The following is a 144,179-nucleotide window of genomic DNA, read 5'->3' as shown; positions in this document are numbered from 1 at the left end:
CCGATTTGGTCTGGTATATTAACATAGCTACCTATTAGGTGTCGTCTGATATTCCGTAATCTCTAGCATTGTTTGGTTATCATACAAGAACTTCTAAGCAATCTCAGGTGAGTACATAGTTCCCCTCTTTTACTGTTTTCAACTGTTTTGGGGTGAAGCATGTGTACCTATCTGTTATTTTCATGATTTCAAAGTATAATTGATTATACATGTTAGTATTTATCTTTTGACAAACTAAATGACTATCTATGGTTTAAACACTAATTTCTCAAAGATTACAAAAGTAATTGTTGGAATAGTACTTATTTTGTTCACCAGACCGATTGGTAGTATGATATAGCGCTATAGGACTAGACACCCCATTCCTGTTTTCATGGAATGTCTGAAACCAATTTGTTTCTCCATCCAAATAGGGATTTCCTTTGTGGTATCCTTATAGTCTCAAAGGTGTAGTTTGATGCACTAGGTCTGAATGAATTCTTAAATCGCACCTTTAAAGTATATTTTGATATACTCCCAAAAAGTATAGTTTGATATACTCTCATGTGTGGTATTGTACAGAACCAACCGATGCATTTTATCAACAAACCCAAAACATATTTTTAATATGTTATTTACAAATCCAAAGTATAATGTTAATATGCTACTATAAGGTTATTCGTTTAACCTTACATTATTTTACAAAGCATAACTTTTGATTTATTCAAACACCTTGTTTTGTACAATTTTTACTTGTGGTTTAAGAAATCTCATTTCACTTACCATACATAACTTTTGTTTATACATTACATGGTTTACATTTAACTTGAGTTATACAATAACCTTGGACTATTGGTTTAAACATTAACATTCTATATTGGTGGTTTGGTTGGCGTAAGTGACTTAAGTAACGAGGCGGGTGTAATATGATACAAGCATGGTGGATACGCCGCTGGTACTTCCTATATATAAGTGTTTGTATGGTATCACATATCGTAGCGTTATTTGAATCATTTCAATTTAGGTCATATAACATTTTATACAAATAACACACTTTTCACAAGACAATGATTTACAAACGACTTATCTTATACAAACTCATTTTACATGGTTATCCATTTAACCACATAGTGTTCTCTTATTTTTACATATCATCTGATTCTACCGTTTTTCAAATGATTTACAAGACAAAGCAAATTACAAGGTTCATGACTAACTGTTATTAAACGTTTTCTTTAAACTCAAGTCATGAATCCCATTTTCACAAAACCTATGTATCTCACAGGCATTTTTATGCTGACGTACCTATTTTTACACATGTTTCAGGTGCCGTCTTGAGATGATTGTTGATATATGCTACATTTAGGATGGACTCGTGCCTTAGAAACTTTAAAACTTGGAAGATCATAGTTGTACTTATTTGATTGTATTTGAACAATGAGTCCATTTAATCAATAAAACAATATTTCAATTTCCATGTGTTATGAAACAATGATTCTGTTACAACACTCCCTGACGTTTCCGCCACGTTTTGTTGTTCCACGTGGTCGGGGTGTGACAGAAAAGTTGGTATCAGAGCCAATGGTTATAGGAAATTAGGTTATTAGTAATGCTTTGACCTAGTCTATAACCTTCCTAGGACCCTAACGCGAGTTCACTTGCGTTTAGTTATAAAACAATACCGTCACCTATCCTTAGGCGACGACCATAACAAGAACATAAATTTCAAAACCGCTTTGAAAACTAATCATCTGTTCTAGGATGATTGATTACTAAGTTTTGAACCCTCTGTTATAAGGTTTTGAACCCCTTTGAATTTTCAAAATCCCGTCAAAGTTGGTCTAAATAATGTGAACACATGCAAACTGGAAGGGTGGGTGCCTGTACCCTGAGTTTTCTGTCTAAGGCTAGAGTGTTCGTACAAATCCTCATGATCGGACCAGTCACTCTTACCTGGGAACTCTTGGGGTGAGTGTCCACTTATAGGCGAGCATGTCTTCGTGATACATTATTTTTGACGTATTTGCTTTGATTAATCACCCAGGTCGTTTGTTGCTTTGTAGTAACAAACAAATGACCACTATCCTTGCTTTCATCAGATTTGTTTCATCTCATTCTTTTCGTCTAACTCTCTCACTCGTTTCCTCTCATGTTTCCTCTTTTAGAATGCCTCCTCGACGCGACAATCAGATGGCGAATGCCGAACTGGCGGAAATTATCGCGCAGCAAATGGCTGCTGCCTTCCCAAATCTTTATGCTCAAATAACTCAAGCCATCAACAACAACAATGCTCCATGCAATTTCAAGATTTTTAACTCGGCTAAACCACTCAAGTTTAGTGGTTCTGAGGGAGCAACTGGGCTTCTTCAATGGTTCGAGAGCATTGAGAATACTTTCCGTCAAGTTCAGTGTCCTGAAAATCGCAAGGTCGAGTTTTCTTCGAGTGTGTTTCAGAAGAGGGCTCTTACGTGGTGGAATGGGGTTATGAGAGACCGCGGTGCTGAGGTTGCATTAGCACAGACTTGGGCCGAGCTTAGGGCTCTTATAATGAAGGAATTCTGTCCTCGTCATGAGATTAGGGCTCTAGAAAGGGAATTTACTGATTTAAAGCAAGACAGTGGGGAACATCGAGCCTATAGTGACCGTTATGAGGAATTGAGCTTGTTATGCCCTACTATGGTTACGCCTCTGGATAAGGCGATTGAGAAATACATTGATGGGCTTCCTGACGTAGTTCAGGATATCGTTACTGGCAGCAACCCTACTACTGTCAGACAAGCCATTGAATTGGTTGCCACTCTGACTGAATCCCATATCAGGAAGCGCAAGCAGTTGCGGAAGGGCGACTTAAGACCATCTGACAAGACTGCTCATGTGGAACCAAAGGAAGAAAATGCTGAAGGGTCCAAGAAGAAGAAGCGCAAAGCCTCTCAAAGCTACGCTGTAACTGCTCAAGATAAACAAGTTGCACCGAACCAGCCAGCACAACCTCGTTAAAGACAAAACTATGTTGGTACCGCACCTTTGTGCAACAAATGCAACCGTCATCATCTAGAGCAAGAGCAGTGTCACAAATGTACCCACTGTGGGCAGTTGGGACATTTGATCAATGTTTGTCGTTATGCAAATCAAGCTGCTGCAAACCCTGCTGCTGTTCAAGCACGGTTCCCTCAGGGTCATGTTATAACTGTGGTGACCTTACCTACTACAGGAACAATTGCCCAAGGCTTGTTAACATACCTCCAGCGCGTGGACGAGTGTTCAACATCAACGAGGCAAATATAAACAATGTTGCAGCACTGAACAATTAGTGTTTTGTGTTTCCTTGGTTGTTATCTTTTGACCCTTCAAGACAATTCCGTTGTTACATAAATAAAGATTTGTTGTTTTTATTTCTGCAAAATTTATGCGTTTGTATGAATGCTTGATGAAACCTTATGATGTCAACCCAAAAGACAAACTACTCGCATGGTTCTATCATATTATGATCACTTGTGATCTCCCCAAGAACCTTAAACTTTCGTTTCTTTTAAGAAACAAAGTCAAACTCTTATGGAGAATGCCTCTATCTTTTTAGACAGATTCTTAAAAATCATTAAAGTAACAAATGAAATCCATGGATTGGATTCCTAGTGTGCTTTGAATATCCATACCTAAAGGTAACAAAATAAAGAAATCAAGTTAACTAAATTTGTGCTTATGTGCTTTCTTACATGTTTTGTGGTTGTATATGATCCATCCAAATCCTCATAGAATCTTTCATATCTCATACGAGAGGTTCATAATAGGATATCCAGAGACACTATCTTAAACCCTTAATGGATTTCAACATTGTAGTTAAGTCCCTCTGGTTATAAAGTATTATTCTATAATTGGACCTCTTGAAAGGTCTGCTTAAACAGATTGATCTTGAAAATCGGATTAGAAATATCATGTGATGATGTAACTAAAAATGATCCCTTAAGTGGTCTATTTAAAGAGATCGTACGACGACCTAGTTAAGAAGATCATGTGTTGATCTAGTTAAAAAGATCGTTCGTTGATCTAATTAAAAGGATCCTTTGGTGGTCTAGTCGAATCGCTTCATGTTTATTCAAGTAATTTTTCCTACGCATTATGAAATGGACTGTGCGGACTGTGCAAGGAATTACGTAATTATGGAGGCCTACATAATTATGGAATTCAGTGCACAGGAGCCACAGGAAGCTTCATCATGTGTTAAGACCTAGTGACAAGAATAATGACACGGGAGAAGTCTCGGACCTCGACCAATGTCATTTATTCTCACGCTCCCCCAATTCTGATCTCAATCACACACCAAGTTTCCTATGATAAGTCTTCATAAGAAACGTTCTTCTGTCCGTAGTTCAAAATTCCATGTTTTATTATTACAAGGAATTCACTTTGAGGGTTAACAAATTCGCTAAGAGTCCTAACATGGCCCCGAGTTTTACTTAAGGGTTCAAGGGATCTATTAGAAGGCGAAGCCGTCACAGCTGTCTTCACAAGTTTCCTCTAGAATTAAAATTCGGGACGAAATTTCCTAAAGTAGGGGAGACTGTGACACCTGTGTCACTTCAACCATCAAACAAACGCCAAACCAATGAAATATTGTATTTCATACTTTGGACTTGTATAAATATGTGTATCGTTTGCACATATCAACTCTTGTTCGATTTCAAGCTCTACATCGCTTTCTTGGGAATTATATGCAAACTGGTGCATAAACGTACTCAGTTTAATGCGACAAATACTCCGGAACAGCAACATATACTCAACATACCTCAAATAACCTTTACATAACTTAGAAATAAGTTTTGAAGGCTTTGGTATGGCAAAAACAAGTTAATTCGCTTACAGGGACTAAGCTTGACAAACTGCGAAAGTATGCCAATTTGAACTGTAACGAACATTCCGGAACATGTCCATAAGTTAGACATACCATAAATATCCTTTACATAGCTTAGGAATAGGCTTTGAGGGGTTTGGTATGCTAAAACAAACTTTCGGATCATTCAAGGGCTAAAAGTGTCAAAAAGTGCACAGTTTGCACTTCCGCGCATAACTTACGTTCTGAATACATCCGGACATCCAAAAACTTATGTAAGCATCCTTATATTATTCCTTAGTGTATGGCATGAGAAAAATCCATTCGTCGCGTAATTTGGATCGTCTTTCGCGCTTATGCGCATTTCGTCGTAATTAACCGAACATCGCGACCGTACGGCCAAACGAACCGACATCCGAGATATTTTTGAGCACATTTTAAGTTCCTATACTTTAACATCATTTTAGAGCTTTGAAATGGGGTTAACGGGGCTTAAACGTGTCAAAAATGCATCAAATACCAAGTTTTGGAGCTGCAGGGACCAAAACTGTAAATCTGCCAAAGTGAGGGCTTACGGACCGTAAGCCATAAGCCACACAGTCCGTAAGGAGTCCCCAGTACAGCAGATTTATTGAATCCACTTGCAGTTGGCCTTTCGTTCGTTCAAGGGGCAATGCCCTTTCACCCAATCAAGAGCCAAGGGCCATTTTCAGTAACCACAACATTTTGACAGTCGTTGATTTGGTATTGACTTTGCAGCATCGAAATCCGAATCGGAATACCCTTCGAGCGTAAAGTCGCCTGTTCTAGGATACCACAACCCCAATGTAGGAGTTCCTTTCATGTAGCGTAATATGCTCTTCATAATAATCATGTGGGAAGCTCTCGGGTTAGATTGATATCTTGCTGCGAGGCACGTTGGATACATGATATCAGGACGTGAAGTAGTTAGATATATCAAAGAACCTATCATGGAACGGTAGAACGTTTCATCAGCCCTGTCTCCAGTGAGATCTGGGTGAATCCCATGATTTGTAGCAAGTGGGGTAGCAGCTGGAGTAGAACTTGACATTCCAAATTTCTCTAGAATATCATGCACGTACTTCGTCTGATGAATGAAAATTCCCTCAGGTAGTTGTTCAACTTGTAGACCCAGAAAGAATTTCATCTCCCCCATTGATGACATTTTGAATTTTTGCTTCATCACCTGTTCGAAATCTTTGCATAGATTCTCATTTGTCGACCCAAAGATTATATCGTCCACATAAATCTGAACTATCAGAAGATGTTCATCGACCTCTTTAGTGAAGAGAGTGGCATCCACTTTTCCACGTATGAAACTGTTGGCTAGTAGGTGTTGAGACAAAGTCTCGTACCAAGCTCTCGGGGCCTGGTGTAAACCATACAGCGCTTTGTCCAATAAGTAGACCTTGTTTTTGTGGATTGGGTCAGTAAAGCCCGGCGGCTGATCGACATAAACCTCCTCTTTGACCTTCCCATAAAGAAACGCCGATTTTACATCTAACTGATAAACTTTGAAGTTCTTCCAAGACGCAAATGCAAGGAAAATTCTGATTGCCTCTAGTCGTGCCATAGGAGCACAAACTTCTGTAAAATCAATCCCTTCCTGTTGACTAAAGCCCTGAACAACGAGTCGAGCTTTGTTCCTTACAACAACTCCTCTGTCGTATCTCTTACACTTAAATACCCATTTTGTATTGATTTTCCTTTGACCATCCGGCAAATCTACTAACTTCCACACTCCTAACTTTTCAAACTGACTTAACTCTTCTTGCATTGCAATGACCCAAGAGTCTTCAGTAAGCGCCTATTTATACGTTCTCGGTTGAATCTGCGAGATAAAACAACTTAATGAAAATTCAGTTTGTAAAGGTGCTACTGCAGAATAAAAACATGTTAAGCCCTGGTCTATTTGACGTCTCGTGCGAACGCCTGCTTGCAATTCTCCTATGATCAACTCCTCTGGATGATATGAAAGAGTTCGCGGCATTGCTTCGCTTGGAACATCCACATCACCTTCCAGATTAGTAACATTTTGATTTGCACTTTGTTCACCAATTTGGTTTGTTTGACTTAAATCCTGAATCTGCTCCCCCTCAGAATCTGAATCTCCATGATCAAAGATCGGCATGTTTTCAACTTCTTGATTATCATTCTCAACCAACTGATTATCTTGAGCAACTTCATTCTGTTGGACATCATGGTGTTCACCAGCATGACTCGGACCTGCTTCATCGTCATTTGAAGTTTCCCGTGGTCGCCTTGAATACTTAGCTGGGAACCTTTGTTGTGACTCGTACTCACGCAAAATATCCAATTCATCAAAGAAATCTTCTTCTTCATCTTCTTCTTCTGTCATGTCAAATGATTCCCACAACTTGTCATAATGATATCGCCAGGAATCTCCTGGACTTTGTGGCGGCATAGTATAACCTTGACATTCAACATTTGCAGCTTCAATAATCCGCTTCTCACTTGGAACGAAGACACGTCGCATCGGATTTGCATAACCAACAAATATTCCCTCAATGCTCTTCGGACCAAACTTTCCATGAGGCTCTATAACTGTACAGGGTGACCCGAACGGTTCTAGATACTTCAAATTCGGTTTGCGATTATTGATCAGCTCAAAGCATGTTTTGTTGAATTTCTTGACAGTGAAAATCCTGTTGAGCGTATAGCATGCGGCAAAAACAGCTTCAGCCCAAAAATTGATCGGTAACTTTGAATCTGCGAGCATCGTTCTAGCCGTCTCGATTAGCGTCCGGTTTTTTCGTTCTGCGACTCCATTCTGCTGCGGAGTGTACGGAGCACTAAACTCATGCAAAATACCTCTTTCATCACAAAATTCTTCCATCTTGCAGTTCTTGAATTAAGTACCATTATCACTTCGAATTCTTTTGATACGCCTTTGGTACAAATTCTCAATCTTTTTGAACAACACCATTAAACTGTCAAATGTTTCGTCTTTTGTCTTCAAGAAAGAAACCCACGAAAATCTGGAATAATCATCAGTAACCACAAGACAATATTTATCTCCTGTAATACTCTTGACATTCACCGGACCAAACAAATCCATGTGAAGTCTCTCCAGGGGTCTTGAGACTGAATTGACTTGCTTTGTAGGGTGTGACTTTTTCTTCTATTTGCCTTTTACACAGCTAATGCACTCCCCTTCCAGATGAAAAACTTTGACATGAACTCCTGTAACCAAATCGTTGTGCACCAAGTGATTCATTTTTCTAAGATGTATATGCCCCATCTTCCGGTTCCACAATCTTGATTCTTTTTCAGTTTCTCTGGACACGAAACAATGATCTTGACCCGTGGTTGTAGTAGCTACGCTCATATCCAACACGTACAGATCATTAACTCTTGGTGCCCTCATGATAATCCATTCCTCAGGGATAACAAATCCTGGTTTCAAGATCAAACATTCTTTATCAGCGAAGTGAGTGGTATACATCCTGTCACATATCTGTGAGATACTCAGCAGATTGTTCTCCAGCTCAGCAATGTAGTTAACTCTTTCAAACGTCACAATCCCGTTGGATAATGTTCCTTCACCAATAATCCTTCCTCCTTGATTAACCGCAAAACCAGCATATCCTCCATTGATATTCTTCACATCATACAGCAATGCAGTCTTCCCTGTCATATGTCGAGATGCTCTACTGTCCATAACCCAACGTGAAACTAGTCTCGGAAGATCCTGCACATATAACAACATGATTTAAACACTTCAGTAAAGATGCCAATTCATGCTTCGCGATCAAGGAAGCTCCGGCAATTCAAACTGCTTAGTCAAACATGGTGTCCACCCAGGCCTCATCAGCCTTGGGTGTAACCTTGACAGTTTTAACTCTCGCAACTTGAATTTTAAAGTTTTCAGCCTTCAAAGGTGGAAAATTTGCATCATAATCAATTGGAATTGAATCCTCAGAAGGTGAAATCTTTTTCTCTGTTTTCGGTTTCCAAACTTGTTCAGATAATGCAACTCGTTTGTAAAATTTGTCATTTTTAGTTACCGACTTCTTTACGGGTTCATTTTTCACTTTGGTGTTGTCATTTTTCACACTCTTTTTCTCAACAACGATTGGTGCTTTACCCTTCACCTCAACTTTCTTCTGTTGAGTCTTCACAGTTTCAGTCTTAGGCTTCACGTTAGTACACTTTCGTGTATTGTGACCAACTTGATTACATCTGAAGCATGTTCGAGTATCAACTACCCGACTTGTGCCTTCATACTGAGCCTGTGAAGCTCTCTTCTCAAAGAACTCTTCATTTGATTTTGAAAAAATCTCTTTTTCCTCATTAGCAAGTGAACTCGAACTGTTCACAAACTTTTTCTTCTCAACAAACCTTTTGTTTTGAACATTTCCTCTCTGATATTTCTTACCACCCTGATAACCACCCTACCAATTGTTTCGTCTGTTATTATAAAAACGCGGTGGAACAACAGATTTCTTGTAGTATGATTTATCTTTTTCAAAACTCATTAGACTTTCTCTCTCTAGACTTGAATCTTCTTAAATCACCAAATGAGCAAAAGTCTTACACTTTACAACTAAAGCTCCTATTTATAGGCACAAAGTTATAATGAGAAGTCTCATTATTTACACAATTGCCACCTTGCCTTTACTAACTAGTAACATCATCAAGTCTTGCATTCTTCGGTTTCTACTACGATTTTGATTGACGGAGGCGATAGACATTAATGCACTAACAATCTCCCCCTTGGATATTGCCGCCGTCAATCTCGTAGCGTCTTGTCTTTCTCTTTTTCGAACAGAATCCCCGTGGATCTGTTTTCAGCTTCAGTTGCTCCCCTCCTTGGTAGTCTCTTTCTTCAGGCTCCCCCTTTCGTCAAGCTTCCGTGCTTTTGGGATCGACGCCTGGCTTTCCGTAGCAATAGAATCAGAAACCATCTCAACCTCTCGTAAGACAAAATAGTTTTGACTCTAAAAGAATTCACTCAAAATTCTTAAACATATAACACACAATATTGTGATTCAAATTAATGAATCATCTAAACATTTGAGGATTATCTTCCAACTTCTCATCATCTTAACCAAACCAATTGTTCATCTTGTTTAGCCTTTGAGATTTTGAATATCAGCTTTTCAATATTAGTTGTCGAAAATCTTTTTAGATTTTTTTTCAATAATGTGAAACATAAGTGCAAAAACAAAATTTTAACGCAGAAATAAAATATGTACAAACACTATTTTTGTGAGTTTGTGAAAGAGGATCATATCAATTTTTGAGACAAATCACAAGCACCGTTAAGCTTTTAGACAATTCAAGCAAAACGAATTCACCAGATACAAATCTGAGGACAGAATGGAGTGTTAAGAAAGAAAAAGTTCCTGGCGATGAATCTGTTTCTTTGGAAACAAAGGAGCCACATGTCGGCGATGAATCTGGCTCATCAAAGTCAGACAAGCCACGTCTAGGCAATGATTCTGGTTCATCAAAGCCAGAGGAGCCAGTTGATGAGGTAAAAGTAGAGAATTCTGGTTTAACAATGGATGATGCAAATTTTCCACCATTGTTGAACGAGAATTCAAAAGCACCCAAGGACCGTCAGGCTTGGGTGAAACTATTTAAATGAAAAACCTGACTTGCCGGAGGTCCCAGGTTGGTAATTGTGGAGTAGGAATCGGCATCTTTCTTGAGAAATTCACATGTTGGTAATTGTGATATTTCGACTTACAAGTGGTTAATCAAGGACATTAAGTTGTACTTGATTTAACTATCTTACAAGTGGTATGATTATTGAAAAGTGTTTTTGTGATAAACTTACAAGTGGTTGAAAACAATGTGATGATAAAACCCCATGTTTGTGAAATAGCAGACAAAACTAATTTTCCGGAAAAACCATTTTGATTAAAACAAACTTAAGTGTTTTGAAATCATAATGGGAAAATATGATTGTTTACGCCAAGTGAATGGCGAATTGAAGCGATTTGATATCAGTTTGTCACGTTTCTTGTACAGTTTGTTTTCAAATTTTCCTAGAAAATCAAAATTGAAACATATTTTGATTTTAGGGGGAGAAAAATTATAAAAAAATTAGAAAATTTGAAAATTCAAAAAACATCGAAAAATTTAAAATGAGTTTTGCTGAAACAAGAGGAAATGATAGAAAATCAGTGGACTATCACAGCATGCTAAAGAAATGAAATGTAAAATGTGATAAACGGTCTCACTAAAGATGTGATGATAGGCTCAGCTAGACTAGTAGATGTGCGATAACGATACAAACTTAAATGAAAAAGCCTAGTTCTAGTAGGAAACATGATTGAAAGCATAATACTTAGTTTTGTCCTTCTTGATTGTGTGCCTACTCAGTAATCGCTGAATGCAATGAGCATGAAAACTGGTTAAATTTGTGAACTTTCACAATTTTGCTGAAAAATCACTGTGATTGTGCATTTCATTTTTCAAAGATTTAAACTTGTTTTATTTCTTTATTTTATTTAAGAATTGGACATCCTCTGCGTATACGTGAGTATCGACCTGGATGTTATTGCCTAAACGTTATGCTTTATTTTCTTTGGTGTTTCGTTTAAGCTTTGGACCTCCTCTGCGTATACGGAAGTATCGACCTGGTGGTTAAAGCCTAAACAACTTCAACTTGTTTTATTTTCTTATTTTGTTTAAACATTGGGCTTTCTCTGCGTATACGGAAGTATCGACCTGATTGTTAATGTTTAAACATTCTGCTTTATTTTCGCACAAATCACAGTTGATGAAAGTTTAAAGGCATTACTTGAGTTAGTGTATTGCATGATGAGGGGATATGCTGAGATCGTGGGGTCCATAAGAATTTAGTGCAAAACTAACATACCTTAACGTATCGGTAAGTATTTCGAAAGTTTTTAGATTGAGTTTAGGAGGACAACTATATCGTCAATCTATGTGAATCATTTAGAACTTAAAAGGAAATGAAGCTTAACGGTGTTGGTGATTTGTCTCATAAACTGATATGATCCTCTTACACAAACTCACAAAAATATTGTCTGTATATATTTTTTACTGCATTTCTTTCAAAAATCCAAAAAGATTTTAGTGTGTTTTAGCATGAAATTTTCAAAAATCCAAAAAGATTTTCGACAACTGATGTTGGAGAGCTGATATTCAAAATTCTAAGTGCTAAACAGGAAGAACAGAAGGTTTAGGAAAGTTTGTTGGAAATGAAAATTGTCTTTGAAATGACTAATTGGCTCATTAATTTGAAATCAATTTAATGATTTTAAATACAAGTGATAAGCATAAAGTCAAATATTATTGTTGATTAAAGTATGTGTAGGTATGAGGCTAATGAAAGCCAGACTACGATCCCGACAGCTGAGTCTAAGGGGGAGTCTGAAGACAAGCTCAACGCAATGGGAAGAGTGCATTCAAGGAACCAGGTAATTATCTTGAAGGAGCTTGTATCCGGAAAACCAGGTGTCGATCCCAAAAGCACGGAAGCTTGACGAAAGGGGGAGCCTGAAGGAAAAAGAGTCTACAAAGAAGGGGAGCAACGGAAGCTCGAATATAGATCCACGGGGATTCTGTTCGAAAAAGAGAAAGACAAGACGCTACGAGATTGACTGCGGCAATATCCAAGGGGGAGATTGTTAGTGCATTAATCCTTTCCAGATACTCGGTGTGTGATCAAATACAACTTCTTTTTTTGAAGTAATATCAATCTGCACACTCTCATCTGAACTCTGTGAACTTTCATCAGCACTTTCTGAGCTTTCATCAGATGCAACAGACTGTTCCTCCACACTTTTCACCGTCTCTCCAATACACTTCATCCAGGTGGCAAACATGTCTGGTTGTCTGACAATCTTAGCGATGAAATCATTGAAATCACCCTTTTCATCAACAAACATATCCCAGCTGAAGCCTTCAGGTAGTTGTTCATCATCTTGATCTACTAAACAGGCTTTGCTATCAGGAGATATGTAGTTGCTCCAATTGAAATCTACTAAACATGCTCTCTTCGAATCCTCAATCTTCCTACCATGAGCCGTCTGTGAATCTTGTGATTGACCAACCTGCTGATAAATGGCTTTCCGGTAGTAATCATCTTTTTCGAACGGATTCTGAGCACCACTAGCATCCTTATTCTTGCACTCTCGGTTAAAATGGCCTTTCTCCCTGTATTGAAAACAAGTATCTTTAGATTTATCAAAACCTAAAGTAGATACATGAGCTTCAAGAAAGTCATTTCTCCCGGTAATTGTCTTAAACTTTTCAGCACGCCTAAGAACGCTAGCTAGACACCATTTGATATCCATTAATTCCATCTCTTCGGCGTCTATCTGATCGTAATCCTCTTTGGTGAGCATAGGATTTCCGATCCGACCTGCCACTAGACCCTCATAAGATAACAACACTGAACCAAGTAAAGCCATGTGGTCTTTAGCAGTTTCTTCCGAAAAACTTTGACCTTCTGGAAGATTTAATGCAATATTGCACTGAATCACATAACCATTTCCCGTCTTTGAGCTTTGAGATTGAAAGCTTGTATTTGACTCTTTAGGATTGACACTTGGAAATGATGAGAATCTACTTCTGCTTTTGTTGGATCCCTGATCAGCTTTTTCTGATGAATCTCCAGCACTGAATGCAGTTTGGATTTTCGGACTTCTCTCAGATTCAGGAATTGGAATACTACCTTTGTAATACATCTTTACATCCTGTTGACAACTCGGACTGTTCATCCTCGCAATCTTTAGTTGTTCCAAATCCTGACTCTCGATCTTTTCAATAAACTGAGATATAGTCAACCCATCATAAACACCTGTGTTTTTCAGAATCATCAAATACGTACCCCACTCTTTCTAAGGTAAAGTATCAGCAAGTTTATCTACCCACTCTTCACGATCTTTCGTAATACTCAACATCGACATTGATCGCACAAGGTGACAGTAGCGTTCAATCAGTTTCTTCGTGTCTTCACCCGGTAAACTACTGAACAGATCAAACTCTTTCTTTAGCAACGCCTTCTTGCTTTTAATCATATTCTCGCTACCCTCAAATTTAACTTTAAGTGCATCCCAGATTGATTTTGCAGTTTTGTCGTGCTGAAGCAATATGAATATGTCTTCTTTTATGGCTTGCTGAAGCAGACTGATCATCATTTTCTCAGCTTTCTACATAACTCGTTCTTGATCCGTGAACTCAGATAACTCTTTAAGAACCTGCAAGTCTGTTCGAGGCAACACATATTTCTTCAAGATACATTCCCACGACCTAAGATTGTTTGCCTGAACCCAGTTCTCGAATCTATCTTTCCACCTGTAGTATTCTTCGATACTCATCAATTTCGGGGGCTTTTGGGTGGTTCCTGTCTCATTTTCTATACTCATAGCTTGAGCAATAGCAGCTGGACCAGACGGTGTTGCAAATGCATTATAGAATTCAGTATCCATGATGACTTAGCAAATTTTTCAAATTCAGTGACAAATAAGCGAAATCAGGTGTCAGAATGTCCTTACGAGCGAAATTGGGTGATCACAAAAGCGAAATCACTTGTATTGTTCACAAGAGCGAAATCCCTATATGCACTTGGAGCGAAATTACTGCTTAATGTGACATTGGAGCGAAACCTGATGTACTCTAAAGAGAAATCTCTCAATTTTGTTAACACAGGAGCGAAATCAGGGTTTTGATTGTTCACAAAAGCGAAATTAAGTGTTCAAATGAGCGAAATTATATGTTCCAAAAAGCGAAATCATCAAATGTCCAGATGAGCGAAACCTAATCGAAAGGTAATTTGGTCCATTGTTACTTTGAATTTAGGTCTCAAATTCTCAGGGATTTGTCTGTGTTCAATTACGCACAATCTGTGAAATTTTGATCCAATTTTGACCGTTAAAACTTTCTGAAATGATGAAAGAAGGTGTAGAAGTAAGAACTGATGATGAAATCCAGCTAATCTCTGCAGAACTCCTCCTCCTGTGCTCTGATACCACTTGGAGCGAAATTACTGCTTAATGTGACACTGGAGCGAAACCTGATGTACTCAAAAGTGAAATCTCTCAATTTTGTTGACACAGGAGCGAAATCAGGGTTTTGATTGTTCACAAAAGCGAAATTAAGTGTTCAAACGAGCGAAATTATTTGTTCCAAAAAGCGAAATCATCAAATGTCCAGATGAGTGAAACCTAATCGGAAGGTAATTTGGTCCATTGTTACTTTGAATTTAGGTCTCAAATTCTCAGGGATTTGTCTATGTTCAATTACGCACAATCTGTGAAATTTTGATCCAATTTTGACCAAAAACTTTCTGAAATGATGAAAGAAGGTGTATAAGTAAGAAATGATGATGAAATCGTAGTAGAAACCGAAGAATGCAAGACTTGATGATATTACTAGTTAGTAAAGGCAAGGTGGCAATTGTGTAAATAATGAGACTTCTCATTATAACCTTATGCCTATAAATAGGAGCTTTAGTTGTAAAGTGTAAGACTTTTGCTCATTTGGTGATTTAAGAAGATTCAAGTTTATAGAGAGAATGTCTAGAGAGAGAAAGTACTCTCTACGTGATTCTCCTTGCTTGTACACGTCATATCTTTCAATAGATTCACGGTTCTAGTACGTTATTATGTGTTCGGTCACGCACGTTCACGGATTCCGCACGTCGAACGTTCGTTACGCAATCGAACGGTGTTAAAACCGGTCCTACAAGTGGTATCAGAGCTAGGAGCTCGATTGCACTGATCAAACACATTGATTCATACCAGATTTCAGCGATTTCAGATCCGAATTTCATCTATTTCTTCATTTTTTTCACTTTTATCACGTTTTTTACTGTTTTTCGTCAAATTGAACGGGATTTTACGGTCCGAATCGGCTGATTTTTTGATATGTTGTGCGAAAACACCTGATCTATAACCCTACCAAGTTTCAGATCCAAACTCCTAGCCGTTTAGGAGAAATCGAAGGTTTTAGGTCGCGTCAAATATCTGATTTCACTCATACGGTATAAGCGAAATCAGGGGTTTCGCTTTTGTGATTTAGGTTTCGCTCCTAGTGTACCACTGTGATTTCGCTCTTAAGGAACATCCTGATTTCGCTCATTTGGTCATTTCATGATTTCGTTCTTGTGAACAATTCTGATATCGCCTGAACTGTCATCGTATTGTGCGAACATTTAAAATTGTTGAACAGTCTTGGACCAATTATTTGATCAATTCTATACTGTAGGCCCAATCAGTTTCAAACATAAGTTAAAATTGTCAGTATATGTGTTAAATAGTTGCGGTCAAATCAAAGAGTTTAATACTTGTAAATTGGTGGAATTTGAGGTCAAATAGAATTGGAACAGATTGCTTTATCATCAGTGTTGTCGGCCAGATTCAGTATAATATCAACCCATGTGATAAATTGTCGGCCATTAGCTTAATTGAAAAGGTTTCATGTGAAGTTTACACTGATCGATATTCATATTAACTGTCCAATTAAATCAATAGTCCAATAGAAGAGATGTTTGCATGTGAAACATCAAAAAGATGTCAGGACAAGATAGCTCATATTAATTGACCCATGTGATTCATATATCGGACTAATTAATTGTCAACAGCTCATTAATTTGAACGTCCCAATCAGCTGAATTTGTTTTGAATTTGTGGTCCAATCAAAATGTTTTGAAGTTTAATTGATTTGTTGTCGGCTCAGTGGATACGTGAAGATTAAATCGGTATTCGGCCCAATTTAATAACAATTCACTAATATCTAGTTTGAAATGTTAAAACCGGACACATGAAATACTGAATTTACATTGGAAGGACCAATAGCATTAAAGAGTAGATTAAAAATCATCGGCCCAAAATTGTATTTGATCTGGTTAATTGTCACTCGGCCCATTGACAGATTTCTAGGCCAAATTGGATAACTCATCAGTTTTGAAGATTCGTTAGGCCCAAGTCATTCTAAGCCCATTCAAAGGACGTGTCACATCTGTCCATTTTCCGGATCATTCATATACAAAGTTTTCATTCGAACAACATTGGAACGAATCCGCAAATCTTAGACAACGAGTCTTAGATTGATTTCATCATCACACACACTTTTACGTATTCAGTTCGTTTAAACTGATTGTGTGTTTGTTTGTTTGCAGGTGATTTAAAGTGAATTGTCAAGCATCGGATACTCACACGAGAGAATCCCCACTCGATCCGTTGTCACCTAATCTTTGATATTCAATCGCATAGTCATTTGATTGTGTGAAAATTTTTTATTGTTTGAAAATCTGTTGTTGTGAATTTTTTCATTACCAAAGCATGGGTTCTGAGATTTATATTGCAGTGAACAAATTTGATAATTTTACAGGTATCAAGGGAGAGTCTACAAACGAATTGATCGAGAGGTATTGCAAGCTGCATATATAGATGAGAAATTTGAACATTAACAAAATGGATGAGACGTGGGTTAATAAGTTGGCAAATGCTTTACCAAATGATGTGTGGGGTACATATTTGTCGGCTTGGAAAAATAGCTTGGGATATTTTGGATTCAATTTGAGCACGTTCGTCAAGAAGATTCAAGCTCAAGAACTTGAGTTACAAAAGATTAGAAAATTGAAGTCTGATTCAGGAGAAAAGAATCAGAAATCAGCAACTTTTGAAGTAAAAGTCAAATCTGAAGAAAATGTTCAAGTGGTAGAGAAGCAAGTTGACGAAATTTCAGCTATTAAGGTTGAAGAGAAGGCTGAAGTTGTAAAGATGACCAAGAAGTGCTTAAATTGTGAAAATCTGAAATCTGAAAATGCCAAACTCTTGAGGGATTTAGAGAGTTTGACATTAGAAAACAAAAATTTTTAAAATTCAGAAAATGATTTGAAAATTCAAATAAAAAATTTAGAAAATGAAAAAGTAAAAATTGAAAAAGATTTTCAAAGTCAAATAAAGATTTTAGAAGAGGAGAAAGATATTTTTGGTAAAAATAATCTTGAAAAACAAATTGCAATAAATTCTCATCTTGCTAAAATCATTCAGCTTGAAAAAGAAGCTGAAAGTGATTGGAATAAAATTGCTGAGTTAGAAAATAAGTTGAAAGGTTTTGTGACTTCTGCACCATATGTGTGTCAAGAACCGATCAATTCTGTTCCAATAAGTGACCATGTCACAAATTTTGACAAAGTCAAAATTGAAGATTGTGATGATAAAACCGATGATGAAAATGAGAAAAATGAGAAAAGAAAAATATTTTTGGATTTAAAAGAAAAATTTAAAAATACTGTTTTGCAATCTACTGAAATAGGTGAATGCTGAAAGCAAAAACCTGTCAAGAAGGTTGTAGAACATAAACAAAAAGTTAAAAATTCGAAAAATTTTCAAAACAACAATAAAAGGTCATCAGTTAAGTCATTTAATCATTATAAAAAACCACAAAAATTTGAAAATCAAAACTCATAAAAAGTTGGTAATAAGTGGTGCAGGTTTGACCACAGTGCTCAAAAGTCAAATCAAGCTTACAAGAGGAGTGAGGATTACCACAAAGCCAAACAATGCTATGATTTGAGTGTTTGGATTGATGGTGGAGATTGGTACGATAACAGGGTGTGTTACAACTGTGGTTTTCAAGGACACATTGCTGTTAACTGCCAGAGACAGAGATTTGAGACAAGAAGATGTTATAATTGCCAAATCAAAGGTCACATTGCCAGAGATTGCCCAATGAGATCAATGGAAAGATCGAGGGCTGAATCTCAGAAAAAGATGAAGAAATCAGTCAAGGTCGAAGAAAAGCCCAAAGAACAGAAGGTGAAAGAACAGAAAGTGAAGCTTTCACAAGGGCAGAAGGACCGACTGAGAAAGAAAAGAAAGAAAGCGAGAGAGTATCTGGAAAGGATTTTGTCCTCGGGTTCATCTGTTGGTAAAAATAAGAGTTCTGATGAATCACTTTCCTCGACTGCAAAGTCAAGCAAGATGAATTCATCAGATACAAATTTGAGGATAGAAGAGAGAAAGAAGAAGAAGAAAGTTACTGGCGAAGAATCTGTTTCTTTGGAAACAAAGGAGCCACATGTCGGCGATGAATCTGGCTCATCAAAGTCAGACAAGCCACGTTTAGGCAATGATTCTGGTTCATCAAAGCCAGAGGAGCCAGTTGATGAGGTAAAAGTAGAGAATTCTGGTTTAACAATGGATGATGCAAATTTTCCACCATTGTTGAACGAGAATTCAAAAGCACCCAAGGACCGTCAGGCTTGGGTGAAACTGTTTAAATGAATAACCTGACTTGCCGGAGTTCCCAGGTTGGTAAGTGTGGAACAGGTATCGGCATTTTTCTTGAGAAATTCACAGGTTGGTAACTGTGATATTTCGAATTACAAAAGACTAATCAAGGACATTAAGTTGTACTTGATTTATCTTTTCGACAAGTGATTAAAGGAAAACAAAGTGATGAAGTAAACCCCTAACCCACAAATGGTTTGTGAAAATCAACAAAACTAATTTTCTGGAAAAACCATTTTGGTTAAAACAAACTTAAGTGTTTTGAAATCATAATGGGAAAATAGTTTGTTGTCAGGGGGAGTTCTGATTGTTTACGCCAAGTGGATGGAGAATTGAAGCAATTCTTGTCAAGTTGTCACTTTACTTTGTACAGGTTATTGTTTTCAAATTTTCCCAGAAAATCAAAATTGAAACATATTTTGATTTTAGGGGGAGAAAAATTTTAAAATTAGAAAATTTGAAAAATTCATAAACATTGGAAAATCCAAAATGAGTTTTGTTGAGACAAGAGGAAATGATAGTAAATCAGTGGAATATCACAGCATGCTAAAGAAATAAAATGTAAAATGTGATAAACTGTCTTACTAAAGATGTGACAATAGACTCAACTAGACTAGTAGATTTTCGATAACGATACAAACTTAAATGAAAAAGCCTAGTTCTAGTGGGAAACATGATTGAAAGCATAGTACTTAGTTTTGTCCTTCTTGATTGTGTGCCTACTCAGTAATCGCTGATTGTTGAAAGACATAAAACTGGTTAAGTTTGTGAACTTTCACTACTTTGCTGAAAAATCACTGTGATTGTGCATTTTTTTTTTTTTGCAAAGATTTAAACTTGTTTTATTTCTTTATTTTGTTTAAGCATTGGACATCCTCTGCATATAGGTGAGTATCGACCTGGATGTTATTGCCTAAACGTTCTGCTTTATTTTCTTTGGTGTTTCGTTTAAGCTTTGGACCTCCTCTGCGTATACCAAAGTATCGACCTGGTGGTTAAAGCCTAAACAATTTCAACTTGTTTTTATTTTCTTATTTTGTTTAAACATTGTACTTTCTCTGCGTATACGGAAGTATCGGCCTTATTGTTAATGTTTAAACATTCTGCTTTGTTTTTGCACAAATCACAGTTGATGAAAGTTTAAAGGCATTGCTTGAGTTAGTGTATTACATGATGAGGGGATATGCTGAGATTGTGGGGTCCATAAGAATTTAGTGCAAAATTAATATACCTTAACGTATCGGTAAGCATTTTCGAAAGTTTTTAGATTGAGTTTAAGTGGACAACAATATCGTCAATCTACGTGAATCGTTTAGACTTAAAATGATTAAAGCTTAACGGTGCTTGTGATTTGTCTCAAAAACTGATATGATCCTCTTTCACAAACTCACAAAAATAGTGTTTGTATATATTTTATTTCTGCGTTTAAACTTTGTTTTTGCACTTATGTTTCATATTATTGAAAAAATATAAAAAGATTTTCGACAACTAATGTTGAAAAGTTGATATTCAAAATCTCAAAGGCTAAACAAGATGAACAATTGGTTTGGTTAAGATGATGAGAAGTTGGAAGAAAATCCTAAAATGTTTAGATGATTCATTACTTTGAATCACAATATTGTGTGTTATATGTTTGAGAATTTTGAGTGAATTCTTTTAGAGTCAAAATTATTTTGTCGTACGAGAGGTTGAGATGTGTAGGTTTCTGATTCTGTTGCTATGGAAAGCCAGGCGTCGATCCTAAAAGCACGGAAGCTTGACGAAAGGGGGAGCCTGAAGAAAGAAACTACCAAGTAGGGGAGCAACTGAAGCTGAAAACAGATCCATGGGGATTCTGTTCGAAAAAGAGAAAGACAAGACGCTACGAGATTGACTGCGGCAATATCCAAGGGGGAGTCTGTTGGTGCAGTAATGTCTATCGCCTTCGTCAATTCGAGCCGTAGCGAGAAACCGAAGAAATCAAGCTTTTATTGTAATATTTACATAGAATTAGCAAGGTGGCACTTTGGTAAGTAATGAGAAATCTCATTAATTCCAAGGCCTATAAATAGGAGCCTTTGGTTTAAAGTTAAAGACTTTTGCTCATTTTGGTGATTTAGAAGATTCAAGTCTAGAGAGAGAAAGTCTAGAGAGAGAAAGTACTCTCTACGTGATTCTTGTATTGTACACGTCATATCTTCCAAGGCCGAATTGCATTATTTCTTCATCTTTTTCACTTTTATCACCTTTTTCACTGTTTTTCGTCAAATTGAACGGGATTTTACGGTCCGAATCGGCTGATTTTTTGATATGTTGTGCGAAAATACCTGATCTATAATCCTACCAAGTTTCAGATCCAAACTCCTAGCCGTTTAGGAGAAATTTCAGTTTTTTGTTCCGATTTCTCGTTATCAGAGGGGTTTCGCTTTTGTGGACTAGGTTTCGCTCATTGTGTTCCAGTGATTTCGCTCTTGTGGTTTCAAAAGTTGATTTCGCTCGTATGACACCCTGGTTTCGCTCATATTGACATTTTGATTTCGCTCATAAGTCATTATCTGATTTCGCTCTTCTGAGCAAAAGTTGGTTTCGCTCCAACGGTCCAATAGGGTTTCATTAGAATAGTGATTGTCGGCAAACATTTAAAGATAACAATCATAGTTGTCGGACTTTACATGTGAAAGCAGTTTTCGGCCCAATCAAGTTGATCATATACATTATTGGCCCAATCAGCAATCGTTTGGTCTTACAGTTTATCAGTTCAGAAGTGTTACTTGAAATATCGGCCTAAGTGGTTTATTTGGTCGAATTGAATCATAACAAGTGGTTGTCCGTCCTTGCATGATTAAAAGAATAGCCTACTTTAGTTCGGTCAAATAGAATTTAATGTGGTTGTCGGCTGTTACATGTTAAACGAAGATATTTAGGTTTGTGACCATTTCAATTAAGATTGCATGTGATTCAAAGTTGCGGCCCAATCACAATCTAAGTAATAACATTCAAGAGAATCGGTCCAATCGGATTTTGAAGAGTATCTTTTGTATGTATGTGATAGATATTTTGTTAGCAATATTCGGCTTGCATGTGATAAATTCAAGTGTTCAGACATTTAATTAGATCCATATCACAAGGCCAAATTAAAAGATTGACAGCTCACTAATCATCGGCCCAAAATTATATTTGATCTGATTAATTGTCAATCGGCCCATTGACAGATTTCTAGGAATTGATAGCTCGTCAGTTTTGAAGATCTGTTAGGCCCAAGTCATTCTAAGCCCATTCAAAGGACGTGTCACATTTGTCCATTTTCCGGATCATTCATATACAACAATTTCACCCGGACAACTTTGGATCGAATCAGCGAATCTTCGACATGAGTCTTAGATTGATTTCATCAAACGTATACTTTTACGTATTCGTTTCGTTTTGAAGTGATCGTTTGTGTGTTTGTTTGTTTGCAGGTGATTCAAGGTGTTTTGTTAAGCATATGATACTCGCCCGAGCGAATCCTCAAACGATCCTAACTGATTTTAGATTGTGCGAAATTTTGTATTGTTTGAAAATCTGTTGTGGTGAATTTTTCATTACCGAAGCATGGATTCTATGTTTTATATTGCACAGAATAAGTTTGCTAGTTTTACGGGTATCAAAGGATAATCAACTGAAGAGTTGATCGAAAGGTATGTCAAGTTATATTTAGAGATGAGGCGTTTGAACATTAACCAAATGGATGAGACATGGGTTGATAAGTTGGCGAATGCTTTATCAATTGATGTGTGGGGAACGTATTTGTTGGATTGGAAGAAGAGCGGTGAATATTATAGTTTCAATTTGAGCTCGTTCGTCGAGAAGATTCAAGCACAAGAACTTGAGTTACAAAAGATTAGAAAATTGAAGTCTGATTCAGGAGAAAAGAATCAGAAATCAGCAACTTTTGAAGTAAAAGTCAAATCTGAAGAAAATGTTCAAGTGGTAGAGAAGCAAGTTGACGAAATTTCAGCTATTAAGGTTGAAAAGAAGGCTGAAGCTGTAAAGATGATCAAGAATGCTTAAATTGTGAACATCTAAAAACTGAAAATGCCAAACTCTTGAGGGATTTAGAGAGTTTGACATTAGAAAACAAAAATTTTAAAAATTCAGAAAATGATTTGAAAATTCAAATAAAAAATTTATGAAATGAAAAAGTAAAAATTGAAAAAAATTTTCAAAGTCAAATAAAGATTTTAGAAGATGAGAAAGATATTTTTGGTAAAAATAATCTTGAAAAACAAATTGCAATAAATTTTCATCTTGCTAAAATCATTCAGCTTGAAAAAGAAGCTGAAAGTGATCGGAATAAAATTGCTGAGTTAGAAAATAAGTTGAAAGGTTTTGTGACTTCTGCACCATATGTGTGTCCAGAACCGATCAATTCAGTTCCAATAAGTGACGATGTCACAAATTTTGACAAAGTCAAAATTGAAGATTGTGATGATAAATCTGATGATGAGAAAGAAAAAGAAGAAAAAAGAAAAATATTTTTGGAATTAAAAGAAAAATTTAAAAATACAGTTTTGCAATCTACTGAAATAGGTGAATGCTCAAAGCAAAAACCTGTTAAGAAGAGTGTAGAACAGAAACAAAAAGTTAAAAATTTGAAAAATTCAGCAATCAACTGGAAAAAGGATTATCACCAAGCCAAATAGTGCTTTGATTTGAGCATTTGGATTGATGGAGGAGATTGGTACGATAACAGGGTGTGTTACAACTGTGGTTTTTAAGGACACATTGATGTTAACTGCCAGAGACAGAGATTTGAGACAAGAAGATGTTATGAATGCCAAATCAAAGGTCACATTGCCAGAGATTGCCCAATGAGATCAAATGAAAGATCGAGGGCTGAATCTCATAAAATGGCAAAGAAATCAGTCAAAGTCGAAGTAAAGCCCAAAGAACAGAAAGTTCAAAAACAGAAAGTGAAGCTTTCACAAGGGCAGAAAGACAGACTGAGGAAGAAGAGGAAGAAAGCATGAGAGTATCTGGAAAGGATTTTGTCCTCGGATACAACCAGAAAATCAGATAACAGTTCTGATAAATCAATGTTGGACCGTTCTATGACCCTGAAATGTCAGTCAAGGTAGTTCATCTCCAAATACAAAGGCGGAATCAATGCAAATGAAGTTACACAGCTTTTCCTCTTTGTTTGACTCAGATTGTTCACTTCTGACAACTCAACTTCGACCAACTTGAAAACATTTGTCAATTTGTTCATGTTTACATTCTCAATTGGAAACTCAGAATCCGAAAACAACTTATCCGAACCCAACATCTTGTACATGACAAGATTTTATTCTTCATTTTTGTTGTTCTTGGACTTTTCTTTCGGAATGTATTTGTCCAAGAAATATCCATCTTCCTCAGTAGTGTCATTATCCGTTTTTAGCACATTTTCAACAACACCTTTTACAATATCACTTTGGACACTATCATCATTGGAAGATGTGAATGTGACATCAATTGAATCCGGAAGTTTCATTTCATTCCCTTCCTCAATTTCAACCAACCCAGATTGCTTTTTCGTGTAATTATCCAAAATCGGCGGTGGAACTCTATGAAAACCCACCCCGGTTCCATCAGAGTAAACATCTTCACCAGCTTTGTTTTTCCCTATGGGTTTGGGAACAATATGTTGCAAGACAAAGCTTGCAGAGCTGTAACTGTTAAGCTTCAACTGGATTCGCTCGTTTTTGATTTCAGCCTCTTGAAATTTAAGTTTCAGTTTAGCGATTTCATCCAGTTGTTGTTTGATTGATTCTTCTTTTACTCTAAGCACTGCTTTTAGTTGAACATTTTCTTTATAAGTTTTACCATTTCGATCATCATTATCTTTCATTGTGCTTTTGAGTTTTTCAAACTTCTTAGAAATCTGACGGTTTTCAAGAATTAACTTTTCATTTTCTTTTTTAACTCTTTCATGATCAATTTTATCATTTTCAATTTGGTTAGTTAATTCTTTTATCCATTCAGTCGAAGCTTTAACTCTGTTGTCACGATCAAGAATTTGATTCTCAACGCTTATGACTTTTGCTGTCAGATCTTCAACTTTCTTACCGTTGAGATACGTGACTGTATTACAAAATCTGCATTCTTTGATGCAATTTTTGCAATCAACATTTCCATCAATTTTCTTACCTGACACATTTGTTGGCAAGTTTGAACTGACCTGGCTTTTTGACTCAGACACGGAGTTAGAGTCTACCTCAAGTGCCTTAGCAGCCAGCACCTTGTCAGCCATTTTTCCGAGGTTTTCAGCAGTTAACTCCTGCGTTGTGTCAATAACCCCAGTGTCAACTTTCTTTGCCTTCTCTATCTCTTCTTTCTCCTTCTTCTCTTTCTCTTCTTTCTTTTTCTCGTCTCCAGTTCCCCACCATTTATTCTGCCAATAATCATCCTCATCTTTGAACTCCTTGATTATTTCTTCCAGATCAAGAGTTTTGTCATCATCTGCAATATTTCCATTTTGATCAAGATAACACTCCCTGTCCGGATCCCATCTTCTCGCTCTCTTCGCTTCCAGATAGATACCGGATATTCGAATTATTCTGTTTTCAGCCAACATTTTTATGTGTTTATACTTCTGCTCTTCCATTCGGTTATCTTTCCAAGGAATAGGTTCGTTTTTTGCCATGAACGCGTAACCAACCGCATCTTCCTCCGGTAAAACCTCTTCACTCCAATCATAACCCTCATCACCATATATCACCGCAAGAGCTTTAGATTTCTCTTTATTATCTTCAACCTGCTTCAATCTAGGCGGCTCCGATTTATTTTGATGATATATCGCCTTCTTGTAATAGTCTTCTCTGAAAGGATTCTCCGACTCATCAGCATATGCGTTTCTGCATTCTCGCTTGAAGTGACCTTTCTGCTTACACTTGAAGCATGTCACCTTGGACTTATCAAAACCCAGCTTGGTAGATGGACCACCAATTGTCTTCCTGCCGGTTATTTCCATGAAACGCTGTGCTCGACTAACAGAACTGGCCATGCACCAACGAACGTCGATTAATTCCATTTCTTCAGGATCTATTTGATCATAGTCCTCTTTCGTTAGGTTGGTGTTGCCTATCTTCCCTGCTACTAACCCTTCATATGACTCCAACACAGATACTAAGAAAATCATCTGTTGTTTAGCAGACTCCTCGTCAAAATTCTGAGCATTCTTTAAGTCTATTGCAATGTTACATTGAAAATGATTCTTTGCATCAGAATGACTTGATGATGATGAAGATCAACTGTGATAACCACTGTGATTTCCACTGCTTTGACCACTTTGACTTTCTTTGCTTGCTGTGGACACATTCTCAGCAGAAAAAGCGGTTTTGGGAGAAGTTGCTTTTGGCATCATGCTTTTTGGATAATACAAAGCCAAATTCTGCTGGTAAGATGAGTGATTTACTTTGTATGTCTTCTTTTGTTCCAGCTCGTGACTTTCAAGTCTCTCAATCAACAAATCCACAGTCAACTTTTTAGGCTCGATAGTGTTCTTCAGCATCAGCGCATAATATCTCCAATCCATCTCGTCTGGTAATGAATCGAACAACTTGTTAACTAGCTCATCGTTAGAATACGTAATTTCATGTCTAGCTAGCTCTAGTTTCAAATGTCCAAACCTCTCAATCATCTTTGACACTGATTCATTCTTTAGACATCCAAATAGATCAAATTCTTTCCTAAGAAGTTTCTTTTTACTTTTCACAATTTCAGCACTTCCTAGACATTTTGTTTCTAGCTTTTTCCATAGATCTTTTGCATTTGAATAATCGATCAATGAGATTATGTCCTCTCGGACGGACTGAAATAACAATGCCACACATTTTTGCTCAGCTACAAATGATTCAATCTCCTCAGCTGATGTTAAAGTTTCACCATTTTTGTTTCCATCTTGATAACCATTTTTCAGACTCCTCCAGCTGGGAAATGCAAATGCCATCAACCAATTTCAAACTTTCTTGACCACCGACTGTATTCCTCGATAGCCATTAGCTTTGGAGGTATATTGAAGGTTCCAAATGCACTTTGTTGGACCGTTCCGATGACCTTAAATGTCAGTAGAAGTAGTTCATCTCAATTTACTAAGGCGGAATCAAAGTAAACCGAGTCAAAACAGCTTGTTCCTTCCAATTTCTCTTTCTATTACTGATTACGAGTCTTTACAATGATTCTGAGATAAATTCGACAGCACCTCGACTCACATACACACAAACATCACTGCTGACCGTTTGAACTGAACGACTATTTATAGACAACCACCCTTCTGTTTGAATGGTGTTCAAAAGACCAGGATTGTTCAAACGGTCAGGGTTCAAACGACCAGAACAAGTTCAAAGGGCCAGGTATCCTAAAACCTATACAAACCCTAATTTAATCTGTTTATGCACCCATTTAACCTATCTAGACACAAGACTCAATAAGACGTAGTCAACAGACACTTCATGCACCAACAGACTCCCCCTTGGATGTTGACGTAGTCTTCAGCGCCTGAGTCTTTAGTCTTGGTCTTTTCACAACTTTGTCTCTTCATTATAACAACTCAATCTTCACACGTTCAAAATCTTTTCCGAACTCCATCTTCAGTCTTCGCTTTGGATGTTGATCCAGACTCCCCCTTTCACAGACTCCCCCTCTCAGTATGCTGGGATCTGAGGTCTTGTTCTGGTTCAAGCTTTGTCAATTAGCTTCCGTGAGAATGATGAAGTCTCCAAGCCTGTTACTCAACCAATAACATTAGACTTTATCTTTTCAAACAATAAACACAAATTCAATCAGCTCTAGAAATCCACTCAAGTATTCAAGTTCAAGTTAATGACCCTGATTACTTGATTTATCTACCAAGTTCAATTTAATGACCCTGGTTGATTTTTTTTTGACGAATCCAACTGATTTTAGTAAAATCATTTTCAACTTTTTTCTAAAAATAACAAGTATCAAGTTAATGAACTTGTTTTTGTCTTTGAAACAATTCAACTTCCAACAATGTAAGCTCTCCTCATTCTTCAGGTCAGAATTTCCTGCATCTGCTTCATCTTTCTAGAATCCGACAATCAACTTACCACTCTGGTTTGTCTAAGATAAAGCAGAAATAAAATCGTTTTGGTTTTTTTAATGAGATCTAAACTATGAAATGAAATAACAGAAAACTTAAATTGCAGAAAGTAAACTATTTACAAGTTTATTTTTGGTGAGCGTGTCAGGGAATCATATCAGCTTTTCAGACAAATTACTAGTACCGTTAAGCTACATTACATACTCAGACTTAAACAATTCACCTCGATTGTCGATATACTGATCCATCTTAAATTCTCACACAAACTTCAATCTATTCACGATACAGTTTACGTGTCCTAAGAACTTAGTTCAATTCATGTGTCCCACCTCTTGAATATACTCCCGTATCCAGAATCCCAATATTCAGTCTTACAGGCAAGAATACTACAATGATATCTGTACATAAATTAGGGGTTAAATGCGAGAACTGAGGAATCTCAGGTCAGAACTTCCGTTCAACAGAGAGATATCAGTTTCGACTTTGCAATATGTCCCCTTTAGAGGATCTTTTCAGCTACAACAGATGATTATCAATTTTATTGTCTAATCAGCTGAGGGCTTTATGCTATATTTCAAGCATTTTGGATAAAGTATTAGCCAAGGACTAGGTTAGAACTACCGTTCAGCAGAAGTCCCGGAATAATACCCCAGACATCATAGAGTATAAACACCTAGTATATCAGAATACGAGACCTTTCAAACGAGATTTCAGGGGTTACCTATATATCCAAGTAGTGTTCCCCATGAATTTCACAAGTTTAAAATTTTAGATTTATATCCCGAATAAATTTACTAATTGTACGAAAACCTATCGACACATCGTTAGTGAGACTGTTTAACTCATTTTGACTTTCCAAATCTTTAGCATACTGTAATTGTCTAGCTGATGTACTATCATTTTCCCTATATACACAAGCTCTTTTTCAATTTTATCATGTTTTTGTATTTTTACATTTTTTTACTGTTTTTGTATTTTCTGAAAGTATAACTATGTACAACTATCTATCTATCTCCCCCTAAATACCAAAACACGTAAAAAATCGACAAACCATCACAGATTGTCTCTCGTCTTCATCTGTAACAGTACTCTCATCAACGCTCACAACCCCATCTGACACCGAAAGCAATTTCATACCATTAAGTTTTAACAAATATTGAAACCGATTTTTATCAAAAGCTTTGGTATGCAAATCAGCTTTTTGTTCGTCAGTGTGGATTTTCTCAATTCGTATCAACTTTTTCTCGAAGCAATCGCGAATAAAGTGATGACGAATTTCGATATGTTTAGTTTTAGCGTGATGTACTGGATTTTTAGTAATGTTAATTGCGGCCTCATTATCAACAAACAGAGGTGTGTTAAGAAACTGCAAACCGTAGTCGCGCATCTGTTGCTGTATCCACAGGATCTGAGAGCAGCAACTGCTAGCAGAAACATACTCCGCTTCACATGTAGATAGCGCCACAGATGTTTGTTTCTTACACTGCCAGGTAACCAATCTCGGACCAAAGAACTTGCATCCTGCAATTGTTGATTTCGCGTTGACTTTGCAGCATCCGAAATCCGAATCGGAATACCCTTCGAGCGTAAAATCGCCTTTCCTGGGATACCATAACCCCAATGACGGAGTACCTTTCAGGTAACGTAATATCCTCTTGACAATAATCATGTGCGATGCTCTCGGGTTAGACTGAAATCTTGCTGCGAGGCACGTTGGGTACATAATATCAGGACGTGAAGCAGTCAGATACATCAAAGAACCGATCATAGAACGGTAGAACGTTTCATCAGCCCTGTCTCCGGTGAGATCTGGGTGAATCCCATGATTAGTCGCAAGTGGGGTAGCAGCTGGTGTAGAACTTGACATTCCAAATTTCTCTAGAATATCATGCACGTACTTCGTTTGATGAATGAAAATTCCCTCAGGAAGTTGTTCAACTTGTAGACCCAGAAAGAATTTCATCTCCTCCATTGATGACATTTCGAATTTCTGCTTCACTACCTGTTCGAAATCTTTGCACAATTTCTCATTTGTTGACCCAAAAATTATATCGTCCACATAAATTTGTACTATCAGAAGATGACCATCAACGACTTTAGTGAAGAGAGTGGCATCCACTTTTCCACGTATAAACTGGTTAGCGAGTAGGTGTTGAGACAAAGTCTCATACCAGGCTCTCGGCGCCTGATGTAGACCATACAACGCTTTGTCCAGGAGATAAACTTTGTTCTTGTGGATTGGGTCAGTAAAGCCCGGCGGCTGACCAACATAAACCTCCTCTTTGACCTTCCCATAAAGAAACGCTGACTTTACATCCAACTGATATACTTTGAAATTCTTCCAAGACGCAAATGCTAGGAAAATTCTGATAGCCTCTAGTCGAGCTACAGGAGCATAGACTTCGGTAAAATCAATCCCCTCCTGTTGACTAAAGCCCTGAACAACGAGTCGAGCTTTGTTCCTTACAACCACTCCTCTGTCGTCCCTCTTACATTTGAAAACCCATTTTGTATTGATTTTCCTTTGACCATCCGGTAAATCCACTAACTTCCACACCCCCAACTTTTCAAACTGACTTAACTCTTCTTGCATTGCTATGACCCAAGAGTCTTCAGTAAGCGCCTCTTTGTAAGTTCTCGGTTCGACCTGCGAGATAAAACAACTTAATGAAAATTCAGTTTGTAAAGGTGCTACTGTAGAATAAAAACATGTTAAGCCCTGGTCAATTTGACGTCACGTGCGAACGCCCGATTGCAATTCTCCTATGATTAACTCCTCTGGATGATAAGAAAGAGTTCTCGGCATCACTTCGCTTGGAACATCTACATTTCCCTCCAGATTAGTAACATTCTGCTCTGCATCTTGTTCACCAACTTGGTTTGTTTGACTTGATAACTGGATCTGCTCCCCCTCAAGATCTGAATCACCATGGTCAAATACTGGCATGTTATCAGCTTCTTGATCATCATTCACCTCCGACTGATTAGCAGGAGCAACTTCATCATCATGTTCACCAGCATTACTAGGACCTGCTTCATCGTCATTTGAAGTTTCCCGAGGTCTTCTAGAATACTCTGCTGGGAACCTGAGCTGCAACTCATACTCTCGCAAAATATCCAGCTCATCAAGGAAATCTTCTTCTCCCTCAGATTCTTCCCTCATGTCAAACGAATCCCAAAGTTTGTCATAATGATATCGCCATGAATCACCAGGATTCTGTGGCGGCATAGTGTACCCCTGACATTCAACATTCACTGTATCAATAATCCGCTTCTCACTTGGAACGAAGACACGTCGCATAGGACTTGAATATCCAACAAAGATTCCCTCAATGCTCTTTGAACCAAACTTGCCATTAGGCTCTATCACCGTACAGGGTGACCCAAACGGTTCTAGATACTTCAAATTCGGCTTGCGTTTATTGAGTAGCTCAAAACACGTCTTGTTGAACTTCTTCACAGTAAGAACTCTGTTGAGAGTATAGCATGCAGCAGAAACAGCTTCAGCCCAGAAATTAATTGGTAACTTAGAATCTGCAAGCATCGTTCTGGCTGTCTCGATTAGCGTCCGGTTTTTGCGTTCTGCAACTCCATTCTTCTGCGGAGTGTACGGAGCACTAAACTCATGCAGTATACCTCGTTCGTCACAAAATTCTTCCATCTTACTGTTTTTGAACACAGTACCATTATCACTGCGAATTCTACAAATTGGCCTCTGATACAGATTCTCAATTCTTTTAAACAACGCCATCAGGCTGTCAAACGTTTCGTCTTTTGATTTCAAGAATGAAACCCACAAAAATCTGGAATAATCATCAGTCACGACCAAATAGTAGTAATCTCCTGTTATACTCTTGACATTCACTGGACCAAACAAATCCATGTGAAGTCGTTCCAATGGTCTTGAAACTGAATTAACTTGCTTTGTAGGGTGTCTTTTTCTTCTGTTTGCCTTTGACACAACTTATGCATTCCCCTTCCAGATGAAAACCTTTGACATGCACTCCTGTGCCCAAATCGTTATGCACCAAGTGATTCATTTTCCTTAAGTGAATATGCCCCATCTTTCAGTGCCATAACCTTGATTCTTTCTCCGTTGCTCTGGACACAAAACAATGAGCCTGACCCGTGGTTGTAGTAGCAACGCTCATGTCCAACACGTACAGATCATTGACTCTTGGTGCCCTCATAATGATCCACTATTCAGGTATCACAAATCCCGGTTTCAAGATCAAACATTCTTTGTCGGTGAAATGAGTAGTATACATCCTGTCACAGACCTGGGAGATACTTAGCAGGTTGTTCTCCAACTCAGCGATGTAGTTAACTCTCTTAAACGTTATAACACCATTTGACAACGTTCCTTCACCTATGATCCTTCCTCCTTGATTACCCGCAAAACCCACATAACCCCCGTTAATGTTATTCACATCATACAGCAACGCGGTCTTCCCTGTCATATGCGTTGACGCTCCACTATCCATTATCCACCTGGATACAAGTTTTGGAAGATCCTGCACATAACAAATCATCATTTAAACAACTTCAAGAAAGATGCCGATTCATGCTTCGCGATCCAGGAAGCTCCAGCAATTCAAATTGTTTAGTCAAACATGGTGTCCACCCAGGCTTCATCAGCCTTAGGTGTAACCTTGACTCTCGCAATTTGAATTTTGAAATTTTCAGCCTTTAGAGGTGGAAAATTTGCAATCATAATCAACCGTAATTGACTCTTCAGCCTTTTTCACCTCAGAAGTTGAAACTTTCTTCTCAACTTTTGATTCAATTTTAGGTTTCCACACCTGTTGAGTTAATGCAACCCGTTTGTAAACTGTGTCATTTTTAGTTACCAACTTCTTTACGGGTTCATTTTTCACTTTTAAGTTGTTAATTTTAAAATTTTTCTTCTCAACAACCTTCTTCTCAACAAACATCGGTGTTTTACCCTTCACATCATCCTGCTTCTGTTGAACTTTCACAGCTTCAGTCTTAGGCTTCACATAAGTACACTTTCGTGCAATGTGACCAACCTGATCACACCTAAAACAAGTACGAGTATCAGCTACCCGACTCGTGCCTTCAGACTGAGCCTGTGAAGCTCTCTTCTCAAAAAATTCTTTGTTAGATTTTGAAAAAATTTCTTTTTCTTCATCAGCAAGTGAACTTGAACTGTTCACAAACTTTTTCTTTTCGACAAACCTCTTGTTTGGAACATTCTTTTTCTGATACGGTTTACCCCCTGATAACCACCCGACCAGTTGTTTCTGTTGTTATTGTAAAAACATGGTGGATTAACAGATTTCTTGTTATAAACCCTATCTTTCTTTCGACTCAAATTATTCACTGCTGACAACTCGACTTCAACAAGTTTGAAAACATTTGTCAATTTGTTCAAGTTTACATTTTCTATCGGAAACTCTGAATCCGAAAACAACTTATCCGAACCCATCATCTTGCACATGACAAGATTTGATTCTTCATCTAAGTTGTTCTTGGACTTTTGTTTCGGAATGTATTTATCCAAAAAAACACCCATCCTCCTCAGAAGTGTCACAATCCGGTTTAAGCACTTTGTCTACCACACTTTTCACCACATCATTTTGGACACCCTCGTCATTGGAAGACGTGAACGTGACATCAATGTTCTCAGGAAGTTTAACATCACTTTCTTCCTCAATTTCCACCAAACTAGACTGCTTTTTCGTGTAGTTGTCTAAAATTGGCGGTGGAACTTTGTGAAACCCTACACCCGTTCCATCGGAAAACACATCCTCGCCAGCTTTGTTTTTCCCTATAGGTTTAGGAACAATATGCTGCAAAACAAAGCTTGCTGAGCTATAGCTGTTTAACTTCAACTGAATTCTTTCATTTTTAATTTCCGCTTCTTGAACTTTAAGTTTCAGTTTAGCAATTTCATCTAGTTGATTGTTAATTGATTCTTCTTTTATTCTCACCACAGCTCTTAGATGTTCATTTTCTTTAAACGTTTTGCCATTACGATCATCACTATCTTTCACAATAGTTTTAAGTTTTTCAAACTTTTCTGAAATCTGACGGTGTTCAAGAATTAACTTTTCATTTTCACACTTTATTTTCTCCCGTTCAGTTTTATCAAGTTCAATTTGAGCCGTTAATTCTTTGATCCATTCGGTTGAAGCTTTTACAGTTTTGTCACGACCGAGAATCTGATCCTCAACACTTTTAACTTTTGTTGTTAGATTCTTGATTTTCTCATTGTTAAGATACGTGACAGTGCTACAAAAATTGCATTGTTTGGTGCAATTTTTGCAGTCAGCATTTCCATCAATCTTGTTACCTGACGCATTTGTTGACATAATTTGACTGACCAGCCCCTTTGACTCAGTAACAGAATTAGGGTCTACCTCAAGTGCTTTCGCAGCCAGCACCTTGTCAGCCATCTTTCCCAGATTATCTGCCGTCAACTCCTGCGTAGTATCAATCAAGCCAGTATCAATCTGCTTTGCTTTCTCAAACTCTTCTTTTTCTTTCTTTTCTTTCTCTTCTTTCTCCTTTCTCTCTTTCTCCTTTTCTTCTTCAATCATCTTCTCAGTTGGCGTTCCCCACCACTTGTGCTGCCAGTATTCGTCTTCTTCTTTGTACTCCTTGATGATGGCTTCGATATCTTGTGTTTTATCATCAATTGCGATGTTGCCATACCTATCAAGGTAGCATTCTCTGTCTGGATCCCATCTATTTGCTCTTCTAGCTTCTAGAAAGATACCAGAAAGTCTGATAATCTTGTTTTCAGCAATCATCTTCCGATATTTATACTTCTGCTCTTCAGTACGATCATCTTTCCACGGAATCGGTTCATCGTTACTTGCCATGAATGCGTAACCCACCACATCTTCTTCCGGTAGAACTTCCTTACTCCAATCGTACCCCTCATCATCGTAAATCACAGCCAAAGCCCTTGATTTATCTCTGTTATCTTCAGACTGCTTCAATCTAGGCGGCTCGGATTTATTCTGATGGTAGATTTCCTTTTTGTAATAATCGTGTATAAACAGATTCTCTGACTCATTAGCGTACACGTTTCTGCATTCACGCTTGAAATGACCCTTCTGCTTACACTTAAAACAAGTCACCTTCGATTTATCGAACCCCAGCTTAGTAGACGGACCACCGATCGTCTTCCTCCCGGTAATTTCCATGAAACGCTGAGCACGTCGAACAGCACTCGCCATTGCCCAACGAATGTCAATAAGCTCCATTTCTTCGGGGTCTATCTGATCGTAATCTTCTTTCGTCAGATTTGTGTTCCCGATCTTACCAGCCACCAACCCTTCATAAGATTCTAACACAGATGCCAAAAAGACCATCTGTTGCTTAGCCGACTCCTCATCAAAATTTTGTGCGTTCTTCAAATCTATCGCGATATTGCAAGAAAACTTCGCATCAGAACGATTTGTAGAAGACGTAGATCCACTGTGAAAACCACTGTGACTTCCGCTGCTTGGACTGCTTTGACTTTCTTTGCTTACTGAAGATACATTCTCAGCTGAAAATGCAGTCTTTGGAGAAGTTGCTTTTGGCATCATGCTTTTTGGATAATAGAGATCCAAATTCTACTGAGAAGAAGAGTGATTGACTTTGTAAGTTTTCTTCAGTTCCAGTTCGTGACTTTCAAGTCACTCAATCACCAAATCTGGAGTCAAATCTTTAGGAGCAATAGTGTTCTTCAACATAAGCGCATAATATCTCCAATCAACCTCATCTGGTAATGAATCAAACAGTTTGTCAACTAGTTCTTCATCAGAAAACTTGATTTCATGTCTTGCTAATTCTAGTTTCAGATGACCGAACCTCTCTATCATTTTACACACCGATTCATTCTTTAGACAACCAAAAAGATCAAATTCTTTTCTAAGAAGCTTTCGTTTGTTCTTTACAATCTCTTTGCTTCCAAGACACTTCTTTCCGAGTTTATCCCATAAATCTTTAGCATTGGAGTAATCTATCAGCGAAATGATGTCTTCCCGCACCGACTGAAACAATAATGCCACACACTTTTGCTCGGCCACAAAACTCTCAATCTCTTCAGCCGATCTCAATGCTTCACCATTCTTCTTTCCCTCGGTATAACCATTCTTCATACTGTTCCAGCTGGGAAAAGCGAATGCCATCACCCAGTCTTCGAACTTTGTTGCCCACCTGCTGTAATCTTCTATAGCCATCAGCTTAGGAGGTTTGTTAAATGTTCCAAATGCGCTTTCGGACTCCCAAGATTCCTTCTTTGTTTCTTTCAGTGGACTCTTGTTTGCATTGCTTGAAGAAGTGTCATTGTTTCCAGAACTCCCTGTGAAAGCATACATGTCGCTGAAGGGATTCATGAAAATATCATCCATTTTGATTGTACCTGAAAAATTAGACAACACTTAGAAAAATTTTGGTTTTGAAAAATATCAGATTCAAACGGAACCTGTTCAAACGGAATGGTTCAAACAGTGATTCAAACGAGCAGGTTATTTTCAAACGGAATGGACTTGTCCGTTTGAAATAATAATAGTTTCAAACGACAGATATTCAAACGGAATGGACTCAAACGGTCATTCTTCAAACGATCAGTTCAAACGATCAGTATGTTTTCAAACGATAGGACTTGTTTTCAGACGACCTGTGTGTTTTCAAACGGTTCGTTCAAACGATAGGATCACTTTCAAGCGGACTATGTCATTTTCAAACGGTATGACGTCATTTTTTTTCGAACAATTTCATACGGACACCACGATTTTGATCAGTTTTAGGTCGAATTTTGGTTCCAAATTGTCAAGGATTAGTTAAAAGTGAATTTCGTTTGATATGTGAACGTTTCAAGCCATTTTAACCGTGACAACTATTCAAAATCAGAAAAGAAAGGTAGAAGTGAGATAATCTGGCGATTTCAAGCTGTATTTGGTATGAACTCCTCGTCCTGAGCTCTGATACCACTTGTTGGACCGTTCCGATGACCTTAAACGTCAGTAGAAGTAGTTCATCTCAATTTACTAAGGCGGAATCAAAGTAAACCGAGTCAAAACAGCTTGCTCCTTCCAATTTCTCTTTCTATTACTGATTGCGAGTCTTTAGAATGATTCTGAGATAAATTCGACAGCACCTCGACTCACATACACACAGACATCACTGCTGACCGTTTGAACTGAATGACTATTTATAGACAACAACCCTTCCGTTTGAATGGTGTTCAAACGACCAGGATTGTTCAAACGGTCAGGGTTCAAACGACCAGAACAAGTTCAAACGGCCAGGACCATTTCAAACGGCCAGGTATCCTAAAACCTATACAAACCCTAATTTAATCTGTTTATGCACCCGTTTAACCTATCTAGATACAAGACTCAGTAAGACGTAGTCAACAGACACTTCATGCACCAACACACTTTCAGATTCCCAAGCTTCCTTTTTCTTCGCATTTGGCGGGTTCTCATTTGTTTTGCTTGACGAAGTATCATCATTTCCAGAATTTCCAGAGAATGCCTACATGTCACTAAACGGGTTCAAGAAAATGTCATCCATCTTGAATGTACCTGAAAAATCAGCAAACACTTAGAAAAATTTTTGAACAACAGTGACAAATAAGCGAAATCAGTATGTTAACACAATAAGCGAAATAGCACAGTGTCAAATGAGCGAAATATCAATGTTGACCGAAAAGCGAAATCAGATTTGTCCGTATAAGCGAAATCAGGCTATGTCTGTATAAGCGAAATCAGGCTATGTCTGTATAAGCGAAATCAGGGATGTGTGTCCCTATGAGCGAAACCTGATTGTCCAAATGAGTGAAATTAGATCTTTACAAGGCCTTATGAGCGAAATCAAGCAAAATCTTTCGATGTCCGAATAAGCGAAACATAGTTTTTAATCAGTTTTTACCATTTTTAAGCCGTATTTTAATCTGATTTTTTCTAGGGTTTGTTATTACTATGTTTCACACAATATATTCGAAATTCAGGCCATTTCAACCCTAGGAACCAATTCAAATCGAAAAAGTATGAGAAGAAGTGAGTAGAAATGAGAGAATCTGGTAGAATCAAGCTGTAGTAGTATTTACTCCTCGTCCTGAGCTATGATACCACTTGTTGGACCGTTCTATGACCCTGAAATGTCAGTCAAGGTAGTTCATCTCCAAATACAAAGGCGGAATCAATGCAAATGAAGTTACACAACTTTTCCTCTTTAATTCCTTCTCTATTAATGCTTCCTGATTACAATTTGACAGAGTTTCGTTACCACAAGCATGACCAGGTTTCGCTCCAATGTACTAACTGAATGAACTGATTTCGCTCATGGTGACTATTTATACTATGACAGATTTCGCTCCAATGACATACCACATGAGCGAAATCTCCAAGATCCCTATAAGCGAAACCTCCTTAATGACATATGAGCGAAACCTCTACTACACATGTACATATAAGCGAAACCTATACATTAAACCTAAATTTGACTTTCAAGCTCCTATTTTGACCTATTTTGACCTATCTTGACCTAAGACTTAATGCAAACGTAGTCAACAGACATTCCGTGCACCAACAATCCTGATTCATTAAAGATCAACATCCGAGGATAGATTATTTGTTCAAAGGGAGTTTGTTGATTTTGATAAAAAGAGAAGAGAGAGAGATTTGCTGACGTTTTACACTGTCAAGATACTTCAAAGAGAGCAGTCAGACTGATAAATACTGAAGACGTTGAAGACTCGACACTTAAGACTCGTCAACATCCGAGGGGGAGTCTGTTGGTGCATACGTCTATCGACTTCGTCTTGTATCGAGTCTTGCATTGCTCAGGGCACGGAGTTCAAGATAACAAGTCTAAATGTAATTCCGCTTGAAAGAACTAATTCCGCTTGAAATGAACATCAAGTAATTCCGCACGGAATTAACATAATTCCGTTTGTGTGTGTAATTTCGCTTGTAATATAATTCCGTTTGAGCATGTTCAAGCGGAATTAGCAGCCTATATATATGTGTCAGTCCGTTTCATTTGAAACGGAATTAGGAAGGTGTTTTCCGACGGCGAAGCTCTGTCGAAGTGTCTCCGTGGTGTAAATTGTTACCTGATCAATAAACAAGACAGTTATAAGTGAATATCTTGCTGAATCACACACAATATGTCTGTTTCCGCCTTTCATATTGTGTAGAACACCTCTGATTGACTCGTTTCGGGTCCGTACACGCTCCTACATATCTACACTTTATTCTCTACGTGATTCACCTTTGAAATCACACTTTTCACCGTGAAATCTCTCGGATCTGAGTTCTTAAGGATGATCTCATCATGGTAGTTTGTACAAACTGCTATGTGATGTCATTCCTGGCAAGATCTAGCCCAGATCTACGGAATTTCAGGTGTTTTGCACCAAATCTAAGCTAGATCTAGGATTTTTATAATAAAACTTATGTTTTCTTCATCTTTTCTTCAATCTTCCACTTTAAACGGTAGAATCCGGGCATAAACGGACTGTAGACTTAATGGGTAGTCTAGAGTAGGTTTGGAGACGGATTGTTGCCGGAAAAGGTGACCATGGAACGGATTCCGACATAAATTGTTGTAAACAGATGACTGACCGGACAGGGGTGATTCCCATCCGATCAGAACGGCTGTAAGATGATGAGTTTACTGTTGTCCTGATACGTACCGTGCCGTTACCGGTAGTTCAGAAACTTAGAAACTTTACGAAATTACAAACAGGACAAGAGTCGCTCGATCGAATGACAATCCGATCGGATGACCATCCGATCGGACAACCACTCGATCGGGTAACATTTATCTAGCAAACTTAAATACTTGAGTAGTTGAATCTTGGAACTTTGAAACTTTTCAACACTTAGAAACTTTTTTAGAAACTTGGAACTTGGGAATCTCGATCGAGTGGCAACCCGATCGGATAGCCATCCGATCGGGCAGCCATCTGATCAAGGTAACCAAAACACTTAAACTTGACACTTGGATCGAGTGACCACCCGATCAGATAGCCATCCGATCCGATAGTCATCCGTTCCTTCTCACTTAGCCATCCGATCCAGTGACTGTTCTGACACTTTGCGCAATCTCGTTATTATGCCCGACTCTTATCTGTTGTAATCTAATCAGGCTAATTCAAAAAGAGCTCCCTTTGATCCAATAACAGTTTATACTGTTAAGCAAACACTGTGAGTATACTCGATCCCTTTTTGCTTTAAACTTTGGGATGTAACATGTATTCTATAAACTATGATTCTTGAAACTTTTGAATCTAAACTCTATCCTACGTGTATGTGAAACTTGTGATTCTTGATTCTTGATTTTTTGTGCTAAGTGGCGTTTAATCCAGAGTGTGTAGTTCCGCCTTAACAATAGTAGCGCTATAGGAGGTGCACCTCTCCCATTATTCTCGGGGGGTATTGTTAGGAGGATTCTAGTTTACCTTGAGTCTTGGGTAAACACTAAAGCATCGGGATACTTGGGCTATCACCGCGTGGACTGCGACACTAGCACGGCTGAAACTATTTTTATACTTACATTGTGGATATGAGTTGTTTTAATCAATTATGCTACTATTCAAACTTGTATACTCGCCGGTACATTTTTGTACTGACTCTGTTTTAATACATGTTGCAGGCTGACAAGATGCTAGGGATTCTTGAATCAAGCTAGGATGCTGCTTAGAAACACATCTTAGTAAATTAGAATCTTTGAACAATTTGAACAATCTTTATTATACTATGCAATTGTTATTTTGGTGATGATGTTTTTTTATACAATTTGCATGAAATCTATTAATCTATATTGAAACAATAATGTTATGGAATCTCATGAGCAATCTGAACGCTTAGTGCTCGCACCCCGATGTTTCCGCCATCGGTTGGGGTGTGACAGATTGGTATTAGAGCCATAACTATATGGAATTAGGATGAGTAGGAATACTTGCCCTAGTCTATAGTTCTAGAAATTTTGACTCTTGTTTGTTGTTTAAGACTTATGCATTCTACCGTATCTGCTTCCTAGCATCACATATTCCTATTAAACTTACATGCCTTTCCTAAGGCTAACACAATATACACTTGATACTTGAAAACACTGTCAACCAGTGTTTATATTTTGCACTAGGTTTTCCCTCAAGTCAGGAGTGACATCCAAACCTTGATGGAAATCTCCATATTATTCTAGTAGGTCTTATTTGCGGATGAGCACCGACACTATTAGGGTACGATGTTGTCAAGCTAGAGGTGAAACTCAGACCTTGATAACTAGTCCCACTCCTTGATTTTTACGTCTCGCCAAAGTCTCGAATTTCCAATCAATTAGGAACGTGGAACGACTAAAAGGACGAATATCGTAGGCCTAACATCGATGACGTATTTGTCTAAGTAAGTCAAGACACGTTACCTCAATTGGAAAGGGGTTTGAATCACTTTGGTTAGTCACCGTTCCTCTACCCGGAACAATCCTACGTTTTATAAGCCTATCTTTTATGTTATCTCGATTTTTATGTATGTGGTTTTAAACTCGATTCTTAGTTCATTATTGGTACGCTTTTACACTACTCACACCTGTGTCCGCAATCTAAAATGTTAACTCTAATCTTAGATCAAACTAAATTTATAAAGCTTTATACAATGTGTAATCTATGTGGAAATCTTGACTAACTAAGATACTATGTGAAATCTATTTGATGGATATATGTGTGTTGTTGTGGGTGTGGAACACTAAATGGCATGGAAATACCAGACAGAAGTGGCATGTCTGAAGCATGGTAGATACGCCGCCGCTTTCGTACCAAGTGCCATGAAGACTTAGTGTTTGCAGGCCAGTGGTGAGAGTGTTAAAATCTAAGCTATGAAAAGTCTATGCAATCTATGAGAGTTCTACGTTATCTATGGAAATCTATGCAATCTATGTAGCCTATGAGAAATCTACATATGAACTATGTGCACTCTAGCGTAATCTATGTTAATCTATTGAGCTAATCTACGTTAATCTATTGAGTTAATCCATGTTAATCTATTGAGTTAATCTGTGTTAGTCTGTTGAGTTAATCTATGATGACCCATCGAGTTAATCTATGTAAATCTATTTGGGTAATCTATGTGAAATCTATCTGGGCAATCTATGTGTATGATGATGATGATGGGTGAATTGTTATATTTGGTAATGATGATGATGATGGGTGAATTGTTATATCTGGGCAATCTATTTGGGTAATCTATGCAATCTATGAGAATTCTACGTAATCTATGGAAATCTATGCAAGGCGATGTGCCCGAAGCGTGGTGGATACGCCGCTGGTACTTCCTATATATAAGCGTTTCTGACATGTTGACCAAACTTCGTGCAACGTGCCATGTGAAGGTCGTGAGTTGCGGTGTGAAATCTAGATCTTTAATCTATCGTGTGTGAATCTTTATTGTGAGACTTCGTGAATCTAGAACTCATACGATCCTCTTGATTGGATCTGTAGATGTCGTCTCGTAAGCTATCCGACACTCTAAAGAGATCCAGGGAAAAGTCTCAGAAAAAGATGATGTCATTCATGGCCGACCAGATTGCTCGAGTCGTGCCAAAGATCGTCTCTGAGCTTCAAGGATTAAACAATCCTCCATCTTCTGTGGACTCTAAGACGGAGAAGTCGACGTCTGCAAAGTTCAACTACAAACATTTTGTCTCGTGCAACCCTAAGTCTTTCACGGGCAGTGATGGGGTGACTGCGATGCTTGAGTGGTTCGACAGTATTGAAGTTACCTTCATCAACAGCGAGTGCCCGGAGCATTTAAAGACTAGGAGCGCAACGGGAATGTTTCAAGGCAGAGCGCTGGAGTGGTGGACAAATGAGAGAAACATCCGTACTAATGAAGAAGCCTACTGTAATATTCAGAAATTCACAAATATAATATACTTAATAAATCATGTTTAATTGTCTTTAATCTAAATTAATTTGTTTGATGAAGTAAATATATGTCTAATTAAATGGTTTATGGAGATGTGCATTATTTTGATATCCTAGTTGTTTTGAAATTTGAGAAGTCTGTTACGTCAATAGAAGATAATAATAATAATAATAATAATAATAATAATAATAATAATAATAATAATAATAATAATAGTAATAATAATAATAATAATAATAATAATAGTAATAATAGTAATAATAATAATAATATATAGTGGTTGAATAAATAAGGAATTGGTTGACAAGGAAATCAAAATTTCATACTCCGATTCATCCAGAAGATAATTCATTATGATGCGGTTTCCTTTGCTATGAGGTTTTAACCGACGAACATCACGGGATCTCGTTGCTAAAAAAAAAAAGGAAACGATTCATTGAAATCATTCAAGCGATTTACTTCTCTCAAAACTAGCTCTTTATGTCCCCTTTACTCACCTTCTAGACGGCCGCCGACAACAAAGGATTGAACCGACGACACCGCCGGTATCCCCACCAGCCCAGTTTCGAGACCGCCGTGCCTCCGCCGCCTGACTCGTTCCCAATTACTCGCTTATTGCTTCGCTCTATTCCGTTTTGTTCAATCTATTATTGAGGTAATCGTCTACTTCTTGGTTTGGTCAGTTGTGATTAACCTGTTTTAATATGGCATCGTAATCTGGATCTATATCCGGCGAACTTGGGATTCTGGGTTGGGTTGGGTTCCGCCGACACCGTATAGAGAGGGAGGGAAAATCGATAGTATGTATATATGTTGGGCTCTCTCTGTGTGTTTATATATATATCGATGTGTTTGTATTTCGTGTAAAAGTAAACTGCTTGGATGTTATTCGTGTACGTATCGTTCATATGTACAATGTATGTGTATGTATATCCAAGTTTGTGTGTGTTATCTTGTGTGTGGCTACTGTGTGCATGTGATGTGTGGTGGGTATATGTGATGCATGTATAGTGTGTAAATATGGTGTATGTATGTGTGTGTCTTTAATATTATGTAATATGTGTGTATTTAATATTATGAGTGAATGTGTATAGATTTTCTTTTTATTTGAGTGATGTAATGCATGGATGTGTATATATACGGTGCGTCTTTGTGTGGGTGTGTGAATGCTTGGTAAGTGTATATGTTATACAATGCGTCTATGCAGGTGTGTATGTTGGTGAATCATGTGTGTATGCTGGGTATAATGTGTGTTATTTGTGAATGGATTGAAAAGGGCACGAGGATCTATATATTTTGCGTTTTTGTAAATTAACATATGGTACGAGCAAATTAGTAACGGCTAAAATTTGTTTTTTTTATATAACTGATTAGACTATATCAAAATACACTAATATTTTATAATAAGATAAACAAGATTTTTAGTCAACTTTCTAAAATATAAATATAATATATATATTCCTTGTTACTTTTTACTCAACTTTCTAAAATATAAATATGATATATATATATATTCCTTGTTACAAATGTGATAACTTATAACTTATAGAACATGGCGATTTAGTACTTGTGGTGAGTGTTAAAAGAATGTGTACTTTGATAATATATTACGGGTAAGTTAAATTAGCCGGTCGTCGAAAAAAAAAATGCTAAGAATGATACTTTTAAATTAAAAGTATAATAATAAAACTAATTTCGAGAATACGGGATTTAGGTGCGGAATCTTCGAAGAGGACTTTAACTGTGGATTTTACTTTTGGTTGCTAAACTAAGGTACGGATTCTCGTTTTTGACATTGTAGTATTTTTATTTGTTATCTTGGTCACTCTTTGGTACGTATTCTTTGGTTCTCTCATGTTACTACATTTTTATTATCACGTGCGTTACTTTGTAGTACGGATTCTCTATTTTCGTTTGTTGTCCCATATTCGTATCATACATCTGATAAGTTGGTTTTAGCATGCACTATACCTTAGTAATTGTAATCAGTGTTGCATGTTCTCGTTAGCTTTAATTTTTGTACTCTGTCACCCGAGCATGTTTGGTTTGATTTGGTTCGGTTCGGTTTGGTTTGGTTTGGTTTGGTTTGGTTTGGTTTGATTTGGTTTGGTTTGGTTTGGTTTGTGGAGATGGAACAATACGTGCACACCGTACTCACCGTCTCATAGGTGCATGGACTAGCTAGTTGTGTACCTGTTTGGTTGTTTAGGCTCGTGGGTGCTTCTGTCTGACATGACTTAATATATTGTTATGTGTAGTCACGTAGTTTGACATCTATATATGTTTGATATGTTTCTGATTTTGTCATGATATTTTTCGATATGTGTTCGTTTATGTTCCGGTCAAGTATTGGGTTATACCTTGGACTCTGTTCAGTTTTTGTTTCTGTAGAATTTTAGTTTCTGGTTTGAAATAAAGTTTGATTGGATTTCATACTTTATTATGTCTGTTCTTGTACTGTTGATTTTTCCGTAACTGAACAACCTTTGGCTCAGCCGTATTTTTCTTTGTTGTGTTGTCTTTTGTTGTCAGGTAATCGAGGGAACTTGGGGAACCTGTGATGATGAGAGTAAAATGCAGTTCAAGAACAAAGACTTTTGTTTATTTCATTATTCAAATTAATTAAGACTTAAGATTTCTTGGTCTGTTTTACGACTTTTGTTTATCTTTCGGGCTCAACTTTTTTTTTAAATGGATTGTGTTTGGTATTTGATATCTGTAATAGTGACACGTCAGCCCTATCCGGGTTGGGGTGTTACAATTATGGTATCAGAGCCCAGGCTCCTTCCTGTAGAAAACTTTAACATTAATAATTAAACGTGTGAGTTAATGGGTAGACCTCGAGTTAGGATATCTCTCTTTCTTCTTCACGTAATTTGAAATTTTCTCCTCTCACACACATATATCCTTTCAAATGCCTCCTAGAAGAAGTGTGAACAACCGTCGTAACGAGAATAACGACATCCCTATTGAGACCCTCATTGCTAACGCTGTCAGTATGGCTATCGCGGGTTTGGTTCCTAACTTTTTGCAACAGCTTCAACAAAATAACAACATCGGACCACCAGGAGGTAATAACAACAACGGACCACAAGGGGGTAATAACAACAACGACCCTCAAGGCGGAAATGCTAACCCTCCTGTTGCCATTCATGATTTGCTTGATCGCTTCCAAAAGTTAAAGCCAAAATCGTTAAGTACCGCTGCTACTCCCGTCAAGGCAGAAAACTGGATTGCTCATATGGAGAAAAAATTTGAAGTGTTGGGTGTGAATGACGAATTCAAAGTCAGGCTTGCTAGTTACAAATTGGAGGACGATGCTCATAGATGGTGGAAGACTTTGAAGAATGCGCGTGGAGGAGATAATTATGCAGCCACACTTCCCTGGAATGAGTTTCTGTCACACCCCGACCATGTAAAACATCAAATCGTGGCGGAAACGTCGGGGAGTGTTGTAACAGAATTATTGTTTCACAACCATGGTATTAAAAGTTATGTTTTATTTATCAAACAAAGGGATTACATTGTCTTAAACAAGGAAAAACAAGAGTACATAACATTATTAAACTAGTTCTAGCTTCATTTTTAAGTCACTAAGGCACAGGTCCGCCGTAGTATGTCCTGCTCAAACCTCTGCACCAGCTCCTGAAAACACATGTGAAAATAGGTACGTCAGCATAAAAATGCCCGTGAGATACATAGGTTTTATGAAAATAGGATTCATGACTTAGGTTTGAAGAAATGTTTAATAAAAATTGGTCATGAATCTTGTTAAGTGTTTCCTTTTACAAATCATAATAAAACTCGATAAGAAAGTCAGATTATATAAAAGAAAGATGTATGCTTAATTAAATAACCAAGTAAAATGAGTTGAATAAAATAAATTGTTTGCAAAACAATGTTTTGTGAAAAATATGTTATTTATGTAAAATATTATATGTCTAAACTGAAATGATTCAAATAACGCTACGATATATAATATCATACCAGCGGCGTATCCACCATGCTTGTACCATATTACACACGCCTCGTTACTTAAATCACTTACCCAAACAAACTACCAATGTAAATTATCCATGTTAAAACCAATTGTCAAATGTTTATGTTTGAATAAATATCTATTATCAAAATGTAAATGTAAATCATGTAGTGTGTAAACCAATATCAAAATGTGTATGTCAAATGATGTGAGTAACAAATATCATGTATGGCAAGTGAAATATATCAACTGAACCACATGTAAAAATGCACAAATCAAGGTATTGAAGTAAAACACAGTTTAAATCATAGTTATGTTTTGGGGAATAAATGCATGCTCTACTGATACAAACATCTATGCGGTATTGTGAAAATGCATACATTCAAGACTTGTGACTGTGGTGATAAACCCTTAAACAAATTAAAGGTTTATCTGAGTTATGTTTATCGAATTCGGTCATTCCTTCCATCCAAACATACCTAGGATGTCAGAAGCGGGAGTTGTCAATTCCTATGGTACCACTACCTACTAACGAACGGCGTGATCAATGTTAATGAATGTGTTTTTGTCTCATTTAAACAAACCAAATGTCATACCAAAATGTAAGCATGTGATGTAAAACAAATTTACTAAGTATGCAATAAATGGACATACATAGCATGTGACGTGAAATAAATGTACTAATTATGCAATAATGAACATACATAGCATGTGATGTAAAACGATGCACTAAGTATGCAATAAATGGACATACATAGCGTGAAATGTAATGTAAAACAATGTACTAAGTATGCACAAAATGGACATACATAGAATAAAATGAAATGTAAAATGATGTACTAAGTATGCAACAAAGGACATACATAGCAAAACACAATGAAATCGTGTACTATAAGTGTACTAATGAACATAACAAACATATGATATGAAAACATGGAAAGCGCGAAAGTAACAAGTAGGCACATGTGTTTCACCCCAGAACGTTTGAAAAACAGTAAAAGAGGGGTCTATGTACTCACTTGAGGGTGCTTAGATGTCTTGAACAACAACCAAGCAAAGCTAGAGGGATCACGAAATCAAACGGCACCTAATATAGGTAACTACGTTAATAAACGGACCTAATCGGAGGATCGGATAAAATGAGGTTTCGTAAACCAATTGAGTGTAGGAACTCATGTAACATGGTTTAACAAAGCCTACATTCTAAAAGGAAACCTATCCTAAGTGCTTACAACAAATTACGACCTGTTTAGGTAGCTTACGCTATTTTAACGCGTCATTCGCGTAAAACGCGTTCAGATCGCCTAACTAGTCCTATGATAAGTAAAAAATGCCTTAACATGTCTAATATTGTTGCCTAATCAGTTTAGATGTCAAAATTTATGTTACATATGCTTAAAATGAATTTTGGCGTAAAAAGGGTATTTTGATAATTTTCCTAAGGCATATAAACTACCTATCATACAACTACTTAAATGAAGTGACCATAAGGTATAACCTCGGAAGGTTATTCCCTATGCAACTATGGTCACCTAATGTGTTTGGTCGGATCCTAATGATCGACCAAACGGGTCGGGTTCGAAAGTATAAGCGATTGTTTAGATCGCTTACCTTACGACCCTATATAAGCACAAGAGTAGTTTGGTTACAAAATACGCAAGAATACTCATTTTGGTAGAAACTACGACTTGTCACTATTCCTAGATAACGTGGTAATCAGTAGGTATAATCATAAGAGACTAAAACCATCGTGATTACGCTCACGTTATGAAGTTCAAACGAACTTCGCGTTGACCATAAACTGGTCAATGCAGAAAGTCAAAGTCAGTTTGACTTTTAAGCTAAAAACGCATAAAAGAACGAAAGAGGACTTACAAATGGTCCCAGAAGGTTTGATTTCCAAGTATTCTCAGGTATGAAGTGATAAACACTTCAACTTAGAGAAATCTCATAATCAATGTGGGTTTTGAAGCAAGGGGGGTGGGGTTTATATAGTTTTTGCACAACCGTTAAGATCGTTCATCGTAAAACGTGCTTCGATCTAGGCCATACACATGCACCCCTTGTTTTGTGAAATCATAGGAGCCCCTAATATGAGCCCATAGTATTGAAAATACCATTTGCAACACTCATAAACAGCTGGAACAGGTTGTAACCAGCTGGAAACTGGTTTCTGCACATCTGATGTGCTTACACGGCCCGCGTAAGACTCAGACAGGGGCAACGCGGCCCGCCTGAGCTCCAGGTCTGCACATCAGTTTCAGAAAATGCAGTTTTGGTCCCTGTTATGCATTTCAGTCCATTTTCGACACGTTTGAAGCCCGTTAAACCATTTTCAAGGGTCTAAAATGATGACTAAACATAATGGACGTCAAACATGCTCAAAAATATGTCGGATGTCGGTTCATTTGTTCGTACGATCGCGTTATTCGCTTAATTACGACGGAATACGCACGAACGCGAAAAACGATCCAAATTGCGCGACAAATGGATTTTTCTCATGCCAATCACTAAAATAAAATATTTTAATGCTTACATAAATTTTTGGATGTCCGGATGTATTCAGAACGTAAGCTATGCGTGAAAATGCAACTTATGCACTTTTTGACGCTCTTAGTCCCTGAATGAGCATAAAGTTTATTTTAGCACACCGAACCCCTCAAAGCCTATTTCCAAGCTATGTAAAGGATATTTAGGGTGTGTTTAACTTATGATCATGTTCCGGAATGTCCGTTGCAGTACGAATCGGCATACTTTCGCAGTTTGTCGAATTTAGTCCCTCTAAGCCAATAAACTTGGTTTTGCCATGCCAAAGCCTTCAAATATGTTGATGTTCCGGAGTGTTTGTCGCGTTAAACTGATTACGTTTATGCATCAGTTTGTGTATAACTCTCCACAAAGCGATTTAGAGTTTGAAATTGAAGAAGAATCGATATGTGCAAATGATACACATATTTATACAAATCCCGAGTATGAAATACAATATTTCATTGATTTGGTATTTGTTTGATGGCCGTGGAAGCACATGTAGCACAGTCTCCCCTACTTCAGGAAATTTCGTCCCGAAATTTATTTTAGAGGAAACTTGTGAGAGCTTGAAACAAGAAGTTGAAAAGATCAAACAACACTGGTTAGAGTCTAGAACTTCTAGTAACTTTAAATAACATCATGCTTGCAATGTGAGAGGGACACTTATATACATGTATATAAAGCGTTATTGGTGCGTCCACCGTACCTCCATTACATTGTTCACATTTCGTTATGGTTGCCACTATCGGCTCTTACACATAATAAATCTTACTGGGTTCCTGTGCACTGAATTTCATAATTATGTACGCGTCCATAATTGCGTAATTCCTTGCATAGTTCACACAGTGTATTTTATAATGTGTAGGGAAAAACCAAATGAACAAACCTGTGATGAGTGTGACTAGACCATCCTAGGGTCCTTTTAATTAAATCAATAAATGATTTAAATAGACTACCAAGGATTCTATTCAGCCATATCACCACGTGTCGTTCTTAACCAAATTCTGAATCAATCTTTTGACTTAGACCACTCAAGGGGTCTCTTTTTTTTTGAATCATGGAATGGTACTATATAATCCAATGGTCTTAACTATCACGTAGAAGCCCAATAAGGATTTTAAGGTAGTACCTTTGGATATCCTACTGTGAATCTTTCATATGATGATACGGAAGATTCCACGAGGATTTGGATAATGAAAAAAAAAACACAAAATGCATAAAAGAAAACACATAATCACAAAATCACATAATTGTTTATCTTGATTTTTAATTTGGTATCATTGTGTCAATTTGTTTTGTTAATTGTGCACATGTATTTAAAGTACACCAGGTATCCAATCCGTGGATTTTGATTGGCACTTTAAACATTTTCAAGAATCTAACTATGAAGATAGAAAGATTTTAAAAAGAAAATTCGATTTCGATTATAAGGAACCAAAATGTTCGAATTAAGCTACACAAGGAATCCAATTAAGGACTCTTATTTGAATGATAATCATCTACAAGGGTCTAATTATGTAGGTAAGAAGATCTCATATAGATTTTAGAAGTTGGAGATGTTTTGAAACCTTGCACTAGACGTGCTTAAGTCAAAACATGAAGTAAAAAAAATGCTCATGAAGTTGAGATGCTAGATATGCCAAGGCGACATATGAAGCAGAATTTGAAGGTTAAGTCAATGTATGAGAAAAAAAATGTTTTTGAAAACTATGCATGGGGTTTCTTTTAGAAATGTGTTTAATGTTTTTGAAACCTTATATAATACTTTTGAAATCATAAAGTAGGTGTACTGTTGGATCGTCATTGACCCTGAATGAGTCGATCAGAAGAGTCGTTTTCCAATTCAAAGGCGGAATCAGTGAATTAGATGCTCAAACTAAATATAATGTTTCACTTTATTGATTTTAGCAATGTTTACAACCCGGAAGCAATTCGGCAGCACTTCGTTACAAGTTCCGAGCCATTACAAATGAATCAACCATGCACCTATTTATAGAGTTCTGGAACCGCTTATATGAAAATGTCACAAAAGCTGTCCAGGTGATTTAATCTGGTTCGCTTATATGGACAATGTCCATATAAGCGGTCCACAATGCTAATTCACCAGTTCTTGTTTCTCAAACCTCGTGCACTGGTTATTCTAACCTATCCTATCCTATTACATGATACAAGACGAAGTCAATAGACGTAATGCACCAACAGACTCCCCCTCGGATATTGACGAAGTCTTCAGTGAACATTCTCTGTTATGTCACCTCTTCAGTCTTTATCATCTTTGCCAACTTGTTCAGATTGTAACAATATAAGTATCCATCAATCTTTCTCATTGATCATCTTTATCATCAGTAAGCTCCCCCTCTCGTCAAGCTTCCGTGCTTTTAGGGATCATCACCTTGCTTTTCAGCTAACGATACCTAGCTCTCTGCATACTTTTGTTTGCAATAAACTCGTCTTCAGACTCCCCCTAAGACTCAGCTTTCGGGATCGTAATCTGGATCTTTCCTGTAATCACTCATACAAATGATAAGTAACAACACTTTAAAACCAGTAAACAAATTCTCTAACCTACTCCCCCTATCAATAAACTCAACAGATATGGCAGTAAACAAGAATCCAATTCCCTCTCAGATTATCATTCAAGTTCAAATTAATGACCTTGAAGACATTCACAACCTGTTTTTGAAGTTTTTCCAAGAAATTTCAAGTTTCAAATTAATGAACTCGTTTTGTTTTCAGAAACACAATCAGCATACTTTGATTTTGAAACTCAGCAACTCAGACATCGGTTTTTCGAAAATAACGCAGAAATCAAAATCTTTTTGTGTTTTCTGAAAATATAAAGCTGTAAAGAAATATATACAAACATATTTACAAACAATATTTTTGTTTGAGTATGCATCAGAGGATCATATCAGTTTTTGACTAGTCACAAGTACCGTTAAGCTTTAAATCATATTCAGAATTAAACAATTCACTTAGATTGTCGATATACTGATCCATTTAAATTTTCATACAAATTTCAACTGATTCAGGATACGATTTAGATGTTTTAAGACTTAAACTCATTCATGTGTCCCACCTCTTGAATATACTCCCGTATCCAGAATCCCAATATTCAGTCTTACAGGTAAGAATACTACAATGATGTCTGTACATAAATTAGGGTATGCGAGAACTGAGGGATCTCAGGTCAGAACTTCCGTTCAGCAGAGAGATATCAGCTTCGACTTTGCAATGTGTTCCCTTTAGAGAATCTTTTAGCTACAACAACTGATTATCAATTTTATTGTCTAATCAGCTGAGGGCTTTATGCTATATTTCAAGCATTTTGGTGAAAGTATTAGCCAAGGACTAGGTCAGAACTACCGTTCAGCAGAAGTCCCGGAATAATACCCCAGACATCATAGAGTATAACCACCTAGTATATCAGAATACGAGACCTTTCAAACGAGATTTCAGGGGTTACCTATATATCCAAGTAGTGTTCCCCACGAAATAAGCAAGTTTTGAATTTAGGTTTATATCCCGAAAAAGCTTACTAAATGTATAAAAACCTATCGACATATCATCAGTGAGACTGTTTAATGCTATTTAATCATTACATTTCTTTAGCATACTGTAACTGTCTACTGATGTACTATCATTTCCTCTTTTTACGCAAAACTCAAAAATTTTTTTTGATTTTATCATGTTTTTGGCTTTTTCAAATTTTTCTAATGTATTTGTATTTTCTAACAATATTTCTCCCCCTAAAATGCAAAACCATTAAAGAAAATTTAACAAACCGATACTGATAGCTTTGTCTCGCCATCCATTTTCTGCATCTCATGCTCTGTTTTGCAGAAAATATAACGTACCCCCATGATTTACAACCCATTGATTTTTACAGTTAGAAAACCGTTCTTCAACCTGTAATAGTAGTCATGCTTGTTCCGCCGTGAGGGTTTCGGCATAGTCCATCACCACTTATTCAAAGTAAACTAACATCAAACATCACAATCATCAACCAAACAAACAAACAACCAACAAACAAACAGCAATCATCAATCACAACACGAACTTATACAAAATAACAAACAAACTCCTTGTCTGACCAAAACCAGGGATCTTCAACCTCTTCCTGTGCAATACTCTTACAATCTTCATCAGCAATTATCACCTACACATTTAAACCTTATCAAATATGCAACCAATTTGTCATAAAAATTTCAAACAATAAAGATAGATGTCGATTCATGCTTCGCGATCCAGGAAGCTCCGGCAATTCCAACCGCTTAATCAAACATGGTGTCCACCCAGGCCTCAGCAGCCTTAGGTGTAACCTTGATTCTAGCAACCTGAATTTTAAAGTTTTCAGCCTTGAGCGGTGGAAAATTTGCATCATAGGCAACCAAAGCTGAATCCTCAGAAGTTTTTACCTCAGAAGTTGAACATATTGTTTTAGTTTTTGGTTTCCACATTTGTTTCTGTTTCTCATCTTTTATCAAATCAACACGTTTCTTAACCGACCACTTTTGACCTTCAGGAACACCTCTTTTTTAAAAATTTGTTTCTTTTTGAACCTGTTGCTCTTGAACAACATTTTTAGGTTTCCAAATCTTTTGAGGTTTTGTCACACCAACCGATGTTTTCTGACTCCATGATATTCTCATTCTGGGTGTGTGAGAATTCCAGGTCTATCTAGAATTAAAGCTGTTCGGGTTTGATTTCCAATTTTGATTTGAGGCAAACTTGTTTGTTGTAAACCTCCAAGTTTGTCTTGAATCAAATCTGGTTGACCTCGGTTTCACACTCTCAAATTTCTGTAGCTCACCATCAACAGACTTTGGATTTGGACACTTTCGTGCAACATGTCCAATTTTATCACATTTAAAACATACTTTCTTTGAAACATCCTTTGCCTGTTGTTGTTTCTTTTTCATAGCCTCAAACTCTGCATTCGATTGTTTTCCAATTTTGAATTTTTCTTCTTCGGTGAAACTTTTTCTTTGAACAAAATTCATTTTTGTCTGAAAATTGGACCTTTCAGTTCTGTTTTGATTATGTTTCTTCTTATACCCCAAACCAGACTTCATGTTTTTCTTCTTAGAACCATGTTTGTTATACGACCCTTTGAAACCTTTACCAGCAAACTTCGACATTTCAGACTTCTCAATTTCAACCATCTTGAAAACTTTGTCAATTTTCTCTGAAATCACATTCTGAATCGGGAAAACCACATCCAAGAATAGTTTGTCCGATCCAATCATGGTATAAACCAATCCTTTTGAATCATCATTCAAATTCTTCTCAGATTTCGTGTCTTTCAGATATCCATCATAAAGATTTCCTTCATCTTCATCCTGTGATTCAGACTTTCCTTTCAAAACACTATCAACCACCTTACTCACCACCTCTGAATCATCAGCATCATCAGATTTGGTGTAAGTAACATCGATACTTTCAGGTAGTTGGTCAGCTATGTTCAAACCCTTTGCCAACTTTTCCTCATCATAAAAAGTATAATTGTCTCTCAATGGTAGTGGTACCTGATGATATTCTGAACCAATACCCTTTTTACAATGATTAGTATCTTTGTTATCAGGTGTGATATTGAAAATACGTTCGAGAATGTACGAAGAGTCATGATAACTTTGAAGTTTTGTAACAATCTTTTCTTTTTCAACCAAGACTTGTTTAAGATTAGCAATTTCATCAATACGCTTGTTCAATTCAATTTGCTTTTCTTTAAACTGTCGTTCATACAAATCTTTAGTAACTAAAGTTTCAGACAAACGTTGATCAAAACTCTTGACTTGGCTCTTCAAAGTATCATAAGCTTCTTGTACTCTCTGACTTGATCGTTTTAAAGAATCATATTGCTTTTGTAATTCTAGAAATCTAGATTCTTTTTCAATGCAATCAACACATTTTGTAGAACATTTTTCTTTCAAAACCAAATTTTCTTTTTCAAGATTTTCACATTTTTGTGTTAATTTCTCGACTCTTGATTTCAAATTTTGTTCCGATTCAATTCTTTCTTTACATTTTTCTTTTAAAGCATTTTCAAGTTTATGCATTTCAGCATCTTTTGTTTTTATTCTATCTTCTTTTTCAGTACAGTTTTTGCATTGTTCAATGCAATTCCTGCACTTGTTTTCTTTATCCACAATCACTTCATCATTTAATGAGTCAGAAAATTTTCTTACCTCAGTGATCGACGACACATCGGCTGCCTCTGTCTTTTGTATCTTCTCAATCTTCTCTTCAGCATCAATCTTTACCACAGCCTTGACTTCATCAATCATTTTCTTCAAATCTTCTTCTTTTCTCCTCTTCATCTCTACCACCTTCGGTAGGCTTGCCTCAAAAACCTCTTTCAATTCTTTCATGAATTCCACCAAATAGTTTTTGTCAGAGAGCCTTTTTGTGTTGTAAACGCCTTCACTTGGAAACGCATTAGTTACCGCATCAAAATCAACTTTCGCTGGATCAACCACCGGATTACCATACGGATCCAAATAACATTCCAACTCTTCACTCCACCTCCCAGCTCTCTGTGCTTCTTGAAACGGAGCATACAACTTGCCAATCTCCCATCTTGCTCTGTCTCTTCTCCACAATTTATCATGCTCATCATTTGCAACAAATGCATACCCAACAACATCTTTTTCCGGAAGAACTTCTTTGCTCCAGTCATATCCTTCATCATCATAAATGACCGCAAGAGCTCTTGATTTCTCTTCCTGCTGCTTTAATCTTGGTGGCTCAGACTTGTTCTGATGGTAAATTGCTCGTTTGTAATAATCTTCAGTGAAAGGATTCTCAGAGTCATCAGCAACATATGAATTACGGCACTCGCGTTTGAAGTGACCTTTTTGTTTGCATTTAAAGCATGTCACCTTGGATTTATCAAAACCCAATTTGGTAGATGGCCCTCCAATCGACTTTCTCCCCGTGATCTCCATAAAACGTTGTGCACGTCTAACAGCACTTGCCATAGCCCATCTGATATCCATCAGCTCCATTTCTTCAGGGTCTATTTGATCATACTCCTCTTTAGTCAAGTTGGTATTTTCAATCTTACCTGCAACAAGACCTTCATATGATTCCAATACTGACGCCAAAAAGACCATCTGTTGCTTAGCCGTCTCCTCATTAAAATTTTGTCCATTCTTCAAATCTATCGCGATATTGCACGAAAAATTAGCATTAGACTGATTTGTAGAAGATGTAGAACCAATGTGATAACCACTGTGAAGACTCTCTTTGTTCACTGAATTCGAGCTTTCTGCAGAAAAAGCTGTTTTGGAGACCCAGCTTGTGGTATATGACTTCTGTAGTAAAGTTCCACATTCTGCTGATATGATGGATTGTTGACTTTCGATTTCTTCAATTCTAACTCATGGCTTTCAAGCCATTCAATCAGCACGTCAATCTTTAACTCCTCTGGCTTAATTGTGTTTTTCAGCATAAGCGCGAAATATTGCCATTCCTGATCATTTGGTAACGAATCAAACAACTTATCTACCATCAGATCTTCATCATAACTAATTCCATGCCTTGTCAACTCCATCTTCAAATGTCCAAACCTTTCAAGCATACTACAAACCGATTCATTTTTCATGCAGCTAAACAAATCAAACTCTCTACGCAACAACTTTTTCTTGTTTTTAACAATCTCATTACTCCCAATGCATTTTCTCTCCAAAGCTTCCCATAATTTCTTTGACGTTTTTTCATTTTCAAGCAATGAGATGATATCTTCTCTAACTGATTGTTTGATCAATGTTATCATTCTGTATTCAGCCACAACATGCTTCACATCTAATTCTGTAAAATCTTTCTCTTCGATAGCCCCTCCATCTGTTTTCTCTGGTGCTTTGTATTCAGTCACTAACTTTAACCAACTCTCTGGTGCAAAAGCTTTCACCCAACCTTCAAACCTATTCTTCCACCAATTGTAATCTTCGACTTTCATCAATTTCGGTGGTTTTTGTTGACTACCATACATATTTTCAAACTTCAAATTTTCTGATATCTCTTTTGAAACTTCTCTCATCTCAGTTCTTCTTTCTGACGATTCGGAAGTAAATGCGTTGTAAAATGTGTTGAAAAATTCTTCTCCATTGTTCGACATCTTTGAATACCTGAAAATCAATGACCTGGAAGCAAACAAACAAACTTAATCAGATCAAACAATATCAAGTAAATTGAAGTACACTAACACTCGATGTCGTGTAATAATCTTGACACTTAGACGAAAACCAGATTGAACAAATAACCGAAACTCAGTCTTGACAAACAAACGAAACTCTATAAAATCCTTTCGAGCGAACCCACTAAAGTCACAAAAGCGAAACCAGATGTTGACACAAAAGCGAACCCAGTATGTTCACAAAAGCGAACCAACTGAATTGACTAATAAGCGAACCCAAACTATGTCGTTCGAGCGGACCAAGATTGTTTATAAGAGCGGTCTAGAAACAGTCATACGAGCGGTCCAGGACGTGTTCACAAACGCGGACCAGACATGTACACTCGAGCGGTCCAGAGATGTCTTTGGAGCGGTCCAGAAATATTTGAACGAGCGGTCCAGAAATGATCGAAAGAGCGGTCCTGAATGGTAGTTATGAGCGGTCCAGACTAAAAGATGTACAAATGAGCGAACCAGAACTGTTCAAATAAGTGGTCCAGGGCCTAATTTTGAGCGAACCAGCTGACAATTTGTACTAAAAAGCGGTCCAAACCGTGACCTAAGAGCGGTTTACGATGACGTCAAATGAGCGATCCATATTAAGAACATGATTTGACCAATAAAAACTTCGAATTTTGGCTTCAAACTTTCCAGGATATATCTCGATACTATTGCGCACAATCTGTGAAAAATTGAGCGAATTCCGACCGTGAAATCTACCCGAATCTGAAAAAGAAGGTGTAGAAGACAGAAAATGGATCAAATTTGAGCTGAACTCTTCCTCCTGAGCTCTGATACCACTTGTTGGATCGTCATTGACCCTGAATGAGTCGATCAGAAGAGTCGTTTTCCAATTCAAAGGCGGAATCAGTGAATTAGATGCTCAAACTAAATATAATGCTTCACTTTATTGATTTTAGCAATGTTTACAACCTGGAAGCAATTCGGCAGCACTTCGTTACAAGTTCCGAGCCATTACAAATGAATCAACCATGCACCTATTTATAGAGTTCTGGAACCGCTTATACGAACATGTCACAAAAGCTGTCCAGGTGATTTAATCTGGTTCGCTTATATGGACAATGTCCATATAAGCGGTCCACAATGCTAATTCACCGGTTCTTGTTTCTCAAACCTCGTGCACTGGTTATTCTAACCTATCCTATCCTATTACATGATACAAGACGAAGTCAATAGACGTAATGCACCAACATGTACTAGATAAGTATAAATATGCTTTAAAATCATGCGAGATGAATTTTGAAATTTTGTATAAGGTTTTTGAAAACATGAATGATGCTTTTGAAATCATGCATTTGATATATTACATAAATATACTGTGTTAAAATTGTTTTGAAACTATATGAAATATTTTGAAATCATGAAGATTGTTTTTGAGAACATATATTATGTATATTGTTATGAAAACCAGAGCGTAATGATATGGGTATGAGATTGAAAAATACCTTAGTTTTCTAACCAAGGATCTAAAGATACAGATGTGCAAAAGCACAATTACTCATAATGTCGCTTTATTTCCTGTACTTCGTTTCTTAGAACGAAATGAGTACATTAGAATTTCCGAGGAAATTATGAGCGATCACTTGAATGGGAGAACCACAAGAGTAGTTTGTAAGAACACAGTTCCTTGTTGTAGGTATCATAGGGGAATGCCATACACACATGTAACTACACTTGTATATCATAATTGCGAACAACAATTTATTTATGAACAAAACAGATTGTTTCACAATACAAGAAAACAAAAGAAACAAAAGCATAAGACAGCAACATCTTCTGCTCATTCATGGGTCAGACTTGCATTGACAACCTTTGGTCATTTGCTCCTGACATAACCCGTCTCGCCATAGATGTAGCAAGCACCAGACGGAAAACGAGCTTGAGCAGGATTGACTTGGCGTTGGCTTGGACCACCTCGGACTGGGTTGAATTGACAAGCATTTGCCAGGTGACCGAGTCATCAACATGAGGCACACAAACGACATTGCAGGTAAGCTCGGTGAGGTGCATTACACTTGTTGCACATCGGTGCAATACCGGCATAGGGTTTCCTGGCAGGAGGTTGAGCAGCAGCAAGGTTTGCAACAGCTTTGTCTCGAATAGCAAAGCGGCATATGTCAACCAAATGTCCCCATCGTCCACAGTAGGTACATTTGAAGCAGGGTATGAGATTTGAATGGTGACAGTCGCACTGGTTGCACCATGGGGCAGCTCCCAAGTACGGCTTCCTGGCTGGTGGTGTTGCTACTTGGCTAGGTCCCGCTTGATATGGCGCAACTGCTACGGGTTTCTTTGAAGCCTTACGCTTCCTTGATTTTGGTGCTGGCTTGACTTTTGCTCCCTTCGGTGACTCTTGAGTGGCTTCATTGTTAAGACGAGACATGGCGACACCTAAATCAACAGACTTTAGGATTACTTCGCCTATTCTCTGGGCAAATTTGGCAGTCTGCTCGGATATCTGGGCGTCATTGCGATGATGAGACATTCTAGAGAAAATGAAAGACATATGAAGAAACAAGTGAAATGTTATCGAAAAATCAAAACAAAGTGAAAACGCATAGAAATTGCGATCATTTGTTTGTTACCTAAGGCAAATAAATGAGACAGTGACTAATTAAAGTAAATGGGTAATATTAATGTATCACTGAAGACATGCTCGCCTATAAGTGAACACTCACCCCAAGAGTTCCCAGGTAAGAGTGACTGGTCCGATATTGCGGATTTGTACGAACACTCTAGCCTTAGACAGAAAACTCAGGGTACAGGCATTCACCCTTCCAGTTTGCACATGTTCACATTATAAGACCCAAACTTTGACGAGAAAACTTAGAAGGTTCAAAACCTAGTAATCAATCACCCTAGAACAGATGATTGGTTTTCAAAGTGGTTTTGAAATTTAGTTCTTGTTGTGGTTGTCGCCTAAGGGTAGGTGATGGTATTGTTTTAAGATCTAAACACAAGAATCTTGTGTTAGGGTCCTAGGAAGGTTATAGACTAGGTCAAAGCATTACTAATAACCTAATTCCCTATAACCATGAGCTCTGATACCAACTCTTCTGTCACACCCCGACCACGTAAAACATCAAATCGTGGCGGAAACGTCGGGGAGTGTTGTAACAGAATTATTGTTTCACAACCATGGCATTAAAAGTTATGTTTTATTTATCAAACAAAAGGATTACATTGTCTTAAACAAGGAAAAACAAGAGTACATAACATTATTTGTGACAACTCGAATGCCCAAAATTTCTATTTTGCATTTATTGCACGATCATGTATTGTTTAGTTGATTATTTGCACAATTAATTGCTATGGAATTATGTACGTTTTGATGAAATGAATCGTATTGTGTGATTATGCATGATTATGGGTTAATTGTGAAAGACTTGTCAAATATGTGAACTTGGTGGTGGAACTGTGAAATTGTTATGAGATGGTGTAATTGTGTAAAATAAAGTAATTCAGGGTGTATAGAGTAATTGGTGAAAATTAAACCATACTTAACCCTAAACTCTTTCACTAATCATTCCCTAATCATCACAAGAATCAAAACACGTACACCCACATTCCCTAATCCTCTCTACAACCATCTTTTCATCATTCTTGGATTCACAAGTCTTTTGCATCAAGTTTGATTTCCAATCCATCTAGAATCGAATCAAGGTAATTGTTTAATCATTGTTTGTGATTGTTTGATTGTTATTAATCCTTGATTCTTGTAATTCTTGTAAACCCTAGTTCTTCTCATGCTAGTTCTGTAGTTGTTGATTTGATTCTGTCTATTGTGAGAATGTTGTTGATTAGTTGTACAATCGATTGTTGATGATCGAGATTCATGGTATGTTAGAAGTGTATGAAATTAGGGTTTTGGAAGCGATGAACGTAACTGATGAATGAAGGGAACGTGACTATTGCATGTACGTGTGTAACTGTTTCAATCGCGATTTTGATTGTCTGAGTTTTGATAAAACATGTTAGTCAATGAGATAGTCTGAGTTTTGATAATAAAACACATGATGTCCGAGCTTTATAAGTGTTAATGGTTGCCCGAAGTTTTATTTAAAACATAAAAAGGTCCGAGATTATAAGGGCTCCATGAGTCCGAGTTTCAATTAAATTAAAACTGGTCCGAGTATATTCATGTGTCCGAGTTTCAAACAAAGCTAAGGAGGTCCGAGTTTCATGACTTGTTTATTGGTCCGAATTTTATGTAAAATGCACCCTTAGTCCGACTTTGTGAAGGAGGAAACCCCCCATGTCCGAGTTTCATGAGAATGTGTGGCCCGAGTTTTATGTGCAACATAATGGTCCGAGTTTTGTGTATTGGAAGGGTGGTCCGACCCTTCATATGTACATATATCCGAGTTTACCCACCCCCCCCCATGGTCCGAACTTTATGAAACCCCTTCATTAGTCCGACTTTTACTACTTGCCACTAGGTCCGACTTTTATGTTACCTAGTCTGACCATGCATCATTTTATCACTTATGATTACCTAGTCCGACTTTGTGTGAAATATAAAATGGTCCGAAGTCTTGTGGAAGATGTGCAAGGTCCGACCTTCTATGCTCAACATGTTCAACTTCTGAATGCTTATACTTGTCAGACTGTATTCTATGTGCTTTGTCTTAATGTATTACCATCGTTAGTATATTAACCCTAATGGTTGTCACTCATATTAGTTTACATAATACTGTCAAGCATGCTAATAAGTAACGATATTACAGCAAAACGTGAAAGACACGTGTGTGAAGCATGAGTGTTATAAATGTGACAATCTGTTTAGGTGGTGCATGATGCTAATTGCCAAGTATTACGTGATATAGACTTGCAAGCGAATCCATATGATTTTGAACTAATTATGTATACCTGCACACTATAGGACTTGACTGATTTATTGTGAACGCATAACATAGCATACCGAGCAAACAAAGGTGAGTTCACACAGCCAAGGCATGGGGTTCCCAGGGTGGGAATGGGTTTTGGATTATTTATTCGTACTTACTCAGATGATAGAATTTAATGATATGGTCCTCAGGGTGAGGATGGTAAATGATAAGATACGGCTAGACTAGTATACCTTCTTGAACTGATCTTCGCACACACGTCAAGGGTTGGCTGCGATATTATGACTGATATACGCACACATGCCTTAGGGAGGCTGCGAACTATACATACTAAACTTCGCACACATGCCAGGGTGGCCAGCGATACAAATATACATAGTCTAGAATACTTGAGAACTTTCCCTAATCTTCGCATACATGCCTAGAGGGCTGCGATACGAACTAATACGATACATGTTTAGATGAACGAACGCAATGCTTACTATACCATTGCTATTTACTGAACTTACTTTCTGTGAACTCGCTCAACTAGTTGTTGACTCTCTGCTGCATGCCTTGCAGGATCTTAGGTACTTTATGGAGCTTGCACAGGGAGGAGCAGGTCGTTGTGGGCAAAGGATCGTGAATGCTATTTGAACACTTAAGATATTTCACACATCAATACTTATGTTTGGGTTTACTTAAATGCTTCCGCTATACTTAACTATGTTGGTTTGATAATCACCTTTCGTATTGATGGATAACTATCACTATTTATTTACATGTTCAATATGATTGGTGGCTTGATCCTGGTCTGTCACGCTCCCAAGCGGTGGTACTCCGCGTGTGGGATTTTGGGGGTGTGACAGATTGGTATCAGAGCCATTGGTTATAGAGAACTTGGTTTTAATATGGGAAAACGTTTTTATTAAAACCAGACTATAACCAGAACAGTGCTCTCAACGATCCACAACGACGCTTCGCTCCACGTGCAAGACTCGACATACTAGGTAATAAGGTTTATGTTTATTACCTGCTTGCTAGAACTGCATAGAACTTTGCTCGTAGTATGCTTACATTACTTTGCTCACTACTTGTTATTGCTTGAGAACACCTATGTGCTTACACTCTTCTGTCATCGCACTATTCGCGAACCTTTCTCACTTATGTTGCCTTTGATGTGAAGATCAATGGCCGGACGAATTAACATGACTCAAGCCCAGCTAGAGGCTCTCGTTCAAGCTCAAGTTGTTGCGGCACTTGCAGCTGCTCAAGCAGGTAGTATACCCTGCAGTATAGACACACACTAGGATCTTTAGATCCTACATTAACTCTTGTGATTAACCTTGTCCTATTCGTACACAATAGGTCAACACGCTCAGCAGCCCGTCTGCACATTCAAGAACTTCATGGACTGTCGTCCAAGTACTTTCAGCGGTACAGAGGGGGCAGTGGGACTCCTCCACTGGTTTGAGAAGCTAGAGTTAGTTTTCGAAATGTGTGAATGCCCTGAGGCTCGCAGGGTGAAATACGCCACTGGCACGCTAGAAGGAATAGCACTAACTTGGTGGAACGCCCAAGTTCAGATCTTAGGGTTGGCAGCTGCTAACGCCACACCCTGGAACGACTTCAAGGAACTCATTAAGAGGGAATACTGCACGCGTGATGACATACACAAGTTGGAGAACGAGCTTTATCACTTGAAAATGACGGGGTCAGAGATTGAAGCCTATACGAAACGGTCAAACGAACTGGCCATTCTGTGTCCAACTATGGTGGACCCTCCAGTGAAGCGCATTGAGTTGTATCTCAAGGGACTTGCGCCAGAGATCCAGAGCCATGTTACATCGGCAAACCTCGACAACATCCAAGACATCCAGCGTCTTGCTCATCGACTCACAGATCAGGCAGTTGAACAGAACAAGCTGCCCAAACGCGTCAGTGCAACTACTACTCCAGCTGCTACTTCTGCTACACCCAACGACAACAAACGGAAATGGGATGGGGATTCCAGCAGGGGATCAGTTTCCGTTCAGTCTCAAACACAGCAACGCAGAACTAATGACTACCAGAATTCGAGCCAGCAATCATCTGGCAGTCAGGGAAGGGGTGGATACCGGGGAGTACACCCACTATGTAACAAGTGTAACAGGCACCACAGTGGAAGGTGTCGCAAGGAACGTTGTCAAAGATGTCTCAAGCTAGGGCACGAAGCTAAAGATTGCAGGAGCTCACGACCTGCAAACTAGAATCAGCAACTTCCACCACCAGTTCCCCAAGACCCACAGCGGCAACAGCCACAGCGTGGAAATCGGGGATGTTTCCAGTGTGGGGCAGAAGGTCATTACAAACGGGATTGCCCTCAGTTGAACCAGAATCAGAACCACAACAATAACCAGGGCAACGGGAACAACAACCACAACGGGGGAAACAACAACAACAATGGCAACGAGGCGAGAGGTCGAGCTTTCGTGTTAGGACGAGGAGACGCAATGAACGATATTTGAACTTATAACTTATTTTGGGTTTTCTTTATTATGTTTCCGCTACTCAAACAAAGTTTGGCTTGAACATCAATCGTATTGGGTTTTATGAATTATATTAACTACTATATTTTATGTTTGATATGATGGATGGTTTGATATTATTGAACGCACCTGCAGTATTTATGGACCTTATGAACAGGGTGTGCAAACCCTATCTTGACAAGTTCGTCATTGTATTCATCGACGACATTCTAATCTACTCCAAGAGTCAGGAGGAGCACGAGCAGCACCTACGCCTTATTTTGGAACTCTTACGGAAGGAACAGCTATACGCTAAGTTTTCGAAATGCGACTTCTGGCTTCGTGAAGTCCACTTTCCAGGCCACGTAGTGAACAAGGATGGGATCCATGTCGATCCATCCAAGGTAGACTCAATCAGAAACTGGCCTGCACCACGTACGCCAACGGAAATACGCCAATTCTTGGGTTTGGCGGGTTACTACAGACGGTTTATTAAAGACTTTTCAAAGATTGCTCAGCCGCTTACGCTACTGACACAGAAGGGTGTTACCTATCGCTGGGGAGAACCCCAGGAGACTGCTTTTCAGCACCTAAAGGATAGGCTTTGCAGCGCACCTATTCTCTCATTGCCAGAGGGCACGGACGATTTTGTAGTATATTGTGACGCATCCATCCAGGGTCTTGGATGTGTGTTAATGCAGCGCGACAAGGTTATTGCTTACGCTTCACGCCAACTTAAGATCCATGAACGGAACTACACGACGCACGATTTAGAGCTGGGAGCTGTTGTTTTCGCGCTTAAGATATGGCGACACTACCTGTACGGTACCAGGTGCACGATTTACACCGATCACAGGAGTCTCGAGCATATCCTTAAGCAAAAGGATTTGAACATGCGTCAATGAAGAATGGGTTGAACTACTTAACGATTACGAATGCGCCATCAAGTACCATCCAGGCAAGGCCAATGTTGTGGCTGACGCCCTCAGTCGAAAGGACACTCTACCTAGACGCGTACGAGCCTTGCAGCTCACTATACAGTTCAGTCTTCCAGCACAGATACGAAATGCTCAGGCAGAAGCGTTGAAACCAGAAAACGTCAGGGCTGAAGCCCTACGCGGCTCAAGGCAACGATTAGAACAGAAGGCAGACGGCGCCTACTATGTAACGGGGCGTATTTGGGTCCCACTTTATGGCGGTTTACGAGAGCTTGTGATGGACGAAGCACACAAGTCTCGCTACTCGGTACATCCAGGGTCGGACAAAATGTACCACGACATCAGAACTACTTATTGGTGGCCTAGCATGAAGGCCCACATCGCCACCTATGTTGGCAAGTGCTTGACCTGTGCAAGAGTCAAGGTTGAATATCAGAAACCCGCAGGCCTACTTCAGCAACCCAGGATACCACAGTGGAAATGGGAAGAGATTTCCATGGATTTTGTTACAGGCCTACCTAGATCCCAGCGTGGGAATGATACTATATGGGTGATCGTGGATCGACTCACCAAGTCTGCACACTTCCTGGCTATAAAGGAAACGGATAAGTTCTCCACTCTTGCAGACATCTATCTTAAGGAAGTTGTTTCGAGGCACGGGGTGCCCACCTCCATCATTTCGGATCGGGACGCACGATTCACGTCAGAGCTATGGCAAGCGATGCACAAATCTTTTGGCTCACGTTTAGACATGAGCACAGCATATCATCCTCAGACGGATGGGCAGTCTGAGCGAACAATCCAAACTCTTGAAGACATGCTTCGGGCATGTGTTATCGATTTCGGCAACGGCTGGGAAAAGCACCTCCCTTTGGTGGAGTTTTCTTACAATAATAGTTATCACACCAGCATACAAGCCGCTCCATTCGAGGCATTGTACGGGCGTAAATGCCGGTCACCTCTCTGTTGGGCAGAGGTGGGGGATAGTCAGATTACGGGTCCAGAGATTGTAGTGGACGCCACAGAAAAGATTGCACAGATACGACAACGCATGGCGGCAGCACGCGACCGTCAGAAAGCCTACGCGGATAAGCGTAAGAAGCCGTTGGAATTTCAGGTCGGGGACCGGGTTTTACTTAAAGTCTCACCCTGGAAGGGTGTGGTTCGATTTGGTAAACGAGGCAAACTCAATCCACGGTATGTTGGACCGTTCGAGATCATTGAAAGAATAGGCCCAGTAGCCTACAGACTGAACCTACCAGCTGAACTCGGTGCAGTTCACAATGTATTTCACGTGTCGAATCTGAAGAAGTGCCTGTCAGATGAGACCCTCATAGTTCCTTTTAAGGAACTCACTATCGACGAGCGGTTGCAGTTCGTCGAGGAACCAATTGAAATCACGGACCGGGATGTTAAGGTCCTCAAACACAAGAGAATCCCTCTTGTTCGAGTTCGTTGGAACTCCCGACGTGGCCCAGAGTACACCTGGGAACGCGAAGACCAAATGAAAGAAAAGTACCCCCAGTTATTCGGAACCAATGCAACCACTACTGAGGCTGAAGCTACTACTACTGAATTTCGGGACGAAATTCCAAATCAACGGGGGGATGATGTGACACCCCAGGAAAACCAGTGAACAATACAGCTTACCTAGCTTCCTCAGTGAGTGCGTACCAAATTTCGGGACGAAATTTCTTTTAAGTTGGGGATAATGTGACAACTCGAATTCCCAAAATTTCTATTTTGCATTTATTGCACGATCATGTATTGTTTAGTTGATTATTTGCACAATTAATTGCTATGGAATTATGTACGTTTTGATGAAATGAATCGTATTGTGTGATTATGCATGATTATGGGTTAATTGTGAAAGACTTGTCAAATATGTGAACTTGGTGGTGGAACTGTGAAATTGTTATGAGATGGTGTAATTGTGTAAAATAAAGTAATTCAGGGTGTATAGAGTAATTGGTGAAAATTAAACCATACTTAACCCTAAACTCTTTCACTAATCATTCCCTAATCATCACAAGAATCAAAACACGTACACCCACATTCCCTAATCCTCTCTACAACCATCTTTTCATCATTCTTGGATTCACAAGTCTTTTGCATCAAGTTTGATTTCCAATCCATCTAGAATCGAATCAAGGTAATTGTTTAATCATTGTTTGTGATTGTTTGATTGTTATTAATCCTTGATTCTTGTAATTCTTGTAAACCCTAGTTCTTCTCATGCTAGTTCTGTAGTTGTTGATTTGATTCTGTCTATTGTGAGAATGTTGTTGATTAGTTGTACAATCGATTGTTGATGATCGAGATTCATGGTATGTTAGAAGTGTATGAAATTAGGGTTTTGGAAGCGATGAACGTAACTGATGAATGAAGGGAACGTGACTATTGAATGTACGTGTGTAACTGTTTCAATCGCGATTTTGATTGTCTGAGTTTTGATAAAACATGTTAGTCAATGAGATAGTCTGAGTTTTGCTAATAAAACACATGATGTCCGAGCTTTATAAGTGTTAATGGTTGCCCGAAGTTTTATTTAAAACATAAAAAGGTCCGAGATTATAAGGGCTCCATGAGTCCGAGTTTCAATTAAATTAAAACTGGTCCGAGTATATTCATGTGTCCGAGTTTCAAACAAAGCTAAGGAGGTCCGAGTTTCATGACTTGTTTATTGGTCCGAATTTTATGTAAAATGCACCCTTAGTCCGACTTTGTGAAGGAGGAAACCCCCCATGTCCGAGTTTCATGAGAATGTGTGGCCCGAGTTTTATGTGCAACATAATGGTCCGAGTTTTGTGTATTGGAAGGGTGGTCCGACCCTTCATATGTACATATGTCCGAGTTTACCCACCCCCCCCATGGTCCGAACTTTATGAAACCCCTTCATTAGTCCGACTTTTACTACTTACCACTAGGTCCGACTTTTATGTTACCTAGTCTGACCATGCATCATTTTATCACTTATGATTACCTAGTCCGACTTTGTGTGAAATATAAAATGGTCCGAAGTCTTGTGGAAGATGTGCAAGGTCCGACCTTCTATGCTCAACATGTTCAACTTCTGAATGCTTATACTTGTCAGACTGTATTCTATGTGCTTTGTCTTAATGTATTACCATCGTTAGTATGTTAACCCTAATGGTTGTCACTCATATTAGTTTACATAATACTGTCAAGCATGCTAATAAGTAATGATATTACAGCAAAACGTGAAAGACACGTGTGTGAAGCATGAGTGTTATAAATGTGACAATCTGTTTAGGTGGTGCACGATGCTAATTGCCAAGTATTACGTGATATAGACTTGCAAGCGAATCCATATGATTTTGAACTAATTATGTATACCTGCACACTATAGGACTTGACTGATTTATTGTGAACGCATAACATAGCATACCGAGCAAACAAAGGTGAGTTCACACAGCCAAGGCATGGGGTTCCCAGGGTGGGAATGGGTTTTGGATTATTTATTCGTACTTACTCAGATGATAGAATTTAATGATATGGTCCTCAGGGTGAGGATGGTAAATGATAAGATACGGCTAGACTAGTATACCTTCTTGAACTGATCTTCGCACACACGCCAAGGGTTGGCTGCGATATTATGACTGATCTTCGCACACATGCCTTAGGGAGGCTGCGAACTATACATACTAAACTTCGCACACATGCCAGGGTGGCCAGCGATACAAATATACATAGTCTAGAATACTTGAGAACTTTCCCTAATCTTCGCATACATGCCTAGAGGGCTGCGATACGAACTAATACGATACATGTTTAGTTGAACGAACGCAATGCTTACTATACCATTGCTATTTACTGAACTTACTTTCTGTGAACTCGCTCAACTAGTTGTTGACTCTCTGTTGCATGCCTTGCAGGATCTTAGGTACTTTATGGAGCTTGCACAGGGAGGAGCAGGTCGTTGTTGGCAAAGGATCGTGAATGCTATTTGAACACTTAAGATATTTCACACATCAATACTTATGTTTGGGTTTACTTAAATGCTTCCGCTATACTTAACTATGTTGGTTTGATAATCACCTTTCGTATTGATGGATAACTATCACTATTTATTTACATGTTCAATATGATTGGTGGCTTGATCCTGGTCTGTCACGCTCCCAAGCGGTGGTACTCCGCGTGTGGGATTTTGGGGGTGTGACATTATTAAACTAGTTCTAGCTTCATTTTTAAGTCACTAAGGCACAGGTCCGCCCTAGTATGTCCTGCTCAAACCTATGCATCAGCTCCTGAAAACACATGTGAAAATAGGTACGTCAGCATAAAAATGCCTGTGAGATACATAGGTTTTATGAGAACAGGATTCATGACTTAGGTTTGAAGAAATGTTTAATAAAAATTGGTCATGAATCTTGTTAAGTGTTTTCATTTACAAATCATAACAAAACTCGATAAGAAAGTCAGATTATATAAAAGAAAGATGTATGGTTAATTAAATAACCAAGTAAAATGAGTTGTATAAAATAAATTGTTTGCAAAACAATGTTTTGTGAAAAATATGCTATTTATGTAAAATGTTATATGTCTAAACTGAAATGATTCAAATAACGCTACGATATGTAATATCATACAAGCACTTATATATAGGAAGTACCAGGGGCGTATCTACCATGCTTGTACCATATTACACACGCCTCGTTACTTAAATCACTTACCCACACAAACCACCAATGTAAATTATCCATGTTAAAACCAATTGTCAAATGTTTATGTGTGAATAAATGTCTATTATCAAAATGTAAATGTAAATCATGTAGTGTGTAAACCAATATCAAAATGTGTATGTCAAATGAAATGAGTAACAAATATCATGTATGGAAAGTGAAATATATCAACTGAACCACATGTAAAAATGCACAAATCAAGGTATTGAAGTAAAACACAGTTTAAATCAAAGTTATGTTTTGTGGAATAAATGCATGCTCTACTGATACAAACATCTATGCGGTATTGTGAAAATGCATACATTCAAGCCTTGTGACTGTGGCGATAAACCCTTAAAAAAATTAAAGGTTTATCTGAGTTATGTTTATCGAATTCGGTCATTCCTTCCATCCAAACATACCTAGGATGTCAGGAACGGGAGTTGCCAATTCCTATGGTACCGCTACCTACTAACGAACGGTGTGACAACTCGAATTTCCAAGATTCCTATTTTGCATTTATTGCGCGATCATGTATTGTTTAGTTGTTTATTTGCACAAATAATTGGCTATGGAACTGTAACGTTTTAATACAATGAAGTGTATTGTGTGATTATGCATGGTTATGTGTTAATTGTGATAGACTTGTCAAATGCATAAACTTGGTGGTGAAACTGTGAAACTGTTTGAGATGGTGTACTATTGTAAAATATAATAATTAAGGGTGTGTAGAGTTATTAGTGAAACTTATATGATACTTAACCCTAATCCTTCACTAAACCTCATACAAGAAAACAAGGCACGTACTTCACATTCTCTGGCAATCATCACCATCATCATTGGCAAGACATTCATCACTTTTGTTTCCACATTCTCTCTAGAATCATTCAAGGTAATTGTTTATTGATTATTGTGATACTTGTAAACCCTAATTGATTGTTTAATTGTATCGATTCTTGATTCTTGATTATGTGTTTCATGTAAACCCTAGTTCGTTATATGATATTCTGAGTTTAATCGATTCTGATTGATTGTGAAATGGGTATGGTTATTGTGGAATCATTTGCTTGATGATTAAGATACAAGACATGTTAGAATGATCGATTGATAATTGATGATAGTACTGTGAAAAAGTATGAGGCAGGGCTTTAGATCGTATGAATGAAAAGTGTAACTGATGCCTTGATTCTGTGCAAAGATTGGAATTCACGCGTATTGTTAGTCAGAGTTTCGGATTGATAGTCTGAGTTTTGGATCCTTGATGAGTGTCCGACTTTTAAACATGAGATTGTGTCCGAGTTTCATATATATATATACATGATGTCTGATCTTTTTAAGATGTGAAGGATCTGAGTTTCATAACACTTTGTAATGTCCGAGTTCTTTAGAGGTGATGTGGTCCGACCTTTATAAGGCCATAATAGGGAGTCTGACTTTTGGAAACAATATTAAGGTCCGAGTTTTTGGCCTTTGGTCCGAGTTTGTGAGCATAAAGCACTTGTCCGACTTTCCTTGAATGTTTAGAGTATATGTACGAACTTTAAATAGAAAGTTATGGTCCGAGCTTTAAATTAAAGAGGCGATCCGAGTTTTGATTAGATAACCTAGTGTCCGAGTTTTGATATAACAAATGTTGTCCGAATTTCATGTAAGGATTGCTTAGGCCCTAGTTTCTTACCCCTCACCCTTATGTTCGACCTTTAAACACTTGGTAGGGTGGTCCGATGTTTAACCCTAGATGAGGTGTCCGAGTTTCGTGTATATATATATATATATAACATGGGATGTCCGAGTTTTTAACCCATGGCCCATATGTCCGAGTTTTAACCCCCACACTTCCTGTCCGACTTTTGAACAGGGGAAACCCCCCCCCCCCCCCCCCCCCGCCCACACTTGTCTGAGTTTTATGAAGGGCAAGGCCCTGTCTGATGTTGTGTGATGTTCAAATTGAAACAATGAACTGCATGTTATATAATGATTAATCTGTTAAGCTGTGTATGACACTTTGTTAAATCCTTGACTTCGTTAAACTTGTGAAGTTTAATAACGCTGCTAAATGTACTAAGTACCTCAACGGTGACAATTAGATTAACATCCACGTTAGATTAAACTGTGTAATCAAAGACACGACGCATAAATTATGTGAATAAGATTAACTGTTTACGTGACGTATGATTCTATATATGATCGTATGATACTGAATACAACTGTATGATCTTGCATGTATGAGCATTCTATGTGATATCATCCTGTACACACTAAGCACACAAAACACAGTTGCTTGAATATCAATGACTTACAAACCCTAATTGGAGGCAAACACTTACATTGTATCATGTGCAACATATCCTAGGTCGTGTGTAACGGACTTAGTCATTTGATAAACCCTAGAGCATAGCATACCGAGCAAACCATGGTGAGTTCACACAGCCAAGGCATGGGATTCCCGGGTGGGAATTGGGTTGGAAGAATTGAATTGGATAATTACTCATACTTACACTATTGCTAGACTATAGACCATCATCCTCAGGTTAGTCAGGACACTTACGTAAACTAGTATCTACCATTGTCTCCCGGGTCGGGAGGACACTTACGTAAAACCTACGTAAACTATTACCTACTACTGTCTTCCGGGTCGGAAGGACACTTACGTAAATCCTACGTAAACCCCACACGTACCACTGTCCTCGGGGAAGGGCACTCACGTAAATCCTACGTGTCCTTGTATGTATTCCTGTTCTCAGATTAAGAAGAACACATGGTCGCCAATAGTCTAGTAAGTATAAACATGGGAAGCCCCCATTAGTAAGGTTAAACGTGGGAATCCCCCACTGGAAATAAATATATAATTACGGGAAACCCCCACTATTAGTACATGCATATGTGGGAAGCCCCCACCAAATGAACATACGTATTACTGTTATGAACTTACCTTCTGTGAACTCGCTCAACTAGTTGTTGACTCTCTGCTGCATGCCTTGCAGGACCTTAGGTACATATGGAGCTTGCACAAGGAGGAGCGGGTCGTTGTGGAGCATGGATCGTGGATACCATGTTAAAACATTTAAAGTTTTGAACTATGATATAATTTGAGTTTACATACTTATGCTTCCGCTACTTAAACAATGTTTGGTTTTGAACATCAATCATGTCGTGATGAATTACATTATATACTTTTATTATTAATTGCTGTGTTCGATATGATTGGTGGCTTGATCCTGGTCAGTCACGCTCCCAAGCGGTGGTATTCCGCAGGTGGATTTTGGGGGTGTGACAGATTGGTATCAGAGCCATTGGTTATAGAGAACTTGGTTTTATTATGGAAAAAATGTTTCTATTAAAACCGGACTATAACCAGAACAGTGCTCTCAACGATCCACAACGACGCTTCGCTCCACGTGCAAGACTCAACATCCTAGGTAATAAGGTTTATGTTTATTGCCTACTTGCTAGAATTACATAGAACTTTGCTCGTGGTATGCTTAGATTACATTGCTCACTATTTGTTATTGCTTGGGAACACCTGTGTGCTTACACTCTTCTGTCATCGCACTATTCGCGAACATCTCTCACTCAGGTTCTCCTTGATATCAATAGTGGATGCGTTAACCTAACTCAAGCCCAGTTGGCGGCTTCGATCACTGAACAAGTTACCGCAGCACTCGCAGCTGCCCAGGCAGGAGGTGTAACCTGCCATCACCACTTACTCTAGGATCTTTAGATCCTACTCGTGCTCAAGTATGTTTACTCTTACGCACACGACAGGTCAACACGCTCAGCCACCTATCTACACATTCAAGAACTTCATGGACTGTCGACCAAGCACGTTCAGTGGCACGGAAGGAGCAGTGGGACTACTCCATTGGTTTGAGAAGCTCGAGTCTGTATTCGAAATGTGTGAATGCCCTGAGGCTCGCCGGGTGAAGTACGCCACTGGCACTCTCGAAGGAATAGCGCTAACTTGGTGGAACGCGCAAGTACAGATCCTAGGTTTGGCAGCTGCTAACGCCACACCTTGGGAAGATTTCAAGGAACTGATCAAACGAGAATACTGCACACGCGATGACATCCACAAGTTGGAAGTGGAGCTTTATCATTTGAAGATGGCAGGGTCAGAGATTGAAGCTTATACGAAACGGTCGAACGAACTGGCCATCTTGTGTCCAACCATGGTGGACCCTCCGATCAAGCGTATCAAATTGTACCTCAAGGGTCTAGCCTCAGAGATTCAAAGTTTTGTGACATCGGCCAACCTTGCTACTATCCAGGATGTTACTCATCTTGCTCATCGCCTCACAGTTCAGGCAGTGGAACAGAACAAGCTGCCTAGACGCATTGGTGCTACTACTACTACTTCTGCTATTCCCAGTTACAACAAGAGAAGGTGGGATGGAACCTTCAGCAAGGGTTCAACTTCAGTTCAGTCTCAGGCACGACAGCGAAAGATTGATGACTATCAGAGCACTGGTCAGCAATCTTCTGGTAGTCAAGGGTTGTAACATCGTCTTAGCTGGTCAGACCTTCTCCATCGACCTCATACCCATAGTTTTGGGTAGTTTCGATATCGTTATTGGGATGGATTGGTTATCCCAACATCACGCAGAGATCCTATGCAAGGAGAAGATAGTTCGCATTACCCGTTCGGGTAATCAACCTCTCGAAGTTCAGGGCGACAAGAGTGGTGCTGTGGTTGGCATCATCTCCTTCCTTAAGGCCTAGAAGTGTTTGCGAAAGGGCCACACTGCTATGTTAGCACTTGTTACTGACGCATCATTGAGAGAGAAAGAATAGAGGATATTCCAGTTGTACGCGAATTTCCTCAAGTGTTTCCTGAAGATTTACCTGGTCTACCGCCTCATCGCCAGGTCGAGTTTCAAATCGAGCTAGCTCCAGGAGCAGCACCAATAGCCCGCGCACCGTATCATTTAGCTCCAACTGAACTGGAAGAACTGTCGAAGCAACTACAAGAGCTCTTGGATAAGGGCTTCACTCGTCCAAGCTCTTCGCCTTGGGGAGCTCCAGTATTATTCGTGAAAAAGAAGGATGGCACTTTCAGGATGTGCATAGACTACCGCGAACTAAACAAGGTCACAGTGAAGAACCGTTATCCTCTTCCTCGTATAGACGACTTATTCGACCAGTTGCAAGGGTCAAGTTACTATTCCAAGATTGATCTAAGGTCAGGGTATCATCAGCTGAGAGTCCGGGATGAGGACGTCTCCAAGACAGCATTCAGAACTCGCTACGGTCATTACGAGTTCCTAGTCATGTCATTTGGGCTTTCAAACGTGACTGCAGATTTCATGGATCTTGTGAACAGGGTGTGCAAACCCTATCTTGACAAGTTCATCATTGTCTTCATCGACGACATCCTGATCTACTCCAAGAGTCAGGAGGAACACGAGCAGCACTTACGTCTTATCTTGGAACTTCTTCGAAAGGAGCAATTGTACGCCAAGTTTTCAAAAATGCGACTTCTGGCTTCGTGAAGTCCACTTCTTAGGCCATGTGGTGAACAGGGATGGGATCCATGTCGATCCATCCAAGGTAGAATCGATCAGGAATTGGCCTGCACCGCGTACACCAACGGAAATACGCCGATTTTGGGGTTTGGCAGGATACTACAGACGATTCATTAAAGACTTTCGAAGATCGCACCGCCGCTTACTATGCTGACACAGAAAGGTGTCACCTACCGTTGGGGAGATTCCCAGGAAACCGCTTTTCAGTATCTGAAGGATAGACTATGCAGCGCACCTATTCTCTCATAGCCAGAGGGCACAGATGATTTTGTGGTCTATTGTGACGCATCGATACAGGGGCTTGGTTGTGTATTGATGCAGCGTGATAAAGTTATTGCCTACGCTTCGCGGCAACTCAAAATTCATGAACGGAACTACACGACGCACGATTTAGAGCTGGGAGCTGTTGTTTTTGCGCTTAAGATATGGCGACACTACCTGTACGGTACCAAGTGCACTATCTACACCGATCACAGGAGTCTCGAGCATATCTTCAAGCAGAAGGAATTGAACATGCGTCAACGATGATGGGTTGAACTGCTTAATGATTACGAATGCGCTATCAAGTACCATCCAGGCAAAGCCAATGTTGTGGCTTACGCTCTCAGTCGAAAAGACACTCTACCTAGGCGTGTATGAGCTTTGCAGCTCACTATTCAGTCTGAGCTTCCTGCACAGATACGAGATGCTCAGGTGGAAGCATTGAAACCAGAAAACGTCAGGGCTGAAGCCTTACGCGGCTCAAGGCAATGATTAGAACAAAAGGAAGACGGCGCCTACTATGTAACAGGGCGTATTTGGGTACCACTATACGGCGGTTTATGAGAACTGGTGATGGATGAAGCTCATAAGTCTCGCTACTCGGTACATCCAGGTTCGGATAAAATGTATCACGACATCAGAACTACATATTGGTGGCCTAGCATGAAGGCCCACATTGCTACTTACGTCGGCAAATGTTTGACTTGTGCGAGAGTCAAGACAGAGTACCAGAAACCCTCAGGCCTACTGCAACAACCCAGGATACCACAGTGGAAATGGGAAGAAATTTCCATGGACTTTGTTACTGGCCTGCCTAGATCTCAGTGTGGGAATGACACTATTTGGGTGATCGTAGATCGACTCACGAAGTCTGCTCATTTCTTGGCTATCAAAGAAACGGATAAGTTCTCTACATTAGCAGACATCTACTTGAAAGAGGTTGTTTCGAGGCACGGGGTGCCCACCTCTATTATTTCGGATCGGGATGCATGATTCACTTCAGAACTATGGCAAGCGATGCATAAAGCTTTTGGCTCTCGCTTAGACATGAGCACAGCTTATCACCCTCAGACGGATGGGCAGTCTGAGCGCACGATCCAAACTTTAGAAGACATGCTTCGGTCATGTGTTATCGATTTCGACAACAGCTGGGAAAAGCACTTCCCGTTACTGGAGTTTTCGTACAATCACAGTTACCACACCAGCATACAAGCCGCTCCATTCGAGGAATTGTACATGCGTAAATGCCGGTCACCTCTCTATTGGGCAGAGGTGGGGGATAGTCAGATTACAGGTCCAGAAATGGTAGTTGATGCTACTGAACGAATAGCACAAATACGACAACGCATGGCGGCAGCACACGATCGCCAGAAAAGCTACGCGGATAAGCATTGGAAGCCATTGGAATTTCAGGTTGGGGACCGGGTTTTACTTAAAGTCTCACCCTGGAAGGGTGTGGTTAGATTTGGTAAACGAGGCAAGCTCAATCCACGGTATGTTGGACCGTTCGAAATCACTGAAAGAATAGGCAAAGTAGCCTACATACTAAACCTACCAGCTGAACTTGGTGCAGTTCACAACGTATTCCACGTGTCGAATCTGAAGAAGTGTGTGTCAGATGAGACCCTCATAATCCCATTGAAAGAACTCACTATCGACGAGCAGTTGCACTTCATCGAGGAACCTGTAGAAATCACGGACCGGGATGTTAAGGTCCTCAAACACAAGAGAATCCCTCTTGTCCGAGTTCGTTGGAACTCCAAACGTGGCCCAGAGTACACCTGGGAACGCGAAGACCAGATGACAGAAAAGTACCCCCAGTTATTCGGAACCAATGCAACCACTACTGAGACTGAAGCCACTACTGCGGAATTTCGGGACGAAATTCCAAATCAACAGGGGGATGATGTGACACCCCAGGAAAACCAGTGAACAATACAACTTACCTAGCTTCCTCAGTGAGTGCGTACCAAATATCGGGACGAAATTTCTTTTAAGTTGGGGATAATGTGACAACTCGAATTTCCAAGATTCCTATTTTGCATTTATTGCGCGATCATGTATTGTTTAGTTGTTTATTTGCACAAATAATTGGCTATGGAACTGTAACGTTTTAATACAATGAAGTGTATTATGTGATTATGCATGGTTATGTGTTAATTGTGATAGACTTGTCAAATGCATAAACTTGGTGGTGAAACTGTGAAACTGTTTGAGATGGTGTACTATTGTAAAATATAATAATTAAGGGTGTGTAGAGTTATTAGTGAAACTTATATGATACTTAACCCTAATCCTTCACTAAACCTCACACAAGAAAACAAAGCACGTACTTCACATTCTCTGGCAATCATCACCATCATCATTGGCAAGACATTCATCACTTTTGTTTCCACATTCTCTCTAGAATCATTCAAGGTAATTGTTTATTGATTATTGTGATACTTGTAAACCCTAATTGATTGTTTAATTGTATCGATTCTTGATTCTTGATTATGTGTTTCATGTAAACCCGAGTTCGTTATATGATATTATGTGTTTAATCGATTCTGATTGATTGTGAAATGGGTATGGTTATTGTGGAATCATTTGCTTGATGATTAAGATACAAGACACGTTAGAATGATCGATTGATAATTGATGATAGTACTGTGAAAAAGTATGAGGTAGGGTTTTAGATCGTATGAATGAAAAGTGTAACTGATGCCTTGATTCTGTGCAAAGATTGGAATTCACGCATATTGTTAGTCAGAGTTTCGGATTGATAGTCTGAGTTTTGGATCCTTGATGAGTGTCCGACTTTTAAACATGAGATTGTGTCCGAGTTTCATATATATATATATATACATGATGTCTGATCTTTTTAAGATGTGAAGGATCTGAGTTTCATAACACTTTGTGATGTCTGAGTTCTTTAGAGTTGATGTGGTCCGACCTTTATAAGGCCATAATAGGGAGTCCGACTTTTGGAAACAATATTAAGGTCCGAGTTTTTGGCCTTTGGTCCGAGTTTGTGAGCATAAAGCACTTGTCCGACTTTCCTTGAATGTTTAGAGTATATGTCCGAATTTTAAATAGAAAGTTATGGTCCGAGCTTTAAATTAAAGAGGCGATCCGAGTTTGGATTAGATAACCTAGTGTCCGAGTTTTGATATAACAAATGTTGTCCGAATTTCATGTAAGGATTGCTTAGGCCCGAGTTTCTTACCCCTCACCCTTATGTCCGACCTTTAAACACTTGGTAGGGTGGTCCGATGTTTAACCCTAGATGAGGTGTCCGAGTTTCATGTATATATATATATATATATATATATATATATATATATATATATATATATATATATATATATATATATATATATAACATGGGATGTCCGAGTTTTTAACCCATGGCCCATATGTCCGAGTTTTAACCCCCACACTTCCTGTCCGACTTTTGAACAGGGGAAACCCCCCCCCCCCCACACTTGTCTGAGTTTTATGAAGGGCAAGGCCCTGTCTGATGTTGTGTGATGTTCAAATTGAAACAATGAACTGCATGTTATATAATGATTAATCTGTTAAGCTGTGTATGACACTTTGTTAAATTCCTCACTTCGTTAAACTTGTGAAGTTTAATAACGCTGCTAAATGTACTAAGTATCTTAACGGTGACAATTAGATTAACATCCACGTTAGCTTAAACTGTGTAATCAAAGACACGACGCATAAATTATGTGAAACGATTAACTGTTTACGTGACGTATGTTTCTATATATGATCGTATGATACTGAATACAACTGTATGATCTTGCATGTATGAGCATTCTATGTGATATCATCCTGTACACACTAAGCACACAAAACACAGTTGCTTGAATATCAATGACTTACAAACCCTAATTGGAGGCAAACACTTACATTGTATCATGTGCAACATATCCTAGGTCGTGTGTAACGGACTTAGACATTTGATAAACCCTAGAGCATAGCATACCGAGCAAACCAAGGTGAGTTCACACAGCCAAGGCATGGGATTCCCGGGTGGGAATTGGGTTGGAAGAATTAAATTGGATAATTACTCGTACTTACACTATTGCTAGACTATAGACCATCATCCTCAGGTTAGTCAGGACACTTACGTAAACTAGTATCTACCATTGTCTCCCGGGTCGGGAGGACACTTACGTAAAACCTACGTAAACTATTACCTACTACTATCTTCCGGGTCGGAAGGACACATACGTAAATCCTACGTAAACCCCACATGTACCACTGTCCTCGGGGAAGGGCACTCACGTAAATCCTACGTGTCCTTGTATGTATTCCTGTTCTCGGATTAAGAAGAACACATGGTCGCCAATAGTCTAGTAAGTATAAACATGGGAAGCCCCCATTAGTAAGGTTAAACGTGGGAATCCCCCACTGGAAATAAATATATAATTACGGGAAACCCCCACTATTAGTACATGCATATGTGGGAAGCCCCCACCAAATGAACATACGTATTACTGTTATGAACTTACCTTCTGTGAACTCGCTCAACTAGTTGTTGACTCTCTGTTGCATGCCTTGCAGGACCTTAGGTACATATGGAGCTTGCACAAGGAGGAGCGGGTCGTTGTGGAGCATGGATCGTGGATGCCATGTTAAAACATTTAAACTTTTGAACTATGATATAATTTGAGTTTACATACTTATGCTTCCGCTACTTAAACAATGTTTGGTTTTGAACATCAATCATGTCGTGATGAATTACATTATATACTTTTATTATTAATTGCTGTGTTCGATATGATTGGTGGCTTGATCCTGGTCAGTCACGCTCCCAAGCGGTGGTATTCCGCAGGTGGATTTTGGGGGTGTGACAAACGGCGTGATCAATGTTAATGAATGTATTTTTGTCCCATTTAAACAAACCAAATGTCATACCAAAATATAAGCATGTGATGTGAAACAAATGTACTAAGTATGCAATAAATGGACATACATAGCGTGAAATGTAATGTAAAACAATGTACTAAGTATGCACAAAATGGACATACATAGCATAAAATGAAATGTAAAATGATGTACTAAGTATGCAACAAAGGACATACATAGCAAAAACACAATGAAATCATGTACTATAAGTGTACTAATGAACATAACAAGCATATGATATGAAAACATGAAAGCACGAAAGTAACAAGTAGGCACATGTGTTTCACCCCCAAAACGTTTGAAAAACAATAAAAGAGGGGTCTATGTACTCACTTGAGGGTGCTTAGATGTCTTGAACAACAACCAAGCAAAGCTAGAGGGATCACGAAATCAAACGGCACCTAATATAGGTAACTACGTTAATAAACAGACCTAATCGGAGGATCGGATAAAATGTGGTTTCTTAAACAAATTGAGTGTAAGAACTCATGTAATATGGGTTAACAAAGCCTACATTCTAAAAGGAAACCTATCCTAAGTGCTTACGACCCATTACGACCCGTTTAGGTAGCTTACACTATTTTAACGCGTCGTTCGCGTAAAACGCGTTCGGACCGCCTAACTAGTACTATGATAAGTAAAATATGCCTTAACATGTCTAATATTGTTGCCTAATCAGTTTAGCTGTCAAAATTTATGTTACATATGCTTAAAATGAATTTTGTCGTAAAAAGGGTATTTTGGTAATTTTCCTATGGCATACAAACTACATATCATACAACTATTTAAACGAAGTGACCATAAGGTATTACCTCGGAAGGTTATTCCCTATGCAACTCTGGTCACCTAATGTGTTTGGTCGGATCCTAATGATCGACCAAACGGGTCGGGTTCAAAAGTATAAGTGATTGTTTAGATCGCTTACCTTACGACCCTATATAAGCACAAAATCTAAAAGTGACGAGCTAAACATGTTAAAACATGTTTAACGAGGTTTGAAGACAGGTTTGGTATCAAAACAAAGGGTTTTGATACCCAAGAGTAGTTTGGTTACAAAATACGCAAGAATACGCATTTTGGCCGAAACTACGACTCGCCACTATGCTTAGATAACGTGGTAATCAGTAGGTATAATCATAAGAGGCTAAAACCATCGTGATTACGCTCACGTTATGAAGTTCAAACGAACTTCGCATTGACCATAAACTGGTCAATGCAGAAAGTCAAACTCAGTTTGACTTTTCAGCTAAAAATGCATAAAAGAACGAAAGAGGACTTACAAAAGGTCCAAGAAGGTTTGATTTCCAAGTATTCTTAGGTATGAAGTGATAAACACTTCAACTTAGAGAAATGTCAGAATCAATGTGGGTTTTGAAGCAAGGGGGTGGGGTTTATATAGTTTTTGCACAACCGTTACGATTGTTCATCGTAAAACGTGCTTCGATCTAGGTCGTACACATGCACCCCTTGTTTTGTGAAACCATGGGAGCCCCTAATATGAGCCCATAGTATTGAAAATACCATTTGCAACACTCACAAACAACTGGAACAGGTAGTAAACAGCTAGAAACTGGTTTCTACACATCTGATGTGCTTACGCGGCCCACGTAAGACTCAGACAGGGGCTACGCGGCCATTTTCAATGGTTTCAGAAAATGCAATTTTGGTCCCTGTTATGCATTTCAGTACATTTTCGACACGTTTGAAGCCCGTTAAACCATTTTCAATGGTCTAAAATGATGCCTAAACATAATGGACACGAAACATGCTAAAAAATATGTCGGTTCGTTTGGTCGTACGATTGCGTTATTCACTTAATTACGACGGAATACGCACGAACGCGAAAAACGATCCAAATTGCGCGACGAATGGATTTTTCTCATGCCAATCACTAAAATAAAATGTTTTAACGCTTACATAAATTTTTGGATGTCCGGATGTATTCAGAACGTAAGTTATGCGCGAAAATGCAAACTTATGCACTTTTTGACGCTTTTAGTCCCTGAATGAGCATAAAGTTTATTTTAGCACACCAAACCCATCAAAACCTATTTCCAAGCTACGTAAAGGATATTTAGGGTGTTTTTAACTTATGATCAAGTTCCGAAATGTCCGTTACAGTACGAATCGGCATACTTTCGCAGTTTGTCGAATTTAGTCCCTGTAAGCGAATAAACTTGATTTTGCCATACCAAAGCCTTCAAAACTTATTTCTAAGTTATGTAAAGGTTATTTAAGGTATGTTAAGCATATGTTGATGTTCTGGAGTGTTTGTCGCGTTAAACTGATTACGTGTACGCATCAGTTTGCGTATAACTCTCTAGAAAGCGATTTAGAGTTTGAAATTGAACAAGAATCGATATGTGCAAATGATACACTTATTTATACAAATCCCGAGTATGAAATACAATATTTCATTGATTTGGTATTTGTTTGATGGCTGTGGAGGCACAGGTGTTACAGTTTCACATATTGTTCTATCAGTAGTATTTCACTGATGCTGACCGCAGTGAATATCTAAGAGAGTATTCCTCTATTATGCAGGGGGACAATGAGCCTATTATGGAGTTTAAAACTCGTTTCTGTCGGTTGGTCAATTTTTTAGGTCCAACTGCAGGTACGCTAGAGTAGCAAACCAACACTTTCAAATGGGCTATATGTGACCGTGATAGGAAGTTTCGCTGATATTAATGAGATTATTGATGCGGTCAAAAACTTGGATAATGATAAGAAGAATCGCCAGAGGGCGTTAGATGATAATCGTAAGCGACCAAGGGAAGATAACCATAGTAATTCTTCTTTTCAAGGTGGCAATGATTAATCTTGAGACCGTAGGCACCGTTCTGACAGGAGTTATGATAATCAGATACAACAAGTCAAGAGAAACCTGCCACAATACCGTGACCCTCCTTGTGCCACTTGTGGGAAACCTCATAGTAGGGTCTTTCGTCGAGCTAAATGTCTCTGTTTCAATTGTGGAGATGCAGGCCACCTGGTTAAAGAGTGCACTAAGTTTAACCCAAGAGCTAATACTATGGGAAATGCCAGACCAGCTGCTAACGATGCAGCTAATACCCTAGGTACGATTTCCGGTTAATTGCATATTAGTAAACGTGACATGTATGCTCTATTTGACACTCTTGCGTCAATATGCAGTGTAGGACCGTATTTGACAGTCGTGTGAGACAATCAGAGCTAGCATCTACCGAAAATGCAGCGGAAATACAAAATCGGCATGATCAAAGCAGAAATGGAGTAGAAACAGAAGGAATTCGCTTTAAAACAGTTTTCTCATTCAATCTTCACAAAATACACAGGCAGCAGTTCGGCTACACGGGAGACATGAACGTACAAAATGAGAAAACAACTTGGGTATTTATAGGGGTGAGGGTTTCGCTTATGTGACCATGTCCATATGAGCGAAACCATCTAGTTGGGGTTTCGCTCATATGACACATGCCCATAAAAGCGAAATATCAACATTACAAACCCCAAAATTACATATTAACCCCTATACAATACATAATTAACCCATCTAGACCCTATACATTGATCAACTAAGACTAAGACTAAGACACAGGCTTTAGACATTGGTGCACCAACAAACTCCCCCTTGGATACAGCCGCAATATTCAGTATTGGTCTTCGGGTCTTCACAACAACTTGAACTTTTCTTCATGCTGCTTAGGCTTTCTCCTAAGAGCGTTCCTTATCATGTTGTTCTTTTTCTTTCTCTTCTTATCCTCTTCAGCTTCAATGTGCATCGATTTGCCTCTGTTCTCATCAAGCTTTTGACGTTCACGAGCAGCTTTCCTTTTCATTTTCTCCTAGAGCGACCACCATGAAGACTTCCATTTACTTTCAAAGGTGATACTTTTCTGAAAGCAAAGGGTCGCAACTCGCTGAAAAAAGCATGGCCTGCTCTCTGTCCTCTGGCTGATAGTGAATTTTGTTTATGAAAAGACATTCAATATCCTTTGCAGAGCAATTCACAAGCCACATAGGATCATAAACATGAATCTCTCTCAATTCTCCACCTGCTCTGTAAGTAATCACTGTTTCAGTAGTAAAACAACTATAAACCCAGCCCATGAAGCCTTTGTAAAACTCTTGCTCCATTGGAGGAACTGGTATAGTCTTCATCGTTTTCGGCCTTTTCACATTCAGAATCGTTTCTTCAACACCTGTCACTGGATCTCTTCTTGTAACTCTTTTCGGATAATGTGGCTTCCAGTGCTTGAAGTCTCTCAAAGCCTCAAACTTTATCAATCCCCACATAACAATATAGTTCTTCCTGACATGATATCCCATGGTTCTAACCTTTGATAATTCATCCACATCCCACCATGGGAGTGACATAATATCATGTAACTTTTCAAAATACTGAACACCGGATTCTCTTCTGATTATATACGCATTAATTTGCGGTAAGAATCCCCAACTAATAATGTCACCGAGAGATACGCTTCTATCACGTTGATAGTACTCCAAAGGCCGTTTGAACTTTCTCTCCTGACTAATTTTGAACCATTTCTTTTGTTTTTCCTTTGCCATATCTTTTTGAGTTCCATCAAAGTTTTTATCTTTCAAAATTTCAGCAACTTTTCTTCGCAACTCATCACGATTCTCCTCAGTAAAGAATTCCATCAACGTTGGCAACTGTGAGGTATCTTCATTAACGCTTTCATCATTTGTCTAGTCTTCCACTTCAACTCTATCATACAAATCAGCATCTTCAACATATCGATACTCATACTCAGACTGCTGATTTATGTCAAATGCATTCAACTCTTCTTCAAACTCGGAGTTCATTTCTTCTTCAAAATCGAACTTAAAGTCAGGATTTACCAAGCGAGTCATTTCTTTAATTGCTTCCAACGTGTAAGTATGGAAATGCTCTCCTTCTTCACGATAAGTATCCAATCTCATAATCAACTTCTGAGCTTGTTGAACATTCTGTGCATCGCCTGACTCCCCCTGTCTATCAGCTCCCCCTGATTCTTCATTCACAGAATCATTCATCAAATTATCAACATTCTGTTCAGCAGAAGCTTCAGATACTTTCAACCCTGTACCACCCTGAGCATCATCATCATCATCGTCTTTTCAAGAACCATGACTGCTCGCAGAGTATACTTTCTCATCTTTGACATCTTCCTCTTCATCCTCCTCTTCTTCATCATCCTCATCAATATCACCCATTAACTCTTCAAGAGGTGTATAATCCTCAAAAAGACCAGAAACAGCAGAGATAGGCTCGGGATTTTCAACAACCATTGAAGGAACAATCGATCTTTCAGTCACTGCTGAACTTCCTTCAACGCCTTTACCTTTTTCTTTCATTTGCTCATCTATTTTAGCTTGACATTCTGCTCTGAGTTCTTCAACTTGCAGTTCTTCAAACTTTTGCTCTACGACGTTCCGAGCATGCTTTCAACTACTCTATTCAACATGTAGAACTCATGATCTCTGAACGCTTTGGCTGCTTCAAGCTCTTTGTTCTTCAACTTGAAGTATTCATTTTGTTCATCACGTCGAGCTTTTTCTTCTTCCAGCTCAGCAACTCTCACCTTCAAAATGTCAATCTCTGACTGATCAGAATCAATCTTCTTCACCAACTCTTTGTTATCATTCTCCAACCTCTTCACACGCATTTCTAGAATTCTTTCACGATCCATAACTTTCTTGTTTTCAGCGGCTAGCTTCTTGTTCTCAGCAATCACTTCATCAACCTTCTTTTCAACATTCTTTACTTGTGAAGTGTTTGCAAAATCAAAATCTCCTACATCATCAAGACTCACATTCAAATTTGAAGGAACATTCGGAAAGTTTCTGAACCCCGCAGAACCAGGTGTTAATTGACCTGGGTGAGTGGAGGTGTTTGGCAAATTTCTTGTGATGTGCAAAGGGTTTGTTGTGGTGGAGGTGAATGATGTAGTGGTGATGGTTGTCTTGGTGGTGTTGGTTGTTTAGGTGAAGAAGATTGTTGGGGTGGTTCTCACACCCCCAAAATCCACCTGCGGAGTATCACCGCATGGAAGCGTGACTGACCAGGATCAAGCCACCAACCATATTGAACATGTAATTAATAAGTAAAAGTAAATGCCATTCAATCACCAATATGAAAGGTGTTCCAAAACATAAGTATGTTATCACTGTTTAGCGGAAGCGTATAAATAAAACCCAACATAAATAAGTATGTAATGTCATAAAGTGTTTAACAAACAATCAGGATCCAAGCCCACAACGACCAGCTCCTCCCTGTGCAAGCTCCATGTATCTAACGACCTGCAAGGCATGTAACAGAGGATCAACAAATAGTTGAGCGAGTTCATAGAAAGTAAATGCATAATAGTAAGTTCGTTTGTAACATGTGGCTCTACTGGGCCGATAGTACGTTCTATTGGTGGGGGCTTCCCGTGTTGTATAACCACTAGACTATTCGTAACCATAAGTGTTCTACATATCCCGAGAACAGTAATACGTACAAGTTTACGTAGGTTTTACGTAATTATCCTTCACAACCGAGGATAGGGGTACGCGGGGGTTTACGTAGGTTTTACGTAAGTGCCTGACACAACCGAGGTAGTAGTGAGTATAAGTTCACGTAGGTTTTACGTGAGTGTCCTTCGCAACCAGAGGACAGTGATTAGTACAAGTATACGTAGGTTTTACGTATGTGTCCTGCACAACCGAGGACGATGGTATGGTAGTCTAGTAACAGTGTATGTACGAATCTATCCAATCTCATTCCTTCAATCCCATTCCCAAGCCCTGGGAATCCCATGCCTTAGTAAGAGTGTGAACTCACCTTGGTTTGCTCGGTATGTTATTGCTTCTAGGGTTAATTAGTGTTTAAGTCCGTTACTCACGACCTAAGGTATATTGCACATAAATCCAAGATAAGTGTTGACGTTCAATTAGGGTTTACAGGTTCTTGATGTTCAAACAGTAACTTACAGAATCATATCACACGGTAGCATGCAGTTATTGTATCATACAGTATACAGGATTTGGGATTTAGCATCATAGTAAACTCAGACAATAATAGCATCAACACAGGTCATACTAAGCATCATTGCAAAGAAATTCGGACTATTAGCATGCATAAAGGTTGGACTAGCATATTAAACAAACTCGGATCATGTTTAAGATTCAAAGGTCGGACTATATGATATGTATAGAACTCGGACATAGGTGCATATGTTATTAAAGTTCAGACAACATCACATATATATAAAACTCGAACTCCCTTGTATTATCCACACAAAACTCGGACAAACAAAAGGGGGCTTCCCTACTTAAAGTTCGGACAGGGGGGGGGTTGATGCCTTAAAAACTCGGACACACCATACTAATCAAAGGTCGGACCCCTTTGATTAAAGAAAAGTCGGACAAGGCACTATAATAAACATTAAAAAGTCGGACCCTTCTCTTTATAATAGAAAAGTCGGACTATCTAATACAAATTCATTCAATTGGTTCTCTAGCACTATTGGGCCGAAGCCACAGCCAATGGCTCTCGGTTGACCGCCCACCCCACCAATCACATTACCTCACCCTAATCATGCACTCAATGATATCACCAAATCAACATAACAGCAGCATCACAACACTTTACATTTGTCATGAAACCTAATTTAATCATTCAATCATAATAACCCTAATATACTAGCCGAATAGGATAAGGTGATCACATGCAATGACAATTCTTATGTTATCACATGCAAAACATTGAATTCGGCTGCACCTTCTATACAATTCACATGCACAATCAGCTATATATATTCATTAATGTGCCAATCATCAATCCAACATCATAATGTTTTTCATTTATCATGAACAGACTCATGTAATCATTCTATTGGACCTCTACTAAACTGTTACATCAAGTTTTATTACTATTCATATCAGTCATGTTTCAATCCTAAGCATATAACCGAACACATCATCATACGATACATAACAAGCATATGGCATAATCATACGTCTATATATACATACTCGTTAAATCAGATTGCACGTAACAAGGTTAGCAATTGGGGATCATTATAAACGAGAATCAGGCTTATATACAAGAATTAACACACGAATCTACTAACCCCAATTACACTGAGATGATGTCCTCGAAGAGATCCGGAGAGGTGCTGCCGTCGCACACTTGGTAGGGGAAAGAAAAATAGGGTTTGTTCCAAATGACATCCCATCTACGTACATGCTAATATGTGAACAAAGTTTGGGCCGGTTGCAACACAACAATCTTGGGCCGGTTGTAATCGCTCAACACAACAGCGAATTGAGTCGGATATTATCACAATACGGACATGTGTTACAAGCGGGTTTCTGGTATACGGTCCGGTCCTGATTTACTAACGAAGCCCACTAACTAAAGTTCACTTCCTAATCCCGTTTTATTAAACCCTTACACATATATAATCTATATATTATGAATAACACGTATGTTGCATCTCAAATAATATAAAACACACTTGCAAATTAAGTACAAGATTAAGTCAGACTAGTCAAACAAGTCAAACAACTACACAGTCAAAGTCAACGCGCATTAAATGCGAAAGTGAAAGTCAGAAACTCGAGTTGTCACATTATCCCCAACTTGAAAGAAATTTTGTCCCGAAATTTAGCATGCGGTTACTGAGGAAGCTAGGTAAGTTGCATCGTTTACTGGTTTTCCTGGGGTGTCACATCATCCCCCCATTGATTTGGAATTTCGTCCCGAAATTCTGTAGTAGTAGCTTCAGCCTCAGTAGTGGTTGCACGGTTTTCAAATAACTGGGGATACTTGAGTTCCATTTGATCTTCTCGTTCCCAGGTATACTCTGGGCCACGACGGGAGTTCCAACGAACTCGAACAAGAGGTATTCTAGTGTTCTTGAGGACCTTGACATCTCGGTCCGTGATTTCAACTGGTTCCTCGACGAACTGCAACCGCTCATCGATAGTGAGTTCCTTAAAAGGAATTATGAGGGTCTCATCTGATAGGCACTTCTTCAGATTCGACACATGGAAGACATTGTGAACTGAACCGAGTTCAGCTGGTAGGTTTAGCTTGTAGGCCACTTTGCCTATTTTCTCAATGATTTCGAATGGTCCGACATACCGCGGATTTAGTTTGCCCCGTTTGCCAAAACGAACCACACCCTTCCAGGGTGAGACTTTGAGTGGCACTCGATCCCCAACTTGGAACTCGAGTGGTTTTCTGCGTTTATCAGCGTAGCTTTTCTGACGGTCACGAGCTGCCGCCATGCGTTGCCGTATCTGTGCAATCTTTTCCGTGGCGTCCACTACAATTTCTGGACCTGTGATTTGACTATCCCCCACCTCTGCCCAACAGAGAGGTGACCGACACTTACGTCCGTATAATGCCTCGAATGGAGCGGCTTGAATGCTGGTGTGATAACTGTTATTATACGAAAACTCCACCAAAGGGAGATGCTTTTCCCAGCCGTTGCCGAAGTCGATAACGCATGCCCGAAGCATGTCTTCGAGAGTTTGAATTGTTCGCTCAGACTGCCCATCCGTCTGAGGGTGATAAGCTGTGCTCATGTCTAATCGAGAACCAAAGGATTTGTGCATTGCTTGCCATAGTTCTGACGTGAATCGTGCATCCCGATCCGAAATGATGGAGGTGGGCACCCCGTGCCTCGAAACAACTTCTTTAAGATAAACGTCTGTGAGAGTGGAGAACTTATCCATTTCCTTAAGAGACAGGAAGTGTGCAGACTTGGTGAGTCGATCCACGATCACCCATATAGTATCATTCCCACACTGGGATCTGGGTAGACCTGTAACAAAATCCATGGAAATTTCTTCCCATTTCCATTGCGGTATCTTGGGTTGCTGAAGTAGGCCTGCTGGTTTCTGATACTCCACTTTGACTTTTGCACATGTCAAACACTTGCCGACGTAAGTCGCGATGTGGGCTTTCATGCTAGGCCACCAATATGGTGTTTTGAGTTCGTGGTACATTTTATCCGACCCTGGATGTACCGAGTAGCGAGACTTGTGAGCTTCATCCATCACGAGCTCTCGTAAACCGCCATAAAGTGGGACCCAAATACGCCCCGTTACATAGTAGGCGCCGTCTTCCTTTTGTTCCATTCGTTGCCTTGAGCCGCGTAAGGCTTCAGCCTTGACGTTTTCGGGTTTCAATGCTTCTATCTGAGCAGTTCGTATCTGTGCAGGAAGACTGGACTGAATAGTGAGCTGTAGTGCTCGTACAAGTCTAGGTAGAGTGTCTTTTCGACTGAGAGCGTCAGCCACAACATTGGCTTTGCCTAGATGGTACTTGATGGCGTATTCGTAATCGTTAAGTAACTCGACACATCGTCGTTGACGCATGTTCAATTCCTTCTGCTTGAAGATATGCACGAGACTCCTGTGATCGGTGTAAATAGTGCACTTGGTACCGTACAGGTAGTGTCGCCATATCTTAAGCGCAAAAACAACAGCTCCCAGCTCTAAATCGTGCGTCGTATAATTCCGTTCATGAACCTTGAGTTGCCGCGAAGCGTAGGCAATAACTTTATCCCGCTGCATCAATACACAACCAAGACCCTGTATCGATGCGTCACAATAAACCACGAAGTCATCCGTGCCCTCCGGCAATGAGAGAATAGGCGCGCTGCAAAGCCTATCCTTTAGGTACTGAAAAGTAGTTTCTTGTGTATTACCCCAACGATAGGTAACACCTTTCTGTGTGAGCATTGTAAGCGGCTGTGCGATCTTTGAAAAGTCTTTGATGAATCGTCTGTAAAACCCCGCCAAACCCAAGAATTGGTGTATTTCCGTTGGCGTACGCGGTGCAGGCCAGTTCCTGATCGAATCTACCTTGGATGGATCGACATGAATCCCATCCCTGTTAACCACATGGCCTAAGAAATGGACTTCACGAAGCCAGAAGTCGCATTTTGAAAACTTGGCGTACAATTGTTCCTTTCGAAGAAGATCCAATATCAGACGCAGGTGCTGCTCGTGTTCCTCCTGACTCTTGGACTAAATCAGAATGTCGTCGATAAAAACAATGACGAACTTGTCAAGATACGGTTTGCATACTCTGTTCATAAGATCCATGAAAACTGCAGGCGCGTTCGTAAGCCCGAATGGCATAACTAGAAACTCGTAGTGGCCGTAGCGAGTTCTGAATGTTGTCTTGGAGACGTCCTCATCCCGGACTCTCAGCTGATGGTAACCGGACCTTAGATCAATCTTGGAGTAGTAACTCGACCCTTGAAACTGGTCGAATAAGTCGTCGATACGAGGAAGAGGATAACAGTTCTTCACTGTGACCTTGTTCAGTTCGCGGTAATCAATGCACATCCTGAAAGTGCCATCCTTCTTTTTCACAAACAGTACTGGAGCTCCCCAAGGCGAAGAGCTAGGACGAATAAAGCCCTTATCCAAGAGCTCTTGTAATTGCTTTCACAGTTCTTCTAGTTCAGTTGGAGCCAAACGATACGGTGCGCGAGCTATAGGTGCTGCTCCTGGAGCTAGCTCGACTTGAAACTCGACCTGGCGATGAGGCGGTAGACCAGGTAAATCTTCAGGAAACACTTGAGGAAATTCGCGTACAACTGGAATATCCTCTATTCTTTTCTCTTTCGTCGATGCATCAGTAACTAGTGTCAAAATGGCAGTGTGCCCCTTTCGTAACCATTTCTGAGCCTTCAGGAAGGAGATGATGCCAACCACAGCACCACTCTTGTCGCCTTGAAATTCGAGAGGTTCTTTACCAGAACGAGGAATACGAATGATCTTCTCCTTACATAGGATCTCTGCTTGCTGCTTGGATAACCAATCCATACCAATGATGATGTCAAAACTACCCAGAACTATAGGAATGAGGTCGATGGAGAAAGCTTGACCAGCGAGGATAAGATTACAACCCTGAACTATGTGTGTGGCCTCTAGACTTTTACCATTAGCTAACTCTACGACATGCTTGGTGTTTAGGGGAGTTGGTGCACGTTTTAACATTTGGCTAACTTTCAAAGACACGTAACTTGTATCCGCACCCGAATCAAACAATACAGTAACATAAAAGTCGTCAAGAAGAAACTTACCCATAACTACGTTGGGATCATTTCTGGCATCACCCTGCCCCAACACAAATGCACGACCCCTTGCTTCATTGCCGTTGTTGTTCCCACCATTGTTGTTGTTGTTGCCATTTCCCTGATTGTTGTTATTGTTGTTGTTGTTCTGGTTCCTGTTTAGCTGAGGGCAGTGTCTTTTGAAGTGACCCTCTGCGCCACAATGAAAACATCCCTTGTTGACCTGTTGTTGATTCTGCTGTGCTTGTGGCTACTGCTGATTCTGGTTCGCAGGCCGAGGGCTTCTACAATCCTTGGTCTCATGACCCATCTTGAGGCATCTTTGACAGCGACCCTTGTTACACTGGCCAATGTGGTGTCTGTTGCAGTTGTTGCACTTTGGGAGATTTCCTCGATATCCGCCCTGCCTGTGGCTACCTGAAGAGTGCTGACTAGGACTCTGATAACTGTCAGTCTTTCGCTGTTGAACCTGAGACTGAACTGAAGCTGATCCCTTGCTGGAATCCCCATCGCATTTTCTCTTGTTGTCACTGGGAGTAGCAAGTGTAGTAGAAGTAATAACGGTAGCAGTAGCGCTGATACGTTTAGGCAGCCTGTTCTGTTCCACTGCCTGGTCCGTGAGGCGATGAGCGAGGTGTTGAATAGCCTGGATGTTGTCAAGGTTAGCCGATGTCACATGGCTCTGAATCTCTGGTGCTAATCCTTTGAGATACAACTCGATACGCTTAATTGGAGGGTCCACCATAGTTGGACACAGCACGGCCAGCTCGTTTGACCTCTTGGTATAAGCCTCGATCTCTGACCCAGTCATTTTCAGATGGTACAACTCATCTTCCAACTTGTGAATGTCTTCCCGTGTGCAGTATTCCCTTTTGATCAGTTCCTTGAAATCATCCCAAGGGGTGGCGTTAGCAGCTGCCAACCCTAAAATCTGTACTTGTGCGTTCCACCAAGTTAGCGCAATCCCGTCAAGTGTGCCAGTGGCGTATTTCACCATGCGAGCCTCAGGGCATTCACACATTTCAAACACAGACTCTAGCTTTTCGAACCAATGGAGGAGTCCAACTGCTCCCTCCGTGCCACTGAATGTGCTTGGACGACAGTCCATGAAGTTCTTGAAAGTACACACAGGTTGTGGGGCGTGTTGACCTATTGTGTACAAATAGGACAAAGTTAAACACAAGAGTTATTGTAGGATCTAAAGATCCTAGTGTGAATCACATCTGCAGGGTATACTACCTGCTTATGCAGCTGCAAGTGCCGCAGCTACTTATTCATTGATAAGAGCCGTCAACTGGGCTTGAGTCATGTTCACACGTCCAGACATGATCTTCATAGTAAAAGTATAATAAGTGAGAATGGTTCGCGAGTAGTGCGCTGACAGAAGAGTGTAAGCACATAGGTGTTCTCAAGCATTAACAAATAGTAAGCAATGTAATCTAAGCATACTGCGAGTAAAGTTCTATGTAATTCTAGCATGCAGGTAATAAACATAAACCTTATTACCTAGGATGTTGAGTCTTGTACGTGGAGCGAAGCGTCGTTGTGGATCGTTGAGAGCACTGTTCCGGTTATAGTCTGGTTTTAATAAAAACGTTTTTCCCATATTAAAACCAAGTTCTCTATAACCAATGGCTCTGATACCAATCTGTCACACCCCCAAAATCCACCTGCGGAGTATCACCGCTTGGGAGCGTGACTGACCAGGATCAAGCCACCAATCATATTGAACATGTAATTAATAAGTAAAAGTAAATGCCATTCAATCACCAATATGAAAGGTGTTCCAAAACATAAGTATGTTATAACTGTTTAGCGGAAGCGTATAAATAAAACCCAACATAAGTAAGTATGTAATGTCATAAAGTGTTTAACAAACAATCACGATCCAAGCCCACAACGACCAGCTCCTCCCTGTGCAAGCTCCATGTATCTAACGACCTGCAAGGCATGTAACAGAGGATCAACAACTAGTTGAGCGAGTTCACAGAAAGTAAATGCGTAATAGTAAGTTCATTTGTAACATGTGGCTCTACTGGGCCGATAGTACGTTCTATTGGTGGGGGCTTCCCATGTTGTATAACCACTAGACTATTCGTAACCATAAGTGTTCTACATATCCCGAGAACAGTAATACGTACAAGTTTATGTAGGTTTTACGTAAGTATCCTTCACAACCGAGGATAGGGGTACGCGGGGGTTTACGTAGGTTTTACGTAAGTGCCTGACACAACCGAGGCAGTAGTGAGTATAAGTTCACGTAGGTTTTACGTGAGTGTCCTTCGCAACCTGAGGACAGTGATTAGTACAAGTATACGTAGGTTTTACGTACGTGTCCTGCACAACCGAGGACGATGGTATGGTAGTCTAGTAACAGTGTATGTACGAATCTATCCAATCTCATTCCTTCAATCCCATTCCCAAGCCCTGGGAATCCCATGCCTTAGTAAGAGTGTGAACTCACCTTGGTTTGCTCGGTATGTTATTGCTTCTAGGGTTAATTAGTTTTTAAGTCCGTTACTCACGACCTAAGGTATATTGCATATAAATCCAAGATAAGTGTTGACGTTCAATTAGGGTTTACAGGTTCTTGATGTTCAAACAGTGACTTACAGAATCATATCACACAGTAGCATGCAGTTATTGTATCATACAGTATACAGGATTTGGGATTTAGCATCATAGTAAACTCAGACAATAATAGCATCAACACCGGTCATACTAAGCATCATTGCAAAGAAATTCGGACTATTAGCATGCATAAAGGTTGGACTAGCATATTAAACAAACTCGGATCATGTTTAAGATTCAAAGGTCGGACTATATGATATGTGTAGAACTCGGACATAGGTGCATATGTTATTAAAGTTCAGACAACATCACATATATATAAAACTCGGACTCCCTTGTATTATCTATACAAAACTCGGACAAACAAAAGGGGGCTTCCCTACTTAAAGTTCGGACAGGGGGGGGGGGTTGATGCCTTAAAAACTCGGACACACCATACTAATCAAAGGTCGGACCCCTTTGATTAAAGAAAAGTCGGACAAGGCACTATAATAAACATTAAAAAGTCGGACCCTTCTCTTTATAATACAAAAGTCGGACTATCTAATACAAATTCATTCACTTGGTTCTCTAGCACTATTGGGCCGAAGCCACAGCTAATGGCTTTCGGTTGACCGCCCACCCCACCAATCACATTACCTCACCCTAATCATGCACTCAATGATATCACCAAATCAACAAAACAACAGCATCACAACACTTTACATTTGTCATGAAACCTAATTTAATCATTCAATCATAATAACCCTAATATACTAGCCGAATAGGATAAGGTGATCACATGCAACTAGCTGACAATTCTTATGTTATCACATGCAAAACATTGAATTCGGCTACACCTTCTATACAATTCACATGCACAATCAGCCATATATATTCATTAATGTGCCAATCATCAATCCAACATCATAATGTTTATCATTTATCATCAACAGACTCATGTAATCATTCTATTGGACCTCTACTCAACTGTTACATCAAGTTTTATTACTATTCATATCAGTCATGTTTCAATCCTAAGCATATAGCCGAACACATCATCATACGATACATAACAAGCATATGGCATAATCATACGTCTATATATACATACTCGTTAAATCAGATTGCACGTAACAAGGTTAGCAATTAGGGATCATTATAAACGAGAATCAGGCTTATATACAAGAATTAACACACGAATCTACTAACCCCAATTACACTGAGATGATGTCCTCGAAGAGATCCGGAGAGGTGCTGCCGTCGCACACTTGGTAGGGGAAAGAAAAATAGGGTTTGTTCCAAATGACATCCCATCTACGTACATGCTAATATGTGAACAAAGTTTGGGCCGGTTGCAACACAACAATCTTGGGCCGGTTGTAATCGCTCAACACAACAGCGAATTGGGTCGGATATTATCACAATACGGACATGTGTTACAAGCGGGTTTCAGGTATACGGTCCGGTCCTGATTTGCTAACGAAGCCCACTAACTAAAGTTCACTTCCTAATCCCGTTTTATTAAACCCTTACACATATATAATCTATATATCATGAATAACACGTATGTTGCATCTCAAATAATATAAAACACATTTGCAAATTAAGTACAAGGTTAAGTCAGACAAGTCAAACAAGTCAAACAACTACACAGTCAAAGTCAACGCGCATTAAATGCGAAAGTGAAAGTCGGAAACTCGAGTTGTCACAGTGGTGTAGGTTATCGGGGTGGTGATTGAATTGGTGATTCTGGTCGTGTTGGTTCATGTGGTGGTGTAGGTGGTTTCTTGGTTTCCTTGGTTTGTTTCTTCTTTAGGACAATCTTCGGTTTTGATATCTTTGTTGTGACTTTGCGAATCTTTGGAGAAACTACTTTCTTGCTAGCTCCAGCTTTCTTTCTACCACCTGGAGGAGATTGTGACTCGGAGACATGTTCTGGAGAAGGAACGTAAGCATCATCATCGTCCTTTTCCTGTCTCTTTCTCTTCCTTAGCAATTTTTTGTTGTTTTATTTCTTCCCGAACTCTTCGTAAACGTTCAGTTTCATCTATTTCTTCATCTGAAGAGCTCGAGGAGCTTGTAGTATCTTTATCCACATCATCTTCCTCAATATCATCAACAACTTTATCTTTCCCTTTCTGAGCTTCAACAGTAACAACTTTATCAACTTCAGCAACCACTGTTGGTCCTGTCTCTAAGACATCAATATCAAACAACATATGATCATCAACATTAAATGGATCTACTTCTGCAGCTACCACTGTTTCATCTTCTTCAGGTTCATCGATCAAAGACGTTTTAGCAGCTTTCTTTTGCTTCTTCTTTGGTTGTGAAGAAAATCCCTCAACCTTTTTAACAATAGGAGTGGCCTTTCTACGTCTTCTCCCTGTTTCTTTCACTTACCATTCATTCTTTGTGTTTTTTAAATCTTCAAGAACTTTCAACTCTTCAGCATACGCTGCTTCTTTCATTTCAGCTTCATTCCTCCAGTTCTGATGATCAACTGGAACTGGATCAGCATAGTTTGCATCTTTTATAAAACCAAAGAATTCAGCACCAACTGTCGGTTCTGGATGATTTGGGTGGTATCTCACAAGCTGTTTAAGCGTATCATTGCTCATATGAGATCGTATCAACAAGTCATTCTTTGTGTTTCTGTCAATCTCCGGATAAGCGTGATCAATCAACATCTGCACAAACCTAGGATACATCCAACTCTTGCTGTCTGTTTTAATATTCCCAGCCATATAGTGGAATACAATGTGTGAGAAATTGTACTTTATGTTCAACACTAACACCATAACCATATTGTTAGGATCTGGGGCCATCATGATTGTGTTTGTTTGCATAAAACGAATAATAAGTGCAGCGGAAATGAATAGCAAACTTTTTAAACATAATCAAAGGAAAGTATAGATTGATAAACAATTGCTTTTCATTGAGTCAAAAGATTTAGATAAAAGCAAAAGATTACAATGCAAGCTTACAATCTAAACTCCCCCTCAGCCTGATACACCAGAGTTGGTTGCACAAGATGAAAGGATTGAATTGAGGAGAAGAACTCACTCAAAACGATCAAGTATAACAGTACAGAATACTGTCATATTTATAGGCAAACCAAACTACTGATGAGCTTCAGCTGACGTCACCATGATAGTGACATCTAATGACCTAACAAACTATAAATACTGTTCTATACAAACTACTGACATGTAACATCTGATAAGTAGTAAAATGCAAAACTAAGAAAAACTACTGCTTCACGTTCCACTGTTGTAGCCTGAGCACAGATGTTGAATCTTCAGTGCAATCTTCAAAGGTGATCAGTCTTTGATAGAGCATCAGTGTTTGTCTTCAGCAGTACTTAGGAAACAGTAGTAGATAGAGCATCAGTGTTTGTCTTCAGCAGTCGTTGGATAATCATCAGAGTTTGGTTTATCAGTTGTTGTAGTTGAGTAGCACTTAAGATCCATCAGCTGTTAGATAACCACTGTCAAGGGGAGAGCATAGGATAAACTGCTGTTTATTGATGGTCCACAGATGAGATCTGGTTTTGGCTTTACATTATCTATTCCTCTGTTAGGGTTCAATCCCAACACATATTCAATTGATAGTCACGCATAGCATCATAACCTCCTTTTGTATGGCTCAATGACATCAACACACAGTGAAATGGAACTTGTATGGTTTCTGAAACTTTGACTTTAGATAGTTCCCAGCATTCAATGCTCCTTGATAACCCATTCTTAACATACAGCCTTTCACCATTCTTTCTCGAAATCTCATTGGCGACTCTGGTTCATCTAGAAAATTAACAACTTCACGGATAAGATCTTCAGTGACTAGAATCTTTTCCTCCTTGCCATGCACCTCAACAACTAAAGAAATTACTTTGTTCTGCTCATCGTAACTTGCATTTTTCCAGAAGCATTCTATGTGAGATTTGTACAGTGGTCTTTGATCAGTCAATGCCTTCTGGATGGGAATATGACCCATGAATTCCAATATACCACTGAACTTTGCCATCTCTGGGTTTTTCTGAATATCCAAATCACAACAACTGTTGTGAAGAGGATCAAAAACAACACTAGATCCCTGCACATCAAAACACATACACTAAATTAGATACTTAGAAAAATTCATCACAACAATTTCCCTTGAAAACCCTAAGTGTATCATGAGCGAAATATAAGTCTGCACTAAAAGCGAAATCACTTTATGTACATAAAAGCGGAATTACAAGGTGCACTAAAAGCAAAACCACTTATGCACTAAGAACAAAATCACATGTTGTGACATTAAAGCGAAATTACACCATATGATCTTAAAAGCGAAACCACAGATTGTGCATAAGAGCGGAACCTCATGATGTACAGATAAGCGGAATCCCACAATGCATCTTGGGGCAAAATCACTAACAACCCCATAAAACTTCATCAAATCACACAATTGAACTCACTAATCTGATATATGACAAATCCGACATTTAGGTTTTGTTTTAATTTCAATTTTGACTTCTAAAATCCCCTAGATCTAAACCTGCAATATCCGGACATTGACAAACTTCAACAAACAACAGATTTGAAACAATCAATACACACTATCATGATCTAGACACTCAGACGACAACACAAGTTTAATTTTAAGTTCAGATTTAACTGTTAAAGGTCTAAAACTATGTTTCGATCAATAACATGTGCCGACAGATCAGAATAAGCATGATTTAGGTCAAATTGGAAATCAAACAACCTTGCCCATGATTGTAAACTATGATAATCAACAAGATCTGTAAAAATTTGGGCAGCACTTCGCCTGAAATCAAAGGTTTTAGGGTATCGCTTTTCAGTCGCCGAAGAGGGAGTGTCTTAGGAGCGAAAGGTGGAAAGTGACGAATGAGCGGAACCATTTTACTTATATAGTAGGCCAGGTTTCGCTCTTAAGACCAAAGCCATATTAGCGAAACCTCATGGTAGCTATAAGTGAAACCTGATATGAAGCATCTATGAGCGAAACCTTTGTTTTAGTGTGACACATGAGCGAAATCAAAATGACACATGAGCGAAATCAGGTTGTGATTTTCAAAAATTTACCTTTTTGACCCTTTTCTGATTAAACACCGTCACACCCAGTTAACCAAGTCCAAATCAATAACCTTGGTCAACTGCTTGGATTACCAAGTCCAAGTTAATGACCTTGGTTGACCGAATTATGAAGTACGTAGTCATTTCATTCTGAAAAAATAGTTCAAATGAATGAACTTTTGAATGTTTTGAACTTACAAACACTTTTCAACTGTCAAACACTGTACCAATCACTGATTTGTATCTCCAGCTTACCCAGCCCTCATCAAACACTGACATGATCTGCACTAAGCTTTGATCATCCGATCCCCAATGTCAGTTGTCGAAAATAAATGAGAAACTAAAATCTTTTTGGATTTTTAACTGGATAAACTGAAAACTGTACACACAATCTTTTTGTGAGTGTGTTAGGGGATCATATCAGCTGCCGACTAGACACAAGCACCGTTAACCTGTTATTTCATTTAAAGCATTAAACAATTCACGTAGATTGCCGATATACTGATCCTCTTAAATTCTCACAAAACTTTCAATCTGTTCAGGATACAGAATTAGTGTTTTAGGACTTAAACATCTACATGTGTCCCACCTCAGTATATACTCCCGTATCCAGATCCCAGTATTCAGTCTTACAGGTGAGTATACCACAGCTGATATCTGTTCAGGGGTAGGTGCGAGGGCCGTGAGAGCTCAGGTCGATACTTCCGTATACGCAGAGAGATGACGGATTCGACTTTAAGGTGTGTCCCCTTTAGAGGATCTTTTGTTTTCAACAGCAGCGACTATCAATTTTATTGTTTCATCAACATGCTGAGGGCGAGCTTATATTTCAATGCTTTTTGCAGAAAGATTTATCCGGGGACTAGGTCAGTACTTCCATACAGCAGAAGTCCCGGGATAATACCCCAGATATCACTGAGTATAAAGACCTAGTATCTCAGAATACGGGACCCTTCAAACAGGATTTCAGGGGTTACCTATATATCTTGGAGGTGTTCCCCACGTAGACGCAAGTAAATTTTATGTTTATATCCCAAACTGATCTACTAATTTTGCGAAAACCTACCGGCACATCTTTAGCAAGACTGCTTAATTGCATCTTTTACATTACAATTCTTTAGCATGCTGCGTCAGTCTAGCTGATGTACTATCATTTCCCCTATTCTACACAACTCTTTTTGAAGTTTTCTAATGTTTTTGGATTTTTGAATTTTATCATGTTTTTGTATTTTTCTGCGAATTTCTCCCCCTAAAACTAAAACATATTTTTGTGTTTTTGTTTTTATCGAAAAGCAGAAAATAAATTGTACAAACAAAATTTGACAACATGACAAAGGTTCACGTCAGATCGCCGCCCAACTCGGCTTCACATTCAATAACCCTCCCAGATTGCAGATTCTTCATCCCGTTTAACCTCAAAAGATAATAAAATCTCTTTTTATCAAATGGTTTAGTATAAAAGCCCGCTTTCTGATCATCGGTGTGCAAGTGTTCAATCCGAATTAACTTTTTCTCGTGACAATCACGGATAAAGTGGTGACGGATTTCAATGTGTTTAGTTTTTGAATGGTGAACCGGATTCTTAGTGATATTAATGGCTGCTTCATTGTCCACATAGATAGGAGTGTCAAAGAACTACAAACCGAAGTCTCGCATCTGCTGTTGGATCTAAAGGATCTGCGAGCAACAGCTGGAGGATGAAACATATTCAGCCTCACATGTAGAGAGCGCTACTGCCGTTTGTTTCTTACACTGCCAGGTGACAAGTCGAGTTCCGAAGAACTGACACCCAGCAGTGGTGGACTTTGCGTTTTGCTTGCAGCTCCCAAAGTTAGAATCAGCAAAACCAGATAAAGTAAAGTCACCCGATTGAGGATACCACAAGCCGATGCTTGGGCAGCCTTTCAAATACCGTAAGATACGTTTCACTATGGTCAGGTGTGACTGCTTTGGATTTGGCTGATATCTGGCGCAGAGAGACATCGGATACATGATGTCTGGACGGGAAGCCGTGAGATATATTAGAGAGCCAATGATAGATCGGTACAATGTCTCGTCCATCTTCACTCCATTCTCGTCTGGACAAATTCCATGATTCTGCGCGAGGGGAGTGGATGCAGGACTGCAATCTGTCATGTCGAACTTGTCAAGCACATCCTTCACATACTTCGTTTGGTGAATGAAGATTCCGTCAGGCATTTGCTCCACCTGCAGCCCGAGGAAGAACTTCATCTCCCCCATTGAGCTCATCTCAAACTTTTTCTTCATCACCTTTTCAAATTCTTTGCACAGATCGTCGTTGGTGGATCCAAAAATGATATCGTCAACATATATCTGCACGATCAACAAGTGGCCTACTTCTTCCTTGGTGAACAAAGTGCTGTCTACTGTGCCTCTTGTGAACCCGTTGTCCAACAAGTATTGAGAAAGCGTCTCGTACCAGGCTCTCGGGGCCTGTGATGTTCGTACAACGCTTTATCCAGTAGATACACCTTGTTTCTGTGCAGTGGGTCTGTGAACCCCGGCGGTTGCCCCACATACACTTCTTCTCTGATTTGTCCATAAAGAAAGGCAGATTTGACGTCAAGCTGATATACTTTAAAATCTTTCCAAGACGCGAAGGCTAGAAATATCCGAATTGCCTCAAGTCTGGCAACCGGCGCGTAGACTTCATCATAATTTATTCCTTCCTGTTGACTGAAGCCTTGAACCATAAGTCGCGCTTTGTTTCTCACCACAACACCTCTGTCATCATGTTTGCACTTAAAAACCCATTTCGTCTTGATTAGCTTTTGATTCTTAGGCAGATCGACAAGTCACCAGACGCCCAGCTTTTCGAACTGTTGCAGCTCCTCCTGCATTGCATTCACCCAGCTATCCTCTGTCAATGCCTCTTTGTAGGTTCTGGGCTCTATCTGTGAAATAAAACATTTTAATGAGACTTCTTTCTGCATATCAGCAATAGACGAATAGAAACATGTAAAAGCTCGGTCTATTTGATGTCGGGTTTTGACACCACTTTGTAGGTCGCCAATAATTTGTTCTGAGGGATGATAAGACAACGTCCGTGGCATAGCATTGTCAGGCACATTTACTTCCGATTCCAAGCTCGATATGTCAAGATCAACGGTTTGATCCTCAGCTTCCGTTGGATCCTCGTCAAAAGTCGGAGCAGGTTCCGCTTATGAGTCGTCAGATTCATCAAAAGATGGAGTTGGTTCCTCTGGTGGTTCAAGAGTTGTTCTACTCGGTCCGGCTTCATTTTCGTGAGTACCCACGGCGGGTTGAGAAACTTCTAGCGGTCTAAACACTGACTCTTGTGATGCATTTTGCTGATACAGGTACATAAGAAACCCTCATTAGATTTAGTACATAAGCTAGTTCCTCCTCACTCGGCTCCACCGGCAGATGAAACGACTCCAAGAGCTTATCGTAGTAGAACAGGAATCTTTGTCCGGGAAGTTGTGGTGACGGAGTATGCTTCTGACAATCCACATGTTGGACTTGAATCACTTCCCCAGGCATGGTACGAACACCCTCTTTAGCGGGCTTGCGTCACCTACAAAGAAACCCTCATTAGATTTAGTGCCAAATTTACCGTTTTCATCAATAAAAGTGCAAGGAGACCCGAATGGCTCCAAAAACTCAAGATTCGGCTTATAACGGTGCAGCAGCTCAAAACAAGTCTTTTTATACTTCTTGACAGTGAGAACTCTATTCAATATGTATCAGGCTGCTGATACTGCTTCACTCCAGAAAAATATTGGTAGCTTGGAATCGGCTAACATTGTACGGGCTGTCTCAATCAGAGTCTGATTCTTTCGTTCAGCTACGCCGTTTTGCTGTGGTGTGTACGGCGCACTGAATTCATGAAGAATTCCCTTCTCGTTGCAGAACTCGTACATCTTGTTGTTCTTGAATTCGGTTCCGTTGTCGCTCCGAATCCTCCGGATTGACAGTTTATACACCGTTTCCATCTTCTTGAAAAGCACCATCAATGACTCAAACATTTGATCTTTTTGTTCCAAGCACACTACCCAAGAAAATCTCGTAAAGTCATCAGTCACCACCAGGCAATATAAGTCTCTGTTGATGCTCTTTAAGTTGATAGGCCCGAAGAGATCCATGTGCAATCTCTCAAGAGGTAACCTGATTGTGTTCATGATCTTCAATGGGTGTGACTTCCGAGTCTGTTTTCCCTTCTTACACGCTATACAATCATCATTCAAGTGAATTTTTCAGATTTACACCATCTACTAAATCATTATGTACTAAAAAGTTCATTTTGCAAACATGAATGTGGCCCATCTTTCGATGCCACATTATCGAATCTTTTTCTGTCGTTTTGGTTTTAGACACAAAACACTGTTTCTGATGAGATGTTGGCGTTGCGACGCTCATATCAAGTATATAAAGATCATTCTCCCGCGGAGTGCGCAACAGCACCATCTCACCAGGGATTTTAAACCCTGGTTTCAACACAACACATTCAGTTTTAGTAAAGTGTACACTAAATGTTTTATCACAGATTTGTGAAATACTGAGTAAATTGTTTGTTAACTCTACTATGTAGTTCACTTTGTCGAACGAAATTACGCCATTTGACAGTGTTCCTTGACCAACGATCCTTCCACCTTGATTCCCAGCAAATCCAACATAGCTTCCGTTTATGGATTTGACATCATAGAGCAAAGCAAGCGTCCCAGTCATATGCCTTGAAGCACCACTATCCATAATTCACTTTGATAGAATAGACTTGGGCAGCCCCTGCAAACATCAAAACACATTTATTCAAACAATGAAGCCCATGATTTCTTAACTTCCGACACACTTCCGAACACAACATCACACTTTTCATTTGTTTTCGGAAAATCAAATGTGACATTTGGAACCTCTTCTTTCACAATCGTTTTAACTTTGTTAGTTATTGGTGGAAATTCATCAAGAAACTTGTCAACTTCATTTTCAAACTCAACCACATCATCTTTAAAAATATTTGAATCAATTTTCAAAGCATTCTCTATCTTTTTAACCTCAACAGACGGTTTCGATTTTGCGACCCAAGATTGATTTTCAAAATTTTTTGTCTTAGGGTAAATTTTTGAAGTCTTTCGAGTCTTAGAGGATTCGCCAATCTCGAAAGTCGATTTCGGCTTATCCTCCGACTTCAAAGATTCACCTCTCTTAAAAATACGGATCGGAGAAACCATCGGCTTTTTGCCCTTTGTGTCAGTCGGAGATTTAGGTCGAGATTTTTGAATGTTTTACTTTTGAACAATTGGTTTAGAAACAATTTGTTTTTGAACCGGTTTTACAACAACAGGTTTCTCGATCACTTTCTGACAATGTTTCGCCATGTGGCCGATCTCATTGCAGCGGTAACACACCCTTTTGTCATATTCGACAAAAGTAGATTTGACTGACTCTTCTTTCAACTTCTTTGCCGCATTGAAATCGTCCACAGCTTTTTGACTGAAAATATAATCTTTCTCATCGTCAACACTTGGACCAGCAACAAAAATGTCATTCATCTTCTCTTTCGGCTTAAACACCTGCTTAGCCGTTTTCTTTTCAAACCCGATTCCTTTGTTTTTAAAGTTCTTTTTCTTGTTGTGACCATTACCATCCCCATTTTTCTTTCCCGACCTTGTTGGATGTGATGTAACAAACAACTTTTTGGGTTTCGAAAAGAATTCATTGTTATTAACTTCGTTAATGTTCATTTCAACCAGTTTAAACACTTTTTCGACATTTTCGATCTTCACATTCTGAAGTGGGTACTCGGAATCGGAATAAAGTTTGTCTGTTCCAATCATGGTGTATACCACCATGATCGGATCATCATTCGCACTCTTTTCCGATTTCGGTACATATCGATCTATAAATTCCCTTCATCTTCAGAATCACTAACAACCTTCTCAGATTGAGCCTTTTCAGATTTCTCACTCTCCTCATCCAACACCTGATCGACAACAGTTTTGATAGCCTGAGATTCGTTGTCGGTATCGGATGGTGAAAATGTGACATCTGTGGTCTCAGGAAACTCATCTTCTATCGATCTCAATTTGAGATTCAAAGCCGCTTCCACCCCATCTGGATATTTCTGTGTGTAATGATTCCACATTGGGGGTGGAACGCTCTTAAAGACTGGTGCAGTATGTGGCTGTTGAGGAACAATTTGTTCAAGAACGTACGATGAAGCCACATAACTCATTAACTTTTTAACAATTCGATCGTTTTCAATTTTAACTAATTCGAGTTCTTTCTTCAGCGATGCGATTGTGTGTAAATGAAAATTGACTTCATTTTGTTTATCCAATAGTGTTGCTTTCGCCAATTTTGTAGCTTTATCGTTTTCAACAATTTCCTTTTGAATCATCTTGATTGACCTGGCGAGAGTATCGTACGCCTCTTTAACTTGTCCAAAGTCAAACTTAATCATATCAGCGTGGTGTTTCAATTCCTGATACTTAGTGTCTTTTTCAAGACACTCCGTGCATGGTTCTAAACACTGTTTGCACGGTGTTTCAAGGATTGAAACAACCTTTTCAACGATCTGCTCTACACAATTAGTTTTACCGACATTGTTTGACTCAGACTCAGACAGATTGACTGATTTGATCTCCTGAACTCCAGATTCCTCTCGTTTAACAGACACACTACTGACAGACTTTGACTCCTCGGATTCTGAGTCTACCTCTTTGAGTTTTCCCATTAAGGCTTTGTCAACTATGTCTTTCAAAACTTCTCCAGTCATCTCTTTCGACACATCGATTAACTCTTCAACGACTTCTTTCTTCTCTTCAAATCTTGGGCATGAACCGGTCCTTGGTTCTTCAAAATAACCTGCAAAAGATTCAGAAATGTTAGGAGGCAACGCAGATTTCATTAAACTTCCCAAAACCTCCTGCTCAGACTGATAGTAATACACTTCAGCAACTATCTCTTCAATATTGACTGCGTTTTCACCAGAAACCTCTTCAACAACCACAGAAACATCTTCAGTAACTGTTTCTGGTTCAGATACTATCTCAGAAATCTCAACTTCAGCCATCATGGCCTGTCCATCGCTACCGGGGATATACTTATCCCAGCTGAAACCTGCAGCAACCTTCTCGTTGTCTTGATTCACGATCAGCGCCTTTTCCGGCTTATTCTCAATCTGTGGCCTTTGAACAGTTGGCTGTTGATTTGGTCGGTGATAAATCGCTTGCCTGTAGTAGTCGTTGGTGAACGGGTTTTGATGATTGTTAACCTCACGGTTAGGACATTCTCGTTTGAAGTAACTGCGTTCTTTACATTTAAAGCCTGTAACTTTCGACTTATCAAACCCTAACTTTTGATCGGGGCCTGATAGACTGTTCCGGCCTGTAATTTCCATGAAACGTTGAGCCCTACGCACCAAAGTCGCCATACACCACTTTATGTCTATCAATTCAAGCTCTTCGGGATCGATTTCGTCGTAACATCCTTCGTCATGTCAAGATTACCAATCCTCCCTGCAACTAAACCCTCATAAGCCTCAAGAACGGAAGCAAGCAGTGCTATGTGCTGTTTTGCGGCTGTTTCAGTTATCTCGTTTCCATTCTTTATGTTTACCGCAATATTGCACTGAACCCCAGAAACATACGCCTGTTGGTTGGATCCTATTGAGCTTTGAGGTGAAGGTTGTTCCTAAGCTTTGACATTTGGTTCAAAGTTCGTGAATGGTGAAGAATTTCCGGATTGCGGAGTGTTTGAAGAAACACTTGAGGTGTTATCAGCAATGAACCCTGTTTGTATTTTTGGGCTTTGATTGGTTGAAACTATAGGGTTGCCTTTGTAATACAACGATACATCCTGATGCACACTCGCTGAGTTCATTTTCTTGATTTTCAGCAATTCCAGCTCGTGGGCTTCAATCTTCTCGATGAATGAGCTGAGGTTGAGATTCACAAAATCAGAATTATTCTTCAACATCATTAGATACGTGCCCTACTCATCATACGGAAGAGCATCACACAGCTTATCAATTCACTCTTCATTCGTCTTTGTTATCTCCAAACGCTTCATTTCAACCACGAGGTGACAATATCTTTCGATTAACTGCTTTGTTGTCTCGCCTTTAATTCCGGTAAAAATCTCGAATTCCTTCTTGATTAAAGCCTTCTTGCTTTTAATCATCGAAACACTGCCTTGGAATTTCAGCTTCAACGCTTGCCACATTGACTGAGAATTATCTTCATGTTGTAGTAAAACGAGAATATCTTCTTTGATTGTGACAACTCGAACTTTAGGCTTGCTTGATGTAACGTTACGTGTTTATGTGACATTTTGAGCTAATGAATATTACGTGATTTATGAGATGTCGTTATGTGTATTGTGTGATATATTTGTATGTTAATTGAGCCGAACCCAAACCACACACTAAAACCGATTGCACAAAGCAAACCGGTCATACAAGCTCGTTTGGGCCACCTTGAAATCGGACTCCACTTGATACCCGAGTTGGGCTCGGCCCACTCCCCACTCGCAACACAAAACCGAGTTTAGGGGTTTTGTTTTACCACTTTGGCAAATCACAAACACACACACAAACCCTAGATGCTTTGCTCTCTCTCGTTTACTTGAAACCCGACGGCACCAAGGAGCACCCTTGCCCGGATCACGCACCTCACTTGTAATAGGTTAGTGTTTGATTGTGTTTTAGTAATTGAATGTTGTTGTTATTATTACATGTTTTGATTTGAACAAGTATGATTGATTGTTATGTCAAACAATATGAACCGTATATAGACGATCTTGTGGATCGGTTTGCATGTCAATAACTTGGAAATTGATTTGATGATGCTTGCTAAACTGCCGTGATGTTATTTAGTTCGTATTATAATCATGATGTTCATAAGAATCGGCTGTTATGGATTGTTTTGGACAAGTGTTCTTGACTATGTTGGTATTAGGGTTCATGAGAATTGATGTTGATTTCCCTTGTTTGATCGATAATTGCCATATTATGAAACTGATAAAGGTTAGTAATTGATGATAATTGTCATGTTTGATCTGAATTCGAAACTGCCAAGGATGTTAGCTGAAATCACGGAGTTAATTGACTAGAATTATGGAAGGCTGTTACATGCGCACGGTTGCGACTCGGCATCACCAGTTGCGAGTCGGAACCCCACTCGAAACCAAACCGCACGAACCGCAACCACGGTTGCGAGTCAGATTGCGACTCGTAACCAGACCGGGATGAACCGAGACCATCTATTGCGACTCGCATCCAGCCGTTACGACTCAAGATCCCCGTTGCGACTCGTAACCCCGTTGCGAGTCGAGACCACCGTTGCACATACACTGTTGGGCCTTCACTGTCACGGGCCCAATCTGTTGAGCCCAAAGATTTGAGTTGTGAACTGTTTATTAATGGACTTGTATGTGTTTGCTAATTGGGCCGATTGAGAATCTGGACTGTTTTGTTATTGGGCTGCTTATGTCTTTGGGCCGGGTATGATTGGACTTAGAACAATTGGATCCTCACATGCTATGTCTTATCTGCTTACGTGCGTACATGTTTGCCATGACTATACGTGATTACTATATACGTGCTATATACGAACCTGACTCGTATAATAACTATGATAGGACGTGAGTGACCATTTACTTGCTACTTGTACTTTCTGTGTATCTGCCGAGCAAACCAAGGTGAGTTCACACAGCCAAGGCATGGGATTCCCGGGTTAGGAATTGGGTTGGATATGTTATTGTAAAAGGAGTTACTCGTACTTACGCATATACCAGACTATAGACCATCGTCCTCAGGTTAGTCAGGACACGTTACGTAAAGCCTACGTAACCCAGTATATTTTCCATATGTCTCCCGGGTCGGGAGGACACGTTACGTAAAACCTACGTAACCCAATACCATCTATTGGCTTCCAGGTCGGAAGGCCACGCTGCGTAAAGCCTACGTAGCCCCCACGCGTACCACTGTCCTCGGGGAAGGGCACGTCAAGTAAAGCCTACGTGACCCTGTACGTATTCCTGTTCTCGGTAAAGAAGAACACATGGTCGGAAGTTAGTCTAGTAAGTACCGTTAATGAGAAGCCCTCATTAGCCAGGATGAACATGGGAAACCCCCACCTTTAGTACACACTAGTATGGGAAGCCCCCACTAGCTATACTTATGCATTTCGTTATGAACATACTTTCTGTGAACTCGCTCAACTAGTTTGTTGATTATCTGCTGCATGCCTTGCAGGACCTTAGGTACTTTATGGAGCTTGCACAAGGAAGGAGCAGGTCGTTGTGGCAGATGGATCATGAACATTATCGAACTTATAACTTAAATTGGGTTTACTTTATGTTGCTTCCGCTACTTAAACAGTAATTGATTTTTGAACATCAATCATGTCATGGTGACTTACATTAACTACTTCTAATATTAATTGCTATGGTTTGATATGATTGATGGCTTGATCCTGGTCAGTCACGCTCCCAAGCGGTGGCACTCCGCGGGTGGATTTTGGGGGTGTGACAGATTGGTATCAGAGCCATTGGTTATAGAGAACTTGGTTTTAATATGGGAAAACGTTTTTATTAAAACCGGACTATAACCAGTACAGTGCTCTCAACGATCCACAACGACGCTTCGCTCCACGTGCAAGACTCGACATCCTAGGTAATAAGGTTTATGTTTATTGCCTGTTTGCTAGAACTGCTTAGAACTTTGCTCGCATTACGCTTAGATACACATACTTTGATTACGTGAGAACACCTATATGCCTACACTTTTCTGTCATCGCCTTACTCGCGAACCATTCTTACGTATGCTACTTGTTACTATGAAGATCATGTCTGGACGAATCAACATGACACAAGCCCAGTTAGAGGCTCTTGTTCAAGCTCAAGTTGCTGCGGCAGTTGCAGCAGCTCAAGCAGGTAGTATATCCTGCAGTATAGGCACACACTAGGATCTTTAGATCCTACATTAACTCTCGTATTTAACTTCGTCCTATTCGTACACAATAGGTCAACACGCGCAGCAGCCTGTCTGCACGTTCAAGAATTTCATGGACTGTCGTCCAAACTCTTTCAGCGGCACAGAAGGAGCGGTTGGACTCCTCCACTGGTTCGAGAAGTTAGAATCAGTATTCGAAATGTGCGAGTGCCCTGAGGCTCGCAAGGTCAAGTTTGCCACCGGTACTTTGGAAGGAATAGCATTGACTTGGTGGAACGCCCAAGTCCAGATCTTAGGGTTGGCAGCTGCTAACGCCACCCCGTGGAACGATTTTAAGGAACTCATCAAGCGTGAGTATTGCACGCGGGAAGATATTCACAAGCTGGAAGACGAGCTGTATAACTTGAAAATGGTTGGATCGGAAATCGAGGCGTATACTAAACGGTCTAATGAGCTGGCCGTTCTGTGTCCAACTATGGTGGACCCTCCATACAAGCGCATTGAGTTGTATCTCAAGGGATTGGCGCCAGAAATTCAGAGCCACGTGACGTCGGCTAACCTCGAAAACATCCAGGAAATCCAGCGTCTTGCTCACCGTATCACTGATCAGGCAGTGGATCAGAATAAACTGCCCAAGCGTGCTAATGCTACTGCTAACGTCACCACCTCAGTTACTCCTGCTACATCTGGTGACAGTAAAAGAAAATGGGATGGGGATTCCAGCAAAGGTTCAGCATCTGTTCAGCCACAAGCTCAGCAGCAGAAGACCGATCACTATCAGAGTCCCAGTCAGCAATCCTCTAGTGGTCACAGACAGAGGAGATATCAGGGTAGTCAACCCAGGTGCCACAACTGCAATAGGCATCACCACGGCCCATGTAACAAGGGTCGTTGTCAAAGGTGTCTTAAGATGGGTCACGAGGCCAAAGACTGTAGGAGTCCACGGCCTGCGAATCAGAATCAGCAGCCTCAGCAACCAGCTCCACAGAACCAGCAGCAGCAGCAGCAGCCACAGCGTGGAAACCGGGGGTGTTTCCAGTGTGGGGCTGAAGGTCATTTCAAACGCGATTGCCCTCAATTGAACCAGAACCGCAACAACAATAATAACCAGGGCAACGGGAACAACAACAACAACAACAACGGCAATGAAGCTCGTGGTCGCGCTTTTGTGCTAGGTCGAGGCGACGCAGTGAACGATCCCAACGTTGTTATGGGTAAGTTTCTCCTCGACAATATTTACGTTACTGTTTTGTTTGATTCGGGTGCGGATACAAGCTATATGTCTGTGAAAATGTGTCAACTGCTAAAACGTGCACCAACACTTTTACCCACCAAACATGTAGTAGAGTTAGCTAACGGTAAAAGTCTAGAAGCCACGCACGTAGTTCAGGGTTGTAATCTTATCCTAGCTGGTCAAGCTTTCACTATCGACCTCATTCCCATAGTTTTGGGTAGTTTCGACGTCGTGATTGGGATGGATTGGCTTTCCCAACACCAGGCAGAAATCTTATGCAGCGAAAAGGTTATTCGCATTCCTCGTCCGGGTCAGGAACCTCTAGAAGTTCAAGGTGACAAGAGTGGTGCTGTGGTTGGCATCATCTCTTTCTTGAAGGCTCAGAAGTGCTTACGTAAAGGTCACACAGCTATTCTGGCTCTCGTTACAGACGCATCAGCAAAGGAAAAGAAATTGGAGGATATTCCAATTGTACGTGATTACCCTCAGGTGTTTCCTGAAGACTTACCTGGCTTACCGCCTCATCGTCAGGTCGAATTTCAGATCGAGCTCGCTCCAGGAGCAGCACCCATAGCTCGCGCACCATACCGTCTAGCTCCATCAGAATTGGAGGAATTGTCAAAGCAGCTGCAAGAACTCTTGGAAAAGGGTTTCATTCGTCCAAGCTCTTCGCCTTGGGGAGCTCCAGTGCTTTTCGTGAAGAAGAAAGACGGTACGTTCAGGATGTGTATAGACTACAGGGAACTGAACAAGGTGACGGTGAAGAACCGTTATCCTCTTCCACGCATAGACGACTTATTCGACCAGTTGCAAGGGTCGTGTTACTATTCGAAGATAGACTTGAGGTCTGGTTACCATCAGCTGAGAGTCCGGGATGAGGACGTCTCTAAGACAGCCTTCAGAACTCGTTATGGTCACTACGAGTTTCTCGTCATGCCGTTTGGGTTAACGAACGCGCCTGCTGTATTTATGGATTTTATGAATAGGGTGTGCAAACCCTACCTTGACAAGTTCGTCATTGTTTTCATCGACGACATTCTGATTTACTCCAAGAGTCAGGAGGAACACGAGCAGCATCTTCGCCTTATTTTGGAACTCCTTCGGAAGGAACAGTTGTACGCCAAGTTTTCTAAATGCGACTTCTGGCTTCGTGAAGTCCACTTCTTAGGCCACGTGGTAAACAAGGATGGGATCCATGTCGATCCATCCAAGGTAGATTCGATCAGAAACTGGCCTGCACCGCGTACACCGACAGAGATACGCCAATTCTTGGGTCTGGCAGGTTACTACAGACGGTTTATCAAGGATTTCTCGAAGATTGCTCAGCCGCTTACGTTACTGACACAGAAGGGTGTTACCTATCGCTGGGGAGAGCCCCAGGAGACTGCTTTTCAGCACTTAAAGGATAGACTTTGCAGCGCACCTATCCTCTCATTGCCAGAGGGCACAGATGATTTCGTAGTTTATTGCGATGCATCCATTCGGGGACTTGGATGTGTGTTAATGCAGCGCGACAAGGTTATCGCTTACGCCTCTCGTCAACTCAAGGTTCACGAACGCAACTACACGACGCACGATTTAGAGCTGGGAGCTGTTGTTTTCGCGCTTAAGATATGGCGACACTACCTGTACGGTACCAGGTGCACGATTTACACCGATCACAGGAGTCTCGAGCATATCCTTAAGCAGAAGGATTTGAATATGCGTCAACGACGATGGGTCGAGTTACTTAATGACTACGAATGCGCTATCAAGTATCATCCAGGCAAAGCCAATGTTGTGGCTGATGCCCTTAGTCGAAAGGACACTTTACCGAAGCGCGTGCGAGCGCTACAGCTTACGATTCAGTCTAGCCTTCCAGCACAGATACGAAATGCTCAGGTAGAAGCATTGAAGCCCGAAAACGTCAAGGCTGAAGCCTTACGCGGCTCACGACAACAGATGGAACAGAAGGCAGACGGCGCCTATTATGTAACGGGCCGGATTTGGGTCCCTCTCTATGGCGGTTTACGCGAACTTGTAATGGATGAAGCTCACAAGTCTCGCTATTCGGTACATCCAGGGTCGGATAAAATGTACCACGATATCAGCACTACTTATTGGTGGCCTAGTATGAAGGCCCACATCGCTACGTACGTTGGAAAGTGCTTGACTTGTGCGAGAGTCAAGGTCGAATATCAGAAACCAGCTGGCCTACTTCAACAGCCTAAGATACCTCAATGGAAATGGGAAGAAATTTCCATGGATTTCGTTACAGGCCTACCTAGATCCCAGCGTGGGAACGATACAATATGGGTTATAGTTGATCGACTCACCAAGTCTGCACATTTCCTGCCGATTAAGGAAACGGACAAGTTCTCCACTCTCGCAGACGTATACCTCAAAGAAGTTGTTTCGAGGCACGGGGTGCCCACGTCCATCATTTCGGATCGCGATGCACGATTCACATCAGAGCTTTGGCAAGCAATGCACAAATCTTTCGGCTCACGGTTAGACATGAGCACAGCATATCACCCTCAGACGGATGGGCAGTCTGAGCGAACGATTCAAACACTCGAAGACATGCTTAGGGCATGCGTTATAGATTTCGGCAACGGCTGGGAAAAGCACCTCCCTTTAGTGGAGTTTTCGTATAACAATAGTTATCATACCAGCATACAAGCCGCTCCATTCGAGGCATTGTACGGGCGTAAATGCCGGTCACCCCTCTGCTGGGCAGAGGTGGGGGATAGTCAGATCACGGGTCCAGAGATTGTAGTGGACGCCACAGAAAAGATTGCACAGATACGACAACGCATGGCGGCAGCACGCGACCGTCAGAAAGCCTACGCGGACAAGCGTAGAAAGCCATTGGAATTTGAGGTCGGGGACCGGGTTTTATTGAAAGTTTCACCCTGGAAGGGTGTGGTTCGTTTTGGCAAACGGGGCAAACTGAATCCGCGATACGTCGGACCATTCAAAATTATAGAAAAGATTGGCAAGGTAGCCTACAAGTTGAATTTACCAGCTGAACTCGGGGCAGTTCACAATGTCTTTCACGTATCGAACCTAAAGAAGTGCCTATCAGATGAAAATCTTATCATTCCTTTCAAGGAACTCACTATCGACGAGCAGTTGCAGTTCGTTGAGGAACCAGTCGAAATCACGGACCGGGATGTGAAGGTCCTCAAACACAAGAGAATCCCTCTTGTCCGAGTTCGTTGGAACTCCAAACGTGGCCCAGAGTACACCTGGGAACGCGAAGACAGGATGACAGAAAAGTACCCCCAGTTATTCGGGAACAAGGCAACCACTACTGAGGCTGAAGCTACTACTTCGGAATTTCGGGACGAAATTCCAGATCAACGGGGGGAGGATGTGACACCCCAGGAAAATCAGTGAACAGTACAGTTTACCTAGCTTCCTCAGTGAGTGCATACCAAATTTCGGGACGAAATTTCCAATTAGTTGGGGATAATGTGACAACTCGAACTTTAGGCTTGCTTGATGTAACGTTACGTGTTTATGTGACATTTTGAGCTAATGAATATTACGTGATTTATGAGATGTCGTTATGTGTATTGTGTGATATATTTGTATGTTAATTGAGCCGAACCCAAACCACACACTAAAACCGATTGCACAAAGCAAACCGGTCATACAAGCTCGTTTGGGCCACCTTGAAATCGGACTCCACTTGATACCCGAGTTGGGCTCGGCCCACTCCCCACTCGCAACACAAAACCGAGTTTAGGGGTTTTGTTTTACCACTTTGGCAAATCACAAACACACACACAAACCCTAGAAGCTTTGCTCTCTCTCGTTTACTTGAAACCCGACGGCACCAAGGAGCACCCTTGCCCGGATCACGCACCTCACTTGTAATAGGTTAGTGTTTGATTGTGTTTTAGTAATTGAATGTTGTTGTTATTATTACATGTTTTGATTTGAACAAGTATGATTGATTGTTATGTCAAACAATATGAACCGTATATAGACGATCTTGTGGATCGGTTTGCATGTCAATAACTTGGAAATTGATTTGATGATGCTTGCTAAACTGCCGTGATGTTATTTAGTTCGTATTATAATCATGATGTTCATAAGAATCGGCTGTTATGGATTGTTTTGGACAAGTGTTCTTGACTATGTTGGTATTAGGGTTCATGAGAATTGATGTTGATTTCCCTTGTTTGATCGATAATTGCCATATTATGAAACTGATAAAGGTTAGTAATTGATGATAATTGTCATGTTTGATCTGAATTCGAAACTGCCAAGGATGTTAGCTGAAATCACGGAGTTAATTGACTAGAATTATGGAAGGCTGTTACATGCGCACGGTTGCGACTCGGCATCACCAGTTGCGAGTCGGAACCCCACTCGAAACCAAACCGCACGAACCGCAACCACGGTTGCGAGTCAGATTGCGACTCGTAACCAGACCGGGATGAACCGAGACCATCTATTGCGACTCGCATCCAGCCGTTACGACTCAAGATCCCCGTTGCGACTCGTAACCCCGTTGCGAGTCGAGACCACCGTTGCACATACATTGTTGGGCCTTCACTGTCACAGGCCCAATCTGTTGAGCCCAAAGATTTGAGTTGTGAACTGTTTATTAATGGACTTGTATGTGTTTGCTAATTGGGCCGATTGAGAATCTGGACTGTTTTGTTATTGGGCTGCTTATGTCTTTGGGCCGGGTATGATTGGACTTAGAACAATTGGATCCTCACATGCTATGTCTTATCTGCTTACGTGCGTACATGTTTGCCATGACTATACGTGATTACTATATACGTGCTATATACGAACCTGACTCGTATAATAACTATGATAGGACGTGAGTGACCATTTACTTGCTACTTGTACTTTCTGTGTATCTGCCGAGCAAACCAAGGTGAGTTCACACAGCCAAGGCATGGGATTCCCGGGTTGGGAATTGGGTTGGATATGTTATTGTAAAAGGAGTTACTCGTACTTACGCATATACCAGACTATAGACCATCGTCCTCAGGTTAGTCAGGACACGTTACGTAAAGCCTACGTAACCCAGTATATTTTCCATATGTCTCCCGGGTCGGGAGGACACGTTACGTAAAACCTACGTAACCCAATACCATCTATTGGCTTCCAGGTCGGAAGGCCACGCTGCGTAAAGCCTACGTAGCCCCCACGCGTACCACTGTCCTCGGGGAAGGGCACGTCACGTAAAGCCTACGTGACCCTGTACGTATTCCTGTTCTCGGTAAAGAAGAACACATGGTCGGAAGTTAGTCTAGTAAGTACCGTTAATGAGAAGCCCTCATTAGCCAGGATGAACATGGGAAACCCCCACCTTTAGTACACACTAGTATGGGAAGCCCCCACTAGCTATACTTATGCATTTCGTTATGAACATACTTTCTGTGAACTCGCTCAACTAGTTTGTTGATTATCTGCTGCATGCCTTGCAGGACCTTAGGTACTTTATGGAGCTTGCACAAGGAAGGAGCAGGTCGTTGTGGCAGATGGATCATGAACATTATCGAACTTATAACTTAAATTGGGTTTACTTTATGTTGCTTCCGCTACTTAAACAGTAATTGATTTTTGAACATCAATCATGTCATGGTGACTTACATTAACTACTTCTAATATTAATTGCTATGGTTTGATATGATTGATGGCTTGATCCTGGTCAGTCACGCTCCCAAGCGGTGGCACTCCGCGGGTGGATTTTGGGGGTGTGACATTGATGGCCTGTTGCAGAATGCTCACCATCTTCTTTTCAGCCTTGAAGTCAATCTGTTCAGATTCTGTCAAACTCCCGATGCCCTTTTCCAATCCCATACCGTTAACTGGTGGAACATACTTCGCCTCTATTTTCATCCAACATTCGAAGTGATTGGCTTGCACCCAGTTTTTGAAACGTCCTGACCAACCCGCGTATTCATCCAAACTCATAAGCTTCGGAGGCTTTTGCATCGTCCCTAATTCATTCTCCATGTTAACGTTCTGAACTATACTCGCCGGACTTTGCGTAGCCGTCAAACCGCTTCCCGCAAACAAGTTATAAAAATCTTGATGTTCCATTTTTAGTGACAAATTTCCAAAAATGTTTAACTTTTTGATTAACAGGTTGTTTTTATCGAAAAGCTTTTAACACAAACTGAGTTTCCAACACTCGATCATGTACGAAATGGACTAAACGCTCAAAACATGATTTTTTACACTAAAACAGCTCGTATAAGCGAAATCAGACACTAAGTGTTGTTATGAGCGAAACCCCTAATGTTCACAAAAGCGAAATCAGGTAATGTCTATATGAGCGAAACCCTAAGAGCGAAACCCCTAGAGCGAAACCCCAAAGATGACACTATGAGCGAAACCCTACGAGCGAAACCCCTGGAGCGAACCTCAAAAATGACCCTATGAGCGAACCGCACGAGCGAAACCCTGATTTTGCTTATGTCGTAAGAGCGAAACCACTCAAATACCGTATGAGCGAAACCGATTCACGAGCCATTTTAAGTCACTTTTAAGCTGTTTTTAGGTCTGAATTTCTCAAGGGTTTTTTATTAACCAGTTTTACACTATATGTCTAAATCTCATTCCATTTGTCTGTCGGAAAGGTCAGAAACTCAAAAAGTGCTAGAAAAAGGCTTTGATTCGGGTCAACTAGCTCACAGCTGGCTCTGATACCAATTGTAGGACCGTATTTGACAGTCGTGTGAGACAATCAGAGCTAGCAACTACCGAAAATGCAGCGGAAATACAAAATCGGCATGAATCAAAGCAAAAATGGAGTAGAAACAGAAAGAATTCACTTTAAAACAGTTTTCTCATTCAATCTTCTCAAAATACACGAGCAGCAGTTCGGCTACACGGGAGACATGAACGTACAAAATGAGAAAACAACGTGGGTATTTATAGGGGTGAGGGTTTCGCTTATGTGACCATGTCCATATGAGGGAAACCATCTAGTTGGGGTTTCGCTCATATGACACATGTCCATAAAAGCGAAATACCAACATTACAAACCCCAAAATTACATATTAACCCTTATACAATACATAATTAACCCATCTAGACCCTATACATTGATCAACTAAGACTAAGACGCAGGCTTTAGACATTCGTGCACCAACATGCAGTATTGCTTCTGTTTACTAAGTACTTGATGACTAGGCCTATTCCTTTAGAATACCCTTTGTGATATTTAGGCGCTGTTGTTATAGAGATTATCTGGTTCGATCTAATTCCATTATCCACTCCTTGAACATTCAGCTTGACTTTTATCTTTCCTTAATATCTAAATCCGTTGCTCTAATATTTAATAAGTTGTTTTCCGTTGCTCTAATATTTAAGAAGTTGCTTTTGTCTAATATCACAAGGGTTCTTATTCGTTTCAGTCCTTATTTACCGAAACTTCAGTAACTTGGAATTTTCCTTTGTATGTGGTGTTTGGTTATACAATTATAATATCTGAAGTTTGCTCCATATGCGGTGTGCATGAATTTTGCTAGTTATCTGTGCTTAGTAATTTCGAGGACGAATTTTTTTTTTTAAGTGGGTAGAATTGTAATATTCAGAAATTCACAAATATAATATACTTAATAAATCATGTTTAATTGTCTTTAATCTAAATTAATTTGTTTGATGAAGTAAATATATGTCTAATTAAATGGTTTATGGAGATGTGCATTATTTTGATATCCTAATTGTTTTGAAATTTGAGAAGTCTGTTACATCAATAGAAGATAATAATAATAATAATAATAATAATAATAATAATAATAATAATAATAATAATAATAATAATAATAATAATAATAATAATAATAATAATAATGATAATAATAATTATAATAATAATAATAATAATAATAATAATAATAATAATAATAATAATAATAATAATAATAATAATAATAATAATAATAATAATAATAATAATAATAATAATAATAATAATAATAATGTAGGTTCGTTTTCGGACCCGAACGAGTCGATCAGAAGAGTTTTACTCAGTTTGAACGGCGGAAACAGACAAACTGAGGTCAATTCAGCACACAAATCACTTTAAACTGTCGATTATATTGATAAAAATGACTTTTACAGTGAGTCGACACTTTGGCAGCACTTCGTGGCTCAAACCAGAAAAATGTTACGTGATTTCGCTTGGAATGCACTATTTATAGGCATCATATTTCGCTTGAACACGTCTCAAGCGGAATCGCCATGATTAACTTCAAGCGAAATCAACATGATTATCTCGAGCGGAATCAGAAACAATATGATTTCGCTTGAACATGACATGGTGTCATTTCAAGCGGAATCACTACTAATTCACACTTTCTCGTTTTTCGTGCCCTGATCTAACTAGTTCTATACAAGACTCGATACAAGACGAAGTCGACAGACGCATGCACCAACAAACTCCCCCTCGAATGTTGAAGAGTCTTCAATGTCGAGTCTTCGCATCTTCAATCTTTATCAGTCTTCGGGCTTCTCTTTGAAATATCTTACACTGTAAAGCATCCTTCAAATCTCTCTCTTTTCTTCTCTATCATTACCAAAAAAACTCCTCTCAAACAAATACTCTCCCTCGAATGTTGAATCTTTAACTTCATCAGCATCAGCAATCTCAAGATCAGAACCTGACTCTTTGACATTCAGACTCCCCCTATCAGTAAGCTGGGATCGTAGTCTGACTTTCACAGGTTCAAGATCGTTGCCTGGCTTATACTCTGCTCTGAATCGAAATCTGGGCTTTCAATCTTTTATCCCAAGATCACCTAGCTCTTATCCTGCACAAATCTCTACCCAAAAATAAATTTTCTGATGATCACTGGTAAAAACAACTTCACATTCAGATAAATCACTTGTGGATAAGATATCCAAACAATGATTTTACAATGTTAATCTTTAATGAACCACTTGCAGGAATACAATTTTTAATTCAAATAACTTTTCTCATTTCATTTCAAAACATCTCAAACAATTTCACCCAAACCATTTGTTCATCATGTTTAGCACTTGGAATTTTGAACATCAGCTGTTCAACACCAGTTGTCGAAAATCTTTTAGAATTTTTCAAAAATTTATGCTAAAACATACTAAAAATCTTTTTGGATTTTGAATAATATGAAATGCAGTAAAGAAATATTTACAGACAATATTTTTGTGAGTTTGTGTAAGAGGATCATATCAGTTTATCAGACAAATCACCAACACCGTTAAGCTTGATTTCATTTTAAGTTCTAAACAATTCACCTAGATTGTCAGTATACTGGTCCACTTTAAATTTTCACACAAAGTTCAACTGTTTCGAGATACGAATTAGTGTCTTAAGCAATTAAACTTATTCGCGTGTCCCACTACTTGAATATACTCCCGTATCCAGATCCCAATATTCAGTCTTACAGGTGAGTATACCTAGATGATATCTGTAAAGGGTTAGATGCGAAACCGTGAGAGCTCAGGTCAGAACTTCCGTTCAGAGAGAGATGACGGCTCGACTTTTGGTGTGTCCCCTTTAGAGGATCTTTTCTTCAACGGCAATGATTAGCAATTTTCAAGTCCCGGTATAATACCCGAAATATCACTAAGTATAAAGACCTAGTATCTCAGAAAGAGGGACCTTTCAAACAAGATTTCAGGGGTTACCCATATATCCAAGAATTGTTACCCACAAGATAACCAAGTTTGAAATTTTAGGTTTATATCTCGTCACAATCTACTAAATGTGCAAAAACCTACTGGCATATCCACAGTGAGTTTGTTTATCACATTTTTAACTTTCCATTTCTTTAATATGTTGTGATAGTCCACTGATGTACAATCATTTCCTCTTTTCACAACCAAACTCATTTTTGATTTTATCATGTTTTTGTCTTTTTCAAATTTTCTAATGTTTTTGGATTTTCTGAAATTTTTACTCCCCCTAAAATGCAAACACATATAAAGAAAATTGAAAACATACTGTACAAACAATGCGACAACTTATATCAAATCACTTCAGATCGCCATCCACTTGGCATAAACAATCAGAACTCTCCTTCACGACAAACTATTTTCCCATTAAGATTTCAAAACACTTAAGTTTGTTTTAATCAAAATGGTTTTTCCGGAAATATAAGTTTTGTTGATTTTATCACATGTAAGATCGGGGTAAACTCATCACATTGTTCATTTCTACCACTTGTAGGAAATCAAGTACAAGTTAATGTCCCTGATTTACCACTTGTAAGTATGCACAAACAAACCTTTGTACCACTTGTAAGACGAAATCACTTTTTGTGAATTTCTCAAGAAAGATGCCGATTTCTACTCCTCGCTTACCAACCTGGGAGCTCCGGCAAGTCAGGTTTTTCTATTCAAAGAATATATCCACCCAAGCCTGACCAGCCTTGGGTGTTACCGAGCTACCAACACTCGGTTTCTTACCTCCCATCTTCTTCTCATAGAACTCTTTAACCCCTTTGACTTTTTGGTCAATCATTTTTCCAAAGATGTGTTTTACTTTGGGGTTAAAGGCCTTTTCAACGTCAAAAACCTTTTTGTCAGAATAAAATTGGTTTGAAATATCAATTTTACCAATTTTCTTCTTAAAATTTTCAGCCCGAAGTGGTAGAAAATTCTCATCATCCACAGTCAGAACTGATTTTTCACCATTTTTCTCAACCTGTGGCTCCTCTGACTTTATGGAATCAGATTCATCGCCAGAAGATAGCTCCTCTGATTTCGATCTATCCGAATCATCGCTAGAACTATCAACAGACTTCTTAACAACCCATTTCTGGTTGTCATATTTAGCTCTCTTCTTGTAAAATCTGTTTGAACATTCACCAATTTCAAATTTTGAATTTTTGAATAGTTTAGTTCTATCAATTGGTGGTTCAAACTCAATCACTTTTTCTTTCAGTTTATAAACTCCCTGTTTGTTTTGAATTGCCTGTGAACAATTCATGGCAAAATGACCAATTTTTCCACACTTGAAACAAGTTCGATTTTTCTTCTTCTGATCAACAGTCTTTATCTCATCTTTTCTTTCTTCAGAAGATATACCTAAAACAAATGTCATCTTTAATTTAAAATCTCGAACATATTTTTCATTTTTCTGTTTTTTTGTTGGAGTAAAACCTAAACCTTTCTTTTTGAAATTACTGTTATGGTTTGGTTTCTTTCGATAACCAGAACCAGAACCGTAACCTTTTTTCTTGTTTTCTCTTTGTTGAATTCTTCAGGTGTATTTTTTAGGTTTATCAGTAAGATTTAAATCTTTTATTTCAGAAATATTGATTTCTATTAGTTTGAAAACCTTTTTTATCATCTCAGTTTTGACACCTCTTATTGGAAATTCCTCACCAGAATATAATTTGTCAGAATCATTCAAAGTATATGCAACTTTAAACGTTTCATCATCCAAATTAGATTTTTGATAACAGAAATTCTTTATCATAAACTCTTTTGCCCTGTTTTTCATTTCGACCCGGAGTGCTAGACTCAGACTTTGACTCCAACATTGACTCCGACTTTGACTCCTCAGTTTCATCGTTATCTAACACATGATCCACCACTTTCTTCATCAATTGAGATTGTTGATCAGTGTCAGAAGATGTAAACGTGACATCAATACTTTCAGGCAAATTTACTGAGGACTCTGACTCCCACTGTAAGTTTGTAGCCTTTTGAACTCTTTCAGAATTTGGATTTCTGGGCAAATATCCATTTTCCAGCGGAGGTGGACACTTGTTGTAACTGACACCTTGTTTCTTACCAGAATTCTTTTTGTCAGTCTTTTTCTTTGTGTCATTCTTCTTCTCTGGAGTCTTTTCTTCAGTTTGTTTTTCTGTCACTTCATCCTCTTCAAATGCCTTCATGCCTTCAACAGTTGGATAAATCCTATCAATGACATAAGAAGTACATGAGTAACTTTTCAACAAACGATTAACTCTTTCAGTTTCAATTCTTTGAGCCTCCAGTTTCTGTTCTAAAACAGCACACTTCTCAATATAATTGTTCACGACTTTTTGTTTTATCATGAAGGCTCCTTGAAGTGTCTTCATTGTTGTTGCCTGTTCTTCACTTGTGTCATTATACATATTCATTGCTTTGTTCAACACATCATAAGACTCCTTCAATCTGTTCATGTTGTGAATCAATGAACTGTTTTGTTTCTTCATTGCTTCACAATTTTCACAAATCACTGGATTCTTCTTTGCAACAGCTTCTTCATCAATCTTGAAAACTGGAACTTCCTTTACTTTTCTTCTGACCACCGGAACATCTTCATCATCACTGCTGACCGGTGTCTTGACCTTTTTCTTTTTCTTCTTGGCCTTTTCATCTTCACTATCACTTTCTGTCATCATCTTCAAGTGTTGTGCCATTCTTTTTTCATAATACTCAGTGCCATCATCATCACTATCTTCTTCAATACGAGCAATAAATGCTTTGTGACTTGAAGTTTTGTTAGGATCATAATCATCCCAACTAAAACCTTCCCAGTTAAAGCCTTCAGGTAATTTTTCATCATCTTGATCTATCAAACATGCTTTACCATCAGCTGGAATATATTTGTCCCAACTAAAATCTGTTAATGGCTTCTTTTCATCTTTCACCATACAAGCTTTCTTTGACGATTCTTCTATGACTTTTCTCCCATGTGCAACTTGCGGTTCTTATTGATTTGATTGTTGAGCAACTTGATGGTATATTGCCTTCCGATAGTAATCATTGTTGTTGAATGGATTTTGAGCTCCACTTGCTTCGCGATTAGTGCACTCTCTCTTGAAGTGTCCTCTTTCCCTGCAACGAAAACAAATAACTTTAGATTTATCAAAACCTAAAGTAGAAACATTAGCCTCACGAAGATCAACTCTTCCTGTGATCTGCTTAAATTTCTCAGCTCTCCTCAACACACTAGCCAAACACCATTTTATATCCATTTGCTCCATCTCTTCAGCATCGATCTGGTCGTAATCCTCCTTAGTCAGCATTGGATTTCCAATCCGACCTGCAACAAAACTTCCATACGACTCCAACACAGTTCCCAACAAAGACATATGGCTCTTTGCAATTTCTTCTATATAATCTTGATCATCCTCAAAATTCAAAACAATGTTGCACTGAAGCTTCTTTCCATTTTTCTTTGTTGAAATGTTTGGATCAAAAGACGGATATGATGAGAAACTGGTATTGCTATTTGATCCTTTAGATGAACTTCCAGATGAACTCTTTGCATTAAACGCAGTTTCAACATTTGGAGAAAAAACTTGTGGTTTTGTCATTCAACCCTGCTTTGTAATAAAGTCCAATGTCTTGTTCACCATCGAAGTCTTTCATCCTGGAGATCTTTCTCTGTTCCATCTCCTGAGCCTCAATCTTTTCAATGAATTTGCTAAGTGTCAGATTGCTGAAACCTTTCTAGTTTCTTAGCATCATGAGATATGTACCCCAAGTTTCATGTGGGAACGCATCAGCTAGTTTCTCTATCAGCTCTTCATTGTCTTTGTTGATGCTCACCCTCCTCAGATTTACCAACAGATTGCAGTATCTTTCGATTATCTACTTTGTGCTCTCATTCTTTAAACCTCGAAATAGATCAAACTCTTTCTTCAAAAGTGATTTCTTGTTCTTGATCATTTCTTGACTTCCAACAAACTTTGATCTTAAAGCTTTCCAAATCAAATATGAACTTCCATTATGTTGCAATAAGACCATGATGTCTTCTTTCACAGCTTGTTGTAGTAGACTTAGCATCATTTTCTCATTCTTATATTTCTTTTTATCATCAGCACTCATATCCTTGATAGGAATTTCCTCTTCATCGTCATTTGTCGGTCTAACGTATTTTGTTTCAACACATTCCCAAGCATCTAAATAGTTTGCTTGTACCCGGTTCTCAAAATGTCCTTCCCAACCCTTATACTCCACAATGTTCATGAGCTTAGGCGGTTTTTACATAGTTCCCGTTTCATTTTCCAACACTGTCTGTTGAGTCACAGTGATCGGGGTAGCAAAGGCGTTGTAGAATTCCTCGTCCATGTTTCGGTTTTTCAAAGCTTTCAAAACTGTTCTGTTCAAGCGAAATCACTAGTTAAAACGTAATAACAAATTCAAGCGAAACCCTTTGAAGCGAATCCTCTGATTCAAGCGGAATCACTAAACTTTTCATGTCACACCCCGGCCGCGTATAACATGCAACCGCGGCGGAAACGCCGGGGAGTGTTGTGGACAGAATTAAATTGTTTCATGACCATGGCATACAAAGCTGTATTTTATCTATAAACATGAGTGCTACATCGTTTCAAACAGGAAAACAAAGAGTTCAGAACATAATTAAACTAATTCTATCTTCATTTTTATTCTCTAAGGCACATGTCCGCCCTAGTGTCATGATCATCATCCTATGGAATAGCTCCTGAAAACACATGTGAAAGTAGGTACGTCAGCATAAAAATGCCTGTGAGATACATAGTTTTTGCGAAAATGGGATTCATGACTTGAGTTTAAAGAAATGTTTAATAACAGTCAGTCATGAACCTTGTAATTTGTTTTGCTTCGTAAACCATTTGAAAAACGATAACATCAAATGATATATATAGATAAGTGCAAGGTTAAACGAGTAACCAAGTAAAATGAGTTGAATATAATAAGTTGTTTTTGTAAGACAATGTTTTATGAACGGTATGTTATTGGTATAAAATGTTATATGTCTAAACTGAAATGATTTAGATAACGCTAAGATATGTAATATTATACAAACATTTATATATAGGAAGTACCAGCGGCGTATCCACCATGTTTGCATCATATTACATACTCCACGTTATTCAAACCATTTACCCAAACCAATCCACCATGTAAATTGTTCATGTATAAACCAAATGTCAAGTGTTATTGTGTAAACCATGTTAAATGTTTATGTGCAATGAAAACCACCAAATGTGTATGTCAATGTTAACGTGTTTATGTTCAATGTAAATCATGTAATGTGTATCCCAAAATGTATCATGTATGGTAAGCGAAATGTATCAACTTAAACCATATGTAAAATGCACAAAACAAGTCGTTGAAGAAACACGTGGTTTAAATCAACATTGATATTAACATCTATGCGGTATTGTAAACTATGCATACATCCAAGCCTTGAGACTGCGGCGATAAACCCTTAAACAAATTAAAGGTTTATCTAAGTTATGTATATCGAATTCGGTCATTCCTTCCACTCCTATCAAACCCAGGACTTCAGGAATGGGAGTTGTCAATTCCTATGGTACCACTACCTACTAACGAACGGCGTGAACAATGTTAATGAATGTATTGTCCCATGTTAAACAAACCAAATGTCATAACAAAATGAAGGCATGTGATGTAAACAATTGTACTAAGTATGCTAAGTAAACATACGAAGCAGAAATGTTCATGTAAATCAATGTGCCCATATGCTGAGTAAACATATGCAGCAGAAATGTTCATGTAAATCAATGTGCCCATATGCCGAGTAAACATATGCAGCAGAAATGTAATGTAAATCAATGTGTCCATATGCTGAGTAAACATATGCAACAGAAATGTAATGTAAATCAATGTGTCCATATGCTGAGTAAACATATGCAACAGAAATGTAATGTAAATCAATGTACTAAGTACGCACACAATGGGCATACATAGCATGAAATGTAATGAAATCGTGTACTATAATGTACTAATGAACATAGCAGATATACGATGTGAAAACATGGAAAGCATGAAAGTAACAGATAGGCACATGTGTTTCACCCCAAAACAGTTGGAAAACAGTAAAAGAGGGGTTCTATGTACTCACCTAAGATTGCTTTGACTTCCTTGTAATATAACCAGATAATGCTAAAGATCACGGGATATCAAACGGCACCTAATAAGTAGCTATGTTAATATACCGGACCAAATCGGAAGGATCGGATAGTATGCGGGTTCGTAAACCAAACGAGTATGGGGACTCGTGTAATATGGTTTAACAAAGCCTACATACTAAAATGAAACCTAACCTAAGTGCTTGCGACCCATCACGACCCGTTTAGATAGCTTATGCTATCCTAACGCGTCGTTCGCGTAGAACGCGTATGGAACGCCTAACATCGTGACCACAAGGTATAACCTCGGAAGGTTATAGATATGGTCACCTAATGTGTTTGGTCGGATCCTAATGATCGACCAAATAGGTCGGGTTCGAAAGTATAAGCGATGGTTTAGATCGCTTACCTTACGACCCTATATAAGCACTATACTAAAAGTGACGAGCTAAGCATGTTAGAACATGCTTAACTAAGTTTAGAAAACAGGTTTGGCATCAAAACAAACGGCTTTGATGCTCACGAGTAGTTTGGTTACAAAACACGCAAGAATGCGCCTTTTGGCCGAAACTACGACTCGTCACTGAGCCTAGATAACGGGGTAATCAGTAGGTATGGTCACTATGGACCATAACCATCTTGATCACGCTCACGTTATGAAGTTCCAACGAACTTCGCATCGACCATAAGCTGGTCAACGCAGAAAGTCAACAAAACGTCGACTTTCGGACTTGAAAAGCGATAAAACAATGAAAGAATACTTACGGAGAGTCCCCGAATGCTAATCGAGATCAGAGAAACTCAGGTATGAAGCAATACTTCAACTTAGAGCTTTTTAGATCTGATTCTTGTGATTTTTACACAAAAGGGGGGGGTATTTATAGGAAAAGTGGAACCGTTAGGATCGTTTTATCGAATATCGTGCCATGATCTTGTGCGTACATGTGTTACAATGCTAGATTCACTGAATATGGCCCTTGGCCTTTCATTGGGTGAAAAGGCAATCGGACCTTTCGCGATTAGAAGAGCCCATCAGCATTAAATGTGGGTTTTGCTGTACTGGGGACCCCTTACGGACCGTATGGCTTATGGCTTACGGTCCGTAAGCCCCTAGTTTGGCAGAATTGCAGTTTTGGTCCCTGCAGCACCAAAACTTGGTATTTGATGCGTTTTTGGCACGTTTATGCCCCGTTAACCTCATTTCAAAGCTCTAAAATGATGTTAAAGTATAGGGAACTGAAAATGTGCTCAAAAATATGTCGGATGTCGGTTCGTTTGGCCGTACGGTTGCGACGTTTGGTTAATTACGACGGAATGCGCATAAGCGCGAAAGACGATCCAAATTGCGCGACGAATGGATTTTTCTCATGCCAAACACTAAGGCATAATACTAGGATGCTTACATAAATTTTTGGATGTCCAGATGTATTCAGAACGTAAGTTATGCGCGAAAGTGCAAACTTGTGCACTTTTTGACACTTTTAGCCCCTGAATGATCCAAAAGTTTGTTTTAGCATACCAAACCCCTCAAAGCCCATTTCTAAGCTATGTAAAGGATATTTATGGTATTTTTAACTTATGGACATGTTCTGGAATGTTCGTTACAGTTCAAATTGGCATACTTTCGCAGTTTGTCAAGTTTAGTCCCTGTAAGCGAATTAACTTGTTTTTGCCATACCAAAGCCTTCAAAACTTATTTCTAAGTTATGTAAAGGTTATTTAAGGTATGTTGAGTAAATGTTGATGTTCCGGAGTATTTTTCGCATTAAACTGGGCACGTTTAAGCACCAGTTAGCGTATAACTCTCAAGAAAGCGATGTAGAGTTTAAAATCGAACAAAAGTCAAAACATGAAAAATGTAAAAACACAACCAAACAAACATTGGGATAAAATAACATTGTTTTATTGATAATTGAACTGTTCATAATGATTACAAGCACAAATGTTACAGTCTCCCCTACTTGTGGAAATTTCGTCCCGAAATTTATTTAGAGGAAACTCGTGGAAAAAGATGCGGATATTTTGCCTTCATTTGATCTTCATGTTCCCAAGTAAACTCAGGTCCACGCTTTGATTCCCAACGAACCTTGACCAAAGGAATGCACTTGCGTTTGAGCCACTTGACTTCACGTTCCATGATTTCTACCGGTTTCTCAACAAATTTCAGTGTTTTATCAACACGAATCTCGTCAAGCGGTATGTGGAGGTTCTCATCAGCTAAACACCTCTTGAGATTGGACACGTGAAAAGTTGGATGAACATTTCCAAGTTCAGGAGGTAACTCAAGTCTGTAGGCTACCTTACCGATTCTTTCGACGATCTTGAATGGTCCAACGTATCTAGGTGCAAGTTTTCCTTTCTTTCCGAATCTGATCACACCTTTCCAAGGTGAGACCTTAAGTAATACACGATCACCGACTTGAAAATCCAAGGGTTTGCGTTTTAGGTCCGCGTAACTCTTCTGACGGCTTCTAGCTGTCTGAAGGTTATCACGAACTTTCTTAACCTTATCTGTTGTCTCTAAAATGAGGGCAGGTCCAGTAAGTTGAGCCTCGCCAATCTCATTCCAGCAGACTGGTGAACGACATTTTCGACCATAGAGAGCCTCAAAAGGAGCCATGTTGATGCTGGAGTGATAACTGTTGTTGTAGGAGAATTCAATCAATGGAAGATGTGAATCCCAACTACCACCAACATCGATCACACAAGCTCTAAGCATATCCTCCAGTGTCTGGATTGTTCTTTCAGATTGACCATCCGTTTGCGGATGATAGGCTGTGCTCAGATTAAGTTGAGATCCCATAGCAGATTGCATGCTTCTCCAAAAATGAGAAGTGAAACGAGCATCTCTGTCAGAAATGATGTTCAAAGGAACACCATGTCGAGCTACAATTTCATCCACGTAGATTTGAGCAAGTTTGTCAGCAGAGAAATCCTCACGGATTGGCAAGAAATGCGCTGACTTGGTAAGACGATCAACGACTACCCAGATGGCATCGTGACCTTTCTTTGTGCTCGGGAGTTTAGTAATGAGATCCATAGTAATGTTTACCCATTTCCAAACTGGGATCTCTGGTTGTTCCAATAACCCGGAAGGACGCTGATGTTCAGCCTTAACCTTAAGACAAGTAAGGCATTTGGATACGTATAAGGCAATGTCTTTCTTCATACCAGGCCACCAATACTGAATACGAAGATCCTTATACATCTTATCTGAGCCAGGATCAATAGAATAACAAGACGTATGGGCTTCATCCATAAGCAATGTACGAAGATCATCTTGGCTTGGGACCCACAAACGGTCCATGAAGTAATATGATCCATTGTCCTTCAGTTCAAGAGCGGGTGTTATGTGATAAGGAAACTCCTTATCCATCAAACCTAGAGAAACACAAGCTTGTTGAGCCTGAGAGATACGTGCTTAGATATCTGATTGAGCTTGAATAACAGATTGGACACGAACACAATGAAGCTTAGTACGTTCCTTGCGACTCAATGCATCGGCTACGACATTCGCCTTACCGGGAAGGTAGCGAATCTCGCAGTCGTAGTCGTTTAGGAGTTCAACCCAACGTCTTTGCCTCATGTTGAGTTCCTTTTGATTGAAGATATGTTGAAGACTTTTGTGGTCAGTGAAAACCACACATTTTGTACCGTACAAATAGTGTCTCCAGATCTTAAGAGCGAAGACAACTACACCCAACTCAAGATCATGAGTGGTGTAGTTTTTCTCATGTATCTTCAACTGCCTTGATGCGTATGCTATGACTTTGTTTCTTTGCATCAGGACGCAGCCAAGACCTAATTTAGATGCGTCGCAATAAACGACGAAATCATCATTGCCCTCAGGCAATGTTAGGACAGGCGCGTCGCAAAGCTTTTGTTTCAAAGTCAGAAATGCTTCCTCTTGTTTGACTCCCCAATCAAATGGCTGGTTCTTCTGAGTTAGAGCAGTTAGAGGAACTGCAATCTTTGAGAAGTTCTCAATGAAGCGGCGATAGTAACCCGCTAGACCAAGAAAAGAACGAACCTCAGTAGGGGTAGTAGGCGTATCCCAATCCTTAATCGCACTGATCTTGGATGGATCTACATGAATACCTTGTTCGTTGACAATATTTCCTAAGAATTGAACTTCTTTAAGACAAAATTCACACTTGGAGAATTTGGCGAAAAGTTGCTCTTTCTTTAGGAGTTCCAATGTAAGACGAAGATGTTGTTCATGATCAGCTCGCGTCTTAGAATATATCAAAATGTCATCGATGAAAACGATGATGAACTTATCTAAATAAGGCTTGCAGACCCTATTCATTAAGTCCATGAAAACAGCAGGAGCATTAGTCAAACCGAATGGCATGACTGTGAACTCATAATGTCCATAACGAGTACGGAACGCTGTCTTGGGAATGTCTTCTTCATGCACCCGAAGTTGATGATATCCAGATCGTAGATCAATCTTCGAAAAGTATGAAGCACCTTGCAACTGATCAAAGAGATCATCAATGCGAGGTAGGGGATATCGATTTTTGATGGTGAGCTTGTTAAGCTCACGATAATCGATACACATCCTAAAAGATCCATCCTTCTTCTTTACAAAAAGAACGGGAGCACCCCAAGGTGAAAAGCTAGGACGGATAAAACCTTTGTCGGAGAGCTCCTGAAGCTGCTTAGATAATTCTTGCATCTCTGATGGTGCAAGACGGTATGGAGCTCTGGCAATGGGATTGGCACCAGGTACGAGATCAATACGGAACTCGACTTGGCGTGCTGGAGGTAGACCAGGTAACTCTTCAAGGAAAACTTCAGAATAATCCCGAACGACAGGAATATCTGAAATAGTCTTACCCTTGCCTTTGTCTGCTGTAACATGTGCTAAGAAAGCCACATAGTTCTTCCGAAGATACTTCCGTGCTTTAAAACAAGACATAAGTCTGAGACCACCGGCAGGCTTCTCACCACGAACGTGTAGGATCTCGCCTGTCGACAGCGGTATACGAACAATCTTCTCAGAACAAACTATCTCTGCGTGATGCTTAGATAACCAATCCATTCCCACAATAACGTCGAAGCTTCCAAGTTGCATTGGCATGAGGTCAATAGGAAAAATATGGTCGTTAAGTTTCAACTGGCAGTCGCGTAGAACAGAATTAAGAACAATGGGTTCACCACTGGCAACCTCTACTGTCAAAGGTTTACCTAGTTTCGTTCTAGACACGCGAAGCATTGTCTCAAAAGACAATAACACAAAACTCTTGTCGGCACCCGAATCAAAAAGAACAGATGCTGGCTGATTATTAATAAAGAATGTACCGTTCACCACCTCGTTGTCTGCTTGTGCTTCTTGTGCATTCATGTTGAAGACTCGACCTCGAGCCTGAGCCTGATTCTGGTTTGCATTCTGGTTCTGGTTGGCTAGCCTTGGACACCGATTTCTGTAGTGGGTCAGATCCCCATAGTTATAACAAGCACCTGGTGGGTAGTTTGGTCGTGCAGCCTGACCCTGTTGCTGAGCAACTTGTTGAGCAGGGTTCTGAACTGCGCGATTCTGAGCAAACCGACAAACATCGGCAAGGTGACCCGACTTCCCACAGTTAGTACAGAAACGGCACTGATATTGCGGCTGATGGTGACTGTTGCATTGATTGCACAAAGGTGCACTCCCTGAATAGGGCTTCTTTGCTGGAGGCTGGTTGGGAGCTGCCTGGTTAGCTTGGGCAGTGACAGCATAGTTTTGGGAAGCCTTACGCTTCCTTGACCCCCTTGAGGAACCAGAATCCTTTCCCTTCTTGTTTTGACCTTTCTTGCTATCTTCATTGTCAGCCGACTGCTTCTTGCCCTTGTCACCCTTCCTGTGTAGCTTATTCTTTTGAATCTACGACTCAGTCAGTGTCGCTGATAACTCGATTGCCTGACGGAGTGTGGTAGGATTGCTACCAGTGAGGATGTCTTGTACTGAGTCAGGTAGGCCGTCGATGTACCTTTCGATGGCCTTATCGAGTGGGGTAACCATAGTTGGGCAAAGCAGACTCAACTCCTCAAACCTATCAGTATAAGCCCTGTGCTCGCCACTATCTTGCTTCAAAACATCAAATTCTTTCTCCAACGCCCGTTGTTTATGACGAGGACAAAACTCCCTCATCATAAGAGCTCTCAGTTCAGCCCATGTCTGAGCTAGAGCAACTTCTACACCTTGATCTCTCATAACCCCATTCCACCATGTAAGAGCCCTCTTCTGAAACACGCTTGAAGAAAACTCGACCTTGCGATTATCCGGACACTGCACATGGCGAAAAGTGCTCTCGATGCTCTCGAACCGCTGAAGAAGCCCAGTTGCTCCTTCAGAACCACTGAACTTTAGTGGCTTAGCCGAGTTAAAATCCTTGTATTTGCATGTACCATTGTTGTTGTTGTTGGCCTGGTTCCATTGAGCGAAGAGATTTGGGAATTGAGCAGCCATCTGCTGCGCAATAATCTCCGCCAGCTCGGTAGTAGCTATCTGGTTGTCGCGTCGAGGAGGCATTCTAGAAGAGGAAAAACATGAGATGAAACGAGTGAGATGATTGGATGAAGAGAACGAGATGAAGCAAAATCAACAAAGCAAAGATGGCGGTTATGCATGGCAAAGCAAACAAGCGACATGAAATGTCTAGTCAAAGTAAATGGGTCAGAATTAGTGTATTGCGAAGACATGCTCGCCTATAAGTGAACACTCACCCCAAGATTCCCCAGGTAAGAGTGACTGGTCCGATTATGTGGATTTGTACAAACACTCTAGCCTTAGACAGAAAACCCAGGGTACAGGCATTCACTCTTCCAGTTCGCACGTGTTCACACTATTAACCCAAAACTTTGACGAGATTTTTGAGAATCCAAAGGGTTCAAAACCATATAACAGAGGGTTCAAAACCTTATAACAGAGGGTTCAAAACCTAGTAATCAATCATCCTAGAACAGATGATTAATTTTCAAAGCGGATTCGGAACCGAAGTTCCCGCTGTGGTTATCACCTAAGGATAGGTGATGTGCATGTTTTAAACTCTAAACACAAGATAACTTGTGTTAGGGTCCTAGAAAGTTATAGTCTAGGTCGAAGCATTACTAATAACCTAATTCCCTATAACCAATGGCTCTGATACCAACTCTTCTGTCACACCCCGGCCGCGTATAACATGCAACCGCGGCGGAAACGTCGGGGAGTGTTGTGGACAGAATTAAATTGTTTCATGACCATGGCATACAAAGCTGTATTTTATTTATAAACATGAGTGCTACATCGTTTCAAACAGGAAAACAAAGAGTTCAGAACATAATTAAACTAATTCTATCTTCATTTTTATTCTCTAAGGCACAGGTCCGCCCTAGTGTCATGATCATCATCCTATGGAATAGCTCCTGAAAACACATGTGAAAGTAGGTACGTCAGCATAAAAATGCCTGTGAGATACATAGTTTTTGTGAAAATGGGATTCATAACTTGAGTTTAAAGAAATGTTTAATAACAGTCAGTCATGAACCTTGTAATTTGTTTTGCTTTGTAAACCATTTGAAAAACGATAACATCAAATGATATATATAGATAAGTGCAAGGTTAAACGAGTAACCAAGTAAAATGAGTTGAATATAATAATAAGTTGTTTTGTAAGACAATGTTTTATGAAAGGTATGTTATTGGTATAAAATGTTATATGTCTAAACTGAAATGATTTAGATAACGCTAAGATATGTAATATTATACAAACATTTATATATAGGAAGTACCAGCGGCGTATCCACCATGTTTGCATCATATTACATACTCCACGTAATTCAAACCATTTACCCAAACCAATCCACCATGTAAATTGTTCATGTATAAACCAAATGTCAAGTGTTATTGTGTAAACCATGTTAAATGTTTATGTGCAATGAAAACCACCAAATGTGTATGTCAATGTTAACGTGTTTATGTTCAATGTAAATCATGTAATGTGTATCCCAAAATGTATCATGTATGGTAAGCGAAATGTATCAACTTAAACCATATGTAAAATGCACAAAACAAGTCGTTGAAGAAACACGTGGTTTAAATCAACATTATGTTCTGTGGAAAAATGCATGCTCTATTGATATTAACATCTATGCGGTATTGTAAACTATGCATACATCCAAGCCTTGAGACTGCGGCGATAAACCCTTAAACAAATTAAAGGTTTATCTAAGTTATGTATATCGAATTCGGTCATTCCTTCCAGTCCTATCAAACCCAGGACTTCAGGAATGGGAGTTGTCAATTCCTATGGTACCACTTCCTACTAACGAACGGCGTGATCAATGTTAATGAATGTATTGTCCCATGTTAAACAAACCAAATGTCATAACAAAATGAAGGCATGTGATGTAAACAATTGTACTAAGTATGCTAAGTAAACATACGAAGCAGAAATGTTCATGTAAATCAATGTGCCCATATGCTGAGTAAACATATGCAGCAGAAATGTTCATGTAAATCAATGTGCCCATATGCTGAGTAAACATATGCAGCAGAAATGTAATGTAAATCAATGTGTCCATATGCTGAGTAAACATATGCAACAGAAATGTAATGTAAATCAGTGTGTCCATATGCTGAGTAAACATATGCAACAAAAATGTAATGTAAATCAATGTACTAAGTACGCACACAATGGGCATACATAGCATGAAATGTAATGAAATCGTGTACTATAATGTACTAATGAACATAGCAGTATACGATGTGAAAACATGGAAAGCATGAAAGTAACAGATAGGCACATGTGTTTCACCCCAAAACAGTTGGAAAACAGTAAAAGAGGGGTTCTATGTACTCACCTGAGATTGCTCTGACTTCCTTGTAATATAACCAGATAATGCTAAAGATCACGGGATATCAAACGGCACCTAATAAGTAGCTATGTTAATATACCGGACCAAATCGGAATGATCGGATAGTATGCGGGTTCGTATACCAAACGAGTATGGGGACTCGTGTAATATGGTTTAACAAAGCCTACATACTAAAATGAAACCTAACCTAAGTGCTTGCGACCCATCACGACCCGTTTAGATAGCTTATGCTATCCTAACGCGTCGTTCGCATAGAACGCGTATGGAACGCCTAACATCGTGACCACAAGGTATAACCTCGGAAGGTTATAGCTATGGTCACCTAATGTGTTTGGTCGGATCCTAATGATCGACCAAATAGGTCGGGTTCGAAAGTATAAGCGATGGTTTAGATCGCTTACCTTACGACCCTATATAAGCACTATACTAAAAGTGACGAGCTAAGCATGTTAGAACATGCTTAACTAAGTTTAGAAAACAGGTTTGGCATCAAAACAAACAGCTTTGATGCTCACGAGTAGTTTGGTTACAAAACACGCAAGAATGCGCATTTTGGCCGAAACTACGACTCGTCACTGAGCCTAGATAACGGGGTAATTAGTAGGTATGGTGACTATGGACCATAACCATCGTGATCACGCTCACGTTATGAAGTTCCAACGAACTTCGCATCGACCATAAGCTGGTCAACACAGAAAGTCAACAAAACGTCGACTTTCGGACTTGAAAAGCGATAAAACAATGAAAGAATACTTACGGAGAGTCCCCGAATGCTAATCGAGATTAGAGAAACTCAGGTATGAAGCAATACTTCAACTTAGAGCTTTTTAGATCTGATTCTTGTGATTTTTACACAAAAGGGGGGGGGGTATTTATAGGAAAAGTGGAACCGTTAGGATCGTTTTATCGAATATCGTGCCATGATCTTGTGCGTACATGTGTTACAATGCTAGATTCACTGAATATGGCCCTTGGCCTTTCATTGGGTGAAAAGGCAATCGGACCTTTCGCGATTTGAAGAGCCAATCAGCATTAAATGTGGGTTCTGCTGTACTGGTGACCCCTTACGGACCGTATGGCTTATGGCTTACGGTCCGTAAGCCCCTAGTTTGGCAGAATTGCAGTTTTGGTCCCTGCAGCACCAAAACTTGGTATTTGATGCGTTTTTGGCACGTTTAAGCCCCGTTAACCTCATTTCAAAGCTCTAAAATGATGTTAAAGTATAGGGAACTGAAAATGTGCTCAAAAATATGTCGGATGTCGGTTCGTTTGGCCGTACGGTTGCGACGTTTGGTTAATTACGACGGAATGCGCATAAGCGCGAAAGACGATCCAAATTGCACGACGAATGGATTTTTCTCATGCCAAACACTAAGGCATAATACTAGGATGCTTACATAAATTTTTGGATGTCCAGATGTATTCAGAACGTAAGTTATGCGCGAAAGTGCAAACTTGTGCACTTTTTGACACTTTTAGCCCCTGAATGATCCAAAAGTTTGTTTTAGCATACCAAACCCCTCAAAGCCCATTTCTAAGCTATGTAAAGGATATTTATGGTATGTTTAACTTATGGACATGTTCCGGAATGTTCGTTACAGTTCAAATTGGCATACTTTCGCAGTTTGTCAAGTTTAGTCCCTGTAAGCGAATTAACTTGTTTTTGCCATACCAAAGCCTTCAAAACTTATTTCTAAGTTATGTAAAGGTTATTTAAGGTATGTTGAGTATATGTTGATGTTCCGGAGTATTTGTCGCATTAAACTGAGCACGTTTAAGCACCAGTTGGCGTATAACTCTCTAGAAAGCGATGTAGAGTTTAAAATCGAACAAAAGTCAAAACATGAAAAATGTAAAAACACAACCAAACAAACATTGGGATAAAATAACATTGTTTTATTGATAATTGAACTGTTCATAATGATTACAAGCACAAATGTTACAATTGGATTTACTTATGAGCTGAGCTCCATCGTGATAGATTTTCTCCTTCTTCAGAGTGCGTTCGTTAAAACAGGCATGCTGGGCTTCGCGGATGGGAGTTTCGAGATCGTGTTGGGCTTGGGTATTACGGATACTGAGCAAATAGCTCTGTCTGCTGAGAGCGTCGGCGACGACATTTGCTTTGCCTGGGTGATAACGAATCTCACAGTCGTAATCGTTGAGAAGTTCTACCCATCGGCGTTGACGCATATTAAGTTCTTTCTGATCAAAGATATGTTGTAGGCTCCAATGATCGGTGAAGATCGTACACTTGGTACCATATAGGTAGTCGTACACTTGGTACCATATAGGTAGTGTCGCCAAATCTTTAACGCAAAACAACCATGCCTAGCTCGAGATCATGGGTTGTATAGTTCTTCTCGTGGATTTTGAGCTGACGAGATGCGTAAGCTATAACCTTGTCCCGTTGCATAAGAACACAACCAAGACCAAGGTTTGAGGCATCACAATAGACAATGAAACCATCGTTTCCGTCGGGCAATGTGAGAACAGAAGCATTGCAGAGCATGTGCTTGAGGGCTTGGAAAGCAGACTCTTGTTCGGTTCCCCAAACAAAAGGCTTGTCTTTATGTGTAAGAGCGGTAAGCGGCACAACGATCTTTGAGAATCCTTCGATAAATCGTCGATAATAGCCCACTAGCCGAGAAAAGAATGGACTTTAGACGGGTTCTTAGGCGTAATCCAATCTTAACTGCTTCAATCTTCGCGGATCGACATGAATACCCTGACTATTGACAATGTGACCCAGAACTGAACCTCCTCTAACCAGAATTCGCACTTGGAGAATTGGCATAGAGTTGATTCCCTGGAGTAGTTCGAGAACCAAACGTAGATGTTGCACGTGTTCGGCTTTCGATTTGGAATAGATCAAGACATCGTCGATGAACACAATGACGAAACGGTCTAGAAATGGATTACAACACGCGATTCATCAGATATATGAAAACCGCGGGTGCGTTGGTCAAACCAAAATGGCATAACAACGAACTCATAGTGGCCGTAACGAGTGCGAAAAGTAGTTTTGGGTATATCTTCCTCCTGAATGCATAGTTTGATGATAGCCCGAGCCTAGATCGATCTTCGAGAAACACGTAGCACCTTGTAGCTGATCAAACAAATCGTCAATGCGGGGCAGGGGATAGCGGTTCTTGATGGTTAGCTTATTCAATTCCCGATAGTCGATGCACATCCTGAACGACCCATCCTTCTTTTTAACGAAAAGGACTGGCGCCCCCAAGGAGAGGTGCTCGGGCGAATGAAGTCTTTCTCAAGTAATTCCTGGAGTTGGTTTGAGAGTTCACGCATTTCGGACGGCGCGAGTCGGTAAGGAGCTTTGGCAACAGGGTTGGCTCCAGGAATGAGGTCAATACGAAAGTCGATATCATGACTTGGAGGCAATCCAGGAAGATCATCAGGGAACACCTGAGGAAATTCACGAACCAGAGGGACATCCTTTACTTCAATCTTCCTTTTCTTTTCCTCCTCCGCTACTACAATGTTAGCCAACAAAGCTCTGTATTCCTTGCGGAGATACTTGCTAGCTTGGACACATGACATGAGCTGAGTCCAAACTATAGTACTATCGTCGTTAAGGCAGGTAGACAACATTCCATGTGTAAACATAACAAACAGCATTCATTAAGTCCCATATAACATGCGGTAACGGTTAGCATTTAAAGTATTGCGTAGTGTGTTCATTTGTGATTTTGTATAAGTAACGTATGTAACACCCAAAAGTGCTGAAAGCAAAAAGGGATCGAGTATACTCACAGCGGTTGATGGATTGAAGGGAGCGCTTAGAGAGTAGGGTTAGCCTGATCTGAACGATAGCACAACGATAAGAGACGCGTAAAACGATGCAAGTGTTTGTGGGTCGGATAGCTGTTCGGTCGGATGGAAATCCGGTCGGACAGCCGATCGTGCAGTGACAATCCGGTGGACAGTTGTCCGGTCGGACGGTAGTCTGGTCGGATGACTGTTTGAGTGGAATTGTTTCTCTTTTGAGAAGGATGTGTTTGTGTATGATGGCTTGACTTTTGAAGTTTTTGTTGTAGTATTTTGAAAACATTGAGTATCTGTACCTTTCAGGTCGGTCGATTGGTTGTCTGATCGGACAGCAATCCGATGGGTTGACACTTCAGTGAGAACAAGTTCACAGCAGGTTGTCACTCGATCGGATAGCAGTCCGGTCGGGTGGCATCCTTATTGAACATGTTTGAAAAAATCGACAAAATGTTTAAAGTCAAGTATCTCATGATCCGGAGAGTAATCCGGTCGGATGGTATTCCGATCGGATAGCAATTCATTCAATATCAAACTTTAAATAAAGTTGGTTAAGTGAGGTCCCAAAGTGTCAGCCGTTCGGATGGTCAGTCGCTTGGATGGCTGTCCGGTCGGATAGTAGTCCGGTCGATAGCACTCCGTGCTGGTCGTTCCGTTCGTCTTTCACTTGCCGTTTTGATTGTTTGTAGTTTTATCGAGGCGCTTTTGACAACGTGTTAACCAACAGAACCCCATCTCGACCCTAGTAACCTGACGAACAGGAATCACCCAAGTTCAACCAGTTAACCGGTTCGAGACGGTTGTTCTTGATTAACCCGAAATCGGTGGTCTCGTGGATAGAATCCAGATCTTGAGCTAAACATTACTAAGAACGAGTAGAGTTAGAACGAGATCCGATTCTATCGGTTTTGAGTGCATTGAGTGTAAAAGAGTTTGAAAGAAAGTTAGAAAACATTCTCTCAATCCTTTTCACTGTGAATATGTTTAGATCTATGCAAGATCTTTGTTTATTTGCGTTGAAATCGGTTAGATTCAAGTTGTTCTTGGTGGATTGAAGCCAAAACATGAAGTTCCCAAGAACACCATGATGATTATCATCCTAAAACACCTCAAATCTAGTGATTTCATGGTTAAAAGTTAAGATTTAAAAGATGGAAAGGTGTAGGATGCGTGTAGATTAAGGAAGTACAAGATTTAGGACGAAGGATCTTACCGGCTTTGAGAGAAATCAAAGAAAAGGTGAGGAGCACGAGCTGGTCGGACGTCACTTTGCCAAAGTGGAAAGAAATGAAAGTGACTTGGGGGTATTTATAGGATTCCAAAACAGGAAAGGGGTGGGTCGGTCGGATGACATCTCACACTGATGACATCTCGGTCGGATAGCACATCGACCGGATGGCAGCCCGGTCGGATGGCGATCCGGCCGGCTGGCATCTGGTTCGAGTGCTCGGTGTGACGATTTTTGATATTTCGATTTCGATTTCGAGCGTTGCGAATACGATAGAGTTTCCTATTCAAATTACTTTTAATCCCAACTATTCATATCGCGCGATGTCTCTTCTCCACTAATTATCATAGTTCGATTTCGATTGAGTTCAATTGCGATTTGATTGATTACCACACATAACATAAATAAACACGCACAAGTAACACATAAGGACACACACACATATAACAATCATCAAAATGCGATATTCGAGTTGCGAGCGCGATGTTGATTAGATAGTTCGATTAGCGTTTAATTAACTTTATCGCATTGTTACTTCCTATTATTCATAGTCGTAAAGCGGTTCGTAGTGATAAATATACAACGATTACTGCGACTTTATTGATTACTCCACATAATACAATTAACGTAAAACATAAAATAGACTAACTATGAGTCAAATAAGTCAAAACAGGAATTGAGCATGGAGAGACAGATTGCAATTAGCAATCTTTTCCTCCTTTGACTTCAATCTTGAATTTGACTTGACTTCCGAAACACTGGGGTGTTACACCATGCATGTAACACCTCGAAATTTTGTGTCCAATAATGTATTGACACGTATCTTGAGTTTACACGTGGCATTTAAATATTTAATAAAGGACTAATGTTGACAAAACTTGAAAGTGTGTAGATCGAGGGTTATAAATGTCAAACAGGGTAAGTATACTGTATAGTAACCCTAAACGATGCTCGTACCTTCAAACGAATAAACCATGGATCGTACGGAAGCAAAACGCGGAAGAAAGTGAGAGATTACAAGTTGCGGGGGTTAACTGTGTCAACATGTTTAATTATACCTTGAGTGACCCTTTGACGTACCCGAGGCTTTGTAACAATAAAATACGCTCACTAGAATATACTGTATAAATTCCGTGAAATTCCGTTTTAAAACGAGAAAGTATGATCAAATTCGTGAGCGAGGGTTAGAGGCGTCAACAATATAAATTAGAGCTTTTCGGATAATAATCGGACTAACCGGGGGATTAACTGTACGAATAAAGACCCGAGGCCTTAAT

Source organism: Helianthus annuus, chromosome 12, assembly GCF_002127325.2.
Source record: "Helianthus annuus cultivar XRQ/B chromosome 12, HanXRQr2.0-SUNRISE, whole genome shotgun sequence".
Classification (NCBI taxonomy): domain Eukaryota; kingdom Viridiplantae; phylum Streptophyta; class Magnoliopsida; order Asterales; family Asteraceae; genus Helianthus; species Helianthus annuus.
This window is presented reverse-complemented; position numbering follows the sequence as displayed.